The 144,179-nt window shown below is 40.9% G+C and overlaps 2 protein-coding genes across 3 annotated transcripts; both read right to left on the bottom strand.

Moving 5' to 3' along the window:
* Nucleotides 1-5,099: 5,099 nt before the first annotated feature.
* LOC102413516 (histone H2B type 1-C/E/F/G/I-like) lies at nt 5,100-22,244 on the bottom strand. 2 transcript variants are annotated; one of them, XM_044946454.2, is made up of 3 exons: nt 20,650-22,244; nt 18,035-18,413; nt 5,100-6,483 (listed from the first exon to the last, which is right to left on the bottom strand). In XM_044946454.2, the coding sequence occupies exons 1-3, from the start codon at nt 20,666-20,668 to the stop codon at nt 6,396-6,398; spliced, it is 486 nt and encodes a 161-aa protein (XP_044802389.1). In that variant the 5' UTR covers nt 20,669-22,244; the 3' UTR covers nt 5,100-6,395. The 2 variants fall into 2 exon arrangements, 1 of the variants encoding a protein (XP_044802389.1); XR_006552646.2 differs by lacking the exon at nt 18,035-18,413.
* A 13,379-nt stretch (nt 22,245-35,623) lies between these two features.
* On the bottom strand, nt 35,624-121,889 carry ASB4 (ankyrin repeat and SOCS box containing 4). Its single transcript, XM_006065922.4, has 5 exons — nt 121,611-121,889; nt 110,176-110,475; nt 65,239-65,729; nt 44,824-44,937; nt 35,624-43,649 (listed from the first exon to the last, which is right to left on the bottom strand). The coding sequence occupies exons 1-5, from the start codon at nt 121,795-121,797 to the stop codon at nt 43,461-43,463; spliced, it is 1,281 nt and encodes a 426-aa protein (XP_006065984.1). The 5' UTR covers nt 121,798-121,889; the 3' UTR covers nt 35,624-43,460.
* Nucleotides 121,890-144,179: the final 22,290 nt, after the last annotated feature.

The raw sequence follows: 144,179 nt of genomic DNA, 5'->3' as shown, positions 1-144,179 counted from the left end.
GGCTGGAATAGAGATGCAGACATAGAGAATGGATTTGTGGACACAGCATGGAAGGAAAGGGAGGGAGGGAGACAGTAGCACTGACATATACACACTGCCTTGTGTGAAACAGACGGCTACTGGGAATCTGCCGCGCAGCACAGGGAGCTCAGCTCTGTGCTCCGTGATGACCTAGAGGGTCTGGATGGGGTGGGAGGGAGCGAGGCTCTTTTGCTCTTGCAAGGGGATGTGTGTATACTTAGAGCTGATTCAGCTATAGCTGATGTATACAATTATAGCTATATAGTTATTGTACTGCAGAAACCAACATAACATTGTAAAGCAATTATCCCCCAATTAAACAGACAAAAGATAATAGTAAGACGAGGTACAAGGCAGTAACCAGCATGATATTCTCAAATGAGAAATTAATTTAATATTTGAATAGCTGAAGAGAGAACCTGTAGTATGATGACCGATGAATGAAAACAGAGGGTTCTTATCCAAGTTTGTCATACGGGTCAGGCATGAAGATTCTGGAGCCAAGCTGCCTACACTTCCATGCCAGCTTTGCCACTTAATAGCCACAGGAAGTTACATAACTTTTCTCTACTTTGGTTTTCTGATCTTTGATATGGGGATAATACTATAGCATCTTTCTTATAGGAATGCTGTGAAAATTAAAATTAGCTAATATATGTAAAACATTCATAACAGTTCTTGATTCATAATAAAATTTACATAGGTATTAGCTATTTTATCCATAATGGTTTTCAAGTAATAGATACTGGATCCTTCTATTAAGTTCTGATACAAATGAGTTGATAAAAAAAAATAATGTTCTTCAGATATGTGGTCATACAGTATGAGCATGCAGTATCACTGATAGTAACAAATTTGCCCCAATATACCCTATTGCCTGATTATGACACTGGGATTAGATTTTGGGGGTCAAAGTATGGTCTGTTGACCTGAAATTGCTGAGTGAGGCTAAAATCTGGGTTCAGGTAGAGATCAAACCCAGACCTTGACCTCTTTAGGAATGCTGCCCAACCAAAACCTGGCTGGATGGTGTTGCCATGTGCTAGCTAATGAGATCCATTAACTTTTGTGGGTCTCTTTGAGAGCTCTGCACAAGACTGTTCCTCCCAGAATATGGAGAAGAGACTGGCTCACTGCACATATAAACAAGCACACAGCACTGTGCCCGAAGCACACTCTCAATAATTGTTCATCGAATGGATGAAAAGAGACTTAAACTCTTAGGCTTCAGTTGTTCCCCAGGCAGCCTCTTTCCCCTTCTAAATATCATATTTCATCTTGTGAAACCAGAATTCCAAATGATAACAAAAGCAAGCACAGAACACATTTTTAAAAAAGGTTTTGAAAACAGTTCTCTGGCCTATTGGAAAGTAGAAAATATTTTCTTATATTTTTCCTGGAACATCTGACAATAATAGTTTTTTTTGTAACTGAAAATATATCCTGCATTCTGTATAGAGTCAGCTATGAGTCTTATTTTTACCTGGTCCAGATAGTTACAAGCAGGATTATACTAATTTAGGAGAAATTATTTTAGGGATAAAACTTTTACCCTAGGAATAAAACTAGGGACTGAACTTGAAGAAACAATTTCATCTACTGGTTACAATATTGACTTGGTCTTTCAAACTATTATTCCCATTGGCTGAAAATATTTATTTCATGTATTAGAAGAAAAACTGGTTTCATATACTTGTTCTTCTCTGAGTCCTTTTAAATTGAACATTGAAAAATTAAGGTGCCAGTTGCTCAGCTGTGTCTGATTCTTTGTGACCCCATGGACGGTAGCCCACCAGGTTCCTCTGTCCATGGGATTCTCCAGGCAAGAATACTGGAGTGGGTTGTCATTTCCTTCTCCAGGGGATCTTCCCAACCCGGGGATCAAATCCGGGTCTCCTGCATTGCTGGCATATTCTTTACCATCTGAGCCACCAGGGAAGCCCTGAAAAAACAATCTTTTGTATTTTGCACTCATGATATGACTGGTCAACGATATCAAGAATCCAAATTCCTTTATCATGGTGAATATTTAACTCCCCGAGAAGGTATATTTGTCTATGGTGTGTGTGTGTGTGTGTGTGTGTGTGTGTGTGTGTGTGTGTATGTGTCTGTGTACTCAGTCATGTCCAACTCTTTGCAACCCCATGGACTGTAGCCTGCCCCACTCCTCTGCCCATGGAATTTTCCAGGCAATAATATTGGAGTGGGTTCCCATGTCCTACTTCAGTGGATCTTCCCAACATAAGGATTGAGCCTACTTCTCTTGCATTTCCTGCATTGGCAGGCAGATTCTTTACCACTGCACCAGCTGGGAAGCTTTAAATTGAACAATAAGTAGGCAAAAAAGAAAACTCTATAGAATTTATTATGCAGCAGATATTTTTCTAAGGATTTTACATTAACCAACCCATTTTCCCTCACAACAACTCATCATTAACTCCTTTGCATAAATGCAGTCCTTTTATCCTCACAGCATCTGTGGTATTATTATCCTACTCCATTTATACATAGCAAACTGGGCCACAAAGCAGTCCAGTAAGTTGCCCCTATCATGGGACAGAGCTGGAGTTTGATTCAAGGCACTCTATACACCTGAGCCTTCACGCTGGAGAAAACATTTCTTCTTTGAGAAAGAACAGTTTAGCATAGCTAATCTACAAGGCAGAGGGACACTGCCACTGACCTCATCACACAGAGCCTAACTGACCAGCTGTGGGCCACTGGATTTCTTCAGACAATATTATCAGAAGTTCCTACCTACTTGCAGAGACATTAGAAGCTTGAAATGTTAATCCAACTCAGACTTTCAACTGAATGAAACTTAATCATTCTTTAGACATTGAGGCAATGTCTAATTTATTCAACAAGCAATCAACAAATATTTGTTAAGCACCACATGCTGCTATGCAGGTCAGGAAGCAACAGTTAGAACTGGACATGGAACAACAGACTGGTTCCAAATAGGAAATGGAGTACGTCAAGGCTGTATATGGTCACTGTGCTTATTTAACTTATATGCAGACTACATCATGAGAAACGCTGGGCTGGAGGAAGCATAAGCTGGAATCAAGATTGCTGGGAGAAATATCAATAACCTCAGATATGCAGATGACACCACCCTTATGGCAGAAAGTAAAGAAGAACTAAAGAGCCTCTTGATGAAAGAGAAAGAGGAGAGTGAAAAAGTTGGCTTAAAGCTCAACATTCAGAAAACGAAGATCGTGGCATCTGATCCCATCACTTCATGGGAAATCGATGGGGAAACAGTGGAAACAGTGTCAGACTTTATTTTTTTGGGCTCCAAAATCACTACAGATGGTGATTGCAGCCATGAAATTAAAAGACGCTTAGTCCTTGGAAGGAAAGTTATGACCAACCTAGATAGCATATTAAAAAGCAGAGACATTGCAAACAAAGGTCCGTCTAGTCAAGGCTATGGTTTTTCCAGTGGTCATCTATGGCTGTGAGAGTTGGACTGTGAAGAAAGCTGAGTGCCGAAGAATTGATGCTTTTGAACTGTGGTGTTGGAGAAGACTCTTGAGAGTCCCTTGGGCTGCAAGGAGACCCAACTAGGCCATCCTAAAGGAAATCAGTCCTGAATATTCACTGGAAGGACTGATGCTGAAGCTGAAACTCCAATACTTTGGCCACCTGATGTGAAGAACTGACTCATTGGAAAAGCCCCTGATGCTGGGAAAGATTGAAGGTGGGAGGAGAAGGGGACAAAAGAGGATGAGATGGTTGGATGGCATCACTGACTCAATGGGCATGAGTTTGAGTAAACTCCGAAAGTTGGTTATGCACAGGGAGGCCTGGCATGCTGCAGGTCCATGGGGTCGCAAAGAGTCGGACACAACTGAGCAGCTGAACTGAACTGAACTGAACATTCTGTCACGCACTGGGAATACTGTAATACATCACAATAATCCCTAAGTTCAAGGACATTATAGTCTATTTGTGAACATAGAAATTAGGCTTGTAAATATTGATGTGTTTTAATATTTTTATTGTCCATATTATCCTGAGAGTTAGATTCAGGATTTCTGGGACAGGATAAACTATTTATACATATTTATAGTAAAAACTGGGCTTCCCTAGTGGCTCAGTGGCAAAGAATCTGACTGCCATTGCAGGCGATGCAGGCTGAAGATCCCTTGGAGATGGAAATGACAGCCCACTCCAGTATTCTTGCCTGGGAAATCCCCATGGACCGAGGGGCCTGGTGGGCTACAGACCATGGGTCACAAAGAGTCAGACACAACTTAGCAACTAAAAACACAGTAAAAACCGTATCAGCTCCCCTGGCCACAACGTTTCTCCCTTCTAAGCTGATTCGCTAAGAGCAGATGTCACCTCATACTAATTGGGATCTGTGCTATAGATGAAGAACCCAAGGAATCTTGAGAGTTTATCAAGAAGAGGAACAGCTGTCCCCTCCCCGTCCTCCCTTTGTGAGACAGTGAGAAAAAATTCTTCCCCCTAATGTACACAAACTGTCCTTCAGGGAAGAATAGGAAGGATGCTGGGTTCTTACCTTCGGAAGGTAAATAAATACCTCTGGGGGAGATATGACAAGTTTTGTCCCAGCAAAGCCCACTAACAATTCCTGGGAAATAAAAATAGGATCTGGATAAAAAAGTCTGACCCTTTTTTTTTTCCCTTTCTTTTGTGCTTCATCCAGTTTCACTTACTCATGTGGGGCTGGGTGCAGAGGTCTCAACCTGAGGCTGTACACAGCTCCACAATTCCAGATGGCAGCAGCAGGCTGTGTACACAGACCGTGCACTCAGCACTGTTATCTGGAGCCACAACCAACCTGCCAGAACTCCATACCCTCCCCTCTGCTGTGAACCCTATAAAGTAGCCCCACTCCTGACCTGTCCAGGAGAGCGTGTGCTCTAGAGTGAGAGCTTGCCCCTCTCCATTCTTTGGTCAAACAACAAAGCTTTCCTTTGCTTCTGAATAGAATTCAGTCTCATTCTATTGACCAGGCAGCAGGACCCATTGCTGGGGACGTTTCTCTGGAGTGGACTCAGTGTAAGCATCTTATTCTAGAACAACTCCTGGAATGTCTCCAGACCCAGCTTTGATCAGATGTCTTTTTCAGAATCAACTTCTGTAAATATGGAGTTGAAATGTTCTAAGCATCCAAGGCTCAATCATGTGCCTATCTATGGGGCTAGAGGAAGAGGGGTGTGGTGATAATTATTCCAATTTAAGTCATATAGAGGCTTCCCTAATGGCTCAGACAGTAAAGAATTTGCCTGTAATGCAGGAGACCCAGGTTCTATCTCTGGGTTGGGAAGATGCCCTGGAGAAGGGAATGGTTACCCACTCCAGTATTCCTGCCTGGAGAATTCCATGGACAGAGGACCCTGGCAGGTTATCATCCATGGGGTCAAAAAGAGTCCGACATAGCTGAGCAACTAACACTTTCACTTTTCAAGCCATGTAGACTGGGAAAGATAACACAAAATGGGTAGAGGTGTTTCCCCAAAGGAAAGGATGGTAGAAACAAAAGGCATACGTCCACCATAGCAGGAAAGGATGAGTCAGAGCACTGGTGGCAAAACTTTCACTAGCGAGGGGGACAAACGTGTCCTCTATTACAAGAGGGAGCCATGCGAGGGGAGATGGATCATGTTTTGGTTGTTAAAGTGGGCCAGGTAGCAAATATTTTAGGCTTTGTGCATTACATATGGTCTCTTTCATATATTTTTCTTGGCTTTTTAAACAAATATTTAGACATGAAAAAATTTTTCTTAACACCTTGAACGGGCTGCAGTTTTCTGATTTCCATGTAGGCAGGGAAAACATGGAGAGTTACAGTCACCTATGGTAGTGAGTTCACCCAATAGGTAAAATAAAAATAAAGAGGCAATGAAAGCTTGGAGTATTTATGAACACATGATTGAAATCTAGTCCTCTAGATGCTGAAGTCACAAGTAACTCATTATTTATAGATAAATTCGATGAACCCATATCTGTGTTAGGAGACCTTCAGAAGAAGTGATTTGGAAAAAGTCCAGTTTGTATGAATGTAATGAAGTAAAGAAATGTCCAGGTAGCCAGTGTGTAGGGCTGAGTTCCAGAAGACATAACAAGAGTTTGGAAAAGAAGTGATATTGTCAAAGGAGGTGAGTTCTATAAAGGTGAGCACACAAAAGATCATAAAGTGAGGGTGTTGCCTCAAAGGATGACAAACAATACAGATTTGAAGAAGTGCTATTTTAGTTTTGATTATTCCATGAGACTGAGTCTCACAGAATTCAGACTTGGAGACAGGGGAAGGAGATACAACATTGGGGAGATCCATTCCGACTCTTCTTGATCCACAGAGATGGCGATGGCTATAGTGGCCTAGTTGCCTTGGCCTACCCAAGAGAAGAGGGTTGGTGGGTATTTTGGCAGGTAAGACTCCTCACATATGGGTGCTTTGCATCGGGTCCTTGCTGCAGCTCCCTATAGAGAGGTAAAAAGGGAGCTGCTGAAATTGGATATACACTGTATCATTGTTCAGGACTGTGAAAGATCCAAAGGAAGCATGAAAATTATAGCAGCCTGTATGTTCACAACAAAAATTAGAAATTCCTCTGAAGTAGCATTTAACCAAGCATCAGACAGCATCAATCTAAATCAGAAGCAAGGATGAGAAAATGGATGTCCAAATGTAGACAATCCTTATCCAAAATCATTGAATAAAGAGAATATCCTTTTTCAACAACACAAGAGATGACTTTACACATGGACATCACCAAATGGTCAATACAGAAATCAAATTGATTACATTCTTTATAGTCAAAGATGCAGAAGCTGTACACAGTCAGCAAAAACAAGACCTTGAGCTGACTGTAGCTCAGGTCATCAGCTTCTCATAGAAAAATTCAGGCTTGAACTAAAGAAAGCAGGTAAAACCACTAGACCAGCCAGGTACAATTTAAATCAAATCCCCTATTAATATGCAGTGGAGGTAATGAATAGATTCAAGGGATTAGAACTTGTAAATAGCGTGCCTGAAGAACTACAGGTGGAGGTCCATAATATTATACAGGAGACAGTGAACAAAACCATCCCAAAGAAAAAGAAAAGCAAGAAGGCAAAGTGGCTATCTGAGGAGGCCTTACAAATAGCTAAAGAAAGCAGAGAAGCAAAAAGCAAGGGACAAAGGGAAAAGTATATCCGACTAAATGCAGATTTCCAAAGAACAGCAGAGAGATAAGGCCTTCTTTGATGAACAGAACTAAAAGAAAACAACAGAAGGGGAAGGACTAGTGATCTCTTCAGGAAAATGGGAGATATCAAGGGAACATTTTGCCCAAAGATGGGCACAATAAAGGACAGAAACAGTAGAGACCTAGTAGATGCTGAAGAGATCGAGATGGAAAGAATACACGGAAGAACTATACAAAAAAGATGTTAATGAACTGGATTACTACAATGGTGTGGTCAGCAACCCAGAGCCAGACATTCTGGAGAGCAAAGTCAAGTGAAGGAAGCACCGCTGTTAATAAAGCTAGTGTATGCGACGGAATCCCAGTACAACTATTCAAAACACTAAAGGATGATGCCGTCAAGGTGTTGCATTCAATATGTGAGCAAATCTGGAAGACCCAGCAGTGGCCGCAGGACTGGAAAATGTCAATCCTCATCTCAATTCCCAAGAGGGGTAGTACTAAAGAATGTGATAACCATCAGAAAATCACACACATATGCTATGCTAGTAAGGTCATGCTTAAAATCTGGCATGCTAGGCTTCAGCATTATGTGAACCAAGAACTTCCAGATGTCCAAGCTGGGTTTAGAAAAGGAATAGGAACCAGAGATCAAATTGCCAACCTTCACTGGATCACAGAGAAAGCTAGGGAATTCCAGAAAAACATCTATTTCTATTTCATCCACTATGTCAAAGCCTTTGACTGTGTGGATCATAATAAATTGTGGAAAGCTCTTAAAGAGATGCAAATACCACACCATCTTACCTGTCTCTTGAGAAACCTGTATTGTCAAGAAGCAACAATTAGAACCCTGTATGGAACAACTGACTGGTTCAAGATTGAGAAAGGAGTACGACAGGGCTGTCTGCTGTCACTCTGTTTAATCTATACACTGAGCAAATCATGAGAAATGCCATGGTTGGATGATTACAAGCTGGAATCAAGACAGGCAGGAGAAACATCAACAGCCTCAGATATGCAGATGATACCATTCTAATAGCAGAAAGCAAAGAGTAACTAAAGAGCCTCTTGATGAGGGTGAAGGAGGAGAGTGAAAAAGCTGGCTTAAAACTCAAATTTTTAAAAACTAAGATCACTGTATCTGGCCCCATTACTTCATGGCAAATAGAAAGGGAAAAGGTGGAAGTAGTGACAGATTTCCTCTCCTTCGGCTCTAAAATCTCTGAGGATGGTGACTGCAGCCGTGAAATCAGAAGACGGTTGCTTCTTGGCAGGAAAGCTATGGCAAACCTAGACAGAAGAGGCTGAAAAGAAGACACTTTACTCTGCCCACAAAGGTCCGCAGTCAAGGCTGTGGTCTTCCCTGTGGTCACAATAGGTTGTGAGAGCTGGATCATAAAGAAGGCGGAGCACAAAGAATTGATGCCTATGAACTGTGGTGGTGGAGAAGACTCCTGAACATTACTTGGACAGAAAGGAGTTCAAACCAGTCAATCTTAAGGGAAATCAATCCTGAATACTTGTCAGAAGGACTGATGCTGAAGCTGAAACTCCAGTATTCTGGTCATCTGATGCAAACAGCTGACATTGGAAAAGTCCCTGATGCTGGGTAATATTGAGGGCAGAAGGAGAAGAGGGTATCAGAGGATGAGATGGCTGCATGGCATCACAAAAGTGATGGATGTGAACTTGGGCAAACTTTGGGAGATGGTGACGGACAGGGAGGCCTGGCGTGCTGAAGTCCATGGGGTCAGAAAGAGTTGGACACAACTGGGTGACTGAACAAGAACAACAATGTAGATAAAGGTAATAAGAGGTGCTTCCTAGAAGGAAATGGAGCCTTTAAAGAAATTTAGGATCCAGCTAGGAGAAAAAGGTACAAGCAGACAGCAGAAAAGAAGAAAAGTGTTAGTAAAAGTCTGAGGACCAGAATATACATGGAGCACAGGCGGGTGTATGTGTGTGTGAGTAACTTTATAAACCCATATGTGTTGGAGTTGACAGAGGGAGAGAAAGGCCATAAAACAAAGGTGATGAATTGTATGGTGGGGTAAAATGAAATAAAGATGGGTATACATATCAAAGATCTTGAAAAGTATAAGACATGATCTGAAAAATAGTAGGGAGCCATAATCAATTTGACCAAGGAACTGAATGATCAAAGTAGCATTTTATAAAAATTAGCGCTGCCTTTGCATACAGGATAATCTGGAGAGGAGACAGGCAGTTTTACAGCTCTGTAAAAGTGCCTTTGAAAGTCAAAACATTTTTAAGTCTCTGTAGAGCTAAACTGAAGAACTCCCAACAAAACATTTTCTTTCTTTCCTCTCAAAGGAATGCTGACATGGCAAGAAAAATAGTTTCACCATGTGTTTGTACTTTCTTTTATAAGGAGTATAAAAGAATTGCTATATTCTTTTAATCTGAGCAGCTCAGTCTACAGAAACTTTAACTTCTATCTAGAAATTTTACTGTGGGAAGCTTTCCTCTCGACATGCATACTAGATATTTTTTCTTGATGCCTTAATAATTCATCTCCAGTTTGGTGATTTTTATCTTAACATGGAGAAATTGATGAGGGCTCCCTGCCTACAAATTCAAATAACTAAAAGTTGAAAGCTAAAACTTTAAGATTAGAGGAACTATGGTTATTTAGTGAAGACTAGAGAATAACTTAAAACTTTCCCCTCAGTGGACATAGTTTTATCTTATTACATAGCTTTTAATCTCTTACTAAGGATAATGCAAGAATAAACACATTTGTTTTGAAATATGGTTTCAAGGGGAGCCCAGAAAGAATTTTTTATACAGTGAAGCAGATATTAAGGAATGTTATAGACTTTCCTAGAAGAGTTTTGCTAAGGTTGTGGAGGTCCACTTTGAGTTTAGGCAAGACCCAAACATGTTAAAGTCAGAGTTGGCAGAGGTCTAGGGAAATTAGGATCAAAGAAATATTAAAATAAAATACCTTTTGACTTTTACATTTAAAAGAGAAACAAATTTCAGGGAATGAATGGCAGTCTAACAAGGTGGACATTATAAAAACATGTTCTGCAGGGTTAATCTGGGTGTAATAAACCAGTTAAGGAGCATGGAACCTCAATAAATAAAGATGCAATTATGAAATTTTGAGTATAGGATGTTTTCTTTCACTCAGATTTGTTTTCTAGCTCAGTTCCCACCCATATTAAAAATTGTATTAGGAATACATTTTTATTCCTAAATAAATTAGAAATATATTTTTAAAAGATAATTGTTTAAAAAAATACTACAAGTGCTTTGACTTTAACTTTTGCTAAGCACTGGGTTCCATGTTGCCCTGGCTGGAACTCTTCTGTCAGAATGGTGAAGGTCTTCCTCCACTCGATGAGTTTCCAGGGTCAGCTATAAGAAAAGACAGCAATCTGGGTGGCTTAAGCAATAAAAATTGATTGTCTCATAGATCTGAAGGCTGGATGTTCTAAATCAAGGTGTCAGAAGTTGGTTCTTTCTGAGGAAGGTGAGGGTAAATCTGTTCCATGCTAGTCTGGTCCTAGCTTCTCGTAGCCTTGGGGGTTTCTTGGCTTATAGATGGCATGACTGCTATATCTTCAGATTATCTTCCTTCTGTCTCTATGTTCACATTTCTGCTTTGTATAAGGATACAGTCATATTGGATTAGAACCCACCCTAATTACTTTATATTAACCTGATCATCAACAAAGACCTTATTTCCAGGTAAGGGGGCATTCACAGATGCTAGGGTTTAGAACATCAACATCTTTCATGGGAGCACTATTCAATCCACAACACCCACCAGCACTGATCTCACCATTCACCCTAACGCAACTTTGGCACCAAGAGAGTGCCAGGGCTTCTGAGATGGAGCAAATCTAAGTGTAGGACTGTAAGGTGGAACAGAAAACAGAGGAGTTGCTGGCAACAAACTCAAATTTTTTAAAGCATTAGGTGGATTAAAACCATTTGGTGTCTATCTACGGACTATCAAAACTTACCAGTTTGAAAAGTCTGTAGCAAATTTTACCTAAAATCTACCAGACATAAAAGACATGGAACGCTACTCTGGTACTTCTCTCAAAATGTTCCTATTTTCCTAACAGGACCTAGATGTGACTTTTTACATCCTGTATTTAAAACACGATATGAGGAAATAGGTCTTGAGTCACCATAACAGTTTGTTTACCTTAGAAAAGAGGGCTATTGCTTTAAAAGAAAATCTTCCTGAAGTTTTACTTTTCTCTTTCATCCCCAAAAGAGAAAGAAAATCACTATGTCCATCAAAACATGCTACTGGGAAGATACTATAATTAAGCCTAAGTTTCAGGAAACAACGAATAACAAGGAAAACATCTCTCTGGCAAGTTTTATACAACCTCATACATTTACCTAAAAAAAATCTCCAGAACTTAACCAATTTTTTTTTTTTCTTTTCCTTGAGTTCTTTCCTTTTCTTTTGCTAGAAAAGAAAGCACTGGGAGTTGACACTCATATTGTAAATAGCAGAGCCAATGTTTCTGTAAAGCAAGGCTGCAATTTCTCACAGCTAAAAGGGGTAGAGGCCAACAGCAGAATCTAGCTCTTCTAATCCTCTGTGTTGCCTCCCTACATAGTGCCATAAGCCATAGAGGGCAAAACCATTTGCCCTTACAAAGTAATTCTCTGACTCTAGCGCCTGCGTGAGTGCTAAGTTGCTTCTGTCGTGTACGACTCTGTGTGACCCCTTGGACTGTAGCCCACCAGGCTCCTCTGTCCATGGAGTTCTCCAGGCAAGAATACTGGAGTGGGTTGCCATGCCCTCCCCAAGGGGATCTTCCTGACTCAGGGATCTAACCCACGTCTCTAGAATTATGTCTAGAATTGGCAGGTGGGTTCTTTACCACTAGCACCACCTGGGAAGCCCCCTAACTATAGTAAGCCCTCCTTATCTGTACCAGTTAGGAATACTTTCAATCGCAAATAACAACAAAAGAGACTAACCAAATCTTAAGCAGGCGGGGTTTGGAGGCAGGAGTGGGTTTCGTTTTGTTGTTCCCTTTGTTTTGTTTTTCCATAACCCACACCCTGAAATTGAGTCCAGGACATGAGTGTTGATTCAATCTTGTCAAGAGGAACTGGGCTCTTTCTACTCTTCCTCTCTACCATTCTCAGCAAGTCTTATTTTTATCACATCACGGTTTCAAAATGACACTCACAGCACTAGGCATCTTGTCTTTTAGGTTAAAAGAAGCAATTACAGGGCCCAGCAAGCTACCTTTTCACCTTTGTTGTTTTTATTAGGGAATAAAGGCTTTCCCATAAGCCTCCAACTTTTCCCTTTTTGGTCAGGTCTCAGTCACCTTAGTTATAAACAAGGATGGGAAATTCAGAATATGGTAAAGGGACACAAGACCATCATGATTTGCTTAGATTCGGGCTAAAAATATCCTGACACTGAGCCAATCATGGTTCTATAAGCAAGAAGGAACAGAGAAAATGCCTCTGGGTCTGCCAGAACAAACGAGGGCATTTGGTAAGACTCTGGGGAGTCTTTAAATGACAATCCATCATTGGAAACTGAAAGAACAACAAAAAAATGAGAAAAACAATTAGCTACAAGAGTAAGTTAAAAAAAAAAATAAGGACTGTTTCTCACTTTAAGAAGCTCAAGAAATACCAATGAATAAAACAGAGTCCTCGTGATAACAATAAAAGTTGACTAAATTAATAATCCACATACAATAGCATTGACAGGGACACAAATAAGTATCTGCTGATCCTTAATGGACAGGGAGGCCTGGCGTGCTGCGATTCATGGGGTGGCAAAGTCCGACACGACTGAGGAACTGAACTGAACTGAACTGAATAGGCATTTATGGTTTCCCTGGTAGCTCAGACAGTAAAGAATCTGCCTGCAATGCAGGAGACCAGGGTTCGATCCCTGGGTCAGGAAGATCCTCTGGAGTAGGAAACAGCAACCCACTCCAGTATTCTTGCCTGAAGAATCCCATGGAAAGAGGAGCCTGGCGGGCTATAGTTCACAGGGTCGTAAAGAGTCAGACACAGTTGAGCGACTTTCACTTTACTTCACTTCAATGGTCATTTGCCATTTTAGACATTGGACATATTTAAATGCTGCTAAGTTGCTTCAGTCGTGTCCGACTCTATGCGACCCCATAGACGGCAGCCCACCAGGCTCCCCTGTCCCTGGGATTCTCCAGGCAAGAACACTGGAGTGGGTTGCCATTTCCTTCTCCAACGCATGAAAGTGAAAAGTGAAAGTGAAGTCACTCAGTCGTGTCCGACCCTCAGCGACCCCATGGACTGCAGCCTACCAGGCTCCTCGGTCCATGGGATTTTCCAGGCAAGAGTACTGGAGTGGGGTGCCATTGCCTTCTCCAATTTAAATGCTAAATGGAATCATTTCAACACCTGGCCTTATGAACAATTCTTCAATATCAAAAATGGGACTTTGGAAACTCTAATGTGCTTACAAATCACATGGGAATATTGTTAAAATGTAGATTCTAATTCAGTAGGCCTGGAAGGGGCCAGAGACTGAATTTCTCACAATTCCCAGATGATGCTAATGGTTCTGGCCCATGGGCTATACTTTGACTGGTAAGGATCTGGAAAACAACGCATATCTTTTAAATTATTTCAGCATGATATGAATTTTACTTTTGGTGGTTGTTGTTGTGCAGTCGCTCAATTTGTCAGTTGAGATTTTTGCAAATAATCATTCTTCCTTTGGGTGAGAAAGTTTTTGTGAGGAAAACATTTTCTGGAATGTTGTTAAAAACCATTTTGAATACTTAGTTACATACATCACTTTTGTTTCTTGCACATTGCTTCAGTCTCAAACAAGCACTAGTCTCAAATGCTTTTTCCTCTTAACATTATTAGGAAAAAACATTTTATTGGGAAAAAACATTTTCTTTGACCACATGGCATGCAGAATCTTAGTTCCCCAGCCAGGGGTTGAATTCATGCCTGCTGGCAGGCTAGAGTCCACGGGGTTGCAAAGAGTCGAACATGACTGAAGCAACTTAGCACACACACAAAGAGCTAATGCCCATGAAGAAACAGAAGCTTGAATGTACCTAAATGAATTTGATTTCTTGGTCATGATCACACATTAAAAGAACCTTAACAAAATGTGCAACAACTTCTCCCTAATTTCATATTTTATCTGGAAGGTATGCTGAAGGTAATAGACCCAGAAGCATCAAATAATTGGCCTACATCTATAAGGCTTTTGGCTAAAATCTTAAAGTCAGACTTATCAAAATGCTCACAAGACAAAGAGGGCATCTGAGTCCATTTCTAAGGCTTCTCTATCCTAAAAGGCTATATAGAAGAACTATACCAAAAAGATCTTCATGACCCAGATAATCATGATAGTATGATCACTCATTTAGAGCCAGACATCCTGGAATGCAAAGCCAAGTTGGCCTTAGGAAGCAACACTACGAACAAAACTAGTGGAGGTGATGGAATTCCAGTTGAGCTCTTTCAAATCCTAAAAGATGACGCTGTGAAAGTGCTACACTCAATACACCAGCAAATTTCGGAAAACTCAGCAGTGGCCACATGGCTGGAAAAGGTCAGTTTTCATTTCAATCCTAAAGAAAAGCAATACCAAAGAATGCTCAAACTACCACACAATTGCACTCATCTCACACGCTAGTAAAGTAATGCTCAAAATTCTCCAAGCCAGGCTTCATCAATACGTGAACCATGAACTTCCAGATGTTCAAGCTGGGTTTAGAAAAGGCAAAGGAACCAGAGATCAAATTGCCAACATTGTTGGATCATCGAAAAAGCAAGAGACTTCCAAAAAAACATCTACTTCTACTTTATTGACTATGCCAAAGCCTTTGACTGTGTGGATCAGAACAAACTGTGGAAAATTCTGAGAGAGATGGGAATACCAGACCACCTGACCTGCCTCCTGAGAAATCTGTATGCAGGTTAAGAAGCAACAGTTAGAACTGGACATGGAACAAAAGACTGGTTCCTAATCGGGAAAGGAGTACATCAAGGCTGTATATTGTCACCCTAATTATTCAGTTTATATGCAGAGTACATCATGCAAAATGCCATGTTGGATGAAGCACAAGCTGGAATCAAGACTGCCAGGAGAAATATCAATAACCTCAGATATGCAGATGACACCACCCTTATGGAAGAAAGTGAAGAACTAAAGAGCTTCTTGATGAAAGTGAAAGAGGAGAGTGAAAAAGTTGGCTTAAAGCTCAACATTCAGAAAACTAAGATTATGGCATCCAGTCCCATCACTTCATGGCACAGATGGGGAAACAGTGGAAACTGGTTGACTTTATTTTGGGGGGCTCCAAAATCACTGCAGATGGTGACTGCAGCCATGAAATTAAAAGATGCTTGCTCTTTAGAAGAAAAGTTATGACCAACCTAGATAGCATATTAAAAAGCAGAGCCATTACTTTGCCAACAAAGGTCCGTTTAGTCAAAGCTTTGGTTTTTCCAGTGGTCATGTATGGATGTGAGAGTTGGACTATAAAGAAAGCTGAGCACTGAAGAATTGATGCTTTTGAACTGTGGTGTTGCAGAAGACTCTTGAGAGTCCCTTGGACTGCAAAGAGATCCAACCAGTCCATCCTAAAGGAAATCAGTCCTGAATATTCATTGGAAAGACTGATGCTGAAGCTGAAACTCCAATACTTTGGCCAGCTGATGCAAAGAACTGACTCATTGGAAAAGACCCCATGCTCGGCAAGACTGAAGGCGGTAGGAGAAGGGGACAACAGAGGATGAGATGGCTGGATGGCATCACTGACTCGATGCACATGAGTTTGGGTGAACTCTGGGAGTTGATGATGGACAGGGAGGCCTGGCATGCTGCAGTCCATGGGGTTGCAAAGAGTCGGACACAACTGAGTGACTGACCTGAACTGAATCCTAAAAGGCATTTGGGTTCATAATAAAAATGGTTTGGGAACTTCTTGGCAGTCCAGTGGGTAAGAGAGGAAGAACTTCTCTGGCAAACCTTTAAAAAATATTATGAGTGTATCAACAGTCATTTCCTTAGAATACTACCCTTTTAAGTGATTTACTGGAGACTTCCCTGGTGGTTCAGACAGTAAAGCGTCTGTCTACAATGCGGGAGACCTGGGTTCGATCCCTGGGTCAGGAAGTTCCCTGGAGAAGGAAAAGGCAACCCACTCCAGTACTCTTGCCTAGAAAATCCCATGGACGGAGGAGCCTGGTATCCATGGGGTCGAAAACAGTCGGATACAACTGAGTGACTTCACTTTCACTTTCACTTAAGTGATTTAAGCAAAATAGGTTTTGTTTTGTTTTGAAGTGAAGTGTCCCTTGGATTGCAAGGAGATCCAACCAGTCCATTCTGAAGGAGATCAGCCCTGGGATTTCTTTGGAAAGAATGATGCTAAAGCTGAGACTCCAGTACTTTGGCCACCTCATGCAAAGAGTTGACTCATTGGAAAAGACCCTGATGCTGGGAGGGATTGGGGGCAGGAGGAGAAGGGGACGACAGAGGATGAGATGGCTGGATGGCATCACTGACTCGATGGACGTGAGTCTGGGTGAACTCCGAGAATTGGTGATGGACAGGGAGGCCTGGCGTGCTGCGATTCATGGGGTCTCAAAGAGTCAGACATGACTGAGTGACTGAACTGAACTGAACTTCATCGACTGAACTGAACTGAACTCAGTTCAGTCACTCAGTTGTGTCCGATTCTTTGTGACCCCATGAATCGCAGCACGCCAGGCCTCCCTTTCCATCACCAACTCCCGGAGTTCACCCAGACTCACATCCATCGAGTCAGTGATGCCATCCAGCCATCTCATCCTCTGTCATCCCCTTCTCCTCCTGCCCCCAATCCCTCCCAGCATCAGGGTCTTTTCCAATGAGTCAACTCTTTGTATGAGGTGGCCAAAGTACTGGAGTCTCAGCTTTAGCATCATTCCTTCCAAAGAAATCCCAGGGCTGATCTCCTTCAGAATGGACTGGTTGGATCTCCTTGCAGTCCAAGGGACTCTCAAGAGTCTTTTCCAACACTACAGTTCAAAAGCATCAATTCTTCGGCGCTCAGCCTTCTTCACAGTCCAACTCTCACATCCATACATGACCACTGGAAAACCCATAGCCTTGACTAGACGAACTTTTGTTGGCAAAGTAATGGCTCTGCTTTTGAATATGCAATCTAGGTTGGTCATAACTTTCCTTCCAAGGAGTAAGCGTCTTTTAATTTCATGGCTGCAGTCAGGGGCGGCAACAAGAGGAGTTATCCCGAGTCTGAGGTCAGGGGTGGCGGCCGGGAGGAGCTACCCCATGTCCAAGGAGCCATGGCTGTGCGGGTGCAGGAGGGCCTAGAGGAGCTATACCAGGTTGAAGGTCAGGAAGGGCGGCGTTGAGGAGATACCCCTCGTCCAAGGTAAGGAGCAGCGGTTGCACTTTGCTGGAGCAGCCCTGAAGAGATACCCCATGTCCCAGGTAAGAGAAACCCAAGTAAGACGGTAGGTGTTGCAAGAGGGCATCAGAGGGCAGACACACTGAAACCATACTCACAGAAAACTAGTCAGTCTAATCACACTAGGACCACAGCCTTGTCTAACTCAATGAAACTAAGCCATGCCTGTGAGGCAACCCAAGATGGGCGGGTCACGGTGGAGAGATCTGACAGAATGTGGTCCACTGAAGAAAGTGAAAGTGAAGTCGCTCAGTCATGTCCGACTCTTAGCGACCCCATGGACTACAGCCCACCAGGCCCTCCGTCCATGGGATTTTCCAGGCAAGAATACTGGAGTGGGGTGCCATTGCCTTCTCCGTTAACAGCGGCAAGGCATATTATACTTACTTGGAGCTGGTATACTTGGTGACAGCCTTAGTGCCCTCAGACACAGTGTGCTTGGCCAGCTCCCCAGGTAGCAGCAAGCGCGTGGCGGTCTGGATCTCCCTGGATGTGATAGTCGAGTGCTTGTTGTAATGCGCCAGGCACGATGCCTCACCAGCGATGTGCTCGAAAATGTCGTTGATGAAGGAGTTCATGATTCCCATGGCCTTGGACGAGATGCCAGTGTCCGGATGGACTTGCTTCAGCACCTTGTACACGTACACGGAGTAGCTCTCCTTGTGGCTACGCTTGCGCTTCTTGCCGTCCTTCTTCTGGGCCTTGGTCACAGCTTTTTTAGAGCCCTTTTTAGGGGCAGGAGCAGACTTAGCCGGTTCAGGCACGTCTATAATGACAACACCCAACAAATGGCAAGCCAGTTCAGTATTCTTGCCTTGAGAACCCCATGAACAGTATGAAAAGGCAAAATGATAGGATACTGAAAGAGGAACTCCCCACATCAGTAGGTGCCCAATATGCTACTGGAGATCAGTGGAGAAATATATCCAGAAAGAACGAAGGGATGGAGCCAAAGCAAAAAGAATATCCAGCTGTGGATGTGACTGGTGATAGAAGCAAGGTCCGCTGCTGTAAAGAGCAATATTGCATAGGAACCTGGAATGTCAGATCCATGAATCAAGGCAAATTGGAAGTGGTCAAACAAGAGATGGCAAGAGTGAATGTCGACATTCTAGGAATCAGCGAACTAAAAATGGACTGGAAGTGGCTCAGTCGTGTCCAACTCTTTGTGACCCCATGGACTGTAGCCTACCAGCCTCCTCCGTCCATGGGATTTTCCAGGCAAGAATACTGGAGTGGGTTGCCATTTCCTTCTCCAGGAGATCTTCCTGACCCAGGGATTGAACCCGGGTCTCCCGCATTGTAGGCAGACGCTTTACCATCTGAGCCACCAAGGAAGCTCTCTTGTTTTGTTTTAATAGAGCATTAAAAAGCTTATAAATTAATTAAGAGAGAAACAGTCTCAGTTTGAGCATCCAGGAGAAATTTCCAAAGCTACACCACACAATTGAGCCAGCTGGAAGCCTTAGGCAGGGCCATGATAGGAAGTCTGATCCTGGCTCCTGTCTACACACTCAATCCCTGCTACAATTGCATCATAAATACTTTTATTGCCATCTCCTTCAGTTCTGAATTCAAGTGCGTCATGACTGCATCTTTTAGACACAACCTGAATCATCTCCAGAACTCTAGCTGCATCAGAATCTGAAAAGTGTTAGTTTTACCTTTCCAGCCTCTGAAGTTTAGGAAGGAAGTTGAAAAGATTACTGAATAGTTAAAATCATACTATCAATCATAATAAGCAAAACAAACTGGGCAAATTTCAAACTCAGATCAACTTATAAATTCTAGCTTCCTGAAATGTCATCCAAAGGATGCCATAAATCATCCATCAGCCTGGGCCCTATTCCCCTACACATGCTTATTTTTTCACCATCCATTTTCATCCCTGGACCAGACCAAACTCCTAAGTCTCCTCACATACACAAGGCCTCGAGCATGCATGGTAAGTCGCTTTAGTCATGTCCAACTCCGTGCTACACCATGGACTGTAGCCCACCAGGCTGCTCTGTCTATGGGATTCTCCAGGCAAGAATACTGGAGTGGATTGCCATGCCCTCCTCCAGGGAATCTTCCCAACCCAGGGGTCAAACCTGCGTCTCCTTAGTCTCCTGCATTACTGGTGAATTCTTAATCACTGGGCCACCGCAGAAGCCCCCCACAAAGCATCATCTGTCCCCAACTCGAGTGCTGCTTGATCCAACTTCTGGTTGAGAGCAGGCCAAATGGCTGACTGGCTCGTGCCATTGCAAAAGTTATAAAACCTTGAAGGCTCATCATTTAACCCTGGTTATCTCAGCCTCACTGCAAATGCTCGAGAGAAAAAGCCAGACTCTGATATGACCTCCATCACTCCTATCATGGCAGAAACCACAACAGCTGTCTGGTGGGAAGATGGGAAAGTTAACACTCTGGCAAACCAGAGATGAGAAATAGTAGGCAGAAAGGCGTCAGTAATAGACTGTTCACCCTTTTCTCCTCCTTTTCTGAGATGCTGTGAATTCATGATGCAGATCACTCTCTGGAGGTGTTCTGCATAACTGAGCAACCATTTGAATGTTCTATAACTAAATCTCCCTGACATTATTTTTTAATTTATTTTTAGCCTTCCTTTGTGTCTCTCTCTTGCTTCTCTGGGATTGCATTCCAAAGGAAAACGAACGCTCATAAGATTAACCTCAGACCCTTTCTCAGGAACCCAAGCTAAGATAACACCTTCGTATATACCAGTCCCTCAGTGTAGAAAGACATTTTCTTCCTGCCAACAACATTCAACTTTTCAAAACCTGGCTCAAAATATTCCCCTTTAAGGAAACCCATATTTCACTAATCATTTTGTTACTTCTTACCCAACCTCATTTATTAATTTTTTCCTAAATATTTTCTGATTATATGCATTTGTGTGTTTCTTCACTTCTTGTGTGCACGCCATCACCGGCAAAGCCCACTGCGGTCCCAGGAAAAAAATAAGATGGCGTCTAGGTGCTAAAATAAGGTCTAACCTTCTCTCTTGCGCTTCATCTAGTTTCACGTGCAGAGGTCTCAAACTTGGCGCTTTGGACCCAGAGGTCCTGGTGAGAAGTGGCCTCGGGGACATCTCAGCACCTGCGTGGCTCAGGCACAGACCGCTGTGCAAGACACCGATAGTCAAGACGGCGGCGGCGGGCCTGCGCAGAGACGCGCGCGGCTCAGGCGCTGTCATCTGGAGTCTGAGCCGCACACCTGTGCCGACTGCAGGAGAACTCGTCTCCTCCCCCGCCGGCAGGATCCCAGGAACGCAGCCCCGCCCACTGCGGTCTGTCCAGGTGCGCGTGTGTTCTAGAGGCAAGCTGGCACCTCTCCGTTCCTTGATCAGAGTATAGCTTTCATCTGTTCCTCATACAAATTGGGTCTTGTTCTGTTGGCCCCAGTGACACAGAGCAGGACTTCTGTTGGAGACTGACTTGGGAGGATCAATAACAATATCAGGTCTGATTTTCTCCCTTCCTCAAGCTGTTAAAAGCCTGGACTGTCACTTTTTAAAAATGCATTTTCTCGGCCACACTTAATACAGTGGCTTTGCCACAAACTGCCCAGTGTAAACGTGTTGGAGAAGGTTTCTGGCCACCCTCTGACTCTTCCCTGCCTGCATCAGCATTTCTTCCAGGCCCCTTTTGTCTCCCTGAGGCAGCCCCAGGCTTTCTAGGGCCAATCTACTGCCCCTCCCTCCTGGGTCTGACCCTCCAATCATAATTCTCTTCCTCCTACCTGCAGTTCTCTGTCCACTGCTCAGCTTTGAAAAACAACAGACTTGGTCTGCATCCCTCTCATTAACGACTAAAGTGAGGACACCTGGTTGTTGTTCAGTCGCCCAGACGTGTTTGACTCTTTCACTACGGAGGTTTGCCCAAGTTCATGTCCATTGCATTGGACTTGGAATGGACATCTTAGGTGTATTCATGTATTTAAATAGACCCTGTAAACATCTGCCTTAAATCAATGTGGACTTACTCTAAAAATGGAATTTAGACACTTACCTTAATGAAGGAAAATTTTCTGAGCAAGATGATTTAAACTAGTGACTATAGTGTTGAATTGCAATATTCTAGAACTCCAGTATATCAAGCTTTGATACTTCGTCAAGTATCAAACACCCAATCTGATAATAATAACACCATTATTTCAATATTTTAAAAATCTGAATTATTTATGTCTTGAGAAGTACCTAAAGAGTTAAACCCAGCATTTACATGGAGGCTTTATGATCTCTCAAGGTATTTGGGCTTGTAAGTGAAAAAGAGTATAACTCTTAGCACAGATTTTCCCAGATCAAATTCTCTGTAGGTCTACTTCTTGAAAGAGGTATTTTTAAATTTTATTTTTAGCATTAATCTGAATATATAAAGAAGGAGAGCTTCCCTAAAAGAGAATTATAAAGAACAAAGACTTAGTCTTACCCTCAAGATATCTACGAATGGGGCCAAGTTGATAGCAAAAACAATTAGTGTTCAGTGGTGGAAACTCCTTATCTGTTTGATTGATTTGTTTTGTTTGTTTGAACAAAGGCTGTTTGTTTCATAGCAGAAACTAAGAACCAGGGATCTTGCAAATCGACTGCTGGGCCTTAGAAACAAAAACTACAGCTTGCTGTTAATAAAAATATTGAAGTCTTTAATAAAAGTAAAAAGTTTTAAAAGATTAGCACACAGAAATAAGATTGTATGTGTGTGCTAAGTTGCTTCAGTCACGTTTGAGTCTGCGACCCTATGGACTGTAGCCTGCCAGGCTCCTCTGTCCATGGGATTCTCTAGGCAAGAATACTGGAGTGGGTTGCCATGCCCTCCTCCAGGGGATCTTCCCAACCTAGGAATCGAACCAGAATCTCTTATGTCTCCTGCATTAGCAGGGCGGTTCTTTACCCCTACCACCACCTGGGAAGCCCAGGAAATAAGATTACTTGTATGTAAAAGATGCTGAGAAAGAAGTTTGGATTTAGTTTATATTTATCTCTTAACTGTTTATCCAGCTAGTATAAAATATGAAAAAGCTTTTCTAGTGGCTAGAAAAATTTGCCCCCAAATTTGGCTCACCGTCAAAGATGATACCATTGATACACATGGTTCTTAAGATCAGACCTGCAAAAAAGTCAAATAACTCATTGTTAATTTTCAGGATTTATTTTCTTCACTTTTTATAATATTAGTTTATTTAGTATAAGTATCTTTATTGTTTCTCTTGCTATTAATTCAAATTAGAATGATAATGTATGTTTAATATTTAATTTTTGAAATCTAGTTCATGTTATATGTTTATACATTTTATAGGGAAAATCTACCAAATATTTAGTTTCAATGATTTTTGAAAATTTTGCTGAATTCTGAACATTGTTTTTGAATAAACAAGATATTAATACCAGGCTATCAATACATTATGAAATAAATATGAAAATACCAGTATGTCATTCTACTCCAATAGTGTCACTATGATATTGTGGTTCCTGTTAATAATGGCACTTGAGTACCAGCTCTAGTCGACTGTGCAAGTGAAAGTTTAGTGATTTTTCCTGATACTCCCCTTCCCAATCCCTCTCTCTCTGAATAACTCATTATTTCTTCTTCCCAGAGGTGTCTTCTGACCCTGCAACTGCAGAAAGGGGGAAACAGTTCTTGAGCCTCAGCTGTGTTCCCAGCACTGTGTTCCATGCTTTACATAATCATCTCACTTAATCATCATGATTCGGTGTGGTCCTTGTTGCAACCCCCATTTTATAGCTGAGGAAATGGGTGCTAAGCAGGGTTGATAGCACATGAACTGGAACACTGCTGGAGTCTTCTGGCTCTCTGTGCCTAGCAAGCCCGGTGTCCTCTTCCTTCTGCTTCACCACATCAGGACTTTCGATTTCCTCGTTGTGTACTAAGTCTGCAGAAATTGCTTTATTGCACCCCCGTACGAGATACTTCATTCTTAAGAACTTGAAGTATCTTTCTAATAATTAAATAGTATTTTATCTTCACCTAAGTTGGAGGTGGGAATAGATGACCTTTCAGTTCAGTTCAGTCGCTCAGTCGTGTCCTACTCTTTGCGACCCCATGAACTGCAGCACGCCAGGCCTCCCTGTCCATCACCAACTCCCGGAGTTCACTCAAACTCACGTCCATCGAGTCGATGATGCCATCCAGCCATCTCATCCTCTGTCATCCCCTTCTCTTCCTGCCCCCAATCCCTCCCAGCATCAGAGTCTTTTCCAATGAGTCAACTCTTCGCATGAGGTGGCCAAAGTATTGGAGTTTCAGCTTCAGATGACCTTTAAGATCCTCTCATTCCCTGAGAGGGTCTATGAAATATAAAGGCAAATGCCTAAAATAGCAAAAGGAATGTGGTGAAACAATCCAGAAAACATCCTGAGAAGAACTTCATGAGGAAAACAGAAGACATCATGAACATTCTATGTCTCTCTTAAAGCAAAAATACAAAGTGAGCATCTTACTTGCTCTTTGATATTGAAACACATGGACATTTTCTGAGTATTTATTCTCTTTAGGTGACTAGGAGTAATGATATCTTTCATTTGTGAAGCAGTGACTGTTTGCTAAGCACTTCACATTTGTCAGCAGTTTATTGAATACTGTGAACTCACCAGGGTTCAAACTTCATAGGGTTTTATTTTTCTTCAATCACTGCTTTAAAACATGCTCCATTGAATCCCCACTTCCCAAGACTTTATGGCATCTCCAGCAGATGCCAATTTCCTGATCTTTTCAGCTTCTAAAAGACATACCCCAGCACTTTCCACTTTCATTTTCATCCAATTTAAATGTCCATCTCCTCTCTGGATCCAGGGACAATGCTGAGGCATGAATGTGGGCAAGGAGAGGGGGCATCTCTTCCTGATCCCCACCCCCTGTTCCTCAACCCCCCCAACCTGCCCCCCGACATCTTCTGAGTCCTTTGCTGTGTTGAAGGCTGGGAGGCAGCATTCTCAAAGGGAACAGAAACTTTCTTTTTTAATACTTACTGGGTGCCATTGTGAGTTCTGCCCTCCCTCATGGCACCCAACCAAATGCTGCACCTCTTGAGGGACACCTGATGACTCTTAGGAAGACCCTCTGGCAGGCTCATCACTGAGAGGCCACCTCTCATGGGAAAACCAGCTCCAGGGGACCTTTTCCAATCTCCCTCAACTCCTGTCCCTATATAATCCACCCTACAGACTTTTACTGTTGGGGTCTCTTCTAGTCACACTTCGGGGTGTGGTTCCATCACAGTAACTCACACTTTCCATGGTATCCACTCCTGCCAGATAATGAAAATGTGCCCTATTCCCCTCCTGCCCATTTTCTTTACCCCGAGTTTTCCCCATAATCCTCTTTCCCTTTGCTCAAATAGGCACAAAGTGCAGTTTAGCAAATCCATTCATTGCATAAGTAGGTATCCAACTGACAAATGAGATTCCAGGCTCAACTTCTTGTGGGCAACCCCCTTCCCAATCTCTACAAATCACTCTTGAGGCACCCCCATTGGCTTATTTTAGAAGGACCACCCTCCAAGGGAGGAAGGAAAAGACATGGAATTCTTTCTAAAACTGAAGATTAACAATTCAATCGTTCTCTCAAGGTAAGTGAGTTGAGAGTGATAACGAGGGCAGCAGAATTTGCATCTTAATAAATCCCAATCATCTCTTTGTCCTCTATCATCTATTTGTCCCCAAATTTGGAGCCAAGTTGCCAGTTAGAGACAATAAGTCCCTCTTAGTATCTTATCATACATACAGAGTTATGTGTGAACTCCACACAGTTCTGAAAGATAGCTATTGTTATGCCTTAGGAGAGTGAAGCCCCAAAAACAATCAGTGCTATGTTGTAAAGGCAAGGATATTTCCATCACCTCCCACCATGCTCAGCACATGTGTGTGTGCTCAGTTGCCTCAGTGGCGTCTGACTCTTTGTGACCCTATGGACTGAAGCCCGCCACGTTCCTCTGTCCAGCGGCTTTTCCAGGCAAGAATACTGAAGTGAGTAGCCATGCCCTCCTCCAGGGGATCTTCCCCACCCAGGGACTGAACCTGCGTCTCCTGCGTCTTCTGCATTGCAGGCCGATTCTCTACTACTGAACCACCACCACTGGGGAAGCCCATTTGGCACATAATAGGGCTCAGTGAATACTTACTGAATAAATAATGTGAAAAGCCAAGGTCACACTTAGGAAGTAGAGAAATAGCATTCAAGGTCAGTTCTTTTGGACCATCAATACCTCCCTAAATAAAGTGTCATCCTCCCACCAACCCTGATTATAACCACAACTCAGTGTCATAACAGCTCGTTCAGTCTGACTCAGATGTATCTTTCAGTGAATTACTTCATTTCTCTCCCCATATTGGAATCTAGCCCCAGGAGGGTTCCATGCACATACATGTGAAACCAATTAGCAGGTCCTAAGCACAGAATGAACTTATCCTGCCTGGGCTTGGCTTTCTATATTTTGCAGTTGCATATGGTTGGTGAAATCACTCCATGGCAGGATCTTTAACTCTCACACAGATCATTCTCTCCTGAGCTTTTCTGTTTTAAGTTGCTTAATAAGCAATGAGGATCTGTGTGACATTTATCATCTCTTAATTACTATAGGTTCTCAACTTTAGTGCTAGAAAGGCTGATGAGTTACTTATTAGGATCTTCAAACTCAGAAAGTATAGTATGAATGAATGAGTGCAGGGATGGATGGATGGGTGGGTGGGTGGGTGGGTGCATGGATTGAGTAAATGCCAAAATTTCAGGTAGTTGACGACATGCAGTTTTATCTTAGTTAATCAGAATTCCATAGACCAAAAAGCAGTTGAATTTTTGAAACTTAGAGAACTCTGCAAGCAGATTTTAAACAAGAAGCTATATCCTATACAAATATAGGGAATATATTAAAAAACTCATTTTAAAATATTTGGACACTTGCCTCTTTTAGGCACTTCATAGAGGAAAAAAAATTTTAATATTTGACTATAGAGCTGAACCAAATGGAGACACTGAGGATTTAGGAAGACTCTGGGGAGGAGTACCTCTGAGAGAAGATAAATGTTTTTTCAACACTTTGCCTGCACTGGTTGAATTTCAAGTAAGCTTTGTGTTCCTTGCCAGAACTACAGCAGAGGGCTAGTGTGGGAGCGCAGTCTGTACCTTTTATGAAATGGAAAAGACTGGTGGTTATTCTCCTCTGATGTTGCCTCTAAGGTTCACAGCCTGGGGCTAAGAGAAGCAAAACAAACGAAAGAACAAGGAATATATTTGCATTTGGCTTTGAATAGCACAACTGCAGTGGCCCAGGGATATGTACTAGTCTCTAGTAATTATTTAAAAACTACCCAAGGGGTTGAGAAGTGCAGGGAAACAGTCTGTAGGCTAGGTCTGGAAGGCTTGAGGAGTAGGGATGGGGTGGTGGTGGCCACCCAGCACCACACAGGGTCCCCTTCTGGGGCGGGAGAGAGGCCTTGGTGTCTATTCTTGGCAACGAGCTAACTCTCTCATAAGTGTTTGGCAACCAGCCAGAAAGAACAGGGTGTTCCTGCTGAGTGTATACAGGGCTTCAAAAACATGTTTGTGTGTGCAGCCCAGTAGGCACAGCCTGGCTTAGTCACTCCTTGTCAACCACTGCCTCTCTGGACTGTCAAGAGGAAGACTTTGGCTCAGACCTGCTGTGCAAGTCCTGATGTTTCTGACATGCCCAAACATCCAGTGCAGAGATGAATTTTTAGGGAAACTAAATGTGCCTTGTAGCCCATGGTTCAATAAATATTCTGTTGCCAGGAGCAAATATAGACTGACTTTCAGCTAACCTCCCATTAAGGTCACAGAGGCCTCCTTTACGTGTGTGCGCCTGTTTTTCCAGGGTTAGATCTTCTGGCTTGGCATGCTTACTTACCCTGTGGGAGCTAAGATAAGGCCAATTAAGCTCCAGCCCTGGGCACTGCCAGCTTGATGGGACTGACTCACTCCTTGCTCCTCAGATGGCCTTTTCAGGGGAGTGAAATCTGAGCAGAAGGAGAAATGAGTCAGCCTGACTTAATGGACACTTGAGGGGGTGTTTGAGGTTTCCAGTAAAAAGAAAAGGGGTGATCAGAATGGCTTTGAGATCAGAATGGCTTTGAGCTCCTGGGCCATGTGGGCAGGTAACCCAGGTCCACATGTCTCAGACTCTAACAGCAAACAGCAGCCAAAATATTGTGGAATATCTCAGGGACAAAGTATTGCAGATTATAAGACTTCATCATTATAGGCCTCTCCTTGTAGATAAGGCAGGTCCATAAAAAATGGGGGCCATGATAGAACTTTCTGGAATCAAACTGTTAGAATTTGTCCATCTTTGAATATATTCAGCACTTTCTCTAACCACTCCTAACACACCTTTTCTAGAATGGTCTTGCACTGTACTTTACTGAACACACAGGCACAGTCTTACCATACTCTCCTCTCCGGTCCCCCTGCCCCCATCTCTGTCAATAACTTTCTTCTAAGTGTGTCATAACTCTGTTGAACTTCTCTATCCCACTGTTTCACTAACCCCTCAAATTCAACTTGTCCAAAATTATTCTTGTCATAAGAAACAGTAGAATATTATGGTTTAGAAGCAAAACAAAACACCTGGGTATTGGTATGGGACCGACCAAGCCTGAATCCTGCCTGTACCTCTTAATTAGCTATGTGATCTTGGGTAATTGCATAACATCTCTGTGCTACAGTTTCATTGTCTAAAATAAATATAATAGTACTTTCATAACAGGATTGTAGGATTGTAGTGAGAATTAAATGAGTTAAATTAAATCAGTTCAGTCACTCAGTCGTGTCTGACCCTTTGCGAGCCCGTGAACTGCAGCACGCCAGGTTTCTCTGTCCATCACCTCCCGGAGTTGGCACAAACTCATGTCCATTGAATCAGTGATGCCATCCAACCATCTCATCCTCTGTCGTCCCCTTCTCCTCCTGCCCTCGATCTTTCCCAGCATCAGGGTCTTTTCAAATGAGTCAGTTCTTCGTATCAGGTAGCCAAAGTACTGGAGTTTCAGTTTCAGCATCAGTCCTTCCAATGAATATTCAGGACTGATTTCCTTTAGGACGGACTGGTTGGATCTCCTTGCAGTCCAAGGGACTCTCAAGAGTCTTCTCCAACACCACAGCTCAAAAGCATTAATTCTTCAGCGCACAGCTTTTTTTATCGTCCAACTCTCATATCCATACACGACTATTGGAAAAACCATAGCTTTGACTAGATGGACCTTTGTTGGCAAAGTAATGTCTCTGCTTTTTAATATGCTGTCTAGGTTTGTCATAGCTTTTCTTCCAAGGAGCAAGTGTCTTTTAATTTCATGGCTGCAGTCACCATCTGCAGTGATTTTGGAGCCCGAAATCATTGTGTTTAAATGTGTTAAATACAAGTAAAATGATCGGCACCATTGTATTTGCAATAATAGATGTGCTATAAGTAACAGTCAAGAGAAAAATGAAGTAACACATTTAATGGTGAATCCTATATTTAAATGGTCAAGCTATTAATAACAAAAAATAAAAAAGTGAAATTACAGAACCCAGAGTTGAGGAGCGTTTTTGACAGTTAGTAACCAGGTAAACTGGGTTAAGTCACACAATATTTCTGATCTCCAATTCCTCACAAAAAATAGGGATGGTATTAGTAGCTGATAAATGTCGGCTGCTGCCTATGTGTCAGGCATTACTGAAGCACTTTAGAAGCATTATAAATAACTGGACAAAGATTTAATAATCATTTCAGAATAATCACTGATAATAGAGGATATAATATTCTTCTATTTATTCATTCAATAGTTGTGTAACTCCTACTAAATGCTACCAGTTGAGACTCAAAAGGAACAAATCGCATAATATTTGAACAGGCAGTCCACCAAAGAAGATAAACAAACACCCAGTAGGCACAAGAGAAGCTGTTGAACATGATTAGCTCTCAGAGAAATGCAAATTAAAAACTACAAATACATATCCATGCACACCCATTGAAACAGCTAAAATTAAAAAGCCTGACACCACTAAATGTTGATAAGAATGTGCAGCAGCTAGAACTCTCATGTATTGCTGATGGGAGTGAAAAAATGTCCTTAACTTTGGAAAACCGTTTGGCACTTTCTTATGAAGTTAAATATATGCCCATGGACTGACCTTTCGATTCCACGCCTAGATATTTACCCAAGGGAAATGGAAACATGTCCACAAAAAGACTTCAGCAAGAATGTTTATAGCAAGTTTGTCCATTGTGTTGGTCAAGGTTCCCCAGAGACACAGAACCACTAGGCTGTGTATATGTATTCAGAGAGAGAAAGATTTTATTTGTTTGAAAGAATTGGCTTATGTGATTGTAGGAACTCTCATCTGAAGTCTTCAGGGCAACCTGGAGACCTATATAAGAGTTAATGCTTTAATTCTGAATCTGAAGGCAGTCTGGAAGCAGAAATCCTTTCTCTGAGGACCTCAGTCTTTTTCTTACAAGGTCTTTAACTGACTGTATGAGGCCCACCAGTATTATGGAGGATAATCTGCCTTCATAATATGGAGTATAATGAGTATGAGTACACTCTAAGCCTGTTGATCACTTCTAAAAAAATACTTTCACAGCTGCATCCTAGATTGCTGTTTGACCAAACCTCTGGGTATCATAGTCTAACCAAGTTGACACATAAAATTAACCATCATCCATTATTACCTCAGACTGGAAATAACCCAAATCTCTATCAACAGGAGAATGGATAAACATATTGTGGTGTGTGTGTGTGCGTGTGTGTGTGTGTGTGTGTGTGTGTGTGTGTGTGTGTTTTAAGTAGCTTCAGTCATGTCCGACTCTGTGTGACCCCATAGACTGTAGCTTGCCAGGCTCTTCTATCCATGGGATTCTCCACGCAAGAACACTAGAGTGGGTTGCCATGCCCTGCTCCAGGGGATCTTCCTGACCCAGGGATTGAACCCAAGTCTCTTCTGTCTCCTGCATTGGCAGGTGGGCTCTTTACCTCTAGTGCCACCTGGGAAGCCCAAACATATTATGGTATTTTCATACAATGGAATTACTACTAAGCAAGAAAGAGGTACAAAATACTGATATGTGGGAAAATCTGGATGAATCTCCAAAATAGTCTGTTGAGAGAAAGAAGTTAGACATCAAGGAATACATACTATATATTTCTATTTCTATGAAATTCAAGAACAGGTAAATCTAATATCTGGTAATAGAAATAACATGATGTTGCCTATGGGATGTGAGGATTTATTAGGAAGAGGCAGAAAGGAACATTCTGGGGTAATATGTGTTCTTTATTAGAGTATTGATTACACAGCTATATATGTTTATAAAAAATCATCCAATTATATAAAGGTTGTATATATTGATGTATGTAAATTTTACCTTAATCTTTTGAAAAACAGAAGTTCTTTCCTTTAAGAAGCTTATAGCTTAGTTGGGGAGAGAGTAGGCAGACTGATGATATGAGGCCCTTAACATCACTCATATGTATAATTAACCTAATTAGCTTATTAAGATTTTTTAAAGAGTTGGTGGGGAGTGGGCACTAGTATTTCTTAAAATGTCCCCATGAGGTCTGGGACTTTGACTATTATTATTTACCTCTGAATCCCCAGCACCTGCTACAGGGACCAGCTCAACAAACACTTGAAAAAAATTCTATACTTACACACACACACACACACACAGAAAAGAAACAAAAAATGAAAACAAAAAATCTGTGCCAGTAATTATCACCTTCTTTCTATCTCTTCCAGCTTTTTATTTACATAATATATGACCGTGAGTCTGTGAGAATCTTGAAAATAGAACCCAGAGATGACAAAAGTTTAATCTTGCCTATCAACTGCGAGGACTGGTGGTGGTGGTCTACACACCGTATCGAGGAGGATTCAGTGGCTGCGTCTGTGTTCAACAGGAATGAGTATCTCAACTGGTTAGAACTGCCTGCCACAGATGGGAAAAGGGACATGCCACCCTTCTGCTATCTCAGGAGAGCTCAAATTTAAGCACCAGGTAGAGTGAAAAAGTTGGCTTAAAACTCAACATTCAGAAAACTAAGATCATGGCATCTGGTCCCATCACTTCGTGGCAAATAGATGGGGAAACAATGGAAACAGTGACAGACTTTATTTTGGGGGGGCTCCAAAATCACTGCAGATGGTGATTGCAGCCATAAAATTAAATGACACTTACTCCTTGGAAGAAAAGTTATGACCAACCTAGATAGCATATTAAAAAGCAGGGACATTACTTTGCCAAGAAAGGTCCGTCTAGTCAAAGCTTTGGTTTTTCCAGTGGTCAGGTATGGATGTGAGAGCTGGACTATAAAGAAAGCTGAGCACCAAAGAATTGATGCTTTTGAACTGTGGTGTTGGAGACAACTCTTGAGAGTCCCTTGGACTGCAAGGAGATCCAAACAGCCCATTCTAGAGGAGATCAGTCCTGAATACTCATTGGAAGGACGGATGCTGAAACTGAAACTCCAATACTTTGGCCACCTGATGCAAAGAACTGACTCATTGGAAAAGACCCTGATGATGGGAAAGATTGAAGGTGGGAGGAAAAGGAGACAACAGAGGATGAGATGGTTGGATGGCATCACCAACTCAATGGACATGAGTTTGCGTAAACTCCAGGAGCTCGTGATGGACAGGGAAGCCTGGAGCACTGCAGTCCATGGGGTCACAAAGAGTCGGACATGACTGAGCAACTGAACTGAACTGCATATCTAAATAAGAAAGGTAAACTATACATATAGAGGCAGAACATGTTCAATGAGTTAGTCAGCCCTGTCCCAAGGCAGAAAAGAAAATGTAAGGACTATTGAAGACCATCTCAAATATCAACACATTGTGAGACGACCCATAAATTTATTTAGATGTGTCCTATGTTTAGAAATGCACAGATTTCCTCCTGTGCACTGCAATGCATACTGATGGCATATTCTTGAATAGATGTATCCATGCATTCTACTCACCTGTTTGCTAGACACGTGTGTGTGTCTAAACGTTTCTAACATGCGTGGGTCTACAAGTCACTTTGTAGTTGTTGTTTACTTGCTAAATTGTGCCTGACTCTTTGGACCCCATGGACTGTAGCCTGCCAGGCTCCTCTACCCATGGCATTTCCCAGGCAAGAATCCTGGAGTGGGTTGCCATATCCTTCTCCACGGGATCTTCCTGACCCAGGGATCGAACATGGCCATCCTGCATTGGCACGTGGATTCTTTACCACTAAGCCACCAGAGAAGTCCCACAAGTCATTTATAAACTTACAGAGTTCAGCTGGAAAATACAAGCAGATAGGACTATGATAATAATAATCACCACTTCATAAATGTTAACTATGTGCCTGGCATGGTACCAAACATGCTCATTTCTATTTACTTTCCCATCAACTCTACAATGAGGCGATTACTGCCTCTAGTTGCAAAGAGAGAAACTGTCTCAGAGGGAGTGAGTGGCAGAGAGGAATTCTGATCCAGTGTGGCTGACTTGCTTTGTTCATCCATGTGGCAAGCTAGCTGCTAGATGATCTCAGGAAGCAACTCTTCTGCTCTTTCTGAAAGGAAATACAAGATTTCACTGAAGAGTTGTCTAATGGTGCAGCAATATGTGGGTTTCCTGGGTGGTGCAAGTGGTAAAGAACTTGCCTGCCAATGCAGGAGACATAAGAGATGCGGGTTTGCTCTCCTGCCAATGCAAGAGACATAAGAGATTGGCAGAACTTGCCTGCCAATGCAGGAGACATAAGAGGTGGGGAAGATCCCCGGAGGAGGGCATGGCAACCCGCTCCAGTATTCTTGCCTGGAGAATCCCATGGACAGACAAATCTGGCAGGCTATGGTCCATAGGGTTGCAAAGAGTCAGACACGACTGAAGCAACTTAGCAAGCACACACACAGCAGCATGTGGGATGCTAAGAACCGAGACTGGGTGACCAGGCCCCTTCTCTGGCACTGCCAAGGCAGACAGACCTGAATCATGCAGGTCTCATCTTGGAAACTTTTCTCATCACCTCTTTGGTAGTTTTTGCTTCAAGCTTGACCCTTATCTCTAACCTATAATCTATTGCTAAGAAGAAAACAAATTCCTCCATAATTGTGGCTTTCAGACTGAAAACAAGGAATCAAAGAATTAGACAGGGAGAAAGAAGCATCAAATGTCCCAGTTTCTGCATGACTTATGTGTCACCTTCATGCATCCCGAAGCAAAGTTGCAGGAGATACTGGTCTCATCAATGACTGACAGTCACTAGGACTTCATAAGCATTGCCCCTGCATAGCCCACACTGAGATCCTAGCCAAGCAAAGGCAACAAGGACGCTAAAAAATGAGGATGAGAGACAAGAAGGGAAGGGAAAAGGAGAGAAAGAGGGCGAAAGGGAAGTAGGACAGAAAATAGAAATCAGACGAATGGAATTACTAATGAAGTTGTCCATTTCCATGCCACACGGAGAGAAACTCACTGCAATTTTATTTTTCCTCTGGATTATGTAAAACAGGATAGAAAACTGTGGTTTTAAGACCTCTTCCTTATTCTCAGATCAAAGGGCAGAGCAGGTTTCTTTGAAACCGTAACCAGGAGATGAATGAAACTTGCTGTGGATCTTTTTGTCTTCTTTGAGCTTTCCAGTTTGGTTTTTTACAGAGATGCATTTTTTTTTAACTTTTTAAATTGAATGGCATTGAAACATGTATAATATCATATAAGAAACGAATCGCCAGTCCAGGTTCGATGCAGGATACAGGAAGCTTGGGGCTGGTGCACTGGGATGACCTAGAGGGATGGTACGGGGAGGGAGATGGGAGGGGGGTTCAGGATTGGGAACACGTGTACACCTGTGGTGGATTCATGTTGATGTATGGCAAAACCAATACAAAATTGTAAAGTAATTAGCCTCTAATTAAAATAAATAAATTAAAAAAAAAAAAACTGGAAAAAAAAATTGAAGTATAGTGGACTTACAATGTTGTGTTAGTTTCTGGTGTACAACAAAGTGATTCCGTTTTCAGACTTCTTTTTTCCATTACAGTTTATTACAAGATATTGAATATAGTTCCCTGTGCTATCCAGTAGGACTTTGTTGTTTATATGTTCTATATGTGTGTCTGCTAATTCCAAACTCCTACTTTATCCCTCCCCCTCCTTCCACTTTGGTAATAAGCTTGTTTTCTACATCTGTAAGTCTATTTCTATTTTGTAAATGTGTTCACTTGTAACATTTTTTTAAGATTCCACATATAAGTGATGTCATATAATACTTGTCTTTTTCTGTCTGACTGACTTCACTTAGTAATGGTAATTTCTAGGTCCATCCATTGTTGCTGAAAATGGCATTGTTTCCTTCTCTTCGTGGCTGAGTAATATTCCATTGTGTACGTATACCACATTTTCTTTATCCATTCATCTGTTGATGAACACATAGGCTGCTTCCACGTCCTGGCTATTGTATACAGTGCTGCTGTGAACACTGGGGTTGCACATATCCTTTTGAAATAAAGAGTTTTCTCTGGATATATGTTCAGGAGTGGGATTGCTAGATCATATGATAACTCTATCTTTCCTTTTTTAAGGAACATCCATACTCTTCTCCATAGTGGCTGCACCAGTTTACATTCCAACCAACAGTATAGGAAGGTTCCCTTCTCTACACACCCTTTCCAGCATTTATTATTTGTAGACTTTTTGATGATGGCCATTCCGACTGGTGTGAGGTGATACCTCATCATAGTTTTTATTTGCATATAATAATTAGTGATGTTGAGCATCTTTTTATGTGCCTGTTGGTCATCTGTATATCTTCGTTGGAGAAGTGTCTATTTAGGTCTTTTGCCCATTTTTTGATTAGGCTTTTTGAAAAAAAAAAAAAATATATATATATATAGAGAGAGAGCTATTTACACTATCTGTATATTTTGGAAACTAAGCCCTTGTAGGTTGCATCATTTGTAAATATTTTCTCCCAGTTCATAGGTTGTCTTTTTGTTTTATTTATGGTTTCCTTTCCTGTGCAAAAGCTAATAAGTTTGATTAGGTCCCCTTTGTTTATTTTTGCTTGTATTTCTTTCACTTTGTGAGACTGATCTAGGAAAACATTGCTACAATTTATGTCAAATAATGTTTTGCCTAATGTTCTCTTCTAGGATTTTTATGTCATACCTCATCTGTAAGTCTTCAAGTCATCTTGAGTTTATTTTTAGAATTGAGACCTGATGGTAGTTCCAAAGCTCTGATTCACAGTAGGGAGAACACTCTCCTACACTGCCTCTTTCAGGTCAAACTGCCAAGAGCAGAGAACCAATAATGAAGTCGGATTGGAACAGTTTGCTTCAGAGACTTGGTACCACAAGAAAAAAATTGTTGCAGTTAAAATGCAATAAAAAAAAAAAAGCCCATGGTCCATGCCACGCATGTCTTAGAAGCTCTACATGTTCTCAGGTATATTCTAGATAATGCCTCCCACTAAGTAGACTCATGCACCATCTGAACATTAATTAGGGTTCAACTGAACACCAGACACTTAAGATGCTTTACATGTATCATTTCATTCAGTTCCCAAATCAGATAGTTAATCACTAGTTAATCAAATAAAGAAATTGACCCATGGGTTAAGAAACTAGCCCAAGTTCACACAGATATTAAGTAGCACAGTCAAGATTAAAACTCAACTACTGGATTCCAAAATTCAGATTTTTCCTCCCATGTCACCCTGTTTTGCTAATGCATGGGAACAAAGCTTTGCAGTTTCTTTGTATGTATCTTTATCGTAGAATCAGTCAAAGTTACTTAGAAACAAGTCAGTGCTACCTGAGCGCTCCCTGATGGATCACCTTATGAAGAAGCCTTTCATTGTTCCTTTGACTTCAGCAGTACTGGGAGTTCTGGGGTTCCTGAAGGGCTGTAATTATGCCAGTGCTTCTGTAAACAATTTACCAGTTGAACACTGCTGTGGCAAGAATTATAAACAGTGCTCAAACTCCCAATTTTGTGTCTGCTCCCTTTATCCTCTTTTGCACTGGAAGAAAGGTTTCCCTTTTTTAAAAACATTTCCCAATTTAAAAAATTCTTTAGCTTTTTGATATTTAAAAAAATGCAAGGCTATCATTCCTTTCTGCTCCAGTAAAGTATTCCATTTGATTGGAGTGTTTTACATGGGAAGAAAAGAGTTTATTAATCTCATGCTTGCTATTTTTCTTCACAGCTAAATCTTCAGAATTGTAAATTTTTTTGTCATGGAAGAAGAGTTGAAGGTAATGGTAAAGGCAGTTATATTTATTAAACATCATGAAGATGCTCTGAAAATCATAAAATATATGTTACGTAGTTGTATCATAATTATTATTACTGTTAAAGCTATAGGGGTGGAAAAGAATAATTATGATAATAATCATATTCCATTGATTTCCCACGGTGCTTCCACATGGTTAAAGATATCTCCTGACTTGATCCCACCCAGCCCTGCCAACCTCACTCTCCACTCTCTACAACAAATGTTCATCTTTTACTTGCACCAAGCTTGTCTAATTGATAGTAAATGCTCACTGTATGTTACAGTTCTATGGCTTCACCGAGGCTACTCACCTTAAGCTCCACCCCTTCCACTGCCCTATTTTTACTCAAATTATTACCCAACCCTCCCTTTCTTCAGGTCACAGCTCAAGACCACTGGCCTGACCACTGGTCCCCAGTGACCCCTCTCTTCCCCCAACACCGACAGCACCTACTGTCTGGACCACCCCCGAGACCTCACTGACTTATCACGGTCTTATGCGTGGTTTATGCATTTGCCAAAATCCCAACAAGAAATGAACTGCACACTCAAGGGTGACTGAAGAGAATTTCATCCAGGACAATAGTAGCTTAGGAGAAGGGCTCATCACATGAACTGTGGCCTTGAGGAAGGAATTCATCCACCATCAAGAGAAGGCCCAGCAGGGAAGGAGCCAGGAAGTGTCCCCATCTCCATCTCCTCCTGCTTGTCAGCCTCCTGATGGTTTTCCCATTGAGTGAAACCACCAAGAAGACAGGGGGAAGGAGACTGGCTGATGCAGCCCATTAAAGTCATCCTGCCGGACCCTGAACAGGGGAAAGAGAGAATTTGTGTTCTGAAAGGCAGCTGAGTTTATTTGTCTTGCTTCCTAAATTAAATTGACTATAATCTCCATTAATTTCCACCTCTTCTCCATCAGAGACTTTCAGGTTCCCTGAAATCTGATATGGGGCCGTGAGTAAATATCTTCCCTTGTGACTCTGGGCAATGATGGGCACTGGGAGCTTGAGAAGACCTCTGCTCCTAACTTCTACTTCAAAGCCACCCAAAACACCACATAAGGACAGTTCTGCTTTGTCAAATCTTCCACGCTTGATTAAACGCTAAGAGCGAATCCACTGGTGTCTTTAATTTAAGAAGTACAAGGTAGCATCATTATTTTATTTCCTTGGCTGGATTAGCATATATTTGCATAGTTGTTATACAATATCATTGAGGCATACCTCTATCTGAGAAAACCTATTACTAAATAAGAAATTTCAGCACACCTAATCAACTCAGTGTCGCTAAAATTAAAAAAGAAAGAAAGAAAAAGAAAAAAAAGAGAAAAGAATCAACTGCTTCTTGGAGGTTGTTTCTTCATATTTCACACAATGCTTCTCATTGGTGACAAGTGTAACCAAACATAAAGTAAAGTCTCTCAGTCGTGTCTGACTCTCTGTGACCCCATGGGATTCTCCAGGTAGGAATACTGGAGTGGGGTTGCCATGTCCTTCTCCAGGGGATCTTCCCGACCCAGGAATCGAACCCGGGTTTCCCGCATTGGGGGCAGATGCTTTACCCTCTGAGCCACCAGGGAAGCCCAAATATAGGAGGAAGGCAATTTGCCACTGAAATACAGGTTTTGAAAATCATTTCTAATCAACCATTTTATGGCAGGTTGACAGAAAAACAGCTCCGTTAGATAGCATCTAACTTTAAAAAACCCACTGTATACCTTTTATTCTTACCACTCAGTAAAAACACAAACAAATAGACCAAAAAAACACACAAAACCTTGAGCTACTGAAAGTGAACCTTGCAGGAATTTGGTATCAACACTCCCTTCTTCTGTCCATATTTTGCACAGAACCATACATGTATTAGTACTGAATAAACCCTTGAAAGTTAAAGAATAATTAAATTAAATCCTCCAACCCTTCCTGTGCATTCACTCTGATGTGCAGTAACCCTCACTGTTGGGAATCTGAATTGCCAATCTATACTCCTCCTGTTAGCAAGATAACTTCCTCCTCTTCCCTCAGTGAAGATGGAAACAGCTGCTTGACACTCTTTATCCACATGATAAAGTGATTCCGCAGCCTTCAGGAAATGGCAAAAGGAGTCATTGCATCCTTGATAAACTCACTTTAAAAAAGGGCAAAATTTCACAAATTAATCAGTTTGCCTGTTTGCTAATCCTCCACATCAGTGTCATTTCCATCTCTGGCCCCCAACTCAAAAAACCCCAAGAAGGTCAGGGACCTGGTTTGTCTGCTCGTCTGTTGATTCCCAGCTGCCAGCAAAGTGCCTGGTACATAGAAGAAGCTCAACAAGCAGTTCCAGAAGTGAACAGAAATCTAGCACATGTCACCTTCAGCTGCAGCTTCACTCGATTTAAGTGTTACTCAGTGGTAGGTAGCTCTCCCTAAATGATAATGAATATGACACTAACAAGGACAACAATAATATTAAAGTCCTTACTGAATGCCATACCCTGCTCTGTGTTCTTTAATGGACTAAAGATTTAACCCTCTGATGGGTTAGACACGCCATTCCCATATGTGGCACCTTGGCATAGTGACTGTTTTAGACTGAAGGAGTTCAAGGAAACGGCAAAAACAGGCAGATCATGCTGACCATCCCTGCCCCTTCTTCCCTGAAATAGGTCATAAAACCCTCCTTCAGGAGGTGTTCTCCCTAAATCTGGAGGAAAGGAGCACCCTTATCTTCTAAGACAAAGGGTCATCAAGAAGACTCGTAATGATGCAATACTGCTCAGCCATAAAAGGGGAATGAAACTGGGTCGTTTGCAGAGACATGGATGGACCTAGAGACTGTCATACAGAGGGAAGTAAGTCAGAAAGACAAAACCAGATATCGTACATTAATGTACATAGAAAAATGGAACAGATGATCTTATTTGTAAAGCAAAAAGAGAGACACAGACATAGAGAACAAATACATGGATACCAAGGGGGAAAAGCGGTGGTGGGAGAAATTGGGAGATAGCAATCGACACATACATACTATTGATGCTATGTATAAAATAGGTAACTAAGGAGAACCTGTTGTATAGCTCAGAGAGCTCTACTTAATGCACTGTAGCAACCTGAATGGTGAGCAAGTCCAAAAAGAAGGGGACATGTGTATATGTACGGCTGATTCACTTTGCTGTACAGTAGAAACTAACACAACATAGTAAAGCAAAAATTAATTAAAACAGAAGAATCCTAATGAATAGTTAGGATTCCCAGGCTTCCCCTAGTTTACCACACTGACCTCATAGTCCTTAATCTATCATATTTCTACACAACTACCCACTTACCATCAAACCTAGCATGAAAACCCTCAAGGCTGTTTCTTCAGGGTCTTCATTTCCTTATAAAGGCTTCCATGTCATGTACAACATATTAAATGTATGCGCTTTCCTCCTGTTAATCTGTCTTTGTCAGTTTAATTTTCAAGACCCAGTCAGGGACCCTAAGAGGGTCAAGTAAAACTTTTCCTTCCCTGCACTTCAAAGTGATCATATAAAAGTTTTATGAGGTAGGCGCCACTACCATTTGCATCTTTAGAAATGAGGAAACTAAGGCATGGAGCAAGCATGTCATTTCCCCCAGATAACAGGTCAAATTAGGCTGAGAGTCAGAATGAAAACTTAGAAGGCACCAGAGCCAAAACTTCTAACACTTCACTGTAGTGCCTCTGTTCATACCCCAAAGAAAATGACAATGAATTCCTTCCATCTATTAGATCTGGTGTCTACGTTTCAAAAAAAATAGATCATTGGATTTTTCTAAAAAGTTTTGAAAGTGTGTAGTTGAAAACAATCAATCAGCTGAGTAACAAAAATATAAGGCTCAGCTGTTTTTTTTTTCCAGTATTGATAAGCCACTGCAAACGGTTTGTTACTTTTTTCATCCTTAGAGTCGGCTTTTGACTGCCGTATTTTTTATTGGAAACCACTGGGTTCGGGATGGAAGACAGTGACGGTGTAACACCAGGTAAGTTAAAAACAGAACCTGTGTGTCTGGCTCCTAAGAAGGGAGAAAACAGAAAGGGTGGTTTTTCCCTCATCTCAAAGACTCTCTTTCATGTGAAAGATTCTTTTTCAATTATATCATGAGGATATAATTTCCTTTGTTGCTCCTGCTCATGGTTGCTTGAATGATGAGAATGAAAAGAAATCAGAAACCCAAGAGGACAGAGGGTGACAGAGGACTACGCTTCAGCACAATTTCTTTATTATCGTTAAAACACTTTTTTTTGTTCTCAAAGCAATCACCCGTTTTTTATTTGTTTACCCTTTACTTTCTTTTGAAAATATTATTTATTTACAGGTATATCTTCTCATTCTCTCTTTTTTCTCAGTGTGGAAGAAAGCAATGAATCATGTAGAGTTCTTTAGTCTAACTGCAGAGGAGTCCGATAAGAAAAAGTCTTATCAACAGATAACTCATAAAGATGAAAGGAAAGGGAAGAGCTTTATTTAAGTCCTCTAAATGAAGGTTCAAAGGTGAGGAGAAACAATTTTAAATCTACAAATAAACCATCCAAAACAAGTTGTTCTGTATCATACACCAGATTAACACAGACCGTCTAAGCACAGCAGGCAGCTGGAGAAACGTTATTTCCCCAGGCAGGGAACATCCTCTCTCCTTTCGTCCTCAGCCTCAGCATTACCGCTTAAGTCAGCATCACAAATATTTCTCCAGAATACTCCTGAAACTGGGTGGGGGGTGGGCAACAGCTCCACCTGGCATTCTAGACTGTGTTCTACACCACTTGCTGCATGTGAACTGTTTGTTCTTTTCAAGGATCATGTTTTATATGACTAGTTCACACATATACAGTATGCTATTCCATAATACAGATCTCATTTTCGTACAAAATATTCCTCCCAAAATATCTGAGTAGAACTGATACTTTAGAAAGATTATTGCATCTACATTATTTTTCCTACACAGCACCAGGAGGATGCAAATCCCAAGATGTGAAGCACCGTCTAGGTGGCAGGCTAGTGGAATATTTGACTTCATCTCTACTCAAAACTCAAGCCTGTAACCTTCAACAAGATGGAGAAACATACACATGTACATATGCCCCAGCCCTGGGAAAAAAAACCCTGCTCACAACTGGCAAATAGGTTTATTTGTGCTTAATTACTTCTGATCTAAGCTCTAAAACGTAATGCTGAAAGCCTCTGAGCATATCTAAAAGTGACTAGCAAGAACAAATACGTGCAGTGAAAAGTGGCCTCATAAACCATGAAGTCCAAAGGCTAACCATCTACATTTCTCTTTGTGCAAACCGTTAACAAACCTGATTGACACACTAGCCTTTCCAAGTTTCTCAAGCTCCTACTATTTTCAAAGTGTTTCTATGTGCTTTCTGCACCCAGCCATCACCAGAAAAATTCTCATCTTCTAGCTAAAATGCTCTGAAATGTCAGTCTCTTACATGAAAAGACTGAAGTAACGAAACTAAGTCCTTCCATACATTTCCTCACACACATTTTCTAAAACTTCTTTGTCACATACACGGGAGCCATCGAGTATGCAATATTTTCCCCAAGGAACCTGGGACAGTACAAGGCAGCAAATGATACGAAAATAGAAATATCTAGACGTGCCAGGAAACTGAAAGTGAGTCCTTTTCCATGCACACTCACAGCAGCCAGAGATCCCCTCTGCTTCACACTATCCCTTCACTCTTTATCGTCAGGCTTCAAAGAAAACCACACTTCATATCAGAAGCATGACTTTGAAAGGCGAGCACCGAGAATGAACCTGCATCTGCGCTCCTGCCCCCAACACCTGCCACTGCAGCTCCCAGCTGAAATGTCTGGATCCTCTGCTAAATGACGACGTCCTGGAAGGCTGGAGTCCTTGCTTCGGATTCACCTTTGCATCTCCGGTCTTTGGCTCAGTGACAGTGCATTAACATGAATATTTTGACTTTCAAGTGGATACGTCTTTGTTTTTCACTTCTAATTTGCTTCTAAGATCCCCTTGTTTTGACTCTGCTCACGCTTTCTTCACTGAAAGTAAGTTGAGGAGCTCGGTATGGGGAAAGGGATTGGCAAAACTAGCAACAGTAATTTCTACTAAGTGGGAGAGGGTGGAGGACACAAAGATTAAGAGGCCTATCACAGAGCCTTGCTTGTTGGCAACTGAAGGGTGATGTAAACTTATTACTGATAAGGGAGAGAAAATGAGATTGGTTGTAAGAAAACCTGGGTCCCCTCTCAAATGAGATAATACGAAAATTTTTACAACATTATAGCAGGTACCAAGTAAGTGCACTGTACACATTATTATTGTTACATCAGTACCTTCTGAATCTGCTCTTATTTTTGAGAATACCTTCACTTTACCTCTTGTTTATTTCCCCTCACCATGATACCCTAGGATTAATGACACAGTGTTTGCAAAGTGTTTTGACATCCCTGAGGTGTTATAATCAACCCAAGTACCATTTTATTTATGCAAACTGTGTCTACCCAGCGAGTCCACTTAAAGATCTAGGATTGGGAACTTCTGCCTCATAAGGCTTAATAAATGATTCCCTCCGGCTCTAAAAGCAAGTACTTTTTCAATGACAATGGGAGGGAAAGCAAAGGAATTACTCTGTGACATCTGCTGTGTAACGTTCTTCGAATGGCGCATCTTGATAAATGCATGAGAGTCCTTGGAGAGTTACTGCACACGGTGAAGAGAGAGTGGTAAAAATCCCAGTGTCTCTGAAAAGGAAGGCAAGACATGTTAAAGTCAGAAAAGCCTCACCGTTTACATCAATAGAAATCAACAGTGATGTGTTTAGTCCCTACTTGATACCTAATGGCAGCTTTCCACAGTCTCTGATGGTGAGGCAAAATTAAACATGAATAATAAAGCTAAGACAGGTTAAGCAACTTTTCAAAGCTACAGGCAGCTAATAAGTAGCAGAATAACATTGCATTTCAGCCATTGGCCTCTAAGCCCAGTGAGCTCTGCACTCTGTGGCCAACACCTCTCCCATGTTGGGGACAGATGTGGTGGCTAAAGCCAAGGAAAGAAGGCTAATGAAATAGCTGGTTCCAAAGGCAGCGAAGTCCATGTGTGGCATGAGGACGCAGCTTTGCAAAGCTTTCTGCATGAATCATCACAAAGTTTTTTTTTTTTAATCTTATGTTATACACATTTTTACCACAATTTTATCCATCTATCTATCTCTTTGTTTATTGATGGCTGCATTGGGTCTTCTTTGTGGCGTGTGGGCTTTCTCTAGTCACGGTTCAATAGCTTTGGCTTGAGGGCTCTGGAGCTGGGGCTCAGTAGTTGCGGGGCACAGGCTTAGTGGTCCTGCAGCATGTAGGATCCCAGGGATCCATCCCAGACCAGGGATGGAACCCACATCTCTTGCATTGGTAGATGGACTTTTAACCCCTGGACTACCAGGGAAGTCCCACCGTTTTTAATACTCTGTTACCTGCTTACTAAAGACTTTACGATATTTAAAAGTGAATGAAAATAATCTATACAAAGAAATTTATTAAAGTCAGCGACATAATCTATACAAAACAGTTTAATCTTCTGGTAAAAATGCTATATGAGCAATCCCAAATGATGTTGTTGTTGTTAAATTCATCTAAATTGATGGGGAAGAAAGTAAAACTGTCAACTTTATACAATTGTTCAACTTGCCCCTTAATGGAGAAATTCCCAAGATGCTCCCAAGTGTTACATACCTATTTATTTATCTATGCTCACACCTGCATTTTATAATCCTTTGTCTCATATTGGAGTGGCATTCTCAAATTCTTAAAGCATTCTCAAAACCCTTTTTTTTTTAAAAAATTAGAATTTCCTGTACTTCCATTGTGTTCTGGAAGTCCTGGGGAGTGAAAAACCAGAGGAAGTGAATGGATGCTTTACCTCCAAGTCATCATCAGGGATGGCTCTTTTCCACTTCACGTTCCACTTGATGTGTTCATAGGCGTTCACAACAACTTCAATTGCTTTGGGATATGAATGGCAGGCCTGTATCACCTACGGAGACACCGTAGACTTTTATTTGTTCAGTGCACATATATGACTCATTCATTCCACTCACAGAGACATCAAGGCTTCATGGACCTATAAGCCTCCTTTTAGCCCTGAAATGCTCTGACAAAGTCTCAAGCTTTTGAGTATTCAGACACACTGCCAGCTCCTGTGGTAGATGGGAGGATCAAAAACATAAGACTCATTTCCTTCATCATTTGGGACAAAGTAAAAAAGAGGTTGCTAACAAACAAGATGGAAGTCTGATGAAATGCATGCCCTGCCCGTAACTGAAGCAATTTTGAGAGAGGCTGATCTCAAAATATACTTCCAGAGGTCTGGGAAACTCTTCTAGTTCTATAGAAAGTTTTATTAGCAAAAAGCTGAATAGTCATAAACCAAGAACTTAAGCCTACTGGTGACTATGAGGTAACGCAAACTATAGAGCAGCACGAATGTTGATCAAAGGCATCTTCCCAGCGCAACGCCCAAAGAGGACCTGTGTCATATTCCAAACTACACTCACTGCTGTTTTCACCTTCATCAGCAATAAACGAAAGACTGAATGAAGATTAGCTCTTTCATTAGCATGCTCTGTTCAACAGTTCATTGGGCAACCACCACCACCACCACCAACAACAACAAAAACAGCTGAGTCCAAGGAGCCAGCATTTCCACCAGGAGACAGGAAGATTGAGCTTTAGGTTTTAGCTGTGAAAAGAAGAGAAGCGAAAAGCAAAGGAGAAAAGGAAAGATATAAACATCTGAATGCAGAGTTCCAAAGAATAGCATGAAGAGATAAGAAAGCCTTCTTCAGCGATCAATGCAAAGAAATAGAGGAAAACAACAGAATGGGAAAGACTAGGGATCTCCTCAAGAAAATCAGAGATACCAAAGGAACATTTCATGCGAAGATGAGCTCGATAAAGGACAGAAATGGTATGGACCTAACAGAAGCAGAAGATATTAAGAAGAGATGGCAAGAATACACAGAAGAACTGTACAAAAAAGATCTTCACGACCCAGATAATCACGATGGTGTGATCACTGACCTAGAGCCAGACATCCTGGAATATGAAGTCAAGTGGGCCTTAGAAAGCATCACTACGAACAAAGCTAGTGGAGGTGATGGAATTCCAGTTGAGCTATTCCAAATCCTGAAAGATGATGCTGTGAAAGTGCTGCACTCAATATGCCAGGAAATTTGGAAAACTCACCAGTGGCCACAGGACTGGAAAAGGTCAGTTTTCATTCCACTCCCGAAGAAAGGCAATGCCAAAGAATGCTCAAACTACCGCACAATTGCACTCATCTCACACGCTAGTAAAGTAATGCTCAAAATTCTCCAAGCCAGGCTTCAGCAATATGTGAACTGTGAACTTCCTGATGTTCAAGCTGGTTTTAGAAAAGGCAGAGGAACCAGAGATCAAATTGCCAACATCTGCTGGCTCATAGAAAAAGCAAGAGAGTTCCAGAAAAACATCTATTTCTGCTTTATTGACTATGCCGAAGCCTTTGACTGTGTGGATCACAATAAACTGTGGAAAATTCTTCAAGAGATGGGAATACCAGAGCACCTGATCTGCCTCTTGAGAAATTTGTATGCAGGTCAGGAAGCAACAGTTAGAACTGGGCATGGAACAACAGACTGGTTCCAAATAGGAAAAGGAGTTCGTCAAGGCTGTATATTGTCACCCTGTTTATTTAGCTTATATGCAGAGTACACCATGAGAAACGCTGGACTGGAAGAAACACAAGCTGGAATCAAGATTGCCGGGAGAAATATCAATAACCTCAGATATGCAGATGACACCACCCTCGTGGCAGAAAGTGAAGAGGAACTAAAAAGCCTCTTGATGAAAATGAAAGTGGAGAGTGAAAAAGTTGGCTTAAAGCTCAACATTCAGAAAATGAAGATCATGGCATCCGGTCCCACCACTTCAGGGGAAATAGATGGGGAAACAGTGGAAACAGTGTCAGACTTTATTTTTCTGGGCTCCAAAATCACTACAGATGGTGATTGCAGCCATGAAAGTAAAAGACGCTTAGTCCTTGGAAGGAAAGTTATGACCAACCTATATAGCATATTCAAAAGCAGAGACATTACTTTGCCAACAAAGTTTCGTCTAGTCAAGGCTATGGGTTTTCCAGTGGTCATGTATGGATGTGAGAGTTGGACTGTGAAGAAGGCTGAGCGCTGAAGAATTGATGTTTTTGAACTGTGGTGTTGGAGAAGACTCTTGAGGGTCCCTTGGACTGCAAGGAGATCCAACCAATCCATTCTGAAGGAGATCAGTCCTGGGATTTCTTTGGAAGGAATGATGCTAAAGCTGAAACTCCAGTACTTTGGCCACCTCATGTGAAGAGTTGACTCATTGGAAAAGACTCTGATGCTGGGAAAGGTTGGGGGCAGGAGGAGAAGGGGACGACAGAGGATGAGATGGCTGGATGGCATCACTGACTTGATGGATGTGAGTCTGAGTGAACTCCGGGAGTTGGTGATGGACAGGGAGGCCTGGCGTGCCGCAATTCATGGGGTCACAAAGAGTCGGACATGACTGAGGGACTGATCTGATCTGATCTGATCTTGGACTAAACTGAATATTTAACCAACCTCTGATGTCACCATGAAATCTGGACACATCTGACGAATCAATCATGCAGCCTTTATTAAGTGACAATGGAGGGATATAGAAGACATATTCCAGGAGTAAAATATACTGGTTTCTGGTGAGAGGCTTACTATAAGAATGAGAAGCAAAACACATAAATGAAACAAGGAAAGATCAGTGAAGATGTATGGTTGGTTCATATATGTAAGTGTTAGGTTTGAAAAACAGGAATTATAGGAATTCCAAGAAGGAGAGCTGTGTGATTTGGGCTAACCAGAAAAGACTTCTTGGAGGAGACGAGTGCAACTGTAGAACCTAAATGGTAGAAAGGGGTGTGTATGTGTGTGTATGCAGTCAAGCCTGCCTGCATGCCCTTAGAGACCCGTCTACATGTGTAGCATCAGCAAACATAACATTTGTGTTGAAACAGACTTGCTTCAAAGGGTATAAAGAAAACACCACTTTAGTATTTCCCCTTGTCCTGCTCACACTAACTCACTGCCTAGAACCCTTCTCCATTTCTGACATGACACCCTGGGCAGGACTCACATCTGTGTCTACTTTTTTCTAGACAGGAGAAAAATGTCATTTCAGTAATAAAAATGTTGATTTTACTTTAATAACTGAAACTCTAAATTTTATTCAGAAGTTTCTCCTCTCCCATAGTCTAGGCTTATTTCAAGCTGCAGTGGATGTGGGATAACAGGAAATACATACTTGATCTTTGCTCTGGTTCCTAACACACAGATCTCCTTAATGGAGCTCCTTTACATCATTCAATTATGCTAATGAAGTAACTCTTAATGGGGCTCCTAGAGAGAATTTAAGAATTCTTAAATTTTTAAACAGATGGGAATACCAGAACACCTGATCTGCCTCTTGAGAAATCTGTATGCAGATCAGGAAGCAACAGATAGAACTGGACATGGAACAGCAGACTGGATCCAAATCGGGAAAGGAGTACATCAAGGCTCTATATTGTCACCCTGCTTATTTAACTTATATGCAGAGTACATCATAATAAACGCTGGGCTGGAAGAAGCACAAGCTGGAATCAAGATTGCCGGGAGAAATATCAACAACCTCAGATATGCAGATGACACCACCCTTACGACAGCAAGTGAAGAGGAACTAAAAAGCCTCTTGATGAAAGTGAAAGAGGAGAGTGAAAAAGTTGGCTTAAAGCTCAACATTCAGACAACTAAGATCATGGCAGCTGGTCCCATCACTTCATGGTAATGGGGAAACAATGGAAATGACAATAGGCTTTATTTTGGGGGGCTCCAAAATTATTGCAGATGGTGACTGCAGCCATGAAATTAAAAGATGCTTACCCCTTGGAAGGAAAGTTATGACCAACCTGGACAGCATATTAAAAAGCAGAGACATTACTTTACCAACAAAGGCCCATCTAGTCAAACCTTGATTTTTCCAGTAGTCATGTATGGATGTGAGAGTTGGACTATAAAGAAAGCTGAGCACTGAAGAATTGATGCTTTTAAACTGTGGTGTTGGAGAAGACTCTTGAGAGTCCCTTGGACTGCAAGGAGATCCAACCAGTCCATCCTAAAGGAGATCAGTCCTGAATATTCATTGGAAGGACTGATGCTGAAGCTGAAACTCCAATACTTTGGCCACCTCATGCAAAGAACTGACTCATTTGAAAAGACCCTGATGCTGGGAAAGATTGAAGGCAGGAGGAGAAGGGGACGACAGGATGAGAAGGTTGGATGGCATCACCGACTCAATGGACATGAGTTTGGGTAAACTCTAGGAGTTGGTGATGGACAGGGAGGCCTGGCATGCTGCAGTTCATGGGGTCGCAAAGAGCAGGACATGACTGAGCTACTGAACTGAACTGAACTGAGAGAGCTTCGAGATGTAGACTGGTTACTGGAAAGACCAATCCTTGATTAGAGGCTTGAAACTTTTACACACCTTTCTTTCTACCACCAGGGAAAGACAGAGGGGCTGGAGATTGAGTTCAACCACCAGTGGCCAATGATTTCATCAGTCACACCTAATGAAACTCCCTAAAAGATGGTGTTTCAGGCAGCTTCTAGGTGGGTGAGCACATCAAAGTGCTTGGAGGGTGACGTGCTCCAAAAGGGCATGAAAACTCTGTGCACCCTCCCCATGCCTTGCCCGACGTATCACCTCTAATTGTCTATTCCCGAGTTTTACCCTTTATGATAAACCAGTATGCCTACCATTAGAAAGTGGGCATGGCTCTGCACTTAATTAACTTTTTGAAGGAAATTTTCTTCCTAATTTCCTGGTCCTTCTGAACCTCCAGCTATTGTTATTGGGCAAAAGTCACAAAACTGGTTTTTCCCACCTCCTTTACAAGTCCTTCTTAGGTGGTGTAGCATTGCATTTTTCTGTGTGAGGTGGTAAGTACCCAAAGTCTTGGGACTTCAGAGAAAACTAAGATGGAAGGATGGTCATTTTAATACCCAGTTATGTGTGTGTGTGCCAAGGTCACCTGACTGAAGGGCCCATTTCAGGAAGATAAAGTTAAGAGCAGGTAAGATGGGGCCAGCTGACAGTATAACTAGAAGGTCGGCTTGAAGAGCTTGGGACCGACCTAACAGGCATTAGGAAGCTACATATTTACATCTAGCTATGATATCTAGAAAACTACATATTCCTAGAAAAGGAAATGGCAACCCCCTCCAGTATTCTTGCCTGGAGAATTCCATGGACAAAGGAGCCAGGCAGGCTACAGTCCTTGGGGTTGTAAAAGGGTCACATGTGACTTAGTGGCTAAAACAAGCAACAACAAAAAACATACTCTTAATAAGAAAGGGTTATATTCAATCAATTCATCCCATGGGAAAGCCTTTATTGAGCACTGGGTTAAGCACTGTGACAGTAATTCTGAGTTCATATCCTGCTTTCGTCCTCAAGGAGCTTGCAGCCTAGTTGAAGAGAAAAAGACATAGATATTTCAAAGAGTTCAAAAGCAATGCATGCCAGTAAATAATAAAAGACTAACTTATTAGTTAAAAGATCATCAGTGTCTCCTGAGCACCATGACCACAAAGGGAAAAACAAGGCTATCAAGGCATGGGAGTGCACCAGATGGCTCGTCAGCCAGCTTCCCTGTTAGTCATGAGCAGGAAGGGTAACTGAGGCTGCGAGAAAGAACAAGTAGGGTTTAATGACTCATCAGATACAGAGAGTATAGAATGCAGCTTTGAAACCCGAGATCAAGCACAAATAGGGTACCATCCATGGAAATGAGGAAACGGGAAGGGCATTCTAATCTGAGGATGGTCAGACAATGAACAGAAGGTATGTCCTGTGTTACGTCCTAGGTTGGTTTAAAATGTGCATAAAAAAATAAATAAATAAATAAAATGTGCATGAATAGATACCCTAATGAGAAGGTCAAGATGGAGGAGGAGATTTGTGAATCACCACAGAATGTGCTGGTCAGGCTCAGTTACACTGAGCCTGTTGCTGCTGCTGCTGCTAAGTCACTTCAGTCATGTCCAACTCTGTGCGACCCCATAGATGGCAGCACACCAGGCTCCTCCGTCCCTGGGATTCTCCAGGCAAGAACACTGGAGTGAGTTGCCATTTCCTTCTCCAATGCATGAAAGTGAAAAGTCAAAGTGATGTCGCTCAGTCGTGTCTGACTCCTAGCGACCCCATGGACTGCAGCCTACCAGGCTCCTCCATCCATGGGATTTTCCAGGCAAGAGTACTGGAGTGGGGTACCATTGCCTTCTCCCAGTTACACTCTAAATGAATATAAACAGAAAAGGTAGAGGACTGTGGTCTGAAGCTTGATGAATCCTATTAGGCAGGAGAGAGGACATAGGGAAAAAAATTATAGCTACCATTTTTGAGAACTTAAATGTGCCATGGCCTGTGTTAAATATATGCTGAATTTTCTGACAGCCCTATGAGGTTCAGTTCAGTTCAGTTCAGTTCAGTCATTCAGCCGTGTCCGACTCCTTGCGACCCCATGATTTGCAGCACACCAGGCCTCCCTGTCCATCACCAACTCCTGGAGTTCACTCAGACTCACGTCCATTGAGTCAGTGATGCCATCCAGCCATCTCATCCTCTGTCGTCCCCTTCTCCTCCTGCCCCCAATCCCTCCCAGCATCAGAGTCTTTTCCAATGAGTCAACTCTTCGTATGAGGTGGTCAAAGTACTGGAGTTTCAGTTTTAGCATCATTCCTTCCAAACAACACCCAGGACTGATCTCCTTTAGAATGGACTGGTTGGATCTCCTTGCAGTCCAAGGGACTCTCAACCTAGACAGCATATTCAAAAGCAGAGACATTACTTTGCCAACAAAGGTCCATTTAGTCAAGGCTATGGTTTTTCCAGTGGTCATGTATGAATGTGAGAGTTGGACTGTGAAGAAAGCTGAGCACCGAAGAATTGATGCTTTTGAACTGTGGTGTTGGAGAAGACTTTTGAGAGTCCCTTGGACTGCAAGGACATCCAACCAGTCCATCCTAAAGGAGATCAGTCCTGGGTGTTCTTTAGAAGGAATGATGCTAAAGCTGAAACTCCAGTACTTAGTCTTATAATTATCTCTTCATGACAGACTTAAAATCAAAGGCAGAAAGAATATAAACTCAAGTGTATTTAGCTAGTAAATGACAGAGACAGGATTCAAACTCAGGTCTGTGTGACTCCAGAAGTCAAAACTAAGTTGAATGAAAGTGGTGAGAGTGGCCATCCATGTCTTGTTGCTAATCTTAGAGGAAATGCTTTCTGCGTGTCACCATTGAATATGATGTTAGCTGTGGGTCTGTCATATGTGGCCTTTATTATATTGTGGCATATTCCCTCCATGCCTTCTTTCTGGAGCACTTTTCTCATAAATTAATATTGAAATTTTTTCAAAAGCTTTTTCTGCTTCACATGGTATGGTCTTAGGAAGCATGGCCTCACCTGAGGACTATGTCAGTCCTCACAAACAGGCTAACCAGAAGGGGCTCTACCAAGTAGAGGTTTAAGTCAACTGTGTGCTAGAAAATGTTCAACGGGCATTTTGTAAAAAAAAAAAAAAAAAATTGTACACATATCTATATGTATATAAGTTTATGTTTTGCTAATATAAAGAATGTGAAGCCTACAATTTACAAATAACAAAATATCCAATATGATTTATTTTCTATTCCCTAAGGCCAACTGGTGCTCTCAAAATGCTTTAACTTTTTTATATCAATTTTGTATAGACATAAGTTGTGTTCAGAGCTAGTCTGTGTCTGCAACTGGAGAGTGCCTGTAGTTCCTATGTTTATATCCGTTGATATTTTTATTACATTGAGTAGCAATTGCTTCACAAATGGGAAACAATGAAGACACACATTGGAAAGTCACTCATTCATCAATGACATAAGGACTTTTATGTGGAAGCATTTAAGGGTTTTTTGAATACTGGAAGCAGATTTTCTCAATTTTTTGTACTATTCACAATGTAAGAGCTACAGACACCACACACCGCAAAGTTTTAAGTTTAATCTGCATTAGTAACATTCTCTCCATTAATTTTGGAAATTTAGACATCAACAAAGAAATAAGTCAAGGTCTGAATGGTAACATTTGCTGGTTTCTGTGATGTAAACACTTGCGTCATGGCCTATGTAAAGTGACCCACATGAGGTCTCTGAATATATGGTAGGGAAGAGGTGTACAGTAACATCATCATATGTTTTCATCAAACAGCTCCCGTATATGCAAATAATATCAAGAGCAGAGACGTGCAGAGTAAAATAATCAGGAGGTATTAATAATACATTTTGAGTTTTTGTTTTTAATATGCTTTATTTGTTGTAGGTTGTTATGACTTGATTTTTAATAATGGTTGCATTTAACAATCAACTCACAAAACTCCTGGTAATTTAATAAACATTTTTCGCAAGCTACAGCAAGCCAGTTCAAGCACACAATTGCTTTCAACTGTCCCTGTATTTAAGAACTGCAGTGCAGACTAAATGTGCATACCGAAGCTCCAAACCAGCTAAGGCATCAGAATCATCCTGCCCAGTGGTGAGCTCCAAATGTGCACAACATAAATACTACAATGAGAAGATCCATTCACATACATATTCTGGGTACAGTGCACAAAGTTGAGATGCTGACCATATTTCAGCTAGGTCTACATAAATAAAGAATAATCCTGTATCATCAACCCCTAAGGGTTGGAGTCAGACATCCATTGCTACGGGACCTCTGAAGAGTCAGCATTTCTGAGTCTATGGAAAATGTAACCAGAAGGATTTCTCTATGGGTACATGGCTGTCAAGGTGGGGAGGTAATTATTCTAGGACCTTGGTCTTGGGGAATTGAGGCAGATGTGGTCACTCTTTTCTGTAGTTGGGATGAGAATGGCAGATATGCAGCTCTATGGAAGAGAGACAGACAAAACCTGAGGCTGACTGACTGCTCTGAACACTAGTTTATAAGCTACCATAACACCATCAGAGACTGTGAGGGTTGCAAAGGACCCTAGGGATTATCTAATACTTTTAACTTGAAGATAAGAAAATTGAAACCCCAAGAAGCACACAAAGAGAAAGCATGGTTTTAGGCCTTCATCTGAGTTTAGTGCCCTTTCAAATGTAGTCTGATAACCTTATTTTAATCCTTATTAATGACCAGTGAAATGAATGGTTTATGGGTACAAATCCTATTGCAGATATTTGGAACAAGAAACATTCTTTATTATAATCATTACAGTAATTATAGGCTGGATTTTGTTGAAATTTCAAAATAATTCCCTTTTTAATGCAAAGATGTTAATAATAATAATGAAAATATCATCCTTCAAGACCTCTTTATACATCCTTCTCTAAAGACTCCCAGATACATCCTTTCTGGAAGAATATACCATGGTGAAAAGTACGCAGGTAATCAGATGAATAATCCACAATGAAGATTTAAATTTAAGAGTTACCAGGACGTAGACGCCAGCTGAAATCAATCCAAGGCCCGAGTCAAAAATACACTTGTACAGGAATTCCGAAAACAAAGAGCATGGGGAAGTCAGGCAGCTTGTAGTTCAGGTCTCCATTCAGAACACTGACTTCTGCGCTGCATGAATTCCCAGGCTACACTCACTCTTTATGGAAACCACACTGGTTATGCTTAAAGACACAGTGCTCACACGCCCAGTACAGGTAATCCGGCTTTAGGAATTCCTTACCTCCCGCTGCCTGCCAACACGTTGAACACAAAGGAGATGTGGCCAAAAGCTAACTCTCCTCTTGTAACACACGCTTTATCACCTAGGGTTTCCTGATTTAGCAAATAATAATAATCATGGAGGCTGTTTTTAGGATAAATATGGCCTCAGTAATGCATGGGACATATTCATACTAAAAGTTACTTTTTACTGATGAATTTCAAATTTAATTGAGCATCCTATATTTTGTGTGGCAGCCCTATTCCCAGCCTCTATTCAGAAACAGTTCAAACTAAGTTATGTATGCTGTGCTAAGTCACTTCAGTCATGTCCGACTCTCTGTGATCCTGTAGACTGTACCCTGCCAGGCTCCTCTGTCTATCGGACTCTCCAGGCAAGAGTACTGGAGGGGTTGCTGTGCCCGCCTCCAGGGGATCTTCCCGACCCAGGGATTCCAGGCCTTTGATGTCTCCTGCACTGGCACGTGGGTTCTTTACCACTAGCGCTACCTGTATACAGGAATACAATTCATTCACAGTTCAGGAGCCTAACTTCATACATTTGGTGCTTCAGTTTGCACCTGGCATACTCCCATATATCACACGGATATAACTAACCTTTCATAGGATAAAAAATGTCAAGTAGTCCTGAAACATCCGTCTTGAGACACACAACGTCTGAAGCTCCCACTGCCTGCCGCGTTGGGTTTTGCTTACATTGACTAATAAGTTTTCTGCTGACAGAAGATGGTTCTCACAGCAGGAAAGGCTCCTTTTAGCCTGACAGCCTCCCAACTCTGTGAGCTGACACGTCTAGCTTCTTCCAGAACTAAGACAGCTGGACATGCCTTCTTTAAGCCTCAGTAAACATTTCACCAGGCAACAACAAAAAAGAGATGCTTGAGAAAGCAAACTCTAAACCATCACTCTATGGTGACTCCCAGGAACCTTGATCACCAAATGAGGAGGGGCTGGTGTGGACCCAGAAGGTAGAAGCTTCCACTTTCTCTTTGCAAACCCGGGAGACTTCACCTTTTGCACATGTCCGGGGTCTCTATTCTCCCTTCTTAGAAGAAGAGTTGGACAAAAGGTGGCAACTGGAGAGACCTTAAGACCCTTCCCTTCATCATCTGACCCCTAAAAGCATAAATCAGAAAACAGATTCAAGGTAAACCTCCCTGCCACCCTTCCAATACAAGTACCACCTGTAAGCCACTTCAGCAGAGAAATTCTAAAGCGATGTCTGCCCTTTTATATTGACATCTTTGTGTGCAGAAAAATACCTGATGATCAAAGAGACTGCTTATACCCTGGGCTTCATATGCAGAATGGTTCAATGGCAGAAATCTTCTTTACCTTCCCCAAACTTTTACACACCTTTTCCTTCCTCAGAAAATGTCTTTCTTGCCCTATAAGAAAACCCAGTCTTGGCTCCCTGGGGTATCACTTCCTTCTGAATTATGCTGAAGGGAAAAAAAAAAATCAAATGTCCTTCTGTACCCTGGAAAGCAATTACAGGCCCTATAATTCTTTTTTTTCCCCCTTATGTAATTTATACATAAATTACATACAGGTGGCTTTCAGTGAAATACACCCTCTACAAATTTGTTTTGTATTTGGAAGACAGCATCTTCAGCTCTGACCTTGTTCCTTGTAAATAAGGAAACCGAATTCCCCATCCACAAGAGAACAAATCACTTTATCTTCTGGATAAATGAGTCAGTCATACTTGTTGTAAAGATGACTTTCTCTTTAGAAAGTCAGGCTGTGGAGTAGTTGCTCTAAATCACTTTGAAGCATCTGCATAGTAAATTGAATAGTTTTTCTCTAGTTTTCCTTTGGAAAGGGGCCAGTTCTCTTATTCGGTCTATTGGGTAGCAACAAAAGTGTTTAAAATACCAACCATCTACCAGTAGCCAACTGAATCCTTAAATCTCTTTAGCATATGGCCAAATTAGAGGAAGTAAGAGGAGCACAACAGAACTGAATAAGATGGCAACCACAGACAGTGTTCCCTGGAACATGTAATTGTATTTTATTCTACAGGTGAGTGAAGCTGCTGAAGTAAGGCTGGTAGGGAAGACTCCTACAATGGACCAAGAGTACATTTTGGGAGGAAAAGGAAAGGAAGAAATTTTGTTGTGCACCTTACTAGCCTCAACGATTTACATGCCTTACTCACTGTTCAGACATTCCTGGAAAGCTGATATTTTTAATCTTTGTTTTCTCTTGGTTCTGAAAGATTAAGGGACTTCAAAATCACATGGCCACAATGAGAACTTATACCTACAGTTACTAAGCCCCTCTTCCTACTTCCCTTGCTGTTCTCTCTCAGAAAACTGCCTTTGTGAACAGGACTTAAGATCTTCTTCACATTTGGAAGATTCCTTGTGGGAGAACAGAAACTCCATTTAAAGACCTGTCCCCTCTAGTCTGGCACTTTTTTAAAAAGCATTAACTTCAGTTTCAATACAGTTTGTCATTATAATTGTCTTACCAGCCTCAAGAAGTTACATGTCAAGGAGAGGGATGTTCTACTGTCCAGAGCTGTAGGCAGATCCGGATAGCTACCAATCCTTTCTGCACCACAAGCCAACGGGGGAATTCCAGAGGGCAACATCTCAATTTCAGGGCTTTGAGTATAGTCACATTCCCTTCCTCCACAGGTAACATTCTGATAGGATTTCTTTCTAAAATTGAAATGCTCAAGATCTCCAATCCCAGAAGGAAGCGCTTTCATTCTCTTTCACCAGAGGTCTAGCCAAGAAAGTCTGGAAGTAACTGAAAGAAATCTTTAGGAATCAGGCAGAATGCCTTTTTTTTTGAAGCAGCAATTGTTTGATGTTGGAAATTTTAAAGACCTCTCCTAATTGGTGAAGACCACTTTGACTCTAAAATTGAAGAGGAAGTTTGGAAGGGGAGGCGGGTGTGTTTCTAGCTTGACCACTGCCGCTCTCCAGACCAGCAGCCCCACAGGAAACCTTTCAGAAGCCACTTCCCTCTATTTTGAGCCAGGAGGAAGCAATTCTATGGGACCAGATTCTCCCTCCACCATCTGGAGTCACCTGTGGCTCCGCCCCACCAGCACCACGCTCCTGCGGGGATGGGAAGCAGCAACTCAATCCCTAATGAGATTCTTACCAGGAAATGAGACAAGGATCTTTTACTTACTTTTGATGCTTTCGAACTTTGGTGCTGGAGAAGACTCTTGAGAGTCCCTTGGACAGTTAGGAGATCAAACTCGTCAGTCCTAAAGGAAATCAACCCTGAATATTCATTGGAAGGACTGATGTTGAAGCTGAACCTTCAGTACTTTGGCCACCTGATGCGAAGAGCCGACTCATTGGAAAAGACTCTGATGCTGGGTAAGATTGAAAGCAAGAAGAGAAGGCGGGGACAGAGGATGAGATGGTTGGATGGCATCACCAACTCAGTGGACATGAATTTGAGCAAACTCGGGGAGATGGTGAAGGTCAGGGAAGCATGGCATGCTGCAGTCCATGGGGTCACAGTAAGTCAGACATGACTTAGCAACTGAACAACTTAATTTTGCAGAGACCTGTTTTCAGTTCAGTTCAGTTCAGTCACTTAGTCATGTCCGACTGACTCTTTGTGACCCCATGAATTGCAGCACGCCAGGCCTCCCCGTCCATCACCAACTCCCAGAGTTCACGCAAACTCAAGTCCATTGAGTCGGTGATGCCATCCAGCCGTCTCATCCTCTGTTGTCCCCTTCTCCTCCTGCCCCCAATCCCTCCCAGCATCAGAGTCTTTTCCAATGAAGTCAACCAGCAGTGGGGTTCAGAATAAAACTCAACATTTAGTCTTTAGGTATTCTCATACATTGTCTCTCCTGGGAAACCCCTGTGGGCAAACCAGGCATATGGAAACTGATTCTACTGCTCAACAGATAAGTAATGGTAACAGCAGTTACAGTTACTATTTATTTAATGGTTGCCTGGCAACCCACTCCAGTATTCTTAACTGGAGAATCCTATGGACAGAGGAGCCTGACGGGCTACAGTCCATGGGGTTGCAAGAGTTGGACATGACTGAGGCAACTTAGCACACACACATGACCAGAAATGATAAGCACTTTTTAAATATTAGCATGTTTCATTCTTAAAGCAACCTTAGGAGAAGGCTATAATTATTCATGGATAAAGTGGCAAGGTATGTCTCTCTGGCACCTCCATGCCCTTGGTCTCTCTCCATTCTCTTCTCTGGAAGGAAGATGGCCTTAGAACATAAATATACACAAAATTATGCTTTATGAAATGAGTCATATTAGAAAGACACCGATTTTTGTGTGTGTGTCTTCTAGAAGTCCCACTATGAAGAGAGAGATTTGGGTGGAGATAAAAAAATGGAGGTAGTCCAAGGGGAAGATATTTATAGATGCAGGATGAAGGTTGGGTGAGGAATTGGGGGAGGGACCTTGCAAGAACTGAAATTGACTCCAGAAAAAAATACAAATATGTTTGACACCATCTTCTGGGCTCTGAGCATATTTGTGATGTACTGTGAGTAAGGTTCATTACTTTCTAGTGAAGGAATCAGTCTGCATATTATTGCCAAGGCATAGAGCATACCCATTTCACAGGGGAGGAAATTGAGGCTCAAGAAGTAAGATATTCATTCAAAATCACACTCACGTGAGTGGCAGTCACAAATTTATCTGACGTCCCTCCCCCTCCAAATTCTATGCTTTCCTGATATGTATAGCATGGCAAAGTCTAGAATGAATTTCACTAGTTATGAGTGACAAAGCAGAGGTAAAATTTTTAAATAGGAACCTTTCATATGTGGAGAAAGAAATGGCACCCCACTCCAGTACTCTTGCCTGGAAAATCCCATGGATGGAGGAGCCTGGTAGGCTGCAGTCCATGGGGTCGCTAAGAGTCAGACACAACTCAGCGACTTCACTTTCACTTTTCACTCTCATGTATTGGAGAAGGAAATGGCAACCCCTCCAGTGTTCTTGCCTGGAGAATCCCAGGGAGGGAGAAGCCTGGCGGGCTGCTGTCTATGGGGTCGCACAGAGTCAGACACAAACTGCAGCAGCAGCAGATACCAGTGTGAATGATCCAGAAAATGGGTGCAAACTAAGAAGTAGATATTCATAGCTAAAAATTATGGATCACTGTACTTTGAATAAAAGTTGTTCAATTTATCATAGAATATGACCAATTGACTTTATTTCTAAGGTGCTTGCATCAAAACTTATCATAAAAAAGTATTTTTTCATTCCAAAGCCCATTGGTCAATGAGGAAATTGCAAGGAAGGTAAGAATTAACAACTGAGGCCAACCAGGTGCCTTCAACATTAGATTTTATGAATATTTTTCCAGGCTGTTTAGGCAGCAGTCTTTCTTCAAATTTTATAAAGAAAATATAAGGGTTAAGCATTGTTCTAATTCTTGTATTTTTAGACATACCTTGACCAAGATCCACAGGCAAAAATACGTAATAGCTAAAAACTTGCGAGAAATACAAACTTTGATGTGGGAAAAGGGAAGCCTTAGGTACAAACTGATTGTTCAGCCGCTAAGTCATGTCTGACTCTTTGCAACCCCATGGACTGTAGCACACCAGGCTTCCCTGTCCTTCACTATCTCTCAGAGTGTGCCCAAGTTCATGTCCATTGAGTTGGTGATGCCATCCAACCATCTCATCCTCTGTTGCCCCCTTCTCCTCCTGCCCTCAATCTTTCCCAGCATCAGGCACTTTTCCAATGAGTCAGCTCTTGCATCAAGTGGCCAAAGTATTGGAGCTTCAGCTTCAGCATGAGTCCTTCCAGTGAATATTCAGGGTTGATTTCAAAAAGATGTAAAAATTTGCTAGGATGCATATGAATTATTCCAGGTAAGGAATAAGAAGTAGAGAATTAGTTTAGATGATTTACCAAAAAAAAAAAAAAAAAAAAAAAGGAAGGGATGCTGGAGTAGGGTTATCCACGAGATACCCAAGGAAGGGAAGGCTGTAGAATCTGCCTTCATGGAGATTTGCAAACACAATAAAAGCACTAGTTCTCCCTTAGGTCTTGAGAATTAAATATAATGACCTCTTTAGGTCTCTTCTTGTGTTGTGATCCTTCAGGTTTAATTACACTTCGTGGGTAATATCAGAAAACACAGTGGAAACTGCTAAATCTAAGGGCTTAGGCTCAGGAGTCAGACAGACCTCATTCTGAATCAAACACATGACTATTAACCTTTAATAGGCTTGAGTCAACCAGCAACCCTCCTATATTTCCCAAGTCCATTTGCTCCCCATGATAAACATCTCACACCTTCACCTTTGCCTTAAGCCTTCAAACCTCGTCTCCATCCACTTCTCATTCTTCATTGAGAAAACAGAAGCTATTTTAATAGAACTTGTACAAACTCTTATTAACATATCTACCAACATCCGCACATCTGGGTACACAGGCACTGCTTTTCCTTCTACTGTCATGGGAAATAGATGGGGAAACAGTGGAAACAGCGACAGACTTTATTTTTCTGGGCTCCAAAATCACTGCAGATGGTGATCGCAGCCATGAAATTAAAAGACGCTTAGTCCTTGGAAGGAAAGTTATGACCGACCTAGACAGCAAATTCAAAAGCAGAGACATTACTTTGCCAACAAAGGTCCATCTAGTCAAGGCTATGGTTTTTCCTGTGGTCATGTATAGATGTGAGAGTTGGACTGTGAAGAAGGCTGAGCACCGAAGAATTGATGCTTTTGAACTGTGGTGTTGGAGAAGACTCTTGAGAATCCCTTGGACTGCAAGGAGATCCAACCAGTCCATTCTGAAGGAGATCAGCCCTGGGTGTTCATTGGAAGGACTGATGCTAAAGCTGAAACTTCAATACTTTGGCCACCTCATGCAAAGAGTTGACTCATTGGAAAAGACTCTGATGCTGGGAGGGATTGGGGGCAGGAAGAGAAGGGGACAACGGAGGATGAGATGGCTGGATGGCATCACCAACTCGATGGACATGAATTTGGGTGAGCTCTGGGAGTTGGTGATGGACCGGGAGGCCTGGAGTGCTGCAATTCATGGGGTTTCAAAGAGTCAGACACGACTGAGCGACTGAACTGAACTGAAGTGATGATGGATGAACTGTCTGCGCTAAGAACAACACCTCCATTTGGGCCCTAGACCCCATCTTCTGTCTCCAAATCAAGGTGGTGCTCAAGTAATTGCCTGCAAAAAGTTTTTCTCCCTTTCCTAGAGCACTCCCATCAGTCAACAAACATATCAGCCATCATTCCCTTCTAGCTATGCTTCCATTTTAAGAAAATGCTTCCAATTCTTCACTGGTTTCACTTCCGTTTATCCCTTTTTCCTTTGAATCCATTTTGATTAACCTTTTCTCACCAGTGTGCCACCAAAATAACTCTTGTGGAGGTCCCCAGTAAAACTAGGCTAGTTGTCTAGTCCAGTGGCAACTTAGCACTCATCTTATTTGAAATGTCACCTATATTCAAGCAGTACATGCATGCTAAGTCGCTTCAGTCATGTCCAACTCTTTACGACCCCTTAGACTATAGCCCGCCAGAATCCTCTGTCCATTGGATTCTTCAGGCAAGAATACTGGAATGGGTTCCCACTCCCTCTTCCAGGGGATCTTCCTGACCCAGCGAAGGAGCCCAGGTCTCTGATGTCTCATGCATTGGCAGGTGGGTTCTTTAGCACTAGCACCACTTGGGAAGCCCATTAGCACAGCCTACAAGGCCATATAAATGGTCTGCAAACCACCTTCTCATAAGCCCCTCCGACTTCTCCTTCCTCTTTCTCACCCCACTTCAGGCACTCTGGCTTCCTCAAACATGTTTAGTCCTCTTACCTCAGAATCTTTGCACCTGCTTTTTTATGCCTAGAATGCTCCCCTCCCACCTCTGCCCACCCCCAGGTATCCACATGACTTGCTTCTTCACATTCTCATTTTCTCTAATCAGCCTTTGTAAAAATAGCATGTACATAAACCAAAGAAACCCCACAGTCTCTTACTTTATTTACCTTGCTTTACTTATCTCCATAGCACCTAACATATCAGAGTGTATTTATTTCATTTGTTGTTTTGTTTTTTCCTACCTCCCACTAGAAAGTAACTTCCATGAAGGCCCTTGTTTGATTCATGGCTCTGTCTCCATCTCCTAGAACAGTTCCTGGCACATAATAGGTACTCAGTGAATCTTGTTGAATAAATGAATGTATCTGATTCACTCTGCTATACGGCAGAAACTAACACACTATAAACCAACTGCTACCTGCTGCTAAGTTGCTTCAGTCGTGTCTGACTCTGTGCGACCCCATAGACGGAAGCCCACCAGGCTCCCCCGTCCTTGGGATTCTCCAGGCAAGAACACTGGAATGGGTTGCCATTTCCTTCTCTAATGCATGAAAGTGAAAAGTGAAAGGGAAGTCGCTCAGTCGTGTCCAACCCTCAGCGACCCCATGGACTGCAGCCTACCAGGCTCCTCCATCCATGGGATTTTCCAGGCAAGAGTACTGGAGTGGGGTGCCATTGCCTTCTCCGATAAACCAACTATACTCCAATAAAAAATAATTTTTTAAAAGGAAATACACAGTTCAGTAAAAAATAAATGAGCTTGACCACTTACTCTGTGTGACTTTAGAAAAGTATCTGAATTACATCACCTTTTAAATGAGGATAATATCAACGCCTACCTCAGAGGTTATTATGATAATAAAAGTGAATAATCTGTATAAAGCCTATCTAGAACTCAACAAAAGATATTATTGTAACATTATTTATTATCTTATTTCTAATCACCATAATCTTCTGGAAGGTGAAAGTAAAAGTCACTCAGTCGTGTTCAACTCTTTGCGACCCCCATGGGCTGTACAGTCCATGGGATTCTCCAGGCCAGAATACGGGAGTGGGTAGCTTTTTCCTTCTCCAGGGGATCTTCCCAACCCAGGGATTGAACCCAGGTCTCCTACATTGCAGGCAGATTGTTTTACCAGCTGAGCCACAACCTCTTGGAATTCTCTATGAAAGTTTGATAGAGTTCCAGGACATTATGAGAATTACATACAATTCTAAAGAAAAAAAAAGTCCTCCATTGAAACACCGACAACCAAAAGAAAATTCCTTCCTGAGAGCTCAGGAATCACCAAACTCATCACATCTGCGCTGGGATGTCTGTGGGTTGTCTGTATGGAATGTGCTGAGTGCACCTCCCCTAAATTCTTTAGTGGAACTTTTCTTCCAACTAACCTTCACACTGCAGGACTTCAGACATTTTACCGAGGTAGGAGGTAGAAGCTGGCTGTGAATTTGGTAAAACTTCTGTCTGCTAGCTTTCTGTGACCCTGCATTCATGAGCACACAAAAGTCCTCTGCTGCCTGTTAATTCTTTCAGATGAGTGGGGTCCTAGGTACGTTATCATTCGATTTATTTTAGGTGAAAGGCCTTTTGGTTTCCAGATTAATTACCATCATCAACTTAATGCTAAACTCTCCCATGCGCTATAGAACCCTTCACTCCTCTACTTTGTCATTTACCATGAAATATTAAAGTTACCTCTTTACGTGTTTGTCTCTCCAGCTAGATCTTAAGCTAACTGAGAGTAGTGACCATGTATTAGTCTTGCCAATATTGTTAATATTTGGTCCCTACTGGCCCATTAGACGGAGAAGGCAACGGCACCCCACTCCAGCACTCTTGCCTGAAAAATTCCATGGACAGAGGAGCCTGGTGGGCTGCCGTCTATGGGGTCGCACAGAGTCTGACACGACTGAAGTGACTTAGCAGCAGCAGCAGCCCATTAGAAATTATCAATAAATACTATGTAAAATAAAGGTTGTGTAGTATATTATAAAATTAAAGACTAGCACCAAGTGAACTAAGGTTGAATACCTACAGTGCCACTGTGTGAGATCAGACAAATTGCTTAACTACTCTGTGCCTGAGTTTCCTCCTTTATAGAATAATAATATAATATACCTTATCAGATTATTACAGAATTAAATGAATTAAATTAAGAACTGTAAGATGACTTATAAGTGTGCTTAATAAATATAATTTATAATCTATAATAAATATTAACTATTAGTTCTTAATTAATGTTAGTTTTCATTAAAGTAGAAAACTGAGCCGCCCTTTCCTGTATTCAAACCAGTTCCAAAGCAGGCTCTGTCATCTATAGGCAGACATTCTGTGGAAGAGCCGCGTGTGCACGTGTGGCGCCATTCACCGCTTCTGCAGAGGCACAGTATCCTTCTGAACTTGCCCATTCAGTCCCCCAGGAAGCCGCTACCAGTTCACTGGTGTTCACACAGGCCATGGACAATTACCTGCTATTCTTGCTCTTTCTCTGCTCTCAGCCCAGATTTCAAACAAATGTGGACCAGGCTGAGATAGCTAGGGGTAGATACACAAATGGAAGGTCAGATTGAAGGTCAGAGGCAGTTAGCCAGGGCTCCAACAGGCTTGAGTGACTTGGAGATTTCAGACTGAGCCACCCTCTGAGTCCCCATCACCCTGCTGCCCATCCGCCCAGTTCTGCACGCGGCAGGCTCACCTTATGGAACTGTGGCGGGTATATCCGAGCAGCCCCATGGTTCAGCAGCAGCTGGTAGCAGATCTCAGGCCGGGCGGCGGGTCGCACGGAGGTGACTTTCAGCACATACTGGATGGCAGCGCAGCCGTTGATGTCCATGAGATTGGCTTCCGCGCCGGCCTCCAGCATCATGTCCATGAGCACGTGGTCGCAGTTCCAGGCTGCCTTGTGGAGCGGAGATTTAAAGTCGTCATCCCGGGCGTTGACCTCCGCCTTGTAGTCCAGCAGCATGCGGCAGATGAGGTGATGATCCCGGCTGTACTCCTGCTCTTTGAAGCGGAGGGCCCAGTAGGTTGCGATGGCCAGAGGGGTCTCCATGTGGGCGTTCACACTGTCCACGATGGCCCCGTGCTCCACGTAGAAGGCTACCAGCTCGGGGAGGCCAAAGTGGGCAGCCGTGTGCAAGGGCGTCTCCTCATCCTGGTTGTTGGTCTTCATGTTCACGTTCGCCCCTAGAAAGCCAGGTTGAAGCAGACAATTATTTAAACATATTTTACCATTACTCACAAGGCTCATTAAACAGGCCTTTTCCCGCTGCTTCCGACTACCCATTTTTCCAAGTTCCGTTTCTGGACCCCATGGGAGCCACTGCTTTGAAAGGACAGTGCCACCTTCTGGGCAAGCAGTAAATATATGGGGTGTTGGGAGAGTGGGCCTGAGAAGGAAGGATTGGGACTGTGCAACGCAGCATTGTTAGTTCAGTTCTAGTTCCTACTCCTAGGTGGATTGGGAAATACAAAGTGATTCTGATAACCAAATAGCTTTTATCAATAAAATAGCAAGTATTCAAAAAATAAATAAAGGTTATATCACTACCTTTGAGGCTTATATGTTACATGTGTGGCTTCAAAAGTCATCAATTTCTTGATGAGATTTCTTAAATATCATGTCATTTTTTTTTTCTTCCCAAGCAGCTAAACCTAAAAACTTGGTACAAGGGAACTTTAGTGGTATAGAAATTCAGTCTTCTGACTGAACACTGACAATATCAAGCCACTGAATTCTATGAGGCTCCTTTGGAACACACCTAGAACAAAAATAAATACTCTGATGACCAAACTAGAGTAAAGGTCACATTTTGAAAGGAAAATAATAGAAGCTGGGAAAATAAAACACTCATCAAAAAAAAAACAAAAAACAATTAAAGATTGTATGTAATATGTGCAATTTATCGTCGACAATGGCTATTTAGAAATGCAAATTATGAGTGCTTGGAAATCTCCTTAGAAATTACTTAATCCAACCACTTATTTAACAGACCAAGAAAATGAGTAAATTTTATTTTTTCTAATAGGAAAGTTAAGTACTAGAATGATCAATCTGAGAAACTGAAATTTTCCTCTCATCCTAGTTTAATTGGGGTAAGCTAAATGACCCCAGAGGGTCTACTCTATAATCAGTTTTACTGGAAATGTTTATAGTTACTTCAAGGATAAATCTGGGAAGACTTTTATCATTATTATTATTAAGGTAGCAACTAATATTTATTAAGCACTTGCCATGTACAAAATTCTGAGCTAAATGCTTTTCATATTCCTCATGGAATCTTCCTAGCAACTCTTTGCAGGAGGTGCATTTTTATCCCAATTTTACAGATGAAGAAATTTGTACTTAGGCTAATAACTATACTAGGCTAAGAAGCACTAGAACAGAAGTTTGACAGCAGACAGCCTGGCTTCATAATCTCTCACCACTGTGCCATTCTACCTCATTATTTTTCTTTAAATTTTTTTTGTTTGCTTTGCTGTCTTTGGATATTTGAAAACTTGAAAGTAACGGAGAAATCATGTTGCATTTTGTTAATTTTAAAAATCTGTTCTCCATGTGTTGCTTCTTTATGCCATTTTTCACGGCATCCTCTGATCATATGGAACACATTTAAGAAAGGGGATACTCCTACCAGCTTGCTGGCTGTCTAATACAAAATCCACCCCCTAGTGAGGTTTCTGAGAGCACATTGTTCTGTAAACTCTGAGACTGTCTCTGCTCCTAACTTCAGACAGCAGAATTATAAGCAAAGATAGTCCCTCATGAAGATCTGCCATCCGTGTTCATCAGGATTCCACCCTGGAGCAGCTCTGGGTCAGATCTCCCTTCAGGTCAGCCCTTCTGTGCTCTGGAGTGAAATGAAATGAATGTCTTCCCAGAAGCCAGTGCGGGGTCACTTCAGACACTGGAGAATTTCCAGTAAGAAAGGGAATCAGAGGGTCAGGGTGAAATTCACAGGCCAACTTGGAACAAACCACATCCTTTATTTTTTTTAATGTATTTGGACATTTACAATGGATCCTTGACCTCTTGCTACAACTAGATATACTGAATGGTTTGTTTTCCTGAATAGGAGAGCCTTATTTTATATTTGAATTGTGTCTTTGAGTGAACTTTTCCACGAGCTACATAGAAAGTAGAATGATTTGACTACTTCTATTTTAAATTTTGTGATTTATTCAAGAAATTAGAGACCATAAACATAAATTCTTGGGAATGTTAAAAGAATATACACATCTTTAATGTGAAAATGTGTATTGGCTTCCTAGAGCTGCCACATCAAATGCCACAAACTGGGTGGCTACAAACAACAGAAAGTTGTTCACGAGTCTAGAGATCACAAGTGAAATTGAAGTGTTGATAAAGGTGGCTATTTCTGAGAGAGTTTAAAGGGGGACTCTGTCTCGTGCCCGCTCTGAGCTTCTGGTGATGGCAGCGACCCTTGGTGTGCCTTGGCTGTGGATGCATCCTCCAGGGGCCGCCCCCATGTTCACCTGGTCCTGTCTGTCTCTTCACAAGGCTGCCTTCTTACAGAGACGCCAGTCTTCTTACAGACACACCAGACGTACTGCAACAAGGGCCCATGCTGCTCCACTCATCTTAATGAATTGCATCTGCAACGACCCCGTATCCAAACAAGGTCACACGCTGACCTGCCAGACATTAGGACTTCAGCATATCTTCTTTTTAGGGGGCAAACAGGGGATACCATTCCACCCATAATATATAATATTATGTATTAGTATATATAATATATATTATTATGTATTATAATATACACATAGTGTTTGTGTGTATATTATAATACATAATAATATATATATATATTAATACACTGTGTGTTTGTGTGTACACTCAGTCGCTCAGTCAGTCCTGTCTGCCTCTTTGTGATTCTTTGTGGTTCATGGACTGTAGCCCACCAGGCTCCTCCGTCCATGGGACTTTCCAGGCAAGAATACTGGAATGGGTTGCCATTTCCTTCTCCAGGGCATCTTCCTGACCCAGGGATCAAACCCATGTCCTTGCGTCTCCAGCACTGGCAGGCAGACTCTTTACCACGGCACCACCTGGGAAGCCCACAGCATAACATAATATATAATGTGTATTGTGTCTGTGTGTGTGCGCAGTTGCTCAGTCATGTCTGACTCTGTAACCCGCTAGGCTTCTCTGTCCATGGGATTCTCCAGGCAAGAATGTTAGAGTGGGTTGCCATGCCCTCCTCCGGGGCATCCCCCCGATGTCATTAGATGTTTTTAAATAGGTATTGACTCGATGGACGTGAGTCTGGGTGAACTCCAGGAGTTGGTGATGGACAAGGAGGCCTGGCGTGCTGCGATTCATGGGGTCGCAAAGAGTCGGACACGACTGAGCGACTGAACTGAACTGAACTGTACCAGTCTGCACTCCCATAAGCCATGTGTGAGGGTTCTCATCAACATTTGGGGTTTTCAATCTATTTAATTTTAGCCAGTATGGGAGTGCATAGTGATACCTCATTGTGTTTGAATGTTATGTTTCCTTAATTAACAATTAGTTTAGATATATTTCAATATTTTTAAACAAACATTGCTTTTTATTTACTATTATAAAGCATTTCCATATTGTTATGCTATCATTTAAAATATCATTTTAAAATAATGACATAATATTCCACAGAGTCAGTTTACCCTACTGTTAGATGTAAAGACTTTTTCCAAAGTTTTGATCTTATGACTAATGCTACAATTGATAAATTTATGTGTAAATTTTAAGATTATTTCCTTAGCATATATTCCCCCAAAATGGAATCATTAAGCTGAAACATCTGAGCTATTTAAAGGGAGACTTGATCGACATGAACTTGAGTAAGCTCCGGGAATTGGTGATAGACAGGGAAGCCTGGCGTGCTGCAGCCCATGGGGTCACCTGACTGAGTGACTGATCTGAACTGAACTATCTCTCATTGATGCATGAATGCTGTTTTACTCACCTAGTATGTAGTTACGTAATTAAAATTTTTTTGCAATTTTAGAAGTAAAAAATGGTATCAGAAAATCCCGTTGTATTTTTGTGTGTGTGTTTGTTTTTGGTATTAGAATGCCCTACTCCTCTCAGAGGATTCAACGTTAGCCAGATTAATTACAATTTAATTTGTATATATTTTAAAACATTTAACATTTAATTCACGTGGAAATTATTGTGGTGTGCTTACCAATTTAGGAAGAATTGACATTTTTACAATATAGAGTCTTTTCATATGGGAATACAGTCTGTTTCTTGAAAAGTTTTCTTTATATTTCTGTAAACTATAGCCCCACAAAATTTGTAGCAATTTTCATTTTAGGGAAGAACAGTAAGTTATTTCTGGGGTAAAGTAACTTCTAATGAGAGAAAGACCTTCATGAACTTTCTAATTTATGCAAGATAGACTCCAGAACTAGTCTGAAATGGTAGCAAATGAGACAGAGAAAATTTTTAATTTGCATTGCTTTATAAAGAACCAGAACTTTTTAGACTTCATCGGTAGGCAAAGAACAGATTTGTGTGCACTGAGAATAAGATGCAGAGGGGACATAGGGTAAGAGTGCCACAGAGAGGACACTGGCCACAGGAATTACTCTGATACCCCTGAAGCCAGGAGAGCAGGGACACGGTCCCACAGGAGGAACACAGTGTCAGTCAAAATTAAATGTTTTCTGTTCTCCCATACTATATGATAGTCTCCTTTCCTGACCCTTCAACAGACAGAATCAATTACATGAATCCTAGTTATGAGACCTCACATTTCCTTTTTTCCAAGTAAAATTAAACTACCTCCAAGCACCCACTTGTTGCCGGGCCGATCACCCGTGCTCCATCATCATATGGCTCCCTCTGCTGGGCTCTGCTACTTCCTACAGGCCATGAGTTGGCCCTCAGAAGCGCGCTTTCCAAAGAACCCACCTTCCCCGCCAAGTTCTACCACCTCCGAAACCACGTGGGAGTCGGGGCAGGCCTTGGTTACTGCAGAAACTGTCACTGCTTGATCTTCCCAGACTCAATGAAGCCACATCTTGACTCCATCCCTAATCTGGCGCCTGCCTCCCTCCTTGTCCTGATGGACTTGATTTCTTGCCGATTTTTTTTTACAAACTTTTGTGTGTAAGTGGGGAGATGGAATTTGAGGCCAGACCAGTGCTTTGCAACCCTCTGAGACGTGCCTTTTCTATTCCACAATGAAATTCATAAATAATATACATTATCCACTTTCATATGTAATCTTTTAAAAATAAATCTAGTATCTAGCTAACATGTAAAGGCAAAAAAAAAGTAGTTTCTGATCATCATAACTGTATAGTTATGATTATTAAAAATAATATAAATTACAATGATGTAGTATACATTTTAATAAGTTATTGACTATCCTAGATGACCTCATGAAATGTTTATTTGTTTGAATCCATATGTAGACTCCCAGCAACTATATCGTTGAATTGACACAGGGGTTTGTACCATAACTCAAATACCACACATGTCATTGCCATAATGAATGGTGTTTCAAATAAGAAAAGAAATCTTGGTTTAGTTTTGCCTTGATTAGCTGCATAGCTCTATTCCTGGAAATTTCCATGTTTATTTACAATTCAAAAGTATTTTATGTTTATATATGTAAAATGGAGTTAGGTTAGAAATCTACTGTGTTACTACATCTAAATATCTATTTTTACATCAGTGCTAAATCTAAGGTTTTTTAAAAAAAATTATGAAGGAACTTAAAAATACAATCTCAGAAAATATAATCAGATCAGATCAGATCAGTCGCTCAGTCGTGTCCGACTCTTTGCGACCCCATGAATCGCAGCACGCCAGGCCTCCCTGTCCATCACCAACTCCTGGAGTTCACTCAGACTCATGTCCATCGAGTCAGTGATGCCATCCAGCCATCTCATCCTCTGTCGTCCCCTTCTCCTCCTGCCCCCAATCCCTCCCAGCATCAGAGTCTTTTCCAATGAGTCAACTCTTCACATGAGGTGGCCAAAGTACTGGAGTTTCAGCTTTAGCATCATTCCTTCCAAAGAAATCCCAGGGCTGATCTCCTTCAGAATGGACTGGTTGGATCTCCTTGCAGTCCAAGGGACTCTCAAGAATCTTCTCCAACACCACAGTTCAAAAGCATCAATTCTTCGGCGCTCAGCCTTCTTCACAGTCCAACTCTCACATCTATACATGACCACAGGAAAAACCATAGCCTTGACTAGATGAACCTTTGTTGGCAAAGTAATGTCTCTGCTTTTGAATATGCTATCTAGGTTGGTCATAACTTTCCTTCCAAGGAGTAAGCATCTTTTAATTTCATGGCTGCAGTCACCATCTGCAGTGATTTTATATACCTCTATCCATATTTGACAGATACTAATCTTTGCTATATTTGCTTTGATTTTCTTTTTTCTAAGAAAAATTTTTACAGAAAAAAAGCCAGCCCTTTTCTTTCTTCCCTCCTTTTCTTTCACGTCAGAAGTAACTATTTTAAAGTTGACTTTTGTCATTTGTAAATTTTTGTTCTTTTATTATTCGCGTGTGTGTGTGTGTGTGTGCATACACGTGCTCAGTCGTGTCTGACTCTTTGCAACCCCATGGACTGCAGCCCACCAGGCTCCTCTATCCATGGGATTTCCCAGGCAAGAATACTGGAGTGGGTTGCCATTTCCTTTTCTAGGGGATCTTCCTGGATCAGCGATCAAACCCTTGTCTCCTGCACTGGCAGGTGAATTCTTTACCACTGAGCCGCCTGGAAAGCCCATTACTCACATACGTATCCATAAACAACATAAACACTTTTATTTTGTTTTCCTAAAAACCATATAAGCGGTACTCACTTTTGCAACCTCCTTTGTCAGCCATTTTCTGTTTCTGAGCAGAGAGCTGATTTTTTTTTTTTTTTTTCCATTTCAACAGCTGAACAGATTTATATTGTGTAATTAAACAGTTTAATTACAGTTTAGCCATCTCTCTGCTAAAGACACTTAAGTTGTTTTAGCATTTTATAATAACAAATATCTTTTAAATCATGCAGGAGTTTCTTTATAGAGAGAAACTGAATTAGTAGTAGTAGCATATGAACATTTTCAACCATATTATACTCATCAGTGTTATATCAATTTATATGTCCATCAGTAGAGTTTAAAAGTTCAACATCATTTCCAACACTTGATACCATCGCACTGTTTAATGGTTGCCAATTAGTATGAAATGGTATTTTGATTTAATTTGCATTCGCCTTGTTAGCAGTAGTGTTTTCTCATATGTCTACAGGCAACAAGATTTTAGCTTATATGAATTGCCCATTCATAGTCTCTGCCCATTTTTCACTGAGTTGCTTATGTTTTTCTTGTTTACTTTTTAGGATATAAACAAAATCACTGTGGAGAATATGATAAAAACTTTACTGAAGGCAAAGGACTTAAATGTAAAGTACTGCTATGTTCATTAATAGAAAGATTCAATAGGGTAAAAGATGGCAATTCTCCCTAAATTAACCTATAATTCAATGTAATTCAAAGATTTTTTACATAATTTTTCAAAAAGTAATGAACAAATCAATTTTGTAAAAAAAAAAAAAAAAGAAGAAGAAGGAAAGAAGAGACGATGAAAGGGGTATAGTTATCCTACCAGGTATTGAAGCAAACTCTAATTAACACCACCTCAGTTCAGTTCAGTTCAGTTCAATCACTCAGTCGTGTTCGACTCTTTGCAACCCCATGAACCGCAGCACTCCAGGCCTCCCTGTCCATCACCAACTCCTGAAGTCTGCCCAAACCCATGTCCATCAAGTTGGCAGTGCCATCCAACCATCTCATCCTCTGTCATCCCCTTCTCCTCCTGCCCTCAATCTTTCCCAACATCAGGGTCTTTTCCAATGAGTCAGCTCTTGACATCAGGTGGCCAAAGTATTGGAGTTTCACCTTCAACATCAGTCCTTTCAATGAACACCCAGGACCGAACTCCTTTAGGATGGACTGGTTGGATTTCCTTGCAGTCCAAGGGACTCTCAAGAGTCTTCTCCAGCACCATAGTTCAAAAGCATCAATTCTTAGGCACTCAGCTTTCTTCACAGCCCAACTCTCACATCCATACATGACTACTGGGAAAACCTTAGCCTTGACTAGATGGACATTTGTTGGCAAAGTAATGTCTCTGCTTTTTAATATGCTGTATAGGTTGGTCATAACTTTCCTTCCAAGGCTTAAGCGTCTTTTAATTTCATGGCTGCAGTCACCACCTACAGTGATTTTGGAGCCCATAAAAATAAAGTCAGCCACTTTTTCCACTGTTACCCCATCTATTTGTCATGAAATGATGGGACCAGATGCCATGATCTTAGCTTTCTGAATGTTGAGCTTTAAGCCAACTTTTTCACTCTCCTTTTTCATTTCATCAAGAGGCTCTTTAGTTCTTCTTCACTTTCTGCCATAAGGGTGGTGTCATCTGCATATCTGAGGATACTGATATTTCTCCCATCAGTCTTGATTCCAGCTTGTGCTTCATCCAGCCCAGCATTTCTCATGATGTACTCTGCATATAAGTTAAATAAGCAGGGTGACAATATATAGCCTTGACGTACTCCTTTTCCTATTTGGAACCAGTCTGTTGTTCCATGTCCAGTTCTAACTGTTGCTTCCTGACCTGAATACAGATTTCTCAAGAGGCAGGTCAGGTAGTCTGGTATTCCCATCTCTTTCAGAATTTTCCAGTTTGTTGTGATCAACACAGTCAAAGGATTTGGCATAGTCAATAAAGCAGAAATAGATGTTTTTCCAAAATTCTCTTGCTTTTTCAATGATCCAGTGGATGCTGGCGATTTGATCACTGGTTCCTCTGCCTTTTCTAAAACCAGCTTGAACATCTGGAAGTTCACGGTTCACATATTGCTGAAGCCTGGCTTGGAGAATTTTGAGCATTACTTTACTAGTGTGTGAGATAAGTGCAATTGCGCGGTAGTTTGATCATTCTTTGGCATTGCCTTTCTTTGGGATTGGAATGAAAACTGACTTTTTCCAGCCCTGTGGCCACTGCTGAGTTTTCCAAATTTGCTGGCATATGAGTACAGCACTTTCACAGCGTCATCTTTCACGATTTGAAATAGCTCAACTGGAATTCCATCACCTCCACTAGCTTTGTTCATAGTGATGCTTCCTAAGGCCCACTTGACTTCACATTCCAGGATGTCTGGCTCTAGGTGAGTGATCACACCATCGTGATTATATGGGTCGTGAAGATCTTTTTGTACAGTTCTTCTGTGTCTTCTTGCCACCTCTTCTTAATATCTTCTGTTTCTCTTAGGTCCCTACCATTTGTGGGAATGTAAATTGGTGCAGACACTATGGAAAACAGTATGGAGGTCCCTCCCAAAAGCAAAAATAGAACTACCATATGATCCAGTAATTCCACTCCTGAGTATATAGCCAAAGAAAATGAAAACATTAATTTGAAAAGATACAGGCATTCCAATGTTCATAGCAGCACTGTTTACAATAGCCAATTTATGGATGCAACCTGCGTGTTCAACAACAAAAGAATGAATAAAGGACGTGTAGTGACTGTGTGTGTATGTGTGTGTGTATATATATATATATATTATCACTTACGTGTGGAATCTAATAAACAAATCAATAAATAAAACAAAACAGAAACAAGACTCACAGATACAGAGAACAAACTAGTGGTTACCAGTGGGAAGAGAGAAGAGGGTAGAGGCAAGGGAGTAGAGGGTAGGAAATTAAGAGGTACAAACTACGATGTGATGTATAAAATAAATAAGCTACAAAGATATATTGTACAGCACAGGGATTATGGACAATATTTTTAACAACTATAGAGTGTAACCTTTAAAAATTGTGAATCACTATGTCGTAACACCTGAAATTTATACAGTACTGAAAATCAACTAAACTTCAATTTTTAAAATAGAGTATGAGAAAGAACATATAGCCTAGAAACAAACCTACTTATAGAAAGCATCTGGAATGACAGAAGGGGCAGTGCAGTCAGTGGAGAAATAACGGAATATCTAATAAAATATTGGGACCAAAGACTAACAATGCTGTGGAAGCACAAATTGGATCTTGTGTCTGAGTGTGTGTATGTTTGTGTATGTGTGTGTTAAATTTCAGGTAAATAAAACTCAAGCAAAAAGTGAAATAATAAACTTATAAAACAAAAGCGCAGGAGTTGGTATCAGAGGGGAATGGACAGTCATCCACATTCAGTCATTGTATCTACAGAATAGTCTCTTAGTTTATTAACTCTTGATGGAGACAGTTTTATCCAAGCCTTCTATTAAATGCAAACCTTTTGTTACAGTTGAAACAATAGAGTGCAATCTTCTTGAGTCTTACTCTTCTCTGACTTTCCCTCCACCAGTTTATCTTGTTTTCTCTCCTGCTGCTGCTAAGTCACTTCAGTCGTGTCTGACTCTGTGCAACCCCATAGACGGCAGCTCACCAGGCTCCCCTGTCCCTGGGATTCTCCAGGCAAGAACACTGGAGTAGGTTGCCATTTTCTTCTCCAATGCAGGAAAGTCAAAGTGAAGTCGCTTAGTCGTGTCCGACCCTCAGCGACCCTATGGACTGCAGCCTACCAGGCTCCTCCATCCATGGGATTTTCCAGGCAAGAGTATTGGAGTGGGGTGCCATTGCCTTTCTCTCCTAGAAAACTGAACTTGTACACTGTTGACTGTCTTTGCTTTGTTCAGACCTTCAGCCGGCTGCAAGAGGTAGAGACAAGGTGAACACTGCTAGTTCTATGCTTTGTTTCTGCTCTCTCTGTGCATAACTTCCTTAAGCACCCTACATTGGAGAGCCAACCACCCTCTGTCAAGGCAACACTCTCAAATTCTGAATTATCCCTCAACTTAGGGCTTCACCTTATTATTTGATAAAATACTGTGGCATAAATGCCACTGGGAAGTGGTTTGTCTCGTTTCTACATTAAAATGTTCTCTTTTCCTTATCTTCAGTCCAGCCTCTTTCATTTTCCTTTAGGTCAGAGGAGCAAAAATGAGAAATCCTACCATGCTTTCAGAATTCTCTGGGCTTCTGACTTCCCCTTAAGCTACTACACCTTTGGTCCCAACAGTGAACATTTCATCCATATTCTTTGAGATGCTTTCTTTGCTAACAAGGATCAAGTGTTCATCTCAAGATTCATCCATTCATTCACGCAGCCTGTTCTGTGTCAGGAACAGAGACAGACTAGTGTGAAAAAGGATCAAGACCCCTACCACCAGGGAATTTCCATAGTAGTTGAGAAAGAAAAAAGAAGCACAGGAGTAAGTACATGACAAGACAATTTCAGACAGTAACAAACACAATATAGAAAATAAAACAGGTTGTAATGATACAGGTTACATGTAATATAACCACGAGGCCTGGCTACTGGCTTCCTTCCTTCTTTCCTACCTTTATTTATTGGCTGACAACATTATTTAGTTTCAGGTGTGCAACAGACTGACTCAATAGTTGCATAGATTATACACCATATGAAGTTACTATAAAATATTGACTACACTCCTTGTGCTTCACACTACATCTCTGTGGCATTTAGTTTGTAACTGCTGGCTTGTATTAATACCTCTCAATCCCTTTCACTTACTTTGTCCCTTCTCCTCTCCTCTCCCTTTTTAACCACTAGCTTATTCTCTGTATCCCTGAGTCTATTTCTGTTTTGTTATATTTGTTTTTTAGATTCCATGTGTAAGTGAAAAGTGCAGTATTTGTCTTTTTCTGCCTGACTTATTTCACTAAGCATCTCTCTCATACACACACACACAACAATACTACTCTGCCATAAAAAAAGATGAAATTTCCATTTGTGACAACATGAAGGGTATTATGCTCAATGAAACAAGCAATTTACTTTTTATTTATTCACTGTTTGTGTACTTGTACTATTTTCATCGTTGAAAGCTGATGTTTTATTGAAGCTATATCTAGGCTCAAGTTTTATTTTTCATTTATTTTTACTAGGAACCAAATTCACCTATTTCATCTTCACATAAATAACTGGCTTTTATACAAGAAATTTTTTTCTACTACCCTGTTTTAAAGTTTTGGTCATACTCAAAAAGGAAACATTTTTATATGTATTGAAAGCTATAAATTTTTTTTGCTCAAAATGTTCATCACCCTCTAACAAGTTATGGTCAATGATTAAAAAAAAATCCCTTCATGGTTTTTTAAACTCCTATCCTAAATGCAGGAGTGAAAAAGTGGTAAGTTACTCATGGCATTCTTCTTAATATCACCTTTAAATATTACACTTTTCTTAGACCAACTGTGGTAAAACAAAATGAACAGTAATTAGTCTCATTGGTTAGAGAGGCCTGCAGTATATTTAAGAACAGATGGAAATGTGGAGAAAACATTCTTATGGGTTATAGTAGTAAGGATTTGAGAAGGAATTTTCTTCAGTTTATTAACTGCAGGTAGAAATTTAGAATCCTAAGTAGCTAATAGTTTTATCTGAGACACTTTCTTCCTCATTAGCTTGAAATTCACCAGCTTCGGTTTAAAACCATGCTAGGGTTATGCATAGGCTTTTATGCAGAAAAAGACAGCATATTTGTTCAGTGTTTTTTTATGAAAATATTAATAATGTCCGCTATTTTTCAAGCACTCACTAGGATTTTTACATATATTGTCTTGCTTATGATTAATAGTTAGCATTTTTTAGAAACACCTATTATTCAAAGATGAGATTTTTTTCATATTCAGGGCTTTTCACTTTCTGCAAGTTCTGCAATTGTTTCTCAAGTCTGCTTCTTTGTCAGGATGCAATTTTGTGCGGTGTCAAGTTTGTTATTAACTGTCACCAAAGCACATTTCCAGCAGCCTGCTTTGTTCTCGTTTCAATTTTGCCCTTTCAATCTACAGTCTATGGCAAATTCATTTTCCTGTATCTTTCCTAGTCTTATCTTAAATGAAATCTTAAATGAAACGGCATTTCCCCTAAAGCCCCATTTCTATATACTTACATTCTCCAAGGTCTGGAGTTGAGACCTGCCTTCTTCTAGATCAACAGTGGTGCTTCTGAACCATCACTCTCTCAGCCTTGTGTGCAACCCCTCATCAATCAAGGTTTATGTCACCCAATGAGGTTACTCTTTATACTCTCACCTACCATTTCACAAGCTCCTGGTCCCTCTCCCGTTTTCACCAGACACAGGTATCAGACTCAGTCTTTATTTTATCTGTCCTGACATCACTCTGCAATATCTTTGCAGATGACTGATCCAACATGACGGCACTCACAATTCCTATATCTTCCAGAGCAAATTGTGTTAATATCACCATTACCAAATATCTTATTGGTCCTGCCTGCTGTGGCTTCCCTGTTGAAGGTTCATATACCTCCACCCTGTTGAACTCAGTTTGAAATACTGGTTCTTGTTGCCCAGTCACATTTCTATCCTTCCCTTAGTGAAGCTACTCAACTCTTTCTTGATTGCCAATGTATTCTTAATTTTCCTTAGGTGAGGATTTAATCAGGATAGACTAAATTATAGTGTTATAAGAACACTCCTGGTAGCTAGAGAGCTTCCTTGGAAGCTCAGCTGGTAAAGAACCCAGGTCTTCTACCTGCAATGCAGAAGACCTGGGAAGATCCCCCTGGAGAAGGCAATGACTACCTACTCCAGTATTCTGGCTTGCAGAATCCCAGGGACAGAGGAGCCTGGCCGCTACAGTTCATGGGATCGCAAAGAGTCGGACACGGCTGAGAGACTTTTGCTTTCTTTCACTTTCTTAATAATGCTCAAATTTCAGTGGCTGAATATGATAAAAGTTTGTTTATCCCTCTCACATTGTCCACTGTAGTTACAGAATACCAGGAATCCAAGTTACCTTGGTCTTCTGGCTTCCCCATCGCTATCTGAGGTTTCCTCCAATACCACAACAACATGGACAGAAGGGACTTTAAAAACCCTATGTGGGCTTTACATTGCCTACACCTGGAAGTGACTCATTTCTTCTATTCACATGACACTAGTCAAAAGGCTCATCTGATCTTGCTGAACTGTAAGAGGACTAGACGAGAAAGTGTGGTCTTCCATGAGCCTGGAGGGAAAGAGATATAGATGAGCAGTAGTTACTTCTCGGAGAAGGCAATGGCACCCCACTCCAGTACTCTTGCCTGGAAAATCCCATGGGCGGAGGAGCCTGGTGGGCTGCACTCCATGGGGTCGCGAAGAGTCGGACACGACTGAGCGACTTCACTTTCACTTTTCACTTTCATGCATTGGAGAAGGAAATGGCAAGCCACTCCAGTGTTCTTGCCTGGAGAATCCCAGGGACGCGGGAGCCTGGTGGGCTGCTGTCTATGGGGTCGCACGGAGTCGGACACGACTGAAGCGCCTTAGCAGCAGCAGCAGCAGCAACTGCACGTTTCAGCGGCACTACTACTCTCACATTATTCTGCAGCTGCCGCATCATCAGCCTCCTGAATTTTTCACCTTCCTAAACTAAAACTCTGTCCACATTAAACACTAAGTCCCCATTCTTCCTCCCCATCCCACCACCCCCTCCCGACCCCGGGCATCTACCACTGTAGCTTCTGACTCTATGAATTTGAGTATATCGTGTGAATGGAATCAAACAGCATTTGTCTGTACCAACTGTATATTGGAATGAATTTTTAAGATTAACTTATGTCCTACAAAGATTGTCCCTTCCTTTTTTTCTCCTGTGCTATGTAGTAGGTTCTCATTAGTTATCTATTTTATACATAGCAGTGGGAGAGACAATTCCTAGGTATGTTGATAAGCAGTCTGGGGTCCCCAAGAAGGAGAGAGCGGTCTGGGGCTCTTGAGGAGGAGATAGGGGTCTGGAGTTCTCAAGGAGGAGAAAAGGACAAACATTTCCTTTTTTTTAAGCCCGGAGCCGAAACAAAACACTCAATTTAAACTCTATACTAAGGATTATATAACAACAATGTATCACAACAAAACAATTCATCTTAAACTGTGTACTAAGGATTATATAACAACAATGTATCCTACTTGAGGACATGTTTCTCCTTCTTGAGAACCTTCTGCCTAATCCTGTGTCATCTTAAAATGTATATTATGGGAGTGGGTCTGGTAAGATCTTTCTGTTAGTTCTAATCCCCTTATTTTAAGACTTGTGGGAGTGGGTCTGGTGAGACCTTTCTATTGTTAGTTCTAATCTTGTTAATTTAAGATGTATGTTAAGGGAATGGGCCTGGTAAAAGTATATAAGGCCTTGATAAGACTAGAGAGTGGGGCACTCTCCGTTTCCCTTCTGATGTCTATGTCAGGAGCTTTCCCTGTCCCCTTTTATACTTCAATAAAACTTGGCTACACAAAAGCTCTTGGGTGATCAAGCCTGGTGCCTGGTCCCGAAGCCAAATCTTCTTTGGAGATCACGCGTCTAACATGGTTCACCCAGTAGTGTGTCTATGTCAATCCCAGTCTCCCGGTTTATCCCTGCCTCTCCCCTCTTTGGTGTCCACATGTTTGTTCCCTATGTCTGTGTCTCTATTTCAGCTCTGCAAATAGGTTCATCAGTGCCATTTGTTCTAGATTCTACATATATGCATCAATGTATGATATTTGTTTTTCTCTTTCTGACTTACTTCACTCTGTATGGACACTCTCTAGGTCCATCCACATGGGTGGACCACCCATTTGCCTTTCTGCAAATGGCACAATTTTGTTCCTTTTTTGGTTGAGTAATATTCCATTGTATGTACGCACCACATCTTTTTTATCAACTCATCTGTTGATGGACTTTTAGGTTGCCTCTATATACTGCCTATTGTAAATAGTGCTGAAATGAACAATGGAGCACATGTATCTTTTCAAATTATGGTATTCTTCAGGCATGTGCTGAGGAGTGGGGTTGCTGGGTCATATCGTAGTTCTATTTTCAGTTGTTTAAGGAAACTTCATACCATTATCCATAGTGGCTATATCAATTTTCATTCCCACCAACAGTGTAGGAGGGTGCTCTTTTCTCCACACCTTCTCCAGTATTTACTGTTTGTAGATTTTTTTTGACGATGGCCATTCTGACTGGTGTAAGGTAGTACCTCATTGTAGTTTTGATATACATTTCTTTAATAATTAGTGATGCTAAGCATCTTTTCATGTGCCTCTTGACCACCTGTATGTCTTCTTTGGAGAAATATCTATGTACGTCTTCTGCTCATCTTCAGATTGTGGCTTTTTCTTTCTTTCTTTCTTTCTTTTGGTATTGAGCTTCATGAACTGTTTGGATATTTTGGAGGTTAATCCCTTGTCAGTTGCTTCATTTGCAAATATTTTCTCCCGTTCTGAGGGTGGTCTTTTGTTTATGGTTTCTTTTGCTGTACAAAAGCTTTTAAGTTTAATTAGATCCCATTTGTTTATTTTTTTTTAATTTTCATTATTCTAGGAGGTGAGCCAAAAAAGACCTTGCTGTGATTTATGTTAAAGAGTGTTCTGCCTATGTTTTCCTTGAAGAGTTTTGTAGTGTCTGGCCTTACACTGAGATCTTTAAGCCATTTAAAATTTATTTTTGCATATGGTGTTAAGGGAGTGTTCTAATTTCATTCTTTCACAGTTAGCTGTCCAATTTTCTCAGGACCACTTTTTGATAATTTTATAATATTTTATAATAATAAATGGAGTATAACCTTTATAAACTGTGGATCACTATATTGTACACCTGTAACATATAATATTGTGTATCAATTATACTTCAATGAAACAAGCAAAAAGATAGTACCAATTTTTGTCAGGAAATAGAAAAATGAGAATTCTCATACGTTGATGGTAAGAAATGTAAAATGGTACAGCCACTTTGGAACACGGTATGGCAATTCCTCAAAAAGTTAAAACACAGAGTTACCTTATGACCCTGCAATTCCTTTCCTGGGCATTTACTCAATAGAAATGAAAATATATGTCTACACAAACATTTACATGGAACTATTCATGGCAGCATTCTTCATAACAGCCAAAACATAAAACAATCCACACATGCAGCAACTGGTAAACATATGAACAAAATGTGGCCTATCGATACAATGGACTATCATTCAGCAATAAAGAGGAACAAAGCGGTAAGACATTGTTTCATTTCATCATTTCAAAACTGAAAACACTAGGCTAAGTAAAAGAAACCAGATACAGAAGACCACATGTTGTATGACTCCATGTATATGAAAAGTCCAGAACAGGCGAGTTCATAGAAATGGAAAGTAAATTAGTGCTTGCCTAGGATTGAGGTGGTGGGGAGTGGCGGTTGAAGGAAAAGGGGGGATAACTGCTAAGGATACAGTTCTCTTGTTGGGTGATAAAATGTTCTAAAATTGATTGTGGTGGTGGTTGCATAATTTTGTGAAAATACTAAAAGTCACTGAATTACACACTTTAAAATGGATGAACTGTATATAAGCGAATTATATCACAATAAAGCTGCTAAAAAATAGATGACCAGTCTTAGGACTTCCCTGGTTGTCCAGCAGCTTCGAGTCTGGGCTCTCAATGCAGGTGGCCTGGGTTTGATTCCTGGTCAAGAAACTGGATCCCACATGCCGTGACTAAGAGTTTGCATGGCTAAACTAAGACCTGGTACAGCCAAATAAATATATAAATATTATATATGTATATATATATAACCAGTCTTGAGCTAACCCCTGAGTTTCAGATACAACTGCATTCTGAACAAAAACAGTTGGAGGTTCATTGAGCATTAAAACTTAACATGTCCCAAACTCGTTTCCTTCTTACCCTGTTATTCATATAAGCTATATTTCAATAAACAGCAATGCTTTGGCCCCAGTGAATCAAAGTGAAAGTCAGAAATTCACACTCCATTTCTCATCCCTTCTCATCCCCCTGACTGTTCATTCCAACCCTGTGCCCACTGCCTGGCTTGTATATCTGCATTTGCCCTCTTGCCTGCCATGTGCTCAGACCCACCCTCCATAATTCCGAGAGTAAGGTATTCAAGGTGCATATCTGACCGTATTGCTCTGTCTCATAAAAGCCTGTGATGGCTTTCCATTTTCTGTACAATACAGTCTAAGCTTGTCATCATACAAGATAAAGCCATCCACAGTCCAGCTTCTTCCTCTCCAGGCTTCTTTCCTGCTGTCTTCTTTCTCACGCTTTGCTTTAATTACTGAGCATCCTGCAGTTCTGTGCAAATACCTACGTGCCTTTGCTTATGTTGTTTCCTTGACCTGAAATGACTTGAATTTCTTCTTTGACTCATTCACTTTACTCCTCCTTAAAGGCTCAGCACTATGTCTTCTAAAAAAACCTTCCCTTACTCCTGTCTGTGCTGGCTGTCCCTCCGCTATAAAAATTTATCTGGAGTGCTAAGGAACAACAAGTTTGGGTTCCTCACTTTAAGATCCTGGAGAGCAGATGCTCTTTTTATTTGCCTTTGTGTTCCTACTTCTTGATACATTCATTAACGCAACAAATATTCATTGAGACTCTACTATGTACCAGCTTCTGTTCAAGGCTCTGGGACATAAGACAGGTAATGTCCCTAACTTCATGGACTTCACATGCAAGTGAAGCAGACAGACAAAAAGTAACATATATATATGATAAAATTATAGGTAATGATATATTATGAAGAAAAACAAAGCTGGGTAAAGTGATGGAGAATGATGAGGGAAGAAAATGAAAAATTTCACTTAATGGCTCTGGTAGTACCTGACTTTTGTGTAGCAAGAAAGTAAACCATCTGAAAATCATGAAGAAACGCTTTCCTGGCAAAGGGAAGGCAACAAAGGAAAAGGTTCCGATGTAGGTAAGAACAACTGTGACGTGTTCAGAAAACGCAAGGACAAGCATCAGAAGAGGTTTATTGGGATTGATATACACACACCACTATGTGCTTCCCAGGGGGCACAAGTGGTAAAGAACCTGCTGCCAGTGCAGGAGACATAAGAGATGTGGGTTCAATCCCTCGGTCAGGAAGATCCCCTGGAGGAGGTATGGCAACCCACTCCAGTATTCTTGCCTGGAGAATCCCATGAACAGAAGAGCCTGGTGGGCTGCAGTCTATAGGGTCGCAAAGAGTCGGACACGACTGAAGTGACTTAGCACGTACGCATGGACAAAATAGATAACTGATGAGAACCTACTGTATAGCACAGGGAACTTTACGCAATGCTCAGTGGTGACCTGAAGGGGAAGGAAATCCAAAAAAGAAGAGAGATATGTCAACACATAGCTGATTCACTTTGCCAGACAGCAGAAACTAGAACAACATTGAAAAGCAACTATACTCCAATAAAAATTAATTAAAGAAACAAAATAGTGGATGAATCAGAGATTTAAAAAAAAGAGGTGAGTAACAGAGGGAGCAGTAGGAACTAGCATTGGTGAGGCAGGCAGGGATCAGATGAGGTCAGGCACAGAAGGCTGCAGGGAAGACTTGATATTCTAAATATGGGAGGAAGCACTGGAGAGTGAAAAGATCTGATTCATCTTTTGTAAAGATTACTCAGACTGCCTGTGTGGAGGGTAGACTGTAAAAAAGGAAAGTGCAAAGGCAAGGAAACTATTTGAAGTCTGCTATTGTAGCCAACAAGAATGGCATGGCTCTGGTTAAGGTGGTCCCAGTGTGGGTGGTTTGAAGTGGTCAGACCAGAGCTACAGCAACAGGTCTTGTAGGGTATGAGGTGTGACAGAAAGTCAGGAAACACAGATCTCTCCTAATGCTTTTGGCTTGAGCAACTGGCAGAATACAACTGCCATTTATAAAAATGGCACGCGTTAAGACGGGCTAAGACCCAGGTGCAGTCTGGACATGGTCAGCTTGAGGTGCTTATCCAACATCCAGTGGAGGCAGGTTAGACATGTAGGATAGGCAAGCTGATTTTCAGAGGAGAGAGTCAGGCTGGGAGATACAAGCCTGGGAGGGAGCACTACCAGATGATATTCGAAGTCATGACACTAGATTAGATCACCAGGGTGAGTTTAGATAAGAGAAGTTTGTCTGACTGAACCCTGGCCCCCCCCTACCCCACCCCACAAACTTTTAAACATGAAAAAGAGAAACAAATCCAGGAAAACAGGACTGAAGAAAGGCCAGTGAGGGAGTAGAAAAACAGCCTGGCTTTATAAACAGCCAATAAACCAAGTCATTTAAGACACAATCTGTTCTCATAAGAAGTTGCTTCTTTTTTAACAGCTACCTGTTGTTTTTTGTTTTTTTTTTAAAACAAACTGAAAACAGGAAGCAAATATTATGAACTATTTCCTTCTATCTCCTGAAGCAAATCTTTTTCATATCAAAGCTTATCTGCTGATGCATCCGATTATTGCTTCTCATCCCTTGGGACGTAGACTTCTCATAGAGCCTATGTTTATTTATTCTTCAGTTTATTTTTAATTTACTCAGCCTTAAGGAAAAGATATCTTTCTAGATGTGAGCAATCCACATGCAGGCACTGAGCTCAGTCACTTTAAACATGTTTTAATTTTTTATCCTTTTTATTCCCCCCAAAAAAGAAAATATTGATTAAAATTTAGTAAAGTAGCCAGAGATAAGATTAAATAACTCAGACTTTGGAAAATGTACTATTATCATACTACTTTGCTCTAGTCTTGTGCTCATGATATCAGACCATATCTTATGACTGGATGGTGTTTTCACTAAAAACAAAACAAAACAACAAAAAAAAAACGCATGCTGCTACTGTCATTCAACTGTTCAGTTCAGTTCAGTCGCTCAGTCATGTCTAACTCTTTGCAACCTCATGGACTGCAGCATGACAGGCCTCCCTTTCTATCACCAACTCCTGGAGTTTACCCAAACTCATGTCCGTTCAGTAGGTGATACCATCCAACGATCTAATCCTCTGTCATCTCCTTCTCCTCCTGCCTTCAATCTTCCCAGCATCAGGGTCTTTTCAAATGAGTCAGCTCTTCACATCAGGTGGCCAAAATATTGGAGTTCCAGCTTCAAAATCAGTCCTTCCAATGAATACTCAGGACTGATCTCCTTTAGGATGGACTGGTTGGATCTCCTTGCAGTCCAAGGGACTCTCAAGGGTCTTCTGAAACACCACAGTTCAAAAGCATCAGTTCTTCAGCACTCAGCTTTCTTTATGGTCCAACTCTCACATCCATACGTGACTACTGGAAAAACCATAGCCTTGACTAGATGGACCTCTGTTGGCAAAGCAATGTCTCTGCTTTTGAATATGCTATCTAGGTTGGTCATAACTTTACTTACGCATCTTTTAATTTCATGGCTGCACTCACCATCTGCAGTGATTTTGGAGCCCCCCAAAATAAATCCAGCCACTGTTTCCAATGTTTCTCCATCTATTTACCATGAAGTGATGGGACCAGATGCCATGATCTTTGTTTTCTGAATGTTGAGCTTTAACCCAACTTTTTCACTCTCCTCTTTCACTTTCATCAAGAGGCTCTTTAGTTCTTCTTTACTTTCTGCCATAAGGGTGGTGTCATCTGCATATCTGAGGTTACTGATATTTCTCCTGGCAATCTTGATTCTAGCTTGTGCTTCCTCCAGCCCAGCATTTCTCATAATGTACTCTGCATAAAAGTTAAATAAGCAGGGTGACAATATACAGCCTTGACGTACTCCTTTTCCTATTTGGAACCAGTCTGTTGTTCCATGTCCAGTTCTAAGTGTTGCTTCCTGACTTGCATACAGATTTCTCAAGAGGAAGGTCAGATGGTCTGGTATTCCCATCTATTTCAGAATTTTCCACAGTTTATTGTGATCCACACAGTCAAAGGCTTTGGCATAGTCAATAAAGCAGAAATAGATGTTTTTCTGACACTCTCTTGCTTTTTCAATGATCCAGTGGATGTTGGGAATTTGATCTCTGGTTTCTTTGCCTTTTCTAAAACCAGCTTGAACATGTGAAAGTTCACAGATCACGTACTGCTAAAGCCTGGCTTAGAGAATTTTGTGCATTACTTTCATAGCATGTATTTCATGCAAAGATGGGAACAATAAATGACAAAAATGGTATGGACATACAGAAGCAGAAGATATTAAGAAGAGGTGGCAAGAATACACAGAACTATACAAAAAAGATCTTCATGACACAGATAATCATGATGGTATGATCATTCACCTAGAGCCAGACATCCTGGAATGCAAAGTCAAGTGGGGCTTAGGAAGCATCACTACAAACAAAGCTAGTGGAGGTGATGGAATTCCAGTTGAGCTATTTCAAATCCTAAAAGATGATGCTGTGAAAGTGCTGCACTCAATATGTCAGAAAATTTGGAAAACTCAGCAGTGGCCACAGGACTGGAAAAGGTCAGTTTTTATTCCAATCCCAAGAAAGGCAATGCCAAAGAATGTTCAAACTACCGCACAATTGCACTTATCTCACACACTAGCAAAGTAATGATCAAAATTCTCCAAGCCAGGCTTCAACAGTACATAAACCGTGAATGTTCGTATGTTCAAGGTGGATTTAGAAAAGTCAGAGGAATCAGAGATCAAATTGCCAACATCCTCTGGATGATCAAAAAAGCAAGAGAGTTCCAAAAACACATCTATTTCTGCTTTATTGACTATGCCAAAGCCTTTGATTGTGTGGATCACAACAAACTGTGGAAAATTCTGAAACAGATGGGAATACCAGCCCACCTGACCTGCCTCTTGAGAAATCTGTATGCAGGTAAGGAAGCAACAATTAGAACTGGACATGGAACAACAGACTGGTTCCAAATAGGAAAAGGAGTACGTCAAGGTTGTATATTGTCACCCTGCTTATTTGACTTATATGCAGAGTACATCATGAGAAACGCTGGGCTGGATGAAGCACAAGCTGGAATCAAGACTGATGGGAGAAATATCAATATCCTCAGATATGTAGATGACACCACCCTTATGGCAGAAAGTGAAGAAGAACTAAAGAGACTCTTGATGAAAGTGAAATAGGAGAGTGAAAAAGTTCCCTTAAAACTCAGCATTCATAAAACTAAGATTACAGCATCTGGTCCTATTGCTTCATGGGAATTAGATGGGGAAACAGTGACAGACTTTATTTTGGGGGGCTCCAAAATCACTGCAGATGGTGATTGCAGCCATGAAATTAAAAGACGCTTACTCCTTGGAAGAAAAGTTATGACCAACCTAGACAGCATACTAAAAAGCAGAGACATTACTTTACCAACATAAGTCTGTCTAGTCAAAACTATGGTTTTTCCATTAGACATGTAAATAAAGCTGAGCGCCGAAGAATTGATGCCTTTGAACTGTGGTGTTGGAGAAGACTCTTGAGAGTCCCTTGGACAGCAAGGAGATCCAACCAGTCCATCCTAAAGGAAATCATCCCTGAATATTCATTGGAAGGACTGATGCTGGAGCTGAAACTCCAATACTTTAGCCACCTGATGCGAAGAACTGACTCATTTGAAAAGACCCTGATGCTGGGAAAGACTGAAGGCAGGATGAGATGGTTGGATGGCATCACCTACTCAATGGAGATGAGTTTGAATATACTCTGGGAGTTGGTGATGGACAGGGAGGCCTGGCATGCTGCAGTCCATGGGGTCACAAAACGTCAGACATGACTGAGTGACTGAACTGAACTGAACTGGGGATGATGGGTGAGGGAATTATTACTCCCAGTTCCCTTTGTATTTATCCCTTTTTCTCTGCTTAGGCTTCTTAGAGTCCACTTTCCCTTCAAACTTTAAATGGAGCTAAAGCAGAAGGCTTCAATCTTTCTATTTCTTGTGGGAAAGCAGTTGCAGAATTATCTTTTCCTGAGTTGTCAGGGTAACGTTCCTTCCCTGTGGGCCAGTGTATTTTTCATAGCCTCCCAGTTGGACTTCTTGTTACTGTCTTCACACTTGAGAGCTCTGTAAGACAGGTAGTGACTAATCAACTGAGAATACAAGATATTCTCTAATTCCTGACATGTGGCATGCTGTGAGTTTGTATTCTCAGTGGATATAGACTGATGAAGAAATTAAGGGGGGAAGGAATCCATGAAGCCAGATAGTGAACATTAGAGTCAACTTCTCTCCCTAACCTTGAAGGGGGGTGGTACCTGTCCTATTCTGTTTAAGAGATAGTATGTAACAGCTCATCAAAAATGTATATTCCAATCCATTTCCTCTGATGATGTAATTAGTAGAAATTTCATTCAGTTTTTTGTTTACAGTTTGCTGATATATTTAGTTTATATAGCTGTGGCTAAAAGTTTTTTGTTTTTGTTTTTGTTTTAGCTTTAAACATATTGTTGTAGATAGTTAACATAAGCAGAGATTAGGTATATTTGCTCAAAAGAGCCCTGCTGTGTCAAAGAAGGCATAATGTTGGTGAGACAGTAGTTCCAGTCATCAATCAGGACACACAGGGTGAGGAAAAAGAAGCAAAGCTAGGAGGGTTGGGAGGCCTGGATTAAAGTGAGGTGCAAGGAATTGGAGTGACTATATCACTGAAGAACTGGGAAGGTGTAACTGAGGGAGTGACGGTTGAAAAGACAGGGAGTGAAAATAATGGAGCAATGTAAAGAGCCAGGATGCCACAGTAGGAGTGGGTGGTTGAACTGGAGTGAGATGAAGGTCTTTAGCATTGAGGAGGTCCAGGAGCCGAGGCTGAATTTGGATTGGCAATCTATGTCAGAATTGAAATCCATCCCTGTTGAAGGAACTTGGGAAATGGACAAAAACTGAGACCAATGATCAGGTCCTCCGTAGGAAATGACTAGATTACAGTTGATGGCAATGCTTAATGGGTAGTAGGTGAGTGTATCAGTTCCTTATTGCTGCAGTAACAAATTACCACACATTTAGTAGCCCAGAACAACACAAATGTATTTTCTTATGGCTCCGTAGGTCAGAAGTCTAACACAGGTCTTAGTAGGTACGACAGTTAATTTTATGTGACAGCTTAATTGGGCCACAGCGCTCAGACATTTGCTCAAAGACTATTCCGGATGTTTCTGTGAAGGTGTTTTTTCAGATGAGATTAACATTTAAGTCAGTAGACACAGGAGATGTGGATTTGATCCCTGGATGGGGAAGATCCCCTGGAGGAAGAAATGGCAACCCACTCCAGTATTCTTGCCTGGAAAATTCCATGGACAGAGGAGCCTGGAGGGCTACAGTCCATGGGGTCACAAACAGTTGGACATGATTGGGTGGTTAAGCACACAGGAGACTCAGAGTAGACCCTGAGTGAAGCAGGTTACTCTCCACAATGTGAGTGGGCCTCGCCAGTTAGTTGAAGGTTTACAAGAAAGGACTATGGGCCCTTGAAGAAGGAGGAATTCTGCTCCAGGCTGCCTTGATCTCAAACTTCAATTTTCCTTGTACTTCTGCAATCTCATCAGTCAATTCCTTAAAACAAATCTCTCCTAACCCCTCCCACCCAACATTGGTTCAGTTTCTTTGGAAAACTCTAATATAAGTCTGCCAAGATTAGGAGTCAGTGTGATAGTCTTTAGGAAAATCTGTCTTCTTGAATTTTCCAACTTTTAGAGAACATCCACATTCCTTGAGTCATAACTTCTCCCTCCATCTTCAAAGCCAGCAATGATGTATGTAATCTTTTTCACATAAAATCTTTCTAAACTTCCTACCATCGTTAGGTTTCCTCTGACCACAGCCAGAAGAGAAATTCCAATTCTAAGGATATGAGCCAACTCAGACAATCCAATATCATCTCCCCATTGCAAGGTTTTTAGTTCAGTCACATCTGCAAAATCCCTCTTGCCGTATAAGTTTACATATTCATATATTCCAGGGATTAGCCTGTGGACAACTGTGGAGGGTCATTATCTGCCTACTATAGTGAGATAGGATTTGCCCTTGGAAGGGAAGCTGGAGGGGAGATTGATGTACACAGGGCTAAGTCAGTGCCTGATGTACCAAATATGAGTTCCCCTTCTAGCCATAAACTCCAATCTCACTCTTCTAAGCCAGTATTTCCCAAAACTTGTTCTGGGGCATGTTTACTAAAAATGAAAGCTCTTAGTTCAATAAATTAGTAATTTTGTGCCCCTTGGTATAGTCACAATTTATATAAGCACATGAAGGATTCTGAAAAGTCCTATGGTAAGGAAAACTGTCTAATTTAACATATATCTTCCCAAACTTTTGGACCCAGAATCACCTTGGATTATTATCAATCTCCCCATTTAGTAAATGAGGGCTGAGATTCGAAGAGGTTAAATCTGGCCCTCTCTCAGGCAGGAAGTGAACGGGAAGGAGGTCAGAATTTGAATGCAGGCAATCTTACTCAGGGAGACGATGAAGGATAGGGAAGTCTGGTGGGCTGCAGTCTGCTGTTGCTGCTGCTAAGTTGCTTCAGTCGTGTCCGACTCTATGCGACCCCATAGACGGCAGCCCACCAGGCTCCCCCACCCCTGGGATTCTCCAGGCAAGAACACTGGAGTGGGTTGCCATTTCCTTCTCCAATGCATGAAAGTGAAAAGTGAAAAGGAAGTCACTCAGTCGTGTCTGACTCTTAGCGACCCCATGGACTACAGCCTACCAGGCTCCTCCACCCATGGGATTTTCCAGGCAAGAGTACTTGAGTGGGGTGCCATTGCCTTCTCCAGGGCTGCAGTCTAGGGGGTTGCAAAGAGTTAGACACAACTTAGCGACTGAACAAGAACAAATCTTACTCCAGAACTACATTCTTATGCACTATATTTGAGTTCATCTTTATATATCAAGTTGTATTTGAATTCCCTGGCTTGCATACCACCCTTGGTCTAATGGGCTGTGGCGGGGAAGGATCCAGTGTTACTGAACTTAACAACTTAAGCCTTCCCTTCACCAGGGGCTGTGAACAAGGCAGTTCCAGGAGGAGCTGAGGAAGCAGCTGGTTTACTGACTGACACATCCAGCCCACAGTGGAGACAGATTCACACCTGGGCAGCATGGCTGTCCCCAGACTAGGTTCTGTTCTTGGCAGGATTCTGAGTAGCAAAGGAGAGGCAGCCCCACCTGGTGGAAAAAGCAGGTGCTCTGCATTGAGGTCATCCTGCATTCAAAACCAGGTCTTAGCATTAAGCAACTCGTCTAAAGCACAATGTTGTTTAATTTGTAAATGAAAAGAATAGTATTACTCTCATAAGATAGTTATGAGGGTTAATTGAGAATATGGATAAAATGCCAGGCATGCAAGAGAAACACCATATCCAGTTATTATTAAGTCCACGCCGATCTTTCCCCAGGGCTCTTATTCAGTCTGTTCCTCCTGCCCCAACCCAGGTTAATTCAACTCTGTTTGCAAGAAGTGTATTTACTTTCTGCCTTTCCCACTTGGTTCTTTGCTTGGCATGGCCCTCTTGATTGAAGAGAGTTTCAGAGGGCTGCTGGTACTTCTAAGGCACAGGGAAACAAAGGAGAAGGGTGCTCTAGGGGCCTCGCCACAAGTATTCAGCCATCGGTGGCTCTCAGTGGGGGTCGGCAATACCTTTTGTGATTGCCAGGAGATGTTTTATCTCAGAAAAGAGGGGGTCCACTCTTGCTCCCTTCCCATTAGCTTTCTAATTAGTAGGAACGTCTTCAGGAAGCTAGCTTATGCTTGATTCTTAGCCTCCAATTCTGCTGCTTTTGCTATTTTCTCTGTTTGGAGGTTTTCTTGGTTAGCTTTAATGGAAAATTGAGATGGAAGCACCAGGGTCTTGTTTGATTTAACCGTTTCACCTCCAGATCTGGCCCCAGGAGTCTCCTATTAAAACTGTTTAGGTTACCCTCCATAAATTATTACTTAAGGAGATTACAAAGAAAATACTTACATTCTTGTTTATAAAGCTGATATCTTTTGCTAAATGGTGTTTAAACTGTTCAGAAGATAATAAGATCCAGCCTCCTCTAAGTAAGAAACAAATTAGACAAGTGCTGATAGGAAAAAAATAAAAATAAAGCAGGGGAGGCCCAAGGAAATGTCATTCTTCAATTTCTGGTTTCTGATGCTTCTAGTTACAAAACAAAGATAAAATAACCAGACTGAAAAATTACAACTCAGGTCACATATGGCTTTTTTTTTCCCCCTTTTGATAGGAGAATTTAAAGTAGAGAGAGCCAGTTGAAAAAGGAAAACTCTAACACTAATGGGAGAGAGGGCCAAAATTAACACTTTCCCTCTGAAGAAACATTTGGGAATAGTCTGGGGCAATTACCCAAATTTAAGAAAATAGACACAGGATAGTCATATGGTTGAGACCAAAACAATTAGTATTTGAATTAAAAGGAAGTGCTAACAGCTAAGTTCAGTGTCAGGGATATCTAACTTGGGCCCAGTTGTTTCCGTTTATTTTAAACCTTGCTGTATTAGAAGCAGAAATTAGAAACTGATCAAAGTGTTGTTTTAAATAAAAGACTTTAATTTTAAGGAAAACGAATTAATGGATTTTTAATATATCTTTGTCCATCACTTTATCTATACCTTTGCTGGAGCCAAGCTGGAAAACCCACATGAAGGCATGATATTGAGAAGAAAAAAATCAGCTTCTGTGTTGAGGATCTTGCAATTCCAAACCTTCTTTTTTTAATTTACTTTTTAGCATATATATAAACATAGATATGTACATGTACCTTCCATGGACTTGCAAATGGCAAAGTGGGATGACTGATTACTTTGAGGAGGCAAGGGGGCGTTTTGGAAGAAATGTTCTTCACCACTTTTAATTAAATATATTTAATATACCCAACTACCTTCTAATTTTTTTTTCCAACAAGAGCCTTTAAAATCATCTTATGATAGTGAAGGGTTTTTTTTAGCTAATGGAATTCTAATACAGCATTTAAAGTTCTCTTTTATATAGGCTGTGTCACCTTAGCACAAACTTTTCTCCTGACTTTTTAAATAGCCAAAAGCCCCAGAAGAATCAACCGTACACAATTTTTAGCAAGCCACTGTAGGACCAACCACTATGGAGCCAAATCAGATAGAGTTAGGCCTGGTTATATTCTACCGATTGTGTTAACTGGGGCCTTATTTAACTGCTCTGAGTTTCCAGCTCCTCATCTATAAAATGAAGAAAATAATATGAATAATAAGAACAATCTCACATGGCGGTTGAGAGGATTAAATGAGACATTTTATTTTAAAGTACCTGACATTCCACATCACAGACACTTAATATATGTTTTTTTCTTTCCATTTTCCCCTTCATATGCATATATACCAGCAACATCAATTTCCTTTTTATATAAAGCTGATGCTGTTAACTTTATTAGGCTAGATTTTCCATTAAGCATTTATCCTTATTCATTAGCTAGGAGGACTGACGCACGAAGATATTAAATTATTTACTCCAGTTTAATGAATGAAATTGAAAACCTTTTTCCCCTGCTTAACATGAATGTGCCCTTTTCAGTATGCAGAGCTTTGTTGCATTTATTCAGAACCTATCGCTAAGTGCTTAGCTTGGAACACAGGATTAATGAGCCCAGAGACAGGGTGTTGGTCACCATGGCAACCAAAGGAGGTTTGCCTGGTTCCAAGCTGAAAGAAGGCATGTGGGATGCTTAACTCTGGCCTTCAGTATATAGCTGGGTGTTTTTTCATATATCTGACTCCCCATTGCTGCTTCCAATTATTCTCTAATACTTTTGAAAAAACAAAAACCAAGAAAAGGAACACCACTGCTTCTCTGGGGCCCTGCTTTTTCATCGATACCACCTACCTTCCTTTCTGAATACATTTATCTCCCCATCAATCTCTGAAGATTTCAGCACCTAATTCACATGACCCCTCCACACAAATTCTGGGTTGTCTTAACAATCACTCAGATGACCATTTAATGCCCTGTCTCTCAGTTTCTGGATCTCATTCTCTTCTATGACTTTCTCCTCCTTTCTGATGTGGTGACTCCTACCTATAGTCGTACCTGGATTGAGTCATTACCTGAAATTTTTCAGTCTCCACGGATTCCCAGTTGGCTCAGTGGTATAGAATCTGCCTTCCAATGCAGGAGATGCAGGAGATTCAGAAGACATGTGTTTGATCCCTGGGTCGGGAAGATCCCATGGCAACCCACTACATGGGAAATGGCAACCCACTATGGTACTCTTGTCTGAAAAATTCCATGGACAGAGGAACCTGGTGGGTTAGTCCATGGGGTTGTAAAGAGTGAAACACAACTGAGCATGCCCACAAAAAAATCACAAATTCCCCAATCCAATTCTCTGATCATAACTGCCTATCTTTGCATCTTAGTTTCGCTGGAACCCCTCTCCACGGTCTCTTTGTCCATTAGACATTCCTTACATGCCTCCCCACACCCCTTCCTATCCAGCTGAGTTCCATTCCCCATCATTTTAATCACTCTTTTGCCAAAACCTTAAACTACCTCCTACTCTTCATAGCGTCTCCCTGGTGTTATGAATGAACTTAATCCTGAGTGAACCCAGTTATCTACACTCTCAGCACCTGCACCCAAGCAGCTAAGAGCTATGTGGCAAAAATCACACCATACAGATGCAATGCCACCTGTACAAGACTGGTATCACCTTAAGGTCAAACATAAAAACTCAGCTGGGTCCTTGAGACTGCCCAGCACATCAGTATTTCTCTACTCAGTTTATTCCCCCACTTTTCATAATAATTACTTCAAACCTTTTTAAGTTGCTCAACCTTTCAACCCTTTCCCCTCTCTCTTCACTCTTACATTTCCTCACCTCTTTTTTACATAAAGATACCTTTCAGAGAAAACTTCCAAGAAGCCTGACTACCCCATGTCAACTTCCATTCTCTCTCTTTTCTTGCCTCCAACTACAAGGCAAGAAGAGGTGTTCTTCCCTTTAGAGTCATATGCCTCTGCCTGGTTCCCAACCTCATTCCCCATACTTAATGGATTCTCACACCATGAAATATCCCTCCTCTCTCCTTTGTCCTCAGTGTCTGATTCACTAGCGAATTCTGACATCAGTTTTTTAAATGATCTGTTTCCTACCATCTAGAAAAAAAAATTTCTCAGCACCATCTTCTTCTTTATCTGCCGTCTTGCCTCCTCCTCACAAACTCTCTTTAAAAGTTTTGTTCACACTCAGACTCCTTTTTATTATCAATCCCCTCCATCCTAACTTCTGCATCCATATGTCACTCAAATGCTTGCTACAATCTCCAAGTCCTTGCATGTCACTGAATCCAAAGGAACTTTTAAACTCTCAACTTACTAGATTTTTCAGTGGTACTTGACAATTCTGACTTTTCCCTTCATCCCAACTTGCTCTCTTCATTTGGGAAAACAAGCAGTGAGTGCAACAGACCATAAACTCAGAGTCATTTTGACAGTAATGGTCATGGATTTGCTCTGGTTCAATCACACTGTCCTCCCTTCCTAGTTCTAGTATTTGTTCTTTATTGATCATTCAATGGAAGGACTGATGTTCATTGGAAGGACTGATATTGAAGCTAAAACTCCAATAATTTGGCCACCTGATGCAAAGATTTGAAAAGACCCTGATGCTGGGAAAGATTGAGGGCAGGAGGAGAAGGGGGCGACAGAGGATGAGATGGTTGGATGGCATCACGGACTCAATGGACATGGGTTTGGGTGGACTCCGGGAGTTGGTGATGGACAGGGAGGCCTGGTGTGCTGCAGTTCATGGGGTCACAAAGAGTCAGACACAACTGAGCAACTGAACTGAACTGATCATTCAATAAACATTCAACAATCAATATGTACTATGCATAGGCTGTGCTGAACAAAACTCTGTTCATATGAAGGTCAGTTTTCATTCTAGTCCCAAAAAAGGCAAAGCCAAAGAATGCTCAAACTACTACACAACTGCACACATCTCACATGCTAGTAAAGTAATGCTCAAAATTCTCCAAGCCAGGCTTCAGCAATACATGAACCGTGAACTTCCAGATGTTCAAGCTGGTTTTAGAAAAGGCAGAGGAACCAGAGATCAAATTGCCAACATCTGCTGGATCATTGAAAAAGCAAGATAGTTCCAGAAAAACATCTATTTCTGCTTTACTGACTATGAAGCCTTTGACTGTGTGGATCACAATAAACTGAGAAAAATTCTGAGGAGAGGGGAATACCAGACCACCTGACCTTCTTCTTGAGAAATCTGTATGCAGGTCAGAAAGCAACAGTTAGAACTGGACATGGAACAACAGACTGGTTCCAAATAGGAAAAGGAGTACGTCAAGGCTGTATGTTGCCACCCTGCTTATTTAACTTCTATGCAGAGTACATCATGAGAAACGCTGGGCTGGAAGAAGCACAAGCTGGAATCAAGATTGCCGGGAGAAATATCAATAACGTCAGATATGCAGATGACACCACCCTTATGGCAGAAAGTGTAGAAGAACTAAAGAGTCTCTTGATGAAAGTGAAAGAGGAGAGTGAAAAAGTTGGCTTAAAGCTCAACATGCAGAAAACTATCATGGCATCTGGTCCCATCACTTCATGGGAAATAGATGGGGAAACAGTAGAAACAGTGTCAGACTTTATTTTTTGTGGCTCCAAAATCACAGCAGATGGTGACTGCTGCCATGAAATTAAAAGATGCTTTCTCCTTGGAAGAAAAATTATGACCAACCTAGATAGCATATTAAAAAGCAGAGACATTACTTTGCCAACAAAGGTCCATCTAGTCAAAGCTATGGTTTTTCCAGTAGTCATGTGTGGATGTGAGAGTTGGACTATAAAGAAATCTGAGTTCTGAAGAATTGATGCTTTTAAACTGTGGTGTTGGAGAAGACTCTTGAGAGTCCCTTGGACTGCAAGGAGATCCAACCAGTCCATTCTAAAGGAGATCAATCCTGAGTGTTCCTTGGAAGGACTGATGTTGAAGCTGAAACTCCAGTATTTTGGCCACCTGATGAGAAGAGCTGACTCATTTGAAAAGACCCTGATGCTGGGAAAGATTGAAGGCAGGAGGAGAAGGTAATGACAGAGGATGAGATGGTTGGATGGCATCACCTACTCAATGGGCATGAGTTTGAGTAAACTCCGGGAGTTGGTGATGGACAGGGAGGCCTGGCGTGCTGCGGTCCATGGGGTTGCAAAGAGTCATACACGACTGAGCGACTGAACTGAACTGAACTGCAGTGAAGGCCCACTTGACTTCGCACTCTAGGATGTCTGGCTGTAGTCCAGTGATCACACCATCATGGCTATCTGGGTCATGAAGATCTTTTTTGTATACATCTGTGTATATGTGTATTCTTGCCACCTCTTAATATCTTCTGCTTCTGTTAAGTCCATACTGTTTCTGTCCTTTATTGTGCCCATCTTTGCATGAAATGTTCCCTTGTTATCTCTAGTTTTCTTGAAGAGATCTCTAGTCTTTCCTATTCTATTGTTTTCCTCTATTTCTTTGAATTGATCTCTGAGGAAGGCTTTCTTATCTCTCCTTGCTATTCTTTGGAACTCTGCATTCAGAAGCTTATATCTTTCCTTTTCTCCTTTGCCTTTAGCTTCTCTTCTTTTCTCAGCTACTTATTTGTAAGGCCTCCTCAGACAACCATTTTGCCTTTTTTGTATTTCTTTTTCTTGGGGATGTTCTCCTGTACAATGTCATGAACCTCTGTCCATAGTTCTTAGGCAGTCTATCAGATCTAATCCTTTGAGTCTATTTGTCACTTCCACTGTATAATCATAAGGGCTTTGATTTAGCTCATACCTGAATGGTGTGGTGGTTTTCCCTACTTTCTTCAATTTAAGTCTGAATTTTGCAAAGAAATTAGGAGGAAATAAAATGGCAATGCAGAAATGCCTTCATCATTCTAAAGGAAAATGATTATCAATTTAGAATTCTGTGCCAAGTCCGGGTGGAATAAATGCATGAGCAGTTTCTTGCACCTTTTCTCAGAAACCTACTAACAGAGGTACTCAACCCAAACAGGCAACAAACCATGACCTAGAAAGACCCAAAATCCAGGAAACAGGAAATCCAGCACAGCAAGAGGCAAAGGGACTCTCCAGGACATTGAAGAATGGAGATCCAGGATGGCAGTCTTTGGAGCAGATCTGTTGTCTCCAGAAGGAACTTTTTCACAAAAAAATAAAACTGATGAAATACCCGTTGAATTGAAATATTTTCAGAAAAGATTAAAGCAATTGGCAAAAGGTTTGGGGGTTAAAATAGTGATGATTCGTAGAAAAAAAAAGGCACAAATGCAGAAAATAATACACAAATCCAGGGCAAAATGCTGTAAAAAGAAGAAATGGCTATCCTAGTTTACTACAAGCCTCATATTATAATGCAATTATATTATGAGAATGGAGACTAAGAAATGTATGTGTACGGGAGGGCAGTGAGAAAAAGGAGCCAGATCCTCAACTTCCATCATGATAAATCAGTAGACTATCAGAAAACTGCTTACGTTGCTACTTACTCTTTTCAATTTTGTGCATAAATAAATGGTATTTATTTAGCGATATAGAGATAAATATCAAACTAATCAGCTAAAACAAGTGAAAGTGGTTGCCTCTGAGGAGGGAGTAATCAAGAAATATATTTTTCATAATAAATGTAGTATCCTCTTAATGTCTTTTAATCAATTTTTATGCTTGTTCCACCTTTTGCTGAATATATTTCCTAGGCCCCTTAAATTTCTTGTGATTTTATAAATCACATCTTTTCTTATAATTTCTCACTGCTTGATTCTGGTGTACAGAAATGTGATTGATTTTTGTAAATTGATCTCAAAGGCAGTACCCTTTCTGAACTCAATTATGAATTCTAACCATTTGATCTTATATTTTCTTTTTTTTTTTAATCTAGACAAACATGTTTTATGAAATAATGGCTGTTTTACTTCCTTGCTTTCCAATTTTCTTACATCTTGTTTTCTTTTCTCTTTGTGTCAGCTAGGACCTCTAGGACAGGGGTCTGAGATGTGAGAGCAGTAAATTTATTTCACTCCTAATTCTAAAGAGGAGGCTTCTAAAATTTGCTTCTAAATAGACCACAAACTTTACAAAGCCCTGTGTAAGTCAATGTCTTCCCAAATGTGCCATGATTTTACATGGGACATTCTTTACTGGGCTGGAAAGGCTGCTGCTTGACTGGGTGTGAGAGACAGTCTGCAAACAAATTTCAAGTTCACTCATTCAGAGCAGAAGGATTGAAGACAATGCTTCCAGAAAGACAACACCCAGAAGATGTGGCTTTTTAAAGCCATTCTCTGCAAGCTGAGGAAAAAGTCTCTGGGTAGACAGAGGTCAAGAACTTGATCGCCCACTATTTACTGTTACTATTGAAAGTGAAAGGGAAAAGTGTTAGTCACTCAGTCATGTCCAACTCTTTGACACCCCATGGACTGTAGCCCGGCAGGCTCCTCTGTCCATGCGATTGTCTCGGCAAGAATACTGGAGTGGGTTGCCATGCCATTCTACAGGAAATCTTCCAGACTCAGGGTTTGAACCCAGGACTCCTACATTGCAGGCAGATTCTTTACCATCTAAGCTACCAGGGAAGCCCTGTTACTACTACCCTCTATATTTGGCAAGGGGTTTTGGCATTATTTTTTACAATGATGAATCAATTTTTATAGTGATATAAAGGTTCCTTTAAAATTAAACTTAATAATAATGTCAATTTAAAGAAAATATTAAATTCATGTTGTGCAGGTGGTACTAACCATGCAGCAGATGGGACAAAGGTCCCCAAGGTTGTTTGCAAGTGACCAGGAGGGTCAGGTTTCTGCTACTACAATGTGTAACCCGAGAGATGGAAAGACAGAGGTGACGGACTAGTGAGCAAGGTGTGTGTCAAGCAGGCATATCTATTTCTTGACTAAAGTGAGGTCCAATGACATCTTGTCGCCCTGTGTTCACATCGCTGAATAGGGAATTTCCTAATGTGGGTACCTTGTGTCACTGTCCCACCAAGTAGCCAGGGACAGTCTTATAAAAGGCATGGTCTCCTTTACATTGCCCTCATGCTACATTCTGCTAGGAAACATTTGAATTTTTATGGCTTTCCTGCAGTAACAAATTTTCCTCCAACTGTCAGGATTTGCTTCATGCAGAGAAAAGCAAGTAGCTTGCATTTTCCTCTTACGAAAGGGAATAGGTAGAAATAATATGCTTCTTTTCAGCCAGCTAAACCTGACCTGACTCTCTTTATTCGTAGGGAAAGGCAGGATTCACAGAAAGGACATTTTCACTGAGGTAAATAAGCCCTCTCAACTGATGAACACTATTATACTAATACCAAAGGAAACAAAGGCCAGAAGATGGGGGGCATTAAGTAGGAAGGCAAACAGAAAAATAGCAGACAAAACCCTGCTTGAGAACAAAGCCAGCTCTGCAACATTGAAAAAATCGGGGAAAATCCTTTAAGAGAAAATTGCATGCAATTTTTTGGCCTCAATTAGCCTTTTCCACAAAGAGCACTTCTCCACAAAGAGCCCATTAAATAGCAAATGAAATTACATGGGTTTCCAGTTGCCATGGCATTGGTTTTCCTCTAATGGACTTCTCTGGTCCCGAGTTCAATGTTAGCCTGCCTCATTTTCCTGCCTGTGTGCTGTGTCAATTCCCTCTGTCCAGCTACACAGTGATGTATGTGACTTTTCAAAGTGCCTACACCACATAGTCTGGGAGAGAGAAAATTCATCCCCTCCGTCTATGTCTCTAGAGACTGAAAGGCTAAAACTGACCAATAGCAGCACTTCATTAGCCGTGAACCTAGCAGTCTCTATTTACTAGATGGGCGTGGTTTCCCTCCGTGCACTCAGGGCTCCTGGAGTCCTTCCCAGATGAGTCAGAGACCATTTATTGAGTACTCCCCGTGTGCCAAGCACTGCCCAAGAGACTGAAGACATTAAAATGCAGAAGAAAGGCTGCAAGATGCTGAAGGTTTTCTAGAATTTCCAGACTAGAAGATCTACCTCCAAGTACTTTTCCTTCTCCTTTTCTCTGTTTCTCCATTCATAAAATGGGTGAAATGTTTCTCAGTTACCTGACTTACAGTTTTATTTTGTTCTGATATATTTTCCAGGTACCAACTTTAAAGCATATTTATCATGGGAATTTGAATTTGACAAACAAAACAATTTTTTTGATGTGGCTTAGCTACAGCTAAACATTAGTCATGCTACCAAATTTGACTCATAATTTGGATATTATTTTCTGATATGCATAATCATATCTAATTTTTAGAAAAATAAGTTTATGGAGTTCATACTGTCTTATGAACTTATTTTTAAAAACCTTTCTATGTTAATAAACATTCTTTTACAACATCATTTTAAAATGTCTTTATGATATGGAAGTAACACAGCTTAACAAGGAGATCAAACCAGTCAATCCTGAATGAAATCAGTCCTGAATATTCATTGGAAGGACTTATGCTGAAGCTGAAACTCCAATACTTTGGCCACCTGCTGCAAAGAACTGACTCATTGAAATAGAGCCTGAGGCTGGGAAAGATTGAGGCAGGAGAAGGGGATGACAGAGGATGAGATGATTGGATGGCATCACTGACTCCATGGACATGAGTTTGAGCAAGCTCCAGGAGCTGGTGATGGAGAGGGAAGCCTGGCATGCTGCAGTCCATGAGGTCATAAAGAGTCAAACATGACTGAGCGACTCACTGAACTGAATTTTTTCTATTACATATGCAAGTATTTTTAAGTTTTTCAGTAATAGAAATGACTACCTGAGGGAAAAAAAAACAATTAGGCAAATTTTTTGAGACATTAAGTATCTTAAAAAAAATGCCAATATATGTCTTTTTAAATTCTGGCATATTTTAAATGTATTCCTTAACCAATCACGGCTTTCATTGAAAAAATATACAGTAATATACACTGTAACCACACTATTTTGAAGACTCATAGAATTAGGAGAAAGGCTCAATTTCTAGTGTACTACAGATCATGTGACCGAGCACAATTCTGTTACATGGTAAGTGTCTTTTTTCTCATCAGTTATCTCTTTGACTCTGTATAATTTTGTTTGGAGATATACCCAGAGTCTGAATCTGAGGCTCTACATCAATGAGAACAATGAGTCAAAAGGTGCTGAACTAGTCCCTAATCCTAGAGGCAGAATTTCTCAGTTAGAAAAAGCTGTGAGTTTTTGATATTCCCCTCAATCATACATGTTTTCACTCCACTTAGCCTGTGTAAGCGGAGAAGGCAATGGCAACCCACTCCAGTACTCTTGCCTGCAAAACTCCATGGACGGAGGAGCCTGGTGGGCTGCCGTCTGTGGGGTCGCACAGAGGCAGAAGACAGACGTAACTTAGCAGCAGCAGCAGCCTGTGTAAGAGCACTGCCCCACGTGCTTGTCAGCACATGTATTATCATCTTTGGTATCTTTGTTAACATACTAAATAAAACAAAAGCATCCAATTCTTATTTTAATTGACATTTTACTGATCACCAATACAGATGATTATTGTCTCAGCTTTATTTATTGTTCATATGCCTGTCTTTTTCTGAAATGCCTATTCCCGTTCTTGGTCCCTTTGGTTTTCTTTTTCCTCTTAGTTGCTCTCCTAATTTTAATTTTTAAAGTTTCTTTATATATTAAGGGTATGAGTCCTTTGTCACATTGTCCCAAATGTTTTCCTCAGTTGTAGGACTACTTTTTAATTTTATAATCTATTTGCCACACATGTTGAACATTTTGTTTTTCCTAATCTATCTTTCTTGTTGTGGCTCAGCCTTTGATGCAGTGGTGGTAAAGAGGGAGCTCTCTTTGATGGACTTCCTTCCGCTCGTTCTCCAAGATTGTTATCAATCTAATGCTTTGTCTCAGCCTACAGGAAACCAGGCTCCGTCTCCTCCTACCTCTCTAGTTGGGTCTTCTTCTGCCCACAAGGATAAAGGACATGTGGGATAACTGTGTCGATAACTCAGAGGAGAGACAGTGTTGACAGCTTGCTATTAGTCTGTAGTTGATGAAAACACAGCAATATAAAAGGTCAATAATTAAACAAATATATTATATATATATATATATCAGATCAGATCAGATCAGTCACTCAGTCGTGTCCCACTCTTTGCGACCCCATGAATCGCAGCATGCCAGGCCTCCCTGTCCATCACCAACTCCCGGAGTTCACTGAGACTCACGTCCATCAAGTCAGCAATGCCATCCAGCCATCTCATCCTCTGTCGTCCCCTTCTCCTCCTGCCCCCAATCCCCCCCAGCATCAGAGTCTTTTCCAATGAGTCAACACTTTGCATGAGGTGGCCAAAGTACTGGAGTTTCAGCTTTAGTATCATTCCTTCCAAAGAAATCATATATAAATGTATTTCTTAACTTTTTTTCCAAAATTTGTGAAAGTAGCTTAAAAGTTTAAATTGATTAAAATATAGATAAAAATAAAAACTAAAAATAAATGTACAAGTAACTATGAAAACTGGTGATGGCCCCATGCTCCAACGGATGCCTGTCCTTCTCTGAGCATCTCTGCACTAGGCCCTTCCTCCCAGGGCAGGCAAGAAGAAGAATATGCCAGGCTGATTTTTTTTTTCCTTTGAATCCTCACAGGTTGAGAAGATCATAACATCTTCAAGCATGTTCTCCCATTCTTTCCCCATGATCTTTCCATATCTTCCCCCTCTTGATACATTTCCAATCTTTCTACTCTCACTTTGGCTGATGACTTTGCATCAGAAAGGGACCCCCTCATCTTACAACAACCACATATGCGAGTGCCCTGGCATTAAAGCCATGTTTTACTTTGGCTTGCCCGCTGAAAATGAGGATGTGCCCTACGGTCTCTGGATTCCACACCATCTCAATTTCTCTAACATTTAGACCTTTCAGTTATCCCGTCTCATGCATCTTCAACTGTTGCTTTCTATAAATCATTTCCAGCATATACACATTTCCTTTTATCTTCAACTGCAGATAACAGTCTAGTATGATACACCCTAATCCCCGTCAGCAATCATGCTACTCCTATGCTCACATTTGCAGCCAAAATTAAGAATTGTCAGCATATGCCATCTCTAGCTTCTAACCTCCCATTCATACCTTCTGATCTGGCTTCTGCACCTACCATTTCACCAAAACTATTTTTGTCAGTAATAACTCTCTTAATCCAATGAACACCTAATTAAACCTCCCAGTAGCTATCAGTACAGCAGACCATTCTTCCATTCCCAAATCTGCCTGTTTCTTAGTTTCTTTGATGCCAAAAATGCTCTTGGGTTTTCTCCAATTTCATTTGCGAATCCATTTCCCTCTTTATTTTCCAGTGTGGAATATGTTTTAACACACTCTTAGAAATAAAAAATAGAGAGAGAGGAAAGTGGTTATCACAAGGAAAAGAAATCAAAGGTAGAATCATTCCACTCTCTTTTATTGCCTCCTCTTCATCCTGCTAACATCTAAACATAAGAATTTGTCAGAGCTTGGTCCTAAGTTCTTTCATCTTTCTACCCCATTTTTCCAGGTGAGTTCATTGATTTTCTTGGTTTCAAATACAATCTATAGGCTAATGGTACCTCAACCTAATGCTTTAGTCCAGAGTTCTTTTCTGAAATCTATACTTTTATATCAAGTACATCCTTGACTTATTTGCTTTGTTGTCTCAAAGAGGTCTGAAACCTTTCATGTTTAAAACTAACCTAGAAGGACTCAGTCTATGTGCTTTTTAGACTAGATATAAAGCAACCAAGTCAGAGGAGGATTAGCAAAAAAATAGATATATAGATCAGTGGACCATACATATTTGGCCAATTGACTAATGAGAAAAATATCAAAACAATTCAATGGTGAAAGAATAGTCTTTTCCACAGATGATGTTGAAACAACTGGCCATCCATACACACACACACACACACACACACACACACAGTGAGTTTTAACCTATACTTCCCACCATATGTGAAAAAATAACTCAAAATTACTCAAAGACATAAAAGCAAAACCTAAAATTATAAAACTTCTAGAAGAAAACACAGCAGAAAATCTGTTACTTGGGTTAATCAAACATTTCTTAGCTAGAACACAGAAAGCACAAACCATAAGATGTAAACACTGAATTTATCAAAATTTTAAAAGTTCTGCTCTTTTAAAAACACCATTAGAAAATGAAAAGCCAAAGAGTGAATTAAAATATTTGCAAAACACATATTTATAAAGGGCTAGTATCCAAAATATGTAAAGAACTCCAACACATTATGGAAGACGGTATGGAGATTCCTTAAAAAACTAGTAATAAAACCACCATATGACCCAGCAATCCCACTCCTAGGCATATACCCTGAGGAACCAAAATTGAAAAAGACACATGTATCCAGTTGTTCATTGCAGCACTATTTACAATAGCTAGAACATGGAAGCAACCTAGATGTCCATCGACAGATAAATAGATAAAGAAGTTGTGGAATATATACACAATGGAATAATCAGCCATAAAAAGGAATGCATTTGAGTTAGTTCTAATGAGGTGGATGAACCCAGAGCCTATTATACAGAGTGAAGTAAGTCAGAAAGAGAAAGAATAATGTTGTATTCTAACACATATATACAGACTCTAGAAAAATGGTACTGAAGAATGTATTTACAGGGCAGCAGTGGAGAAACAGACATAGAGAATAGACTTATGCATGTGGGGAGAGGGGAGGAGAGGGTGAGATGTATGGAGAGAGTAACATGGAAACTTACATTACCACATGTAAAATAGATAGCCAACAGGAATGTGCTGTGTGGCTCAGCAAACTCAAACAGGGGCTCAGTATCAACCTAGAGGGGTGGGATGGGGAGGAAGATGGGAGGGAGGGTCAAAAGGGAGGGGATATATGTATACCCATGGCTGATTCATGTTGAGGTTTGACAGAAAACAACAAAATTCTGTAAAGAAATTATCCTTCAATTAAAAAAACAAATTAATTAAAAAACAAACTAACAACAACAAAAAGAAGTCCCACATATCAATAATAAGAAAACAGCCCATTAAAAAAAAAAGAACTGAGCAGATATTTCGTCAAAGTGAATACTTAGCTAGCAGATAAATATACAAAAACATATGCAATGTGTTTGGTCAGTGTGTGTGTGTGTGTGTGTGTGTGTGTGTGTGTGTGTGGTGTCTGAGTTTTTGTGACACTATGGACTATAGCCTGCCAGGCTCCTCTGTCCATGGGATTTCCCAAGCAAGAATACTAGAGTGGGTTGCCATTTCCTCCTCCAGGGGATCTTCCTGACCCTAGGATCAAACACACATCTCTTGTGCCTCCTGCATTGGCAGGAGGATTCTTTACTACTGCGCCACCTGGGAAGCCCCTTTGGTCATTAAGGGAATTCAAATTAAAATCATGAGATGCTGCTGCTGCTGCTGCCGCTAAGTCGCTTCAGTCGTGTCCAACTCTGTGCAACCCCATAGACGGCAGCCCACCAGGCTCCCCCGTCCCTGGGATTCTCCAGGCAAGAACACTGGAGTGGGTTGCCATTTCCTCCTCCAATGCATGAAAGTGAAAAGTCAAAGTGAAGTTGCTCAGTCGTGTCCGACCCTCAGCGACCCCATGGAGTGCAGCCCACCAGGCTCCTCCGTCCATGGGATTTTCCAGGCAAGAGTACTGGAGTGGGGTGCCATTGCCTTCTCCACATGAGATGCTATTATATACTTATTATAATGGCTAAAACAGTTTTAAAAAATCTGACATGATGAAGTTCTGACAAGGATGGAGAGTAACGGGAACTCTTATACACTGCTGGTAGGAATGTAAAATGGTACAAGTGCCTTGGAAAACAGTTTAGTAGTTTCTTATAAACTTACCATAACAACCCATCACCCCACTCCTAGGTGTTTACCCAAGTGAAATGAAACATGTCCACACAAGAATGTGGATGCAAATGTTTAGAGCAGTTTTTTTCTGAATTACCAAAACTAGAAGCAATCCAAATGCCCCTCTTCTGAGGAGTCAATAAACTGTGTTACATCTATACACGGAATACTATTCAGCAATAAAAAGGTCTGATTTGCTGGTGAGTGCAATCACATTGGTGAATCTCAAATGCATATGCTAAACTGGAAAAATTAGACTCAAAAGGTTAAATATTGTATAATTTAATTAATATGACATTCTGAAAGGATGAAGTTAAAGGGACAGAAAACAGGTCAATAGTTGCCAGAAGTGGGGGTAGAGTGAGGAAATGAACTACCAAGGGCATCAGGGGATTTCCTGAGATAACTGTGGTGAATGGCTTCACGACTATCTATTTCTCAAAAACAGTGAATTTACAGCTTATAAATTATTATCTCTGTAAATTTGACTTTAAAAAAATGATATAATGAGACTTCCCTGGTGGTTTAGTGGTTAAGAATTTGCCTGCCAATGCAAGGGACATGGGTTCAATCACTGGTCTAAGAAGATGCCACATGCTTCTGGGCAACTAAGCGACAAATCCCAACTACTGAGCCCGAGGGCTGCAGCTAGTGAAGCCTGTGGCCTGAGAGCCCACACTCCACACCGAGAGAAGCTAATGCGAGGCTCAGGCACCACAACCGGAGAGGAGCCTGCATGCAGCAATGGAGACCCGGAGCTGCCAAACATGAATAAAGAAAGAAATCCCATAAAATCTGGGTTTTTTTTTAAAGATATAACAATCTTCCCATATGATACATTTCTTCTTCAAGTTTCTCCATCTTAAAAATGGCATCACTATCCACCCATTTTCTAAAGCCAGAAACCTGGCAATGATTCTTGAAATTTCTTTTTCTGTCACCACCCCCTGACTAGCAACCTAAATCTAGTCCATGTCCAAATCCTACCAATTCTGCCTCTAAAACACATTGCAGATCCATTTCCTGATCTTTCTATGTCCCTCAGTGCAAATCATCATCCCCTCTCACCCACAGTATTGTGAGAGCTTCCTTGCTAGTCTTCTTGCTTCCACTCTTGGCCTTCTCCAACCCAACTTCGGAATAAGTCCAGATGACTTTAAATGTCAGTTAATCTATGTCATTGCCTTGCTTTAAACTTTTCAGCGGCTCCATTTCTGAACCCCATACACGGCCCCCAGCAGGCCGTATATAATCTCATATATCCCATGTCATGCTGTAGCACTTCCTCTACCCTCAAGCCTCTCCCGCCCCACCACACACTCATGATGCTCTGGCCCATACTGGCCTGCTTCCATTTCTGGAGTATTCCAAGGTTTTTGCCCCCCTAACAACTCTGCACTTGCTATTTCCTATACCTAGACTTTTCTTCTTTGTTCTTGTTTTTAAAGGTCAATTCCTTCTCATTATAAAGTTTCAGCTTACATATTGTATCTTTAGAGAAATCTTTATACATTTTATACTAGCTTATTCCTGACAGTCTCTTTCATACCACCTTGTTTTGCCCTTTCCCAATTTATAATTATGTACTTATGAATTTATTTTCTCAATATTCACTTCCCATACTAGAACATAAGCTCCAAGAGAGCAGAAACTGTTTTCTCTTTTTACTTACTTATTAGCACATTACCTGACATCACAGGAGCTAATAAGTATTTGTTAAATAAGTGTGTAGATTAACAAGACTCCTACAGTTAAAACAGTAGTAAGATTTCAATGCGATCATCACTAAAGGACCTGGGCAAACACAACCATCCATCTCTCTATGTATTTCTAGGGCCCCCAGATTAGGCTTTATGCATAGAGATATGTACTATTAATTACATTGCCTGATGTAAGTAAGGATCACCAATTTCCAAAATCATAACCACGCAAGTAGATGACAAGGTCAGCCACCCAGATAGGCTTACCTCTCCAAACCAGCTGCTTGGCACAGAGGATGGAGTTTGGAGTTGTACAGAAGTGTAAAGCTGTGTGTCCACTTAAGGAGTAGCAATTGAGCTTTGCTCCACGATCACAGAGGATCTTAACACAATCCAAGTTGGCCATTTCACAAGCCACGTGAAGAGGGGTTTTCCCATTGGGTCTACAGTTGATCGTGGCATTGTGGTCCAGGAGCACCAGAAGACATTCCACGTGACCAAACAAGACAGAGAGATGCAGGCCTGTGGCCCAGGAAGACTTTAATTTGTAACTAGGCAACCAATAACCTGAAAAAGAAAGGGAAAGAAAGCTTAGCTTCGGATTAGCCTAGGATATCTCCCTGCTTAGTGGGGACTTCTACACATTTATAAAACTGGGGGAACTATTTGGAACTTGTAACTAGCACCTGTTGGATCTGCTAATGTTTAGCTTAGTAGCCTCTTTGGGTTATTTAAACAGGACTGGGGCTCTCGAGTTCTCACTGTCTTTACTATTCCCTGTTATCTTGTTCCTTTGTTTACTTTACCTTCCTGCCTGTCCAAAGTATTTCTGTTTGAGACTTCATTTATGTGATTGCATTTTATCTTACATGAGATGCTTATTAAAGAATTTTTTTTAACTCCCAATCATTACCTTGAGTGATTTCAAAGCTGTTACAAGCTTGTAATTTTCATTCCATCACAGTGCTTTTCCCCTCTAGTTGTTGCTGCTGTCAAGCTAAGGTGTGAATGTATTTGACGTCTTTAGAATATTTGTCACACCAAGATTTTATTTGCCTATCAGTTTATACAACACCTCTTTCCAAAGAAGAATTAAAGAATTTACAGCAGCTTACAAATTTTACACAAAAGATTTTTAAAAAGTCATCTACAAAATAAGAGCAATGGGAAAAATAAGGTAGGAAAGTAAAAAGAGGTCCTGGGTCAGATAGGTGCCCAAAATAAATATAAACTGTGTTAACTGTGTTCCATACACTAGAACCACACTGTAAATTTTCCTCTGAACTTCCCCACAGCCAAAATAAACAGGAAAACATGACGTGTCACACAACTAACGATGCCTGCAAGCACAAGCATATACACAAATTAACTGGCCAGGAGAACCACAGTTGTTTCTAGAACTGAGGTCTTAAATTTTTCCCATTAGTTATTGGAAATCTCCCACCCCGCCCCGCCCCAACTCCTCTCTCTCTCTCACCTCTTCTTTCTCTTTCTCTTTCCTTTTTCCCTCTTACCTCTGACTTCTAAACACTGAGCTAGTCCTTTATTCCAAGTGTCCAAAAATTGCCATCTTGACAAGCTGTAACACAAATAACTTTGTGTGTCTATGTTTTTTGAATTTATTTATTTAAATTGGAGGATAATACTTTACAATATTGCGATGGTTTTGGCCATAGATCAACACGCACTGGCCATAGGCATACCGAGTATTCTCTCCCTTCTCAACAGCCCCCTATCTCTCTCCCCACCCCATCCCCCCAGATTGTCACAGAGCCCTGGCTTCCCACATCACACTCCCTCTGGCCATCTATTTCACACGTGGTAATGTGCTATTCTCTTAAATCATCCCACCCTCTCCTTCCCCCACTGAGTCCAAAAATCTGTTCTTAATGTCTGTGTCTCCTTGGCTGCCCTGTACACAGGATCATTGGTACCAGCTTTCTAGATTTCATATATGTGAGTTGCTGCTGCTGCTGCTGCTAAGTCGCTTCAGTCGTGTCCGACTCTGTGCGACCCCATAGATGGCAACCCACCAGGCTTCCCCGTCCCTGGGATTCTCCTGGCAAGAACACTGGAGTGGGTTGCCATTTCCTTCTCCAACGCATGAAAGTGAAAAGTGAAAGTGAAGTCGCTCAGTCCTGTCCGACTCCTAGCGACCCATGGACTGCAGCCTACCAGGCTCCTCTGTCCATGGGATTTTCCAGGCAAGAGTACTGGAGTGGGGTGCCATTGCCTTCTCCAATATGTGAGTTAATGTACAATATTTGTCTTTCTCCTTCTGACTTACTTCTTTCTGTGTAATAGGCTCTAGGCTCATCAGAGATAACTTTATAAACGTTTTTTTTCAATGTCAATACCCAGAGCCGTGGCATCATGCTCATTATGAGTGGGGAATGAAAAACAGGTACAGAAAGATGAAATATTTCATGGCAATTTGAAGATGTAGATATAACCTGACAGCTCAGAAGAAACTTAGGGCTGAAACAACAAAATACATTTTAACTTCAGTAAATCAGAAGTTTGCTTTTAGGTTGTAAAAATATTCCACTATACAAGTACAAGATAGGAAGATTATGATTTAATGGTAATTTATTTGAGGAAAAACCTAGGGGTTTGAGTTGACAATAATCTCAAAATGAGCCAACACTGAGATAAAGCTGCCCAAAAGCAGGTACAATCTTTAACTACATTAATAAAACTGTAGCACCCAGAACAAAAGAAGTAAAAGCTGTATTCTTCACTGATAGATGAAGTCAGAATAAATCTAAAATATTGTGAGTACTTCTGGGCAACAAAAATGAGCATTTGCAAGGCACTCAGAAATGATGACCACATTAAAGGTGAGCCTGGTGATCAGGTATTAAAATTCTCTCATATAAGTGGAAAGTGCTACCTATGTGCCACTCCTGGGTATTTATCCTGCAAGTACATTCATTCATGTGTGAAATGCCATATAAGGGTCACTGTATTACACAACTCCCAGCAACACTACTTGCACTGAACTCTTTATGAAGAGTACGAAGTTCCTGGGAGTTATGGATCTCGGCAACCTGACCCAGGACAACATACAGTGCACTACAGCATTGTTCTTAATGGGTAGCGATAGGAAACTGCCTCAATCTTCATCAATAGGACCTGTTTAAATAAAGCATGTACATCCACACCGTGGAACACTATACAGCTATCATAAAGAAGGGGGCAGTTCTATGTATACTGATATGGAAAAATCGCAAGATACATTATCAAGTGAGATAAGCAGGGAGCTGAAGAGTGTGCATAAATGCTAATATGGAAGAAAATATTTATAAACACCCAACACAAGGAACTGGTTGCACTGGTGGCCTCCAAGAACTGGGCTGGGGGACAAGAACATAGATTTACTTGTCCTTGAATGCTCCCTTTGAGCTTTTATATTTAGTCCCTTGTGTGTGTACTACTATTTATAAAAATAAAATTAAAACAAACTAGGTGCCCCTGTCCAGGGGGGAAAATAATTTAAAGAGGTCATGTACAATGCTGATTAATCCTAAGGGAATGAATACTCTCAGCTCATTTTGTTTTTCTACAGCCTTCCCTCCAACCTAGACAGACACATACACATACACACACATACACACACTCACACACACTCCCTCTCACACACATTTTAATCTCTTCATCTCATTCGAAATTCTAGGATCATTTCACTTTCTCTTTCTCCGTCTCTTCCCTTATCCAAAGATGTTCTTTAAAAAGAAATCCAAAGTTAATTTACACGAAGGTCTAATAGACTGAGGATTGTTTAAAGTATGACCTTCTTAGGATTATCTGAACTTATGTAGGAATCTGTATTCATACAAAAGAATTAAGTTCTAAGATACTAATTCCAGATTTCAGACACTGAAAAGGGAAGGTGTTTGGTGATATGGAATTTCCCTGGCAGAGGCAAATAGTGTCATAGACAGTCTGGGCTGGGAAGGATCAACCCTGTGCCTATGTTTGTGTGTGTGTGCAAACAGACATGCACATATAGATATGCAGATAAGTATATACAATACATTTGCATGTATCCATATATACATTTCCATTTAATTGTGTATGCCAAATCCATGCTCCAAGCATAGTTATTAAGCTATAATGGTATGCAACCTGCTTTTGATAAGGAATGAATCACATAACACCAATATCTAGTCATCTTTTTTTGTGATTTTTTTTGCCGATGACATGATTTAACTTTCCCCATTTTTAAAAAGTTATTTATTTTTAATTGGAGGATAATTGCTTTACAATATTGTGTTGGTTTCTGTCATACATCAACGTGAATCAGCCATAGGTATACATATGTCCCCTCCCTCGTGAACATCCCTCCCACCTCCCACCTCCCATCCCCATCCCACCCCTCTGGGTTGTCATAGAGCACTGGCTTTGGGTTCCCTGTGTCATACAGCAAATTCCCTTTGGAGATGGTGAAGGATAGGGAAGCCTGGCGTGCTGCATGCAATCCACAGGGTCGCAAAGGGTCAGACACAACTGAGTGACCTAACAACAAGTCTATTTTACATATGGTAATGTATATGTTTCAGTGTTACTCTCTCAATTCACCTAGTCATCTTAATACTCAAATTTCCTCTACAAGCAATTGGCGAAGGACAGCCTCTTCTAACTCTCTTGCAAATAAGCTGGTTCTGGATCTGAAAACCAGAATGTGTTTTGCCTGCCGATTAGCAGCAAAGATTAGGCAGCTCTACGCAGCAACTGGTTGGAAACTCATGTTTGCTTCTGCAATGGGAAGAAAAATGATCTCAGAAAGGAAGCAGCAGAGAGCTGATTAAGAAAACACCATTTTGATGTAAAATCAAAGAAACACAGAATGTTAGCACTGGAGGGAAGGTTATCCAGTCCAAGCCTTTCATTTTGCAGATGAGAAAACTGCCACTTTTTCAGCCTGCTAGAGCCGTAAGATGCCTGCTTCAGTCCAAGCTAACGGACTCAGGGTATCTGCGATGCAGGGTTTCCATCTGTCTTTGTCTTTGTGGAATCAGACTAGGTGTAGTGCCAACCCAGCTTCACAAATCATGAGGAAAGAAAGAAGATTCTGAATTCATCTGTAGTATGTCACACTTTGATATGGAAATACATTTGCTTGTTGATTTTTTTTCTTCCCCCTAAATTCCCAATAGCACCTAGAGAATCTATCCTGCCTGTTAAATACATGAATCAGCCATCCTTGGCCTCTAGTCAGTTACATCTGTGTCTCCCATAATCATACCCATTAACCAGTAAATTGGGCTCAGAGAGGGCCAGGTCTTGGAATTCAGCTGACTCCTTGAATCGAACTGCACCTACAACTCACCTCTCTTAGAAAGGAACCTGGGCATTAAGAATGTTCCTGTAGGTGGGTGACAGCAAGATGCCTGAGCTGGTACCCCAGGGGAGCTTAGTGGAGAGATTGGGAAGAAGACAGATTGTCAGATGCAGACCAGGGTCCCTCGCAGTGTATCTTGAAGCTGCACTGAAGAACTTTGGTGGGGGAGGGCGTAGTGGGGCAGAGTTTCTGGATAATTCAAGCCCTTGCAAAGCAGGAAAGCCCACTACAGAGAAAGCAGCATCCCACAGCAAAGAGGCCACCCACATACAATCTCCACTTTCAATGAGGCTGCGGCCACGGGTCACTGTAGCAACAAACAGGAGTATGCTTTCCCCCATACCCACACTCACAAACATGAAGTGATGCCATCATCAAACACCACAGTGATGCAGCACTTATTAACGCCCTGGTGTCAATGCTGGTATGTCAAGAGATCAAAATCTCTCCTCCAAAATGTGACCCCCAATGGTCACAGCATGACGGAAATACAGTTAATTAACTGGGCAGAGTCTCTTTCACACTTTCTCTTCTTTCCACAGCAGAATTGTCCTAGGGCTTCAGAATTCAGAATGTGATGCACTCTCAGCACTTGTCTTTCAAAGGGCTCCCTCTGCTCACCTCTGCAGAGGCCAGGCTGCCCTCTGACTATATGCTCAGACTGCACACAGGATGAGGTGTTGGAGGGTGGCGGGGAGGAAAACCCAGGAACAAAGCCCTTGATAGAGCCAGAGGTAAGGAAGGTACTGCCTCCCCTTAATGTAAGCCACTTGGTTCTCACCCCAGGTCTGCAGTCTATGTGCAGTGATGCCCTCTGCTTTGCTCTGCCTGAGCAAGGAGCTTAACTGAGAAGGAAAGAGATGAAAATGCAGATTCTTTCTCCAAGGCAAAAATCCCAGAAAGAACTCTCAAATACAGGCCATGCCCACTTGGATTTACAGCATCTATAGTTACTTTTTTACCTTTCCCAGACTAAGACACATAATCTGCTTATATAATTTCCCCTTCATAACACTGTAGATAATCAGCATGCAGATTAAGAGGGTGTCTTGACAAAGCTTCCCCTTTACAGATGAGGATAAATATCTTGCAGAGATTAAGTAGCAGGAAGTGCCCATGTTTGTATAATTAATCTCCCCAAATCTCAAACCAGTCAATCCTAAAAGAAATCAACCCTGAATATTCATTGGAAGGACTGATGCTGAAGCTCCAATACTTGGGCCACCTGATGCGAAGAGCTGACTCACTAGAAAAGACCCTGGTGCTGGGAAAGATTGAGGGCAGGAGAAGGGGATGAGAGAGGATGAGATGGTTGGATGGTATCACTGACTCCATGGACATGAGTTTGAACAAACTCCAGGGGATGGTGAAGGACAGGGAAGTGTGGTGTGCTACAGTCCATGGGGTTGCAACAAGTCGGACATGACTTAGCAACTGAACAGCAACAACAAATCTCTAAGTTGCCATCAATGATCTGAAAGCTACATGCAGTCTACCTCCAAACCGATATCACTTTTAGGCAAAAATTGTAAAGGAATGGAGTTATGTTGCTACAAAACTATGCAGACCAATTCTCACATGTGTGTTTGTATGTGTGTTTAATTTAAATCAGAAACCAGAGTCATTCAGTAGACAACCTGCTGGCTCAGGAAAGAGGGTAAGGAGCGAAATATTTGGGCCATCTTTTGAAAGAGGGGGTTGGTTCTGCTCCAGTGTTTGGGAGGATGTACACATTTCTGGTAAACCTTTAGCTAAGCCCTAGATCTGCCACAGTTTTCAGCTATAAGGTTATCTGAGTCCAAAGAACCCCACACATGAGAAGCCTCTGTTATTACAGCCAAAGGTTACACACGCTGCTCATGGCTGGATTAGCAGACATTTGCTCTGCTCTGTCCACGTATTTACACAGTCCTGATGGATTATAGACTGGAGCACAATTCCTGGCTATTTTTTAATAGATAATATTTTCAGGATAAATCTCAGAGTTCCCCCTGGAGAGGGGGAAAAAAAAAAGTAAGCTTGCAATGTAAAATTTAAAAGAAAAATGTTTGAACATCTAAGAAAGGAAAAGAACCCTAGGATGACAATAAGAAAGCCGGAGAGTGAATTTCTAGCAGACAGGAAAATTAGGTGATAAGAAGATTACTCATTAACAGAGTGAAAATAAGAGCTTTCAAGATATTTGGAAGGCTCTTGCTACTTAGTAGATAGATTACCTGCCAGAAAGTTTTTCGGTGAAATCAGTCATTGGCTATTTTAATTAAAAGCATGACTATCAACCAAAGAAACTGTGACTGTGGGCCATAAATGAAGTACTTAAAGTGCATTATACTGATTAATAAAAGGATTCTGATTAACCTTGCTGACTAGGGAATTTCATACCAAAGAGATAAGTATGATACTCCTCTTGTAACATTAATGAGCCAAGGCTCATACACCTGAAGGAGAAGCAAAACATGCGGTGAGAAAAATCTCTGGAAACAGCTTTATGGATATTCACATTTCCAGTATGGAGATCACCAACTGAGAATAACTCTGAGTTTTCTTAGAGGCCTGTTTTCACTATGAGTGTTGTGTGCTTCACTCATAATAAAGTATATCATTGACATCTCCTAACTATTCAACTGTTTATTGTATTTGGGAGTTAAGAGTTGTTCGTTATTTAACTTTACTTCACATCATTCCCATTTTAAAGTGGTCAGCTGGTAGATGTCATTTCGCTTACTTGTTTTCATTTTAAGACCCATATATCTGTCATTCTCCAGGAGATAATGCAAATGCCAACCAGAATGTTTGCTTTACAAAGTGTTAGACACATATTTTTAATTGATAAAACATAATTTTATCTGAAGACTTGATTATGAAGCTTAAAATACTTGAAAAAATAGAACGAGATGTCTCCAAGAATCATCATTGGGCTTCCCTGGTGGCTCAGTGCTAAAGAATTTGCTTGCTAATGCAAGAGACATAGGTTCCACCCCTGGTCTGGGAAAATCCCACATGCTGCAGAACAACCAAGCCCATGCACCACAGTTACTGAGCCTGTTCTCTAGAGCCCCCGAGCCACAACTCCCGAGCCCATGTGCCACAAGTACTGAGGCCCACAAGCCCTAGAGCCCATGCTCCACAACAAGAGAAGCCCGCACTGCAATGAGAAGCCCGCACACTGCGCCTAGAGCGGAGCCCCTGCCTGCTGCAACTAGAGAAAAGCCTGTACGGCAATGAACACTTAGCACAGCCATAAATAAATAAATACAGTCTTTCTTAAAAGAATCATTACTAGGGGCTGGGGCTAGGTGGGATCCACCATCTGGAGCTAGAAGCTAGCTTCTAAATCTGTTCTCAGTCTCACAGGTGAGAGAAGCTGCTCAACGAGACAGGGCAGCAGAAGTGAATTTCCAGACACTTTGCTCTACTTTCCTCACCAGGTCCATACTTTACACTTGCTTAGGAGGTCAATTTTTGATTACTGGTATACCATTTAGATTGTGGATCTGGAGTTGCAATGTTAAGATTCCAAGTTGATTTCTTCACCAACAGATTTCTGAGTTGCCTTTACAAAAAATGTAAAGTGATTTTCATACTGGCTTAAACATACCATAATTTAGGTAAAAATGTGGTCACTTTAAAAAATTTTATGTAAAGTGCTACAATATATCCTAAAAGAAACAAAAATTATTTGGGATTAATTGTACCACTGTTGATCTTCCCCAGGACAATCAAACCTTGAGTATAGACTCCATTACTAGTTACACAAACCAAATTTAAAGGAAGCATATTATGTTCTAGATTTTATACACTGTCATGCCAATTAAGCCAAAAATAACTAAAAGCTGTGGAGAAGGAAATGGTAATCCACTCTAGTATTCTTGCCTGGAGAATCCCAAGGACAGGGGAGCCTGGCAGGCTACAGTCCATGGGGTCACAAAGAATCGGACATGACTGAGTGACTGAGCAGCTAAAACCTGAAGACTGCCACACTTTAAGAGTAAGCTGGTAACATTCTATTTCTTCATCTGGATGCTGGCTGCAGATGTTTGTTCATTTTGTGAAAATTAATCAAGTGCACAGTTACGATTTGCACACTTTTCTGTTGTAGAACTTTTCAAAAGTGCTTTAAAAAATAAAAAACTAACGCATAACAATTCAACAGCATTCAACATCCAAGAAGTCTGCTGTGATTTAATAAAGTCTCACAAAGTTTAATCCAGTCACATACCACTCAGGGCCACACAGAAAAGGGTCTCATTCATCAGAATTATTCAGAAAGGAACTAATTCTAACTAAATAACAAACGACCAGTGTAACCTGTTCAGCACTACACTAGTCCTTGAGAATTCCTCTGTGACTTAGAAATTGATATAGCCACTTAGGTCTACTTTGCTTGGCTAGCAACTAGGATTCTATGCTTCATTTCCATTCGTGACTAAAAGCAAAGGTTTCATAATTAGGCTGGAAGCCAAGTGAAAATATCTGAAGAAACTTTGAAGAAAATGGGATTAAGATTGAAGCGACAGAGTCTTATACCCATATTCATATTAAACAGAGAGTAAGTGGATTTCTTTCTATAGGTACACGTGGACATGCACACATGTGCACAAACACTCATGATTTTCTGCATAAACTCTGAGGATATGACCACAAATTCTATCATTTCTTGCATTCACCTGGCATGCATAGGAATGGAACGGCTCTGGTTTTTTCCCCCAAACCAGAGAGTGTAATTTGCTTTCTGTCTAATTGAAAGCCCCATCCCCACAGTCCTATTAAAACACCCATTAGATCGAATGAAAATTTAGCTCTATGAAAACCATAGAGAGTCGGCTCATATGGACAGAAAGATTTTAAAGTGCATTTTTTTCTCGTTCAAGGATGATGACACCATTGGAAGCAAGAGAAACAGCATCCTTCTCTGTAAACTGCCTCTAAAACTCCCTTTCTCATCACCTCAGAACCTTTGCATGATCTACGCAATTTGGCATGCTCAGGAGATAAGGAAAGGCAGTTTTCACAACTCAGGGTCACACAAATTACCTGCTGACTTGGATGTAAGTTATTTTACTCTAGGCTTAAATTTAAGTTTTTAAAAATACCTAAAATGTATTTGGCATTCAGAAAGTCTTTCACTAAACAAATACATAAGATGAAAGTAATCTAATCATATAGTATACACTTTTTCTTCTCGACAGAGCGTCTATCAACCACTTTTGAAAACGCAGACCCCTTCCTTATTTTCCAGTCAAAATAGCAATGCCAATTTATAATAAAATCCTCAAGTAAAAATTATAAACCCTAACTTGCTTCAGCTATTCCATGCTTCCTTCAGAACTGACAGTGTTTTAATATAGAAATATATACCATTAGTATTCATTTCTGAAAATTGATCATGCTGATGATTTATATACACACGGAAAGTATTTTAAACATAAAAAACCAATTGCTATCTCTCTCTCAATGCTGCACACAAGACCTTATCCTCTATTTTGTTTAAACAGAAGTGATGTTGAACATGGTGTTTGTTTGCAGTCTGCTCACCAGATGGCCTCGCTACTCAAATTCCCCCATTAACTAGCTGATTTGGGAAATCAGAGTCTGCTCACTTCTAATTTATTTCTGAGTTATTAAGCATGGGTTCCAGAAAATCCCTTGATAAAAGAAATTTGGTTCTAATTTTTCTTATCCTTAGTTCGTCATAAGGTAGGTACTCTTTAATAACTAAATCTACAATTTTAAGCTTTCACTATACTCACAGAAAAAAAGGTAACTTTTTGGCTTTTCTGGTTTTACCTTTTCTACTTGAATTGAAAACTCATTAAAATGACAAGGATCATAAAGGTGCATCAGGGTGTATGTAGCCTTACCCATTTATTAACCCTCCAAGTGGGGCAAAAATCCTTTTTCCTTCAAGTGCACATAGAGATGATATATCTTTAAGGGCCCTGTTAACACAAAGTTAGTAGCCTGTTCCCAAGCCAGTCATAGTGACTGGATTAGATTTCAGCAATCTATTTAGCCATAATCTAGAGAAGCTTTATGCACTTATAGGAAGAAGAAAAGCTAGAAATAGAAGAAAACTGCATTACTAAATATTTTTATCCAAGATTTCAAATTCCAGGCACAGGGATATAGAAAGAAAAGAGAAGGAAAGTAAAGAAAACAATATATTCATATATACATATATCAGCTCCTGATTTGGTCTAGTTTAAAGAGAAAGAAATTATTATATTAGAAATAATTTTTAAACATATATTTAAAGAAACAATAAGAGCTACCAGTTTACCTTGGATGACTAATGGTGCACATTAAAACAAAAAATCCATTTTCTATCGATTTTACAATTACACCTATAATTTTTTACCTTGTTTATAAGATGCCAAAACCATATTCTCATCTTCAACTTCAAAAACTGTGTCCACATCTATCTGTCTTTGGATTAAAATGGCCTTCAATTTTCCGAAGTCATTTGACTTTAGAGCCTCAAGGAAATTTCTCTTAACTAACTTGGCAGCTGCAGATTTCGTGATAGGGGCAGCTGCGCCGTCCATCCTTCCTGTCTCTCTGGAAGCTTTGTTGTGCTTTATCAGGCAAGCAGCACCAACCAAACAGGCACATGCTACAGAGCCCACAAACTCTCAGCTAATTTTATCCCAAAGTTATGCTGATCCGTTCTATTTATATAGGGATCATTTCAAACTTCAAAATATCCTTCTTGGCTGTCACTGCACTCGCAGGTCTTTTAAACTGGTTCTTTACTAATTCATTGAATAACATGTTGTGTCAATATGAAGGGAAATCCTGGCAATGTATTTCAGAGACTGAAATGTCATCATTATTTCTTGTACAATCAGAGTAATAGTGTAAGATTTAAAGGCTCTTAATGCTTTTTTCCCCCTTTGTAAAAACATCTGGTGCCCAACTGGAGAGTCAATGATTAACCAATAGCCACAAATGAAAATTTATTACAGTTGCTGATACATGTGCTTCTGAAAACCTATAATAATTTTGCAATATGAGCCTGCAAAATCAAGCACGGTCCTACACATTTGAAAGCAAACAGAAGGTTATCAAGTGCTGTAGACTTTAAAAATTCCAACATCATGCAAGAAAGCTGGGAAGGGTAATGGTGGTAGGGGACTATTTTAGGTTAAAAAGAGACTAAAGAGACAAAGCCGCTAAATGCAATGAGTGAGTAAACTTTATTTAATCTTGTATTTTTAAAAAATCAGTTAGAAAAGATTATCTTGGTATGGTTGTGGGACTATATGGACTAAATGTTACTTGATAATAGAGTTATTGCTAATTTTTTAAGGTGTGGTAGAAGTATTGTGGTTATGTAGAAGAATATTCTTATTCTTAAGGGGTAAACTGTCATGGTGTCTAAAGATTCTTATCAAATAATTCAGAAGTATAAAATTAAATGCATATATATGTATATATACACACATACATACATGCATAGATACATGAGTGAGCAAGTGAAATGAGTGTGTAGAGACAGAAAAAGCAAAAGTGGCAAAAAATTAAGAGTTGGCAAATCTAATGAGGGACTTAAGATGACCATGATTTTTTTTTTACTATTATATAATAAAATTATATATTTCAGATACTGTTATATTATTTCAACTTTTCTATGAGTTTGAAAATTTTCCAAACATAAAGTAAGAGAGAAAAACACTCAATTTTTAAATGTATGCATCACTACAAATTAGAAAAATTATGACAGTGTTAATCTGAACACAAAGAAATCACATTTTATATATTGTCTGTGGGAGTCAGAACTGGTGTAAACTTTCTGTAGTATAATTAGTAACATAAATTTTAAAAAATTTAAAAAGGTAATAGTATTCATTTCTTAAAATGTATGTATAAGTATATAAATATGGATGCAAATCATAATATTTTTACTTATTTCATTGATGTACAACATAAATGTAACAAAGTAGAAAGTGACAAGTCGTAAGTGTGTTGAATTTTTCAAAGTGAACACACCCCTGTAACCAACCTTCAGGTTCAACCAAAAAATAGTATATATTTGAAATAGTATACACTTCAAACCCCCTTTATGTCACCTTCTACTCACCTGACCCTCTAGAACAACCATTATCTTGACTTCTAGTACTGTAGATCAGCTTTGTTTTTTTAACATTTAAAATTTCTGTTAATATTCTTAATTTTAAATCTTCAAGGAGATAAAACTTCAAGCTTTACATAGTGTAAAGTATTTGTCCTGAAAAAGCAGATGGACAAATTAATAAAACTGTATATTTGGATGATTGTATTGTTAATAATAGTAAAAAATACAGAAGCAATATAAGTGATCAACAGTAAAAACTCTGATAAACAAATTATGGCATATACATATAATGGAATATTTTTAGGTCATTATGACTAGATAGATAAATATTTATTTTAAAATATCTATGAGATAACAATTTATAAAATAATAAATGTAGTATAAATATCTTTAAAAATATCTATATATAATGTATTAATATATATTTGTATATACTTATATAATTTGTATATATGTATATTATGTATAAAAATGTGTACTAAATGCACATATGGGAAGAAAAACCTGTATGCATGCATCATTTTCCAAATATCATTGGCTTTTATCTCCTAGTGCTAAAATTACGCCTGTTTCTTCTTTATCTCTTTATTTTCTGAAGTCATCTACAATGAGCATAACGTGCATTTGTGATAAAATGTATTTCTGTACTGAACATATTAATAACAATAACTTGGTAATTCAGAGTAACCACAGAATTATAGATTGCATAAAGTAGGCAACAAAATCATTCTTCTGCCCTGAGTGCCCAGCATGAATGAATAAATGAATAAAGGGTTATTCACGATTGTTTACAATGTCCTTAGCACTATGCTTGGTTGCAAACAAGAAACTATACCTTTTATGTCCACAGAGGTGACTCAAGTAGAATTACAGTAATTATTGATTGATATTTGTTGCTGTTCTTCAGTCACTCAGTCAAATCCAACTCTGCAACCCCATGGGCCGCAGCATGCCAGGGTTCTCTGTCCTTAACTGTCTCCTGGAGCTTGCTCCAACCCATGTGCATTGAGTCTGTGATGCCATCCAATCATCTTGTCTTCTATCATCCTCTTCTCCTCCTACCTTCAATCTTTCCCAGCATCAGGGTCTTTTCCAGTGAGTCAGTTCTTCACATCAAGTGGTCAAAGTATTGGAGTTTCAGCTTCAGCATCAGTCCTTCTAATGAATATTCAGGACTGATTTCCTTTGGGATTGACTGATTGGATCTCCTTGCTGTCCAAGGGACTCTCAAGAGTCTTCTACAACACCACAGCTCAAAAGCATCAATTCTTTGGCACTCAGCTTTCTTTATAGTCCAATTCTCACATCCATACATGACTACTGGAAAAATCATAGGTCTGACTACATGGACCTTTGTTGGCAAAGTAATGTCTCTGCTTTTTAATATGCCATCTAGGTTTGTCATAGCTTTTCTTCCAAGGAACAAGCATCTTTTAATTTCATGGCTGCAGTCACCATCTGCAGCGATTTTAGAACCCAAGAAAATAAAGTCTTTAACTGTTTCCATTGTTTCCCCATCTATTTGCCATGAAATGATGGGACTGGATCTTGGTTTTTTGAATGTTGAGTTTTAAGCCAGTTTTCTTCACTCTCCTCTTTTAGCTTCATCAAAAGTCTCTTTAGTTCCTCTTTACTTCCTGCCATAAGGGTGGTGTTATCTCCATATCTGAGGTTACTGACATTTCTCCTGGCAATCTTGATTCCGACTTGTGTTTCATCTAGGCCAGCAATTTGGATGATGTACTCTGCCTATCAGTTCAATAAGCAGGGTGATAACACACAGCGTTGACGTACTCCTTTCTCAATTTCGAACCAGTCTCCGGTTCTAACTGTTGCTTCCTGACTTGCATCCAGATTTCTCAGGAGGTAGGTCAGGTGGTCTGGTATTCCCATCTCTTTAAGAATTTTCCATAGTTTGTTGTGATCCACACAGTCAAAGGCTTTAACATAGTCAATGAAGCAGGTGTTTTTCTGGAATTCTCTTGCTTTTTCTAGATCCAGTAGATGCTGGCAATTTGATCTCTGGTTCCTCTGCCTTTTCTAAATCCAGCTTGAACATCTGGAAGTTCTTGGTTCACATACTGTTGATGCCTCGCTTGGGGAATTTTGAGCATTACTTTGCTAGCATGTGAGATGAGTGCAATTGTGCGGTAGTTTGAACATTCTTTGGCATTGCCTTTCTTCGGGATTGGAATGAAAACTGACCTTTTCCAGTCCTGTGGCCACTGCTGAGATTTCCAAATTTGCTCACATACTGAGTCAGCACCTTAACAGCATCAACTTTTAGGATTTGAAATAGCTCAACTGGAATTCCATCACCTCCACTAGTTTTGTTTGTAGTGATGCTTCCCAAGCCCCACTTGACTTCGCATTCCAGGATGTCTGGCTCTGGTCCAGCAATCACACCATCATGATTATCTGGGTTATTTAAGATCTCTTTTGTGTAGTTCTGGGTATTCTTTCAACCTCTTCTTAATATCTTCTGCTTGTTAGGTCCATATCATTTCTGTCCTTTATTGAGCCCATCTTCCCTTGTTATCTCTAATTTTCTTAACGAGATCTCTAGTCTTTCTCATTCCATTGTTTTCCTCTATTTCTTTGCATTGACCACTGAGGAAGGCTTTCTTATCTCTCCTTGCTATTATTTGGAACTCTGCATTCAAATGGGTATATCTTTCCTTTTCTCCTTTGCATTTCACAGCTATTTCTTTTTCTTTTTTTTTCCCTCAGTCATTTGTAAGGCCTCCTCAGACAGCCATTTTGCCTTTTTGCATTTCTTTTTCTTGGGGATGGTTTTGATCACCGTCTCCTGCACAGTGTTATGAACCTCCATCCATAGTTCTTCAGGCACTCTATCAGATCTAATCCCTTGAATCTATTTTTCACTTTCATTGTATAAAGGATCTGATTTAAGTCATACCTTAATGGCCCAGTGGTTTTCTCTACTTTCTTCAATTTAAGTCTAAATTTGGCAATAAGGAGGTCATGATCTGAGCCACAGTCAGCTCCTGGTCTTGTTTTTGTTGACTGTATAGAGCTTTTCCATCTTTGGCTGCAAAGAATATAATCAATCTGATTGTGGTAGTGACCATCTGGTGCTGTCCATGTGTAGAGTCTTCTCTTGTGTTGTTGGAAGAGGGTGTTTGCTATGACCAGTGCCTTCTCTTGGCAAAGCTCTATTAGCCTTTGGCCTGCTTCATTCTGTACTCCAAGGCCAAATTTGCCAGTTACTCCAGGTGTTTCTTGACTTCCTACTTTTGCATTTCAGTCCCCAGTGATGAAAAGGACATCTTTTTTGGGTGTTAGTTCTAGAAGGTCATATAGGTCTTCATAGAACTGTTCAACTTCAGCTTCTTCAGCATTAGTGGTTGGGGCATCGACTTGGATTACTGTGATATTGAATGGCTTGCCTTAGAAACAGAGATCATTTTGTTGTTTTTGAGATTGCACCCAAGTACTGTATTTTGGAGTCTTTTGTTGACTATGAGAGCTACTCCAATTCTTCAAAGGGATTCTTGCCCACAGTAGTAGATATAATGGTCATCTGATTGATATGCTTTATCCCTTTTTGACAAACTAAGAGAAAAGAAAAAAAAAAAAAAAAAAAGCATGCCCAGTAGACAAAACAGAGACATAGAGTTTTACATATCCTCCAATAAGGAGGATAATTAGTGTTGGATATTCCCTGGTGGCTCAGCCAGTAAAGAATCCGTCTGCAATGTTGGAGACCTGGGTTCGACCCCTGGGTTGGCAAGATCCCCTGGAGGAGGGCATGGCAACCCACTCCAGTATTCTTGCCTGGAGAATCCCCATGGACAGCAGAGCCTGGCAGGTTACACACCACGTGGTCACAAAGAATCTGACACAACTGAGCGACTAAGCACAGCACAGCACATATATATGTATGGCTGAATCCCTTTGCTGTCCATCTGAGACTACCACAGCATTGTTAACTGGCTATAGTCCAGTGTAAAATAAAAAGTTTTTTTAAAAAAAGATAATAAAAATTCAGACTAACTAAAATTAAGACTGAATTTCACAATCAGAAGAGGCGGGAGCTTCTTTTTAATTCATCTTGAAAAATAAAAGCAAAAATAATAGGAAACCCTTTTTCTTCTAATATTTAACAACATTTATATTGACAGCAACCTGTGCAATTCATAGAACCACAAAATTCAATGTTCACTATTTCTAAGATAATTTTTCTAATTCAATTTCATAAACACATGAAGCAATATCTTTTACCTTTTGAGAGACTTCTGTCAAACGAATATAAAAAGAATCATATTTATAAACATGTTAAAGAACCTTTAGAAGTTTTGCCAAGTGCTTTTCTTCATCCTTTGATAGTCCAATGACATTTAAAGTCAATGCCTGGAGTTCCCTCTAAAACACCTATCAAATCCTCATGCTTTCAAACTTTTCTTATTCAATTGTCAACAGGAATAACAGATGGTTTTGTTCACAATTTGGACAGTTTTCCAATGCTTTTACCAACCTCATGAAATCTTAGCTGATATGCAAAATTTGCAGTTTCACTTTGTGACAGACATCAGATAATCCAAGTGAGATCAAGCCTCAGCAGTCAAGGATATGGTCTCATATTTGAGCTTGCTTCCTTGTGACCCAAGGGACTAAGATAATGGAAGATCATTTAATAAGCTCCATAATTCTTAATAAAGCTTTAAATATAACCTTAAGATTACAAATTTTATGGTTTTTGCTTTCAAGAATGTAAAAGTAAATTGAGAGGGAGGGAGGCAAGTATCAATGAATATTGAGAAGAAAGTACTAGATAACACACAATTAAATCTCTCATCGTGCTTCACAAAGCAACTCATCCATTATTGGAAAGTTAAGGGTTTCCTTGGTTGCTCAGTGGTAAAGAAACTGCCTGCTAATAACAGGAGACATGGGTTTGATCCTTGGTCTGGGAAGATCCGAATGCCATGGAGCAACTAAGCCCAAGCACCACAGCTACTGAACCTGTGCTCTAAGCTGGTGAACCCCAACTACTGAGCCCATGGGCCACCACTACTGAAGCCCGCACACCCTAGAGCCCACGCGCCACAAGAGAAGCCACTGCCAGAGGCCCGTGCGCTGCAACTTGAGAGTAGCCCCTGCTCACCCCTGCTCACCGAGAAAAGAGAAAAGTCTGCACAGTAACAAAGACCCAGCAAGGCCCAAAATAAATACATACATATTTCTTAAAGTTTTCTGGGGGAAAAAAAAAAGAAGTTAAAGTCAGAGGCGTCTTTGTTATCTTGAGTCAAAAACTGCCTATACATAATTTCTTCCCATTAGGTCTAACTATGAACATGCAGCCATACATTTGTTCCTGACTCTTTCTAACATTTGAAAATACCATTTTCTCTCATTAATGACTTTTTCCTCAAGAAGTGAGGAACTCAACTGTTCCTTATTTGGGGGTGATTTTCAGAATTCTCTGGCCCTGCCTGTTTTCTTCCAGATCCTCTTTGGTTGATTGATAAATGTCCCTCTTAAATTTTGGTGCCTAACATGGAGCCTAATGTTCCTAGAGAGAGCTGAAAATGAGGGATTCTGATGGATGACACCAGGGACAATCTGCTTTTGTGGAAATTGTACTTGGATTCTTAGAGGGCACTTTACAAGCCTGGTTTGTGTTACAGCTGTAATTCCTTCAACAAATACCTACTCAGAACCTACCATAAGCCAGACACTTACTTTGAGCACTGCAGTGAACAAAGTAAAATCCACACCCATGTGGAATTAGGCTGATAGATTCAACTGGTAGTGGAAGTCCCCAGATCTTTCCAATCTCCTGTATACTAGAAAATGTCACAAAGTTGTAATTCAGTGAATTTCATACGAAATAGTATAGTTTGTTTATACCCAATTAATTGATCTGGTCCCCCTTATAGGTTTCCAACTAACTTACTGGCAAAGTGAAGGACAACTTAATTTTAGTCCAAACTGGTATGTTTGGTCTGATCCAAATATTTATCAGTTTCTTTAGGCAAATCCTCAGTCTCTTTGGATAAAGTTCTCTATCTTTGACAATTCTGAATTTCCCTCTAAAATGGTTATTTTTAATATGATTTTCCCTCTGAAAATATGAGATGTTATAGGAGCAATACTAATTCAACATACTAATATTTAGCACCCAGTATCAATTAGAGGAGTCTTTGGCCATAAACAACCAGTATGATTAGACCCGTGTATACCAGATGAATAACAGTTAGGGGTAGGAATAGAGCTTATATGACCTCATAAGAGGAAAGGGGTGTCCTCAGATGAACTTATTATCCTCTAGAGACCCCCCATCTCCATCTCCACAGCAGAGTGACTGCTCTAAATTGGTCTTGTCTGGGTGTATCAGGTTTCTGGCTTCTATCACTGGAGCACATGATCCTGGTCATTTACCTTCAGTCTTTGACCTGAGGCAACCCAGCCCTGGGCTTCCCTGGGGGCTCAGAGGGTAAAGCGTCTGCCTGCAATGTGGGAGACTCAGGTTCAATGACTTGGTCAGGAAGATCCCCTGGAGAAGGAAATGGCAACCCACTCCGGTATTCTTGCCTGGAAAATCCCATGGCCGGAGGAGCCTGGTAGGCTACAGTCCATGGGGTCACAAAGAGTCGGACACGACTCAGCAACTTCACTTTCACTTTCACTTTCAACCCAGCCCTGGGGCCTATGGGCACTACAGTAGGGTTAATGGCAACTCCAAGAGGACTTACACCAAGGGGCGTCTTCCAGGTGCTGCTGCCAGTGCCCCCCATCCGAGGGGCAAGCCACTGCTGACCCACGCCTCCACAGGAGACCCTCCAACACTAGCAGGTAGGTCTGGTTCTTCTGTGAGGTCACTGCTCCTTTCCTCTGGGTCTTGGTGCATGCAAGATTTTATTTGTGCTGTCCAAGAGTAGAGTCTCTGTTTCCACCAGTTCAGTTCAGTTGCTCAGTCGTGTCCGACTCTGCGATCCCATGAATTGCAGCACACCAGGCCTCCCTGTCCATCACCAACTCCCAGAGTTCACTCAAACTCACGTCCATCGAGTCGGTGATGCCTTCCAACCATCTCATCCTCTGTCATCCCCTTCTCCTCCTGTCCCCAATCCCTTCCAGCATCAGAGTCTTTTCCAATGAGTCAACTCGTCTCATGAGGTGGCCAAAGTACTGGAGTTTCAGCTTTAGCATCATTCCTTCCAAAGAACACCCAGGACTGATCTCCTTCAGAATGGACTGGTTGGATCTCCTTGCAGTCCAAGGGACTCTCAAGAGTCTTCTCCAACACCACAGTTCAAAAGCATCAATTCTTTGGTGCTCAGCTTTCTTCACAGTCCAGTTTCCACCAATCCTGTAATTAAATCCCGCTGGCCTTCAAGGTCAGATTCCCTGGGGATTCCCAGTCCCTTTGCCAGATCCCTAGGCCGGGAAGCCTGACATGGGGTTTAGAACTGCCACAACAGTGGAAGCACTTCTTTGGTATTATTATTCTCCGATTGTGGGTCACCCACCCAGTGGGTATGGGGATTTGACTTTATTGTGATTGTGCCCCTCCTATGGAGAGTGCGTCTTCTTGCATGCAGCTTTTTCTTTGTCTTTGTATATGAGGTCTCTTTTTTTGTGGGTTCCAGCATCTTCCTGTCTATGTTTGAGATTTTGGAAGACATGAGCACACATCCTTCTACTCTGCCATCTTCCATTTGCCTCCAACCTTGATGTCTTCAAACAGCACAACCTCGGTCCATGTTCGTCCAATGTATGCTTGAAACTTTATGTCCTCTCTCCAAGAACACTGCCACCTCTTGCACTTCATACAGAGACCAATAGGAATCAGCAGCTTTCTATGGCCACCTTCTTGCCACCTTTTTGGGGCCAGAATGGACACGGCCCTAAGTCCATGAGAGCTGGGGTTCTCCAAGGGGTCTATGCTCTCCCTGAGGCCGGGCCACTGAGCACAGTGTCCTCAGACTCCAGGCAGATCTCCTTTCCAAGCCTCCTCCCCTCTCCATGGCTCCACTAACATTCAACCCTGAAAGAAGTATGTGATAGGGATGAGAAGGTGGCACCTAACCCCCTAGTCCACCTAGATCTCCTCTCCAAATCCCTCCAGACTTCCAGCCTTTCTGACTAAAAGGGTCCAGTGTGGGACGTCTTACTTCCTCTGTATTTCCCTAGGTCAGCAATTTGTTGACTCCCCTCCTTAGCTGGAAGCGTTGTCATCTTTGCCTTGTGGAAGAAATTTTGGATCCTGAATCCTTTGAATATGGTCCTTGACAGACTAAAGAAGGAGATACAGTGATTTAGGGGGAAAAAAAATCTTCATTTTCTTAAAGCCTGATTTTCATAACCATTGCTTTTCTAAAAGTCAGAATAGAGATTTAGACCTGATCAAAGGCCAATATGTCGTGGGGTATTCTCACACTTTTTTTCCTTGGGTTGACAGATGTTAAGACTTGGCCCTAAAGACTACAAAGTACACCACTTAATAATGACAATTAAAAGCATTGATTTAATATTTGGAAACAAATATATAATTCTGACCTAAAGAAAGGACTTTACTTTTTCCCACACAAACTATTTTGGTCCCATCTTGTAGCTATAAAAATAAATAAATGTAAACTCTGCAGAATATTGAGAAAACAAAGCAAATTTTCATGAAGAAGTATACAAAATTGAGAAAGTCATCTGGATTATTGTGCTAAAAAAATCAGTTATTGACCAATTTATCTGAGCAGCAGAGGATAAAACTAAGCAATTTTTATTTGTACTCACAAAACAAATAGCAGCTTAATTAAAATGCCCATCAAGTTCATTCTAATATACAGGAAATAATGTGACCAATGCTAATAAAACACATTTCTGAAATTTCCATATTATCCAGACCACTGCTTCAAACCACCATCTTTCTAGGCCTCAGGAGGCCAACTTACATAGACATCACATTTCACCCTGTCTATTCAGGCCCGTCGGAAATGTCTTTATCCTCAGCTCTTAAAAATAAAAACTCTCCATCCTGTAGGAAGAGTTTTTCATTAGTGTTTCACAACATGCTTATGACAGTGTCCTCTGTTCTTGGAGCAAAATGAAGAAGCTTCTAACAAGGTGATGACATTGTGGCAAGTGGCTTGGAAGACGCTCTTGGGCTCTCTGGGGACCGAGGGTGAGGCAGCAGGCACAGAAGCCCAGCTGCTTGTTTTCTACACGTCTGTGTACAACGCAGCCTGACCACTTGGAGTACCTTCTCTGAAACACAAATAGCCCCTTGGTCCCTGAAGGCATTAAAACATGAATTTGATGCTACCAAGCCAGCGAAAAGCAACCATAGAGAGGAAATCAGAAGCTGAGACTTCTAAAATACACCTACAGAAGCCGAAGTTTCTGTGAAAATAGAACCCCTTCGGTCTCCCTGGCTTTTCTAGGCAGATAAATTAGGATGTCCTTGCCATCAGCTCACAGAAAGTGTTGATAAGGTGGTTTGACATGCTTTTCTTCTTAGCTGCTGCCCTTAAGACTACCGTGTAGTATCTTACTGATTATGTGTCATCTTGTTTTGTTTGCACCATTTTCTCTGGTGGCTCGGATGGTAAAGACTCCACCTGAAATGCAGGAGACCCAGGTTCGATCCCTGGATCAGGAAGATCCCCTGGAGAAGGGAATAGCTGCCCACTCCAGTATTCTTGTCTGGAGAATCCCATGGACAGAGGAGCCTGATAGGCTATACGGCCCATGGGGTTACAAAGCGTTTTGTTTGCTATTGTGTCATATGTTAGTGTTAATGTCTTGTATAAAGATTCCTTTGGCTACAGGTAACACCCACAACTGAAACTGACAGAAAATAAAAAAGATGGACTGGTTTACAGAATGGACAATTCCAGTTGTAGCTCAGGTTTCAGGAGCGCTCTGATCCAGGGATTCTTATGAATCCCTCAACAGGGCACTTTCTGGTACTGTTGGTAGAGTAATTATAATTAGCATTATTATTTCTTATTTAAAGATTAGGAAAACTAAGAATTCAAGGACTGTGAGTGAATCAGACAAGGCCAAATGACAAGTAAATGACAGACCCAAGATTCAAACCTATATCTTGAGACTCCAAACCAATGCTGCTCTTGGAGCAAAGGCTTTTTATACTGTTTTGCTTAGGCTAATAAAAGGCATTGTATTATGATCATCAAATAACCTATCAGAAAAAAACCTTAATTTATCCCTTCATTCAAATAGGAACTTATTATGGGTCAGACTGGAGAAGGGAACGGCACCCCACTCCAGTATTCTTGCCTGGAGAATCCCATGGACAGAGGAGCCTGGCAGGCCACATTCCATGGGGTCACAAAGAGTCAGACACAACTGAGTGACTAAGCAAACAAGCATTCAATATTGAAGTGGAGCAAACACAAAAGCTTTTCAAACCAGACTGGGGTTTCAAGTCTTTATTCTTCAAGGTCCCTGTACCGCCCCTGATGTTGGAACACGGCAGTGGGTTTACAACAGAGACCTAGCAAACTAATGCCGTTACAGCTCTACTTTTATAATGATGCAGATCAAGTCTGTGTACTAAGCATATTATTTCATAAGGACAATTCCCATGGTGGTAATACTCAAAGCAAACATATAAACGTGCTCTGTACATTGGAAAGCATTCCAGAAGCATCACAGGATTCCTGTTGCTGCTGCTCTTCATGTCAGTGTGGGCTAACAGAACATCACAACTCTCCTGAAAAAGAAAACGCTTCTGAGTAATTCCTGGTGTGTTACTGCAAAAGAGCACTGGACTGGGGAACCTAGTTGTGTTCCTAGCTCTGGTGATCATTAGCTGTGCGTTTTGGATAATTCAAAATGCCTCTCAATGACTCGCTTTCCTCTAAATCAAAATGAGATCTACTAGACAGTTTTTCTTTTTCTCTCTCTCTCTCTCTCACTGAATATGGTGTCTTCTGGATATTGGCAAAGCTTGACAGTGTTTCACAAGGGCAGAAGTCCTTGCCACATTTTCTGAATGGGTCCCCATTGCCCTTGCCCACAGAGGGTCAGCTTCCATCTTCAACCAGTTGGGGGCGCTAGAAGAACTCATAAAATCCTTTCAGTCCTAAAGTTCTGCACATCTATACTCGTGGAGGAATTACAAACTGGAAGCATGTGTTTAGCATAAAATCTGTTTCTAAAAATCTCACAAATGGCCGAAGTGACTTCTCTGTAAACAACAGGGGTCCAAATCCTTCTCATGCACAGCCTCTCTTAGGACTCTATTTGTGGCAGGGCATCCCTCTGGCTAACCTATGTATTACAAAGTGGAGACACTACTTAGCCGACAAAAGTCCATACAGTCACAGCTATGGTTTTTTCAGTAGTCATGTATGGATGTGAGAACTGGACCATAAAGAAGGCTGAGCGCCAAAGAACTGATGCTTTTGAACTGTGGTGTTGGAGAAGACTCTTGAGAGTCCTTGGACTGCAAGGAGATCCAACCAGTCAGCCCTAAAGAAAATCAACCCTGAATATTCATTGGAAGGACTGATGCTGAAGCTCCAATACTTTGGCCACCTAATGCAAAGGGCTGACTCATTGGAAAAGACCCTGATGCTGGGAAAGGTTGAGGGCAGGAAGACAAGAGGACGACAGGGGATGAGATGGCTGGATGGCATCACCGACTCAATGGACATGGGTTTGAGCAAGCTCCAGGAGTTGGTGATGGCCAGGGAAGCCTGGAGCACTGCAGTTCATGGGGTTGCAAAGAGTCGGATACGACTGAGCGACTGAACTGAACAGATCCCTCTCTTTGGAATGCTGAGGCCATTCTTTAGCCACTACTGCATACTCGGAATTGATACCAATGAACAAACCAGCTGTCTTTCATGTGAGAGTGTTTAGACTGAATTTGAAGCGGATCACTCGGAGCTCTTCTAGAGCTTCTTGGGTGCTGGCACCATGTTGCACAGTTTTCTGTCTGCTCTCTTAATGGGTGGTGGATGACAGAACGGCCGTACTGACGCAGGCAATAACCAAGCTCTGTTCCGCCTGAATTTTGACAGACTATACATTTAATGTCATCGTTGACTGTGAAATAAAAGGTTTCTTGAGACGAAACATCCTTGAGCCACAGGGTGGCAATAACTCTGTGCTCCGGGTCTCCTGGCAACTGGCCTGCTTTTACACGCCCTTCCAACATAGTTCAAATGCCAACCCCAGCTTGTATTTCCATCCTTCTTCCTGTTACACGCTTCATAAAATCAACTCAAGGGAACCATTTACCACAATTTTGTTTCATCAGAATATTAACCTCACAATTGTACTCCAAGTAGCATTTGCATCCTCTTTTTACTTCTGACAAATTTACAAAGCAGGAGGTATAATTATGGAAGAAAACTGCCCTTCCCTTTCAGGTGTTAAAGACTGTTCTAAGCTGTTTTTTCTAACATTCTGGAATGTCCTTTAAGACCTACAGCTCTTGGAAAGCCAGTAAGCTGTTTACCAATTGCAAAGATTCTTCAACTTTACTTTATGTTTGTGGGGATACTAAGCTGTGAATGCCCACAAAATGCATGAAAGCTGTTTGTGCCAGAGAGCTACTGAGCATAACACATAATCTCTGGCTTCCTACAGAGAAAATTATGCATGATGAGTCATGCAAACAAAGCTTCAGTTACAGTATAACCGTAGGAAAAATAATCTACCTAAAGAAAAACGGCACTCATGCTTTTTTAAAAAAACATATTTACTTGTCAAGTTGAATCACAGAATTTTGAACTAGAAAATGGTTTTGACTTAAGTGTATCAAACCTACTTATTTAAAAAAAAAAAAAAAGTACTGAGACCGGAGAGCTTGTGTGACTTGCCCAAGATTTCATAGTTAATCAGTGGTAAAGTGGAGCCAAACCTACTTATTTAAAAAAAAAAAAAAGTACTGAGACCAGAGAACTTATGTGACTTGCCCAAGATTCCATAGTTAATCAGTGGCAAAGTGAAGCCTCAGACTTAGTGTCAAGCCTCATCCTTTAGTTTTTAAACATGATACTCCTCCCTACAGATCTCGTTACCCACCTCCTTTCCCCGAAGGGTCTTTGTAGTGTGAGGGGAAAAAAAGGCAGCCACTTCGGTGCACATGAGAAAGTTATCCTATTCTCTTTAAGGTGGACATATTTATGAAAACTTTACAAACTTGTAAAACAAGCAGTGTTCAATTATTAGTTTATATATGTGCTGTTCTGTTGTGGTCACTATGTACTCTGGGGATTCAAAAGCGGACACAGAGTTTGTCCTTTGGCAAATATTTTAAGAATGCTCTTTGAGAAAGGAATCCACAAATACAGCTTCAAAGAACAAAGCACATGTAAAAGCTGCAAGCGTTTTTCTGGAGAGAAAATTAAAGCCATGCTGCTAGTTATCTTTTATGAGCTGTCTTTAACACACCAGGCCGCACGATGGCAGTGTTTCTCGGTAAATGATCTTGGAAAAACAACTGCAGTATCCCAGGGGGGAAAAAATCTGAGCCAATGCAGATAAAAATGTGATCTAGATTAAATCACAACTATAGATTAAAAATTGAGGGGGGGCAGTTATCCATTTAAACCATATCTTTTATTATCATATTTTCCTACAATGAATTTCTCTGTTCAGAATTTGCCATGGGTACAGGATGTTATAGAATGAATTTCAAAATGTGAGTAGCTAACAAATAAATATCTAGGCAGGAGGAGAAGGGGATGACAGAGGATGAGATAGTTGGATGGCATCACCGACTCGATGAACATGCGTTTGAGCAAGCTCCTGGAGTTGGTGATGGACAGGGAAGCCTGGCGTGCTGCACTCCATGGGGTCTCAAAGAGTCAGACACGACTGAGCGGCTGAACTGAACTGAAACGCTGTTTGGAAGGGAAGGGCAGTTGTCCGTTGACTGTTTTCATTGCAGTGGTAATAAGAAGAGCACTTAGAATAATAAACTAAACATGCTTTATACCTTGTGTTATTAGATTCTTTGTAAATCATTATTGTCTTACAAGTCTGTGTTAGGGTGTGGGAAAGCAAAGCAAGCTTGCTTCTCATGCTCACAATTTTCCTCTTAGGCAGAAAATATTGCATACAAGACGGGAGCGAGATTTCCTGAGTCTCTTCTAAAAAGGCGTGAAGCCACATATGGAGGTTAAAGCAGCAGCTACTGTCAGTCAAGGCCCCAGGCAAGACTGTGAAATCAAAGATTTGTTACCGTTTCTCAGCCCCGGTCCTTTCTCATGTCTCTTAGGCTGCCCCTTGATAGCGCCAGGGGGTAAAAGAGCAAGGCTTGTTCTCTAGATCTTTCTTCTATTTCTTGATCCTTCTAGGTGGATTTTGTATTTTAAACACAGGCTGTGAAGTTTCTGTAAATCTTATAAAACGAATGTCAGCCACCTACAAAGGAATATTTGGGGACAGGCATGCAGTGTACACCTAACTCATTCAGCTAACAGACTTAGCCGGAAACTGTCAGATGACTCTCCAGGCTTGCCTGGCAGTTCTGCTACCACATACCACAATTCAACAGCTATTCTCAGAGTTATTATTTACGTGTCTGACACTCTGGCGGGCGTGGCCACAAGGTGAGTAGGACAATGTCTCCTGCATTGCAAGCAGATGCTTTAACCTCTGAGCCACCAGGGAAGCCCGATGAATGCACAGTAACCAGTAAAGAGCTAGAGTCTCTGTGCTTAGTCGCTCAGTTGTGTCTGACTCTTTGGGACCCCATGGACTGTAGCCTGCCAAGTTTTCCTCTTTTCCATGGGGATTCTCCAGGCAAGAAAACCAGGGATCGAACCCAGATCTCCCGCATTGCTGGCAGATTCTTTACCATCTGAGCCACCAGGGAAGCCACAAGTAGGAGGATGAAGCCCCCAATCTCAAGAACTTATAACTGAATCAGAGAAATGAGAAATACAGACTACACAACAGGTCAGAAATGATTATACTGTGGAAGTATTAGAAAAGGAAGAGTTCTACCTTCTGGCTGAAGGCTCAAAAAAGATCTCACAGAGGATATTTGACATAGAATTCTGATAGAAACCAAAACACATCAGGTGTTTGATTATACTGTGGCACCACCTAAAATGCACTCTTCCCAAAATCTCCAACTCAGCAGAGATTACTATCATGTCAGTCTTCCCAGACCTAGGGTATGTCAACTATCCCTCACAGCAGGGAGTAGGGCATGGGGAGAGAATGGCTAATCCAATTTAACTAAAAGAAAAAGAATGGAGAAGTAGAAGATAATCTGGAAAACTGACTTGGGTCTATAACTACAGGAGGCCTTGAATGCAAATGGTTCCATGTCAAACCCCACCAGTAATGGGAATCACTGAAGAATGCCAATACTCTGGATTATAATTTTATTTCCGAATTCTATATCCAGCTGGGCTTAGGGAAGGACTGTGTAAGAGAAGATAGTCATTCATTATAATGATCTATTCTATTGGCAATTTGAATTATGATAATGTTTCTCAAATTTTAAGGAACTTCAGAATCATCTGAAAAGCCTGTTATACTGCAGACTACTGGGACCCAACTCTCAAAATTCTCATTAAGTTTGAGTGAGACTTGAGAATTTGTTCAATGCCAATGCTGCTGGTCTGGGGACCACATTAAAAGGACAATTAATTTATGGGCTCTCTAGAGTATCTGCCAGTTTAGAGAAAGGTACTTCATTCTAAGGATCATACCACAAATACCTCCTAAGATCATACCACAAATATCTTCTAAGTCCTTCCCTGATTATGGTTTCTATATTTCAATGATTGGGAATATCAGGTAATTTCGTTTTTATCCTGTTCTGGGTTTAAAAACATTTTGCTGTTGAAAACATGGTGTGCGTATGAAATAAAAATGAGTTTTTAAAATCTGTTTAATCTCCATCACAGACCTCATTGATTTGAAATTGTATGTTAAGCGATCATAACCAGCTATAGGGGGCTAGAATAACATAGACCATTGAAAGACAATATACAAAAGCAAAGACCCAAGAAAAGAACCTTAAATGATAATGAATGAGATGACTGATTATCCCATTTGATAAATTTTATTTCTTCAAACATACAAGTGCTAGAGTCTATGTAGAGCCTACTTCTATATTTTGGTCAAAAAAACAGAGCCAAATACAAATGGCCAAGATGTCTGTGTACATGTGTGTACTGCTGGGGTAATCATTCAATTGAATAGCCAAGAAAAGCTAATGGGCCAAAAGTTTAGGACTCGTATGCTCTTGGGAACGGATGTGAGATCAGGAGACTGTATCAACCTGACCATGTGATGTGCAGTCAAGATTCTGTCAGCTCTGGGTGTGCATCTGCTTTTAGCAAACACCACATATAAAAATCCAGCCTTACAGAAAAGGTCAGGATTCACTGAATGTTAAAGATGGAAGAAGTCTTTGAGATAATTGGTGGCTTTATTTTATAGTTGCTTGAGGTGGAGTCTGAACAGGAAATGTGCCCAGCCCCACCCAGCTTCTTCTTTCCATCCCCCATCCCATCTAACTTGATAGCAAACACCCTTCCCTTCCCTGATTTCCCACACCATTCACAGGCGGAGACCACAGCGCAGCATTTGCTTACACCAGCCCTTGAGTCTCTCACTTATTGTTCCCCATCTGTTGGCTCTGTCTCTCCAACAATGATTGCAAATGCCTCAAAAACAGGAGCCGCTTCTTCATCCCTCTCCTGAATTCCCTAGGGATACATTAAGGGGCTGATTATTCCATTTATTAAAAAAGGAAAGAAAGAAACCTCCAAATTACAAAAGGGTCTACAATAGGATCTGTATTCTATAGGCTCTTTCAGGTTGCAAGAGCAGTGGAGACCCATCGTGCTTCCCTCATTAATGGGGGCTTATTGTGAGGACAAACAGGATGCAGACTCAGCAGCTGCACACACAGCCGGCCCCACCGGGAACCCCTCACTGCCTCCTATTGTCTTGGATGAACCGGTAGCTCCTACAGGCCCTAGCAGCTGCTCTCCTGACTGCCCACCCTCTCTGCACCTCGGGTCCTTCACCTTTAAAATGGAGATCATCATAATGCCCACCTCATTGGCTTGTTGTGAGGATTAACTAGGTTGATATGTATACAGCTCTTACGAGGGTATCTGGGGCATAATAAATGTTAGATGATGTTGCCCATCATTATGAATTCACCCAACCCCCCCACTAACTCCCTCCCCACCCCGCCCACCGTATCTCCTTGAATATGAGAGTTCTGGCTCCTCTGAACGATACAGGCATGAAATTCCCTTTTTGTCTGCTCTGAGAAGTTGACTTTTTTCCCCCTTATGGTTTCTACTCACTGGTATCATTACTGCCCTGGTGGGGAGAATCAGTTGGCTACCCTTCACTTCAGAAAAGGCCTCGAGAGCCACTGATTCCATGGAAACTCACCACTGGTGAGCAATCATTTATTCTAGTGCCAGACTGCTGGAGGATCATGGAGAGAGGAAACGGAGGACTTATCAGATTGGTTTCCCTGTACTGAGGCAGTCAGATTTTTCTCTGTTAAGTTTTGGCAAATCTTGACTTAACTATAGCATGGCTAAATTCTCCAAACACTGTGAGGTGGGAAATTAGAAATTTCTACGAGGACCTGAGCTGGAATTTTTATACTTGGACCTGTTTGACTCTGCAGGAGCACTGCTCGGAGCCAGCTGCAAATCTAGCTGAGGTTAATAGTGCTTTATCATTCTGCAAAGAGGCTCTCTTGTAGTTAGCCCTGCTGTTGAATTTTGAGCCTCTCCTGAGTCTTTTTGCTCGAGGCTATACACGTGGACCTTGGCAGAACATCCTTAAAGCCCCTATTAGTGAGAACTGACTGCTTTCCCCTGTGAAGACGAGTATTACACTGCAGTAAAATGCAAATCCACTAACAGGCCACTGCAGATTTATGATGCTGAAGTTCCAGGGAAATCTTGTCTCGTTGAACGTTAAAGTCCCTCAGTGGCGTCTGACTTTTTGTGACCCCATGGACTATACATGGAATTCTCCAGGCCAGAATACTGGAGTGGGTAACCTTTCTCTTCTCCAGGGGATCTTCCCAACCCAGGGATCGAACCCAGGTCTCCTGCATTGCAGGCAAATTCTTTACCAGCTGAGCCACAAGAGAAGCCCAGAATACACAGTAAGAACCGAGCCAAAGGGCAAAGGAAAAAAGGAGACATTTCAAAGAGGTCATCAAGAACGGAGCCACTCTGGTATCAAGGATGGCTGAAAATGGAAACACGGCATAAACTAGGAGGTGAATGTAATGCTCTTCAAGAAAAAAAGTAAAAGGTTGGGCTTACTTTGTAAACAGGATACTGCACTATGAGTTACTGTGTGTATTTCTTTCCTTTGGTGACAGATTAGAAAGGAATTTTAAATAAAACGTATCTGTCCTAATTAGCGCGTGTGGGGAGAGAAGAAAACCCCACCTTTAGTTTCAAATGAGTTAATGGATGAGGAAGAGCTTTGAGAAGGCCTATCACATAAGGCGAAAATGATCAGTCTTTCTTCTTATGGTCAATCACTGCAGCGGCAAGATCTGTCCACACAGCAAACAGGAAATGAGAAAGTAGCTTCAGCTGCAGCCTCTACAAGGCTTTACTGGCCTCCTGAAGGTACAGGGGTAGACAGAATCTTGAGCAAATCTGAGTATTCTCTGCTTGATAGACAAAAAGAGAATTTTACAGCATAAGTTTATAAATGTAGCCCTTGCCACATGTGTTTGTTCATTTTTTTTTTTAAGTGTAATGGAAAAAAAGTATTTTATTTGCTCAGATCTATGCATTTTAAGAGTTTTAAAAATAAGCGAAAAGAGCTTTTACTGAAGCATAAAGATCAAAGAGAATTGATTTCCTCCCATAGCTATTTCTTCAGGTGTTTTTTACTCTGCAATGTTATTTTCTTCTTCTTCTTTTCAAAATGGTGCCCAGGATGAAAAAGCAATCTGTATTTAAATGTTTGCCTTATATATCCTTTGTTATTCAAGAAACTGTGTATGCTCATATATTTAATGATCAGATTACACTTATAACAAAACTAGAACTAAGCTTCAGAAATTGTATACCTGTAATGTGGGGGAATGTGTTTAACATTTTTGAAAAATTTTAAAAATAAAAACTTTTTTCCAAGAAGCTCTGTGCACTGTATTAGGATGGGCTACTCTGATTCAGAATCTGTTGCCATGGTGACAGACCTGGGTGCCTTGCGGGCTCTGTAAGAGAGGCTAGTGTGGTAATTATATAAGCTGAAGTGCTGCTGAATAACCCCAGCAAGGCAGGACTGCCACGGTGCAATTTCTAGGAAACCACTATTTTAAAATTCATACATCATAAAGCCTTCTTCTTTTACATGGGAATCTACCATTGTGTATTTTTTGTATATAAATCTGACAAGACTGATAGACTAGAAAAATACAATTTACTAAATTCTGAACATCAGAAATATGCCAAATTAACTGTATTATGTACTAGCAAATTTATTTAAAACAATTCTTTTGTTTCTAACAGTGAACCAGTGATTAAATGACTTACTGTTTATCATAATGTGCTACCTGTGACTTAGTCCTTTTCTTTAATGTGTAATCTATAATAATTATAAAAGAATAAGCAGGTAATTGATTAGAACAATAAATCAATGCTATTTTTAACCTAGACAAGTTAAATTAGTTAAGTGTAAAATGCAATTAATACATATAATTTCAATGAAAAACATATTTAAGAAGAAGAATACATACAAATCTTCTCAATCTTTTTTCACATTTTACATTTCCCATTGTCACATGTGGCCATTCTTCTAAAAGACAGATCATTGACTTGACACATAGGAAATTGGTTTCTGATGATGATGTAAATTATTCCTTCATGCAGCAAGCAGTTGCTTAATGAGAAAGATAGATACTTCACCTTAAACAGGTCTTTTCACCTCTTTGGGTCTTCAGTTTCCTCATCTGCAAAATAAAATTTATACTGAGGGCCTTGCCAGATTAAAAAAATTTTTTTTTGATTCTGTATATCAATTGTCTATATATCAGTTGTCTAGTTCTTTTATTTTGAAGTAAGGAAAGTACGAACCATATCCTGACACTGTTAGACATTTTGTATATGTTACCTCGTGACACTGTAAGGTAGGTAAGTGTGAGTGCGTGTTCAGTCACTCCATTGTGTCTCACTCTTTGGGACCCCATGGACTGTAGCCCGCCAGGCTCCTCTGTCCATGGAATCTTCCAGGCAAGAATACCGGAGTGGGTTGCCATTTCCTCCTCCAGGGGATCTTCCTGACCCAGGGATTGAACCCACGTCTCCTGTGTCTCCTGCATTGGCAGGAGGATTCTTTACTACTGCACCACTTGGGAAGCCCAGGGACTGTATTCCCATCAACAGATAAAGAAATAGGGTATACAGTATTAATCTGCCCAACTTAAATTTTATGTACTTTGTATTACACCACACACGTTAGTGAAGGATCTTGCTACCTGTATGAATGGATGATTTTTTGTGATGATAAAAAAATGAAAAGTATGACTGTATGACATGTCAGATCTCTGAAAGCATTGATGTTTTTTTAATTATTAAAGAACTATGAAATCAATGTGACAGAAGACTAAGTTGAAGTGTCATGAAATACGGAATTTCAGATTTTTCTGAAGGTTAATGGGATATAGAAAGTGGACACTACTTAGTGCAAGAACAATGCTTAAAAAATGGGACTTAGACATTCTCTTACTGCTTATTAGTACCCATTTATGTCTAGTCATTCTGAGGCGATTAATCATGGATCTAAGTCTGATCAATTGAATTTTATAAAAATTAAATGCTGGTAAAACTAACCATTGTAATGAGCACTTAAAATGACAGATATGACTTAGTACAGGCTTTTTTTCAT

The sequence above is a fragment of the Bubalus bubalis genome, chromosome 8 (assembly GCF_019923935.1).
Source record: "Bubalus bubalis isolate 160015118507 breed Murrah chromosome 8, NDDB_SH_1, whole genome shotgun sequence".
NCBI lineage: Eukaryota > Metazoa > Chordata > Mammalia > Artiodactyla > Bovidae > Bubalus > Bubalus bubalis.
This window is presented reverse-complemented; position numbering and strand designations above follow the sequence as displayed.

Coding starts and splice junctions, on each gene's coding strand:
- LOC102413516 (XM_044946454.2), bottom strand. Junction 6,484..18,034: donor ACCAAGTATACCAGCTCCAA/GTAAGTATAATA, acceptor ACCTCTCTATAG/GGAGCTGCAGCAAGGACCCG.
- ASB4 (XM_006065922.4), bottom strand. CDS start 121,797: ATGGACGGCGCAGCTGCCCCTATCACGAAATCTGCAGCTGCCAAGTTA. Junction 65,730..110,175: donor CAAGCAGCTGGTTTGGAGAG/GTAAGCCTATCT, acceptor CTGGCTTTCTAG/GGGCGAACGTGAACATGAAG. Junction 44,938..65,238: donor ACCCGCCACAGTTCCATAAG/GTGAGCCTGCCG, acceptor GTGTCTCCGTAG/GTGATACAGGCCTGCCATTC.